This window comes from Diaporthe citri (assembly GCF_014595645.1).
Source record: "Diaporthe citri strain NFHF-8-4 chromosome Unknown scaffold_6, whole genome shotgun sequence".
NCBI classification, from domain to species: domain Eukaryota; kingdom Fungi; phylum Ascomycota; class Sordariomycetes; order Diaporthales; family Diaporthaceae; genus Diaporthe; species Diaporthe citri.
The window spans coordinates 2850655-2975744 of record NW_025064851.1 but is presented as its reverse complement, the minus strand read 5'-3'; the positions used below and the strand labels follow the sequence as shown (position 1 = coordinate 2975744).

The 125090-nt window shown below is 48.5% G+C and overlaps 30 protein-coding genes across 30 annotated transcripts; 18 read left to right on the top strand and 12 right to left on the bottom strand.

The window, feature by feature from the left end:
* Positions 1–8111: 8111 nt before the first annotated feature.
* Positions 8112–8506, top strand: INS49_012808 (uncharacterized protein; the record flags this gene model as incomplete). Its single annotated transcript, XM_043173510.1, has 2 exons — positions 8112–8444; positions 8501–8506. The coding sequence occupies 2 exons, from the start codon at positions 8112–8114 to the stop codon at positions 8504–8506; spliced, it is 339 nt and encodes a 112-aa protein (XP_043022807.1).
* Positions 8507–9091: 585 nt separating this feature from the next.
* On the top strand, positions 9092–9766 carry INS49_012807 (uncharacterized protein; the record flags this gene model as incomplete). Its single annotated transcript, XM_043173509.1, has 1 exon — positions 9092–9766. The coding sequence occupies one exon, from the start codon at positions 9092–9094 to the stop codon at positions 9764–9766; it is 675 nt and encodes a 224-aa protein (XP_043022806.1).
* Positions 9767–10056: 290 nt separating this feature from the next.
* Positions 10057–13011, bottom strand: INS49_012806 (uncharacterized protein; the record flags this gene model as incomplete). The annotated part of the gene is made up of 5 exons (XM_043173508.1): positions 10057–10465; positions 10545–11131; positions 11210–11698; positions 11872–11922; positions 12046–13011. The coding sequence occupies 5 exons, from the start codon at positions 13009–13011 to the stop codon at positions 10057–10059; spliced, it is 2502 nt and encodes an 833-aa protein (XP_043022805.1).
* A 4214-nt stretch (positions 13012–17225) lies between these two features.
* INS49_012805 (uncharacterized protein) lies at positions 17226–20414 on the top strand (the record flags this gene model as incomplete). Its single annotated transcript, XM_043173507.1, has 1 exon — positions 17226–20414. The coding sequence occupies one exon, from the start codon at positions 17226–17228 to the stop codon at positions 20412–20414; it is 3189 nt and encodes a 1062-aa protein (XP_043022804.1).
* Positions 20415–20704: 290 nt separating this feature from the next.
* On the bottom strand, positions 20705–22600 carry INS49_012804 (uncharacterized protein; the record flags this gene model as incomplete). Its single annotated transcript, XM_043173506.1, has 6 exons — positions 20705–21297; positions 21411–21546; positions 21727–21794; positions 21969–22129; positions 22381–22439; positions 22502–22600. The coding sequence occupies 6 exons, from the start codon at positions 22598–22600 to the stop codon at positions 20705–20707; spliced, it is 1116 nt and encodes a 371-aa protein (XP_043022803.1).
* Positions 22601–32298: 9698 nt separating this feature from the next.
* Positions 32299–32577, bottom strand: INS49_012803 (uncharacterized protein; the record flags this gene model as incomplete). Its single annotated transcript, XM_043173505.1, has 2 exons — positions 32299–32397; positions 32503–32577. 2 exons carry the CDS (start codon positions 32575–32577, stop codon positions 32299–32301), a joined length of 174 nt encoding a protein of 57 aa, XP_043022802.1.
* A 1013-nt stretch (positions 32578–33590) lies between these two features.
* INS49_012802 (uncharacterized protein) lies at positions 33591–34146 on the top strand (the record flags this gene model as incomplete). The annotated part of the gene is made up of 2 exons (XM_043173504.1): positions 33591–33900; positions 33992–34146. The coding sequence occupies 2 exons, from the start codon at positions 33591–33593 to the stop codon at positions 34144–34146; spliced, it is 465 nt and encodes a 154-aa protein (XP_043022801.1).
* Positions 34147–36856: 2710 nt separating this feature from the next.
* On the bottom strand, positions 36857–37678 carry INS49_012801 (uncharacterized protein; the record flags this gene model as incomplete). Its single annotated transcript, XM_043173503.1, has 1 exon — positions 36857–37678. The coding sequence occupies one exon, from the start codon at positions 37676–37678 to the stop codon at positions 36857–36859; it is 822 nt and encodes a 273-aa protein (XP_043022800.1).
* A 777-nt stretch (positions 37679–38455) lies between these two features.
* INS49_012800 (uncharacterized protein) lies at positions 38456–38860 on the top strand (the record flags this gene model as incomplete). The annotated part of the gene is made up of 1 exon (XM_043173502.1): positions 38456–38860. One exon carries the CDS (start codon positions 38456–38458, stop codon positions 38858–38860), a length of 405 nt encoding a protein of 134 aa, XP_043022799.1.
* Positions 38861–49100: 10240 nt separating this feature from the next.
* INS49_012799 (uncharacterized protein) lies at positions 49101–51007 on the top strand (the record flags this gene model as incomplete). Its single annotated transcript, XM_043173501.1, has 4 exons — positions 49101–49125; positions 49191–50037; positions 50229–50379; positions 50435–51007. The coding sequence occupies 4 exons, from the start codon at positions 49101–49103 to the stop codon at positions 51005–51007; spliced, it is 1596 nt and encodes a 531-aa protein (XP_043022798.1).
* Positions 51008–51355: 348 nt separating this feature from the next.
* Positions 51356–52180, bottom strand: INS49_012798 (uncharacterized protein; the record flags this gene model as incomplete). Its single annotated transcript, XM_043173500.1, has 1 exon — positions 51356–52180. The coding sequence occupies one exon, from the start codon at positions 52178–52180 to the stop codon at positions 51356–51358; it is 825 nt and encodes a 274-aa protein (XP_043022797.1).
* Positions 52181–52811: 631 nt separating this feature from the next.
* INS49_012797 (uncharacterized protein) lies at positions 52812–54157 on the top strand (the record flags this gene model as incomplete). The annotated part of the gene is made up of 4 exons (XM_043173499.1): positions 52812–52880; positions 52949–53408; positions 53465–53560; positions 53724–54157. The coding sequence occupies 4 exons, from the start codon at positions 52812–52814 to the stop codon at positions 54155–54157; spliced, it is 1059 nt and encodes a 352-aa protein (XP_043022796.1).
* Positions 54158–54438: 281 nt separating this feature from the next.
* Positions 54439–54875, bottom strand: INS49_012796 (uncharacterized protein; the record flags this gene model as incomplete). Its single annotated transcript, XM_043173498.1, has 2 exons — positions 54439–54701; positions 54770–54875. 2 exons carry the CDS (start codon positions 54873–54875, stop codon positions 54439–54441), a joined length of 369 nt encoding a protein of 122 aa, XP_043022795.1.
* Positions 54876–55558: 683 nt separating this feature from the next.
* Positions 55559–57449, top strand: INS49_012795 (uncharacterized protein; the record flags this gene model as incomplete). Its single annotated transcript, XM_043173497.1, has 2 exons — positions 55559–55738; positions 55854–57449. The coding sequence occupies 2 exons, from the start codon at positions 55559–55561 to the stop codon at positions 57447–57449; spliced, it is 1776 nt and encodes a 591-aa protein (XP_043022794.1).
* A 2263-nt stretch (positions 57450–59712) lies between these two features.
* Positions 59713–60789, top strand: INS49_012794 (uncharacterized protein; the record flags this gene model as incomplete). Its single annotated transcript, XM_043173496.1, has 4 exons — positions 59713–59845; positions 59919–60179; positions 60257–60574; positions 60662–60789. 4 exons carry the CDS (start codon positions 59713–59715, stop codon positions 60787–60789), a joined length of 840 nt encoding a protein of 279 aa, XP_043022793.1.
* A 9595-nt stretch (positions 60790–70384) lies between these two features.
* On the top strand, positions 70385–71505 carry INS49_012793 (uncharacterized protein; the record flags this gene model as incomplete). The annotated part of the gene is made up of 4 exons (XM_043173495.1): positions 70385–70740; positions 70801–70961; positions 71084–71137; positions 71207–71505. The coding sequence occupies 4 exons, from the start codon at positions 70385–70387 to the stop codon at positions 71503–71505; spliced, it is 870 nt and encodes a 289-aa protein (XP_043022792.1).
* A 448-nt stretch (positions 71506–71953) lies between these two features.
* On the bottom strand, positions 71954–74120 carry INS49_012792 (uncharacterized protein; the record flags this gene model as incomplete). Its single annotated transcript, XM_043173494.1, has 4 exons — positions 71954–71956; positions 72504–72746; positions 73124–73410; positions 73568–74120. The coding sequence occupies 4 exons, from the start codon at positions 74118–74120 to the stop codon at positions 71954–71956; spliced, it is 1086 nt and encodes a 361-aa protein (XP_043022791.1).
* A 271-nt stretch (positions 74121–74391) lies between these two features.
* INS49_012791 (uncharacterized protein) lies at positions 74392–75428 on the top strand (the record flags this gene model as incomplete). Its single annotated transcript, XM_043173493.1, has 3 exons — positions 74392–74956; positions 75032–75173; positions 75224–75428. The coding sequence occupies 3 exons, from the start codon at positions 74392–74394 to the stop codon at positions 75426–75428; spliced, it is 912 nt and encodes a 303-aa protein (XP_043022790.1).
* A 263-nt stretch (positions 75429–75691) lies between these two features.
* On the bottom strand, positions 75692–77595 carry INS49_012790 (uncharacterized protein; the record flags this gene model as incomplete). Its single annotated transcript, XM_043173492.1, has 3 exons — positions 75692–76198; positions 76270–77403; positions 77491–77595. 3 exons carry the CDS (start codon positions 77593–77595, stop codon positions 75692–75694), a joined length of 1746 nt encoding a protein of 581 aa, XP_043022789.1.
* Positions 77596–79575: 1980 nt separating this feature from the next.
* Positions 79576–80794, top strand: INS49_012789 (uncharacterized protein; the record flags this gene model as incomplete). Its single annotated transcript, XM_043173491.1, has 2 exons — positions 79576–79623; positions 80144–80794. The coding sequence occupies 2 exons, from the start codon at positions 79576–79578 to the stop codon at positions 80792–80794; spliced, it is 699 nt and encodes a 232-aa protein (XP_043022788.1).
* Positions 80795–81035: 241 nt separating this feature from the next.
* Positions 81036–81877, bottom strand: INS49_012788 (uncharacterized protein; the record flags this gene model as incomplete). The annotated part of the gene is made up of 2 exons (XM_043173490.1): positions 81036–81368; positions 81461–81877. The coding sequence occupies 2 exons, from the start codon at positions 81875–81877 to the stop codon at positions 81036–81038; spliced, it is 750 nt and encodes a 249-aa protein (XP_043022787.1).
* A 136-nt stretch (positions 81878–82013) lies between these two features.
* Positions 82014–82319, top strand: INS49_012787 (uncharacterized protein; the record flags this gene model as incomplete). The annotated part of the gene is made up of 1 exon (XM_043173489.1): positions 82014–82319. One exon carries the CDS (start codon positions 82014–82016, stop codon positions 82317–82319), a length of 306 nt encoding a protein of 101 aa, XP_043022786.1.
* A 3048-nt stretch (positions 82320–85367) lies between these two features.
* INS49_012786 (uncharacterized protein) lies at positions 85368–87874 on the bottom strand (the record flags this gene model as incomplete). The annotated part of the gene is made up of 4 exons (XM_043173488.1): positions 85368–86348; positions 86407–87146; positions 87318–87529; positions 87804–87874. 4 exons carry the CDS (start codon positions 87872–87874, stop codon positions 85368–85370), a joined length of 2004 nt encoding a protein of 667 aa, XP_043022785.1.
* Positions 87875–91630: 3756 nt separating this feature from the next.
* INS49_012785 (uncharacterized protein) lies at positions 91631–92025 on the top strand (the record flags this gene model as incomplete). Its single annotated transcript, XM_043173487.1, has 2 exons — positions 91631–91673; positions 91874–92025. 2 exons carry the CDS (start codon positions 91631–91633, stop codon positions 92023–92025), a joined length of 195 nt encoding a protein of 64 aa, XP_043022784.1.
* A 7344-nt stretch (positions 92026–99369) lies between these two features.
* On the top strand, positions 99370–101729 carry INS49_012784 (uncharacterized protein; the record flags this gene model as incomplete). Its single annotated transcript, XM_043173486.1, has 5 exons — positions 99370–99452; positions 99505–100668; positions 100720–100826; positions 100887–101281; positions 101334–101729. The coding sequence occupies 5 exons, from the start codon at positions 99370–99372 to the stop codon at positions 101727–101729; spliced, it is 2145 nt and encodes a 714-aa protein (XP_043022783.1).
* A 1161-nt stretch (positions 101730–102890) lies between these two features.
* INS49_012783 (uncharacterized protein) lies at positions 102891–105104 on the top strand (the record flags this gene model as incomplete). Its single annotated transcript, XM_043173485.1, has 4 exons — positions 102891–102916; positions 103883–104259; positions 104364–104795; positions 104863–105104. The coding sequence occupies 4 exons, from the start codon at positions 102891–102893 to the stop codon at positions 105102–105104; spliced, it is 1077 nt and encodes a 358-aa protein (XP_043022782.1).
* Positions 105105–105632: 528 nt separating this feature from the next.
* On the top strand, positions 105633–108743 carry INS49_012782 (uncharacterized protein; the record flags this gene model as incomplete). Its single annotated transcript, XM_043173484.1, has 1 exon — positions 105633–108743. The coding sequence occupies one exon, from the start codon at positions 105633–105635 to the stop codon at positions 108741–108743; it is 3111 nt and encodes a 1036-aa protein (XP_043022781.1).
* A 1077-nt stretch (positions 108744–109820) lies between these two features.
* Positions 109821–110076, bottom strand: INS49_012781 (uncharacterized protein; the record flags this gene model as incomplete). Its single annotated transcript, XM_043173483.1, has 2 exons — positions 109821–109967; positions 110068–110076. The coding sequence occupies 2 exons, from the start codon at positions 110074–110076 to the stop codon at positions 109821–109823; spliced, it is 156 nt and encodes a 51-aa protein (XP_043022780.1).
* A 9062-nt stretch (positions 110077–119138) lies between these two features.
* Positions 119139–120222, bottom strand: INS49_012780 (uncharacterized protein; the record flags this gene model as incomplete). Its single annotated transcript, XM_043173482.1, has 3 exons — positions 119139–119254; positions 119992–120075; positions 120114–120222. The coding sequence occupies 3 exons, from the start codon at positions 120220–120222 to the stop codon at positions 119139–119141; spliced, it is 309 nt and encodes a 102-aa protein (XP_043022779.1).
* Positions 120223–120463: 241 nt separating this feature from the next.
* INS49_012779 (uncharacterized protein) lies at positions 120464–123133 on the top strand (the record flags this gene model as incomplete). Its single annotated transcript, XM_043173481.1, has 2 exons — positions 120464–121119; positions 121435–123133. The coding sequence occupies 2 exons, from the start codon at positions 120464–120466 to the stop codon at positions 123131–123133; spliced, it is 2355 nt and encodes a 784-aa protein (XP_043022778.1).
* Positions 123134–125090: the final 1957 nt, after the last annotated feature.

The window sequence follows — 125090 nt, the reverse complement described above, 5'->3', positions numbered from 1 at the left end:
ATTTAAAATTATAATTTATTATATATTATATATATATAATCTTTATTATAAGAAAGTATTATTAAAAAGGCTTAAAATTATAACTTATAAGTTTTAAAGTAAATTTTAATAATTTTTATTATTATATTATTTTTTAAACTTATAACTTTTATTATTATATTATTTTTTAAATATTATACTTATTATTTTTAATATTTAACTTTTAAGATTATTTTTTTATAAAAATTATTAATTTTTATATAAAAACCTTAATTTTAAATTTCTTCTTTATAAGGAAAGTTAATGCTTATAAAGTTAATATTAAATCCTTTAGCTTATATTTATTTTTATTATATATCTTTATAATATAAATATTATTATTTTTATCCTTATTTTTATTATTAAAATATACTTAATATTGCTTTAAATTAATTTCCTTTAATTACTTTTTATTCTCTTAAAATTAAGCATTATAAGTAACTTAATTATTTATTAAATTCTTTTCTTACTTTTTATTATTTTTTTTAATTTCCTTAATAATTATTTTTTGCTTAAGTTACTTAAGTAATAATATATATTTTTTAATAAATCTCTTTATATATAAGCCTTATATATACTTATTAATAATTTAATATAAAAAGTTTTAAACTTAAGTTAGCATAATAATTTAATTCTTTAATAACTAAATCTTTTTAATTTAATATATATAAAAAATACTTAAGATTAAAATTCTTATTAAGTTATTTATTATAAAGATTATAATAATTTAATATTTAAGATAATGATTATCTTAATAATTTTTATTATTAAGAATATTATATAGTTTTATATTAAAAATTTTAATGCTTTTAATATAAATGTATAACTTTTTAATTATATTATTAAAAAATATTTACTTATTTTAATATTAAAAGTTATTAATAATTTAAATAATAATTATTATAATAGCATTATTTAAGAAAAATATTTTAGCTTAAGTTATAGCTATAACCTTTAGCTTATTAATTTTAATAATTTTATAAAAGTTAATCTTAATAAATAGCTTACTTTTTTTAATGCTTAACATAAAAGTAAAATTAAAGGTAGTTTTTATAATCTTTATTAAGGTTTTATTAGCTTAGTTTTAATTATCTTTATTATTAATAATAATTAAATTACTATTAATATTAAGTAAATAAGAATTATTATTATTAATATTCTTATTAATATTTATTAAATAAGTAAGTAAATAAAAGTTATTATTATTAATATCCTTATTAATATTTATTAAATAAGCGTTATTAATAATAACCTTGTTATAAAAATTAATAAAATTAATAAGCTTATCTTTATCCTTATTAATTAAGATGATTTTAGCCCTTTTTATAGCCTTAATAATAATTTTAATCTTTATTTTATTGCTTATTAAGAATATAATTATAATATTTATTTTATTAATTAAGGTTATAATTATAATATTTATTTTATTAATTAAGATTATAATTATAATGTTTATTTTATTAATTAAGGTTATAATTATAATATTTATAAAGGAATTTTAATTTTATTTAAGGGTTATAATAAAGCTACCTTTAATATTAATTATATTAATAATAGCTATAGCAATAATTATATTAAATATATCCTTAATATAAGTAATAAATATAATATTTATTAAATAATTATACTTATTATTATTATTTTTATAAAGTATATTAATAAAAATATTAAATAACTTTTATAAGTTATTATTAATATTTTTTATTATAATAAAAAGGAAAAGATTTTATAGGAATTTAATAATTAAAATAAATATTTATAATGCAAAACTTTATAATTATTATATAATAATTATTAATTTATTTTTTAATTATAAGAAAAATTAATAAATTATAAATAAATTTAATAAAAGTTAATTTTAACATTATTATTAATAAATAATAATAAAAAGTAATAATAATAATAAAGTTAACTTTAAAATAATAATTATTAATAATATTAATAATTATAAGGTTATTTTTATATATAATAAAGTATTAAAAAAGTTTTAATTAAAATATAAAAGGTTAAAGTTTATATTAAGGGTTTAAGTTTAAAAAGTATAAGGTTTTATAATTAATAGCAGTGAAATTAAAAGGAAAAGGTATTAGCGATAAGTTACTCCTTTCTTAGCAAGAAAGAGCTACTTTAAGTTTCTTAACTAACCTATTTACTTATATATAAAGCTTATTATTATTAATAAGCTTTTATAATATAATATTTAAAGTTAATTTTATTATTATATTAATAAGATTATCCTTTTTATTTATTTACCTTACTTTAGCAATCTTTCTTATTTTATATAACTTTTATAATAATATAATATTAATTATAAGGTGTTTTTTCTTTATTATTTTTAGCTTTATAAGGTATTTATATAAGCTATATAAATTTATATAAATAATTAAAGATATATTTAATAATAAGAATTATTTTATAGTTATTTTAATTATTATAATTAAGGAAATTTTAATATTTACTTTATTTATTATATTGTAAATTTTGCTTATTAATATACTTTAAGTAATATATTTATACTTTATTAATAATTAATAAAGAATATTACTTATTATTATAAATTCCTTAATTTCCTTATAAATCTTATTTATAAAAATAATAATATATTTAAGTTAAAATATTAAGTCTTAATTATTTATAAATAATTTATTTATAAATATAAAAAGTTTCGTTATTTTAAGATTTAAAGGTATATATTTAATTCCTTATATAATATTATTTATTTATTATAATAATTATATATTTAAGCTTTTATAATTTTCTACCTTTAGGTTTTATACTTATATAGCTATTAAAAAATTATATAAAGCTTTTAATTAGTAAATTAAAGCTATATATATTTTATAAGCTCTTTATTTAAGGTATTTTAAAAAAGCGTTTTTAATTATTATATTAATAAAGATAAGTTTATTAGCTTATTCCTTTTATTAAATAGTAATTAAGTTAATAATATTTATAATTATATAAGCCTTATTATAATTTATTAAGTTTTTAAGTATTAATTCTTATTTTAATTTTCCCTATAATTTTATAGCTTTTATCTTAATCTCCTTTTTATCTTAAAATTTTAATATAAATAAAATTAATATATTATTTATTTATATATTTATTATTTTAAAGGGTTATATAGGCTTTATAATTATTAAGTAAGGATTATATATAAAGTAATTTATCTTAAGCTTTTATTAATAATATCTTTAATATATATTAAATTAATAAATGCTGAATTTTGCTATGCTATATAAGGGTTAAATAATATAAATAATTATGCTTAAAGAGTATTTATTCTTTAGTTTCTTTAATAGCTTTATAAGGATTATTTTATATAATTTTAACTTTGCTTAAGGGTAAGCTTAAGTAATATTTTAAAGTATAAAAACTATACCTTTTGCTTAAATTAATAAGGGGGTAAATGCAAGGATTATTTATTAACTTATTTTTTAAATAATTAAGCTTTATATTAAAATTAATTCCTTTTTATTATTATTATAACCTTAAATAATAAATTAAGATTTTTTATATAATTTTATAATTTTACCTTTTACCTTTTATATTATATAAAACTTAAAATAATAATATTTATTATATTACTTTATTAATTATTTCTTTATTTAAAAAATACTTTTAATAATAAGGTTATTAATTTTTATTTTATTAAATTCTTTAAATAATAAGCTTAATATTATAATAACTTTATCTTATTTTAATTTAATTATTAAATTATAATTTTTATTTTCTTTCTTTAAGATATATAATATAATAATGCAATCTTTTATCTTTAATAATAATAATTATATAATAAGTTGCATTTAAGGTTTTATAATTAAGTTTTTTACTTATAAGGGTTGCATTTCCTTATTATTATTTTAATAATATAATTAAATAATTATTAACTTAAATATCGCGGCTTTATTTAATATATTTAAGGTTATATTATAGTTATTTATAATAATAACCTTATATAAACCCTTTTATTCTTTTCTTTCTCTTTATATATAAATTCTGCATTATAATAGGTATTTTATGCTAAAGATAAATTTAACTTTAATATTTAATGCATTTTATACTTATTATTTAATTATAGTTTTTTATAGCATTTTTATAATCTTTAAAATAGCCTTTGCTTACTTTTATATTTTAATAATAATAATAATAACTTATATAATACTTATAAATAAGCGCTAAAAACTAAGAATATAAAAATTAATTTATTTAATTTAATAATATTATTAATAACTTTTATAATTATTTATAAGATAGCATTATTATTTATATTATTATATAATTTAATATATAAAATTTTATATATTTATTTAAGGGCTTAATAATATTTCTTAACTTTCTTAATAAACTAATATACCTTTATGAAAACCTATTTATATTTAATTCCTATTATTTATACCTTTAAATAAAATTTTAAGAATATAAAGTTTATTTTTATATTATATTTAATAACATTTAATAGTCCTTAATATATATTAATTTAAAGCATTTATAGTATTTATCATGCAATCTTTATAAATATAAATTTTAAGAATTTTGCTCCTTGGAAAGCAATAGCCTAGTTTATAATATAAAGAACCAAGTATTTACTTAAGTATATTATATTAACTAAGATTTTATAATTAAATTTATAATTATTATATAATATAAACTTAAAACGCTTAAATATAAGTTTATTTATTTAATAATAATAATATATCTTTTTAATTTCTATTATTATTTATTTATTAATATTTAAATTACTAGCCTTTTTAAGCATTTAATATAATTAATTTATTAATAAATATTTAAAGCAATAATAAAGTCTCCTTATTTTTATCTTTAAAAGGAAATATATAGCATTAATAATTTAATTTAAAAAAAACCATAAATAACCTTATTTTTTAAGTATTAATATAATAATTATATTATTAAAGGAAACCATTTTATTTATAATATTATTATAATATATTTAAAGCCTATTTATATTTACTAAGTAAAGCAGGAATAAGGTTTATGCTTAAATAATATAAAAATTAATATAATTAACTAAGATAAAAACTTTAATTATATTAAATAAATTAATAATTATCCTATTACTAAATTTAACTTTAATCTTTCTTATAGCAATTATATTAATTTAATACTTTAAGTTTTCTTATTATAATATAAGGAATTACTTATATTTAATTATAAATATTAATAATGTTTTTATATTTAGCAAAATTCCTTAAAAATAAGTTTAATTATATTTATTTTATAAAATAAATTAGCTAATTATAATAATTATTTCCATTTAAAAAATATTATTTCCCATAATTTAATATATAAACGCTTTATTAGCTAAGAAATTAATATTTATATAATAAACCTCCTTATTAAGTCCTACCTTTATAATATAAATATTGCTATTATAATTATTATCTTAATCTTATTTATCTTTATATTTATAAAATTTATCTTTATTATTTATCTTATATTTCTTAAACTTACTTAAAAAATATTAAAGTTATTATTATAATCTTTATATTTATATTATATTAAGTAGCTTCTTTTTATTAAATATTGCTTATTAATTAAATATTTAATTAATTAACATTTTTCCTTCTTATAAATATAATATCTTTTCTTTTAAAATTATCCTCCTTTTTCTTCTTTATAAGCATTATTACTTTAAGCTTTATAATTAATATTATAAAATCTTAGCTACTTAAAGCTTAAATAGCTTAAATTTAATTAATTAAATCTTTAATTTCCTTAAAATGCTTAAAATTATAATTATTATCCTTTTTTTAACTTTTAGCTATTATACTTATAATTAATATAATATTAATTTAAAACTTTATTTATAATATAAATTATAATTATATAGCTAAGTTATATTTTTATTATAAATCTTAAGTTTAAAAATAACTTTTTATATAATTAAGTTAACTTAAAAAAAGCTATTTTTAGCTTAAAAACTCCTTTATAAGCTTTAATTATTATTATTCTTAAATTATCTTTTTTAATATAATTTTTACTTAATGCTTATTAATAAAGTTATAATTTATTAAGCATTAAATATAAAACTTTATATAGGTCTTTATTTAAATTTTATACTCTTATCTTTATAAATATATTAATTTAATTTATAAAATAAAGGTAATAAGCCTTAGCTTAATCTTTAAGCATTTAAGGAAAAACTATATAAAATTAACTTAGCTAAATTTTAATATAATAGTAAATATTAAAAAATATCTTTATTTTATTATTTAATAAATTATATAAATCCTTAACATACTTATAAAAATTATTAAAGATTTTTATAAATTATATTAACTTTATTAAATTTAAGCATTTATTAAAAATATATTATAAGGAAAGAGTTTTATATAGGTTATATTTTTTATTTAGCAAAGATATTCTTAGGGCAGCTTAAGGTTATGCTAAATATAATATATATCTTTAATATAAGCTTTATTTCTATCTTTTTGCTAATAATAATAAGCCTTATTAGCTATATTAATTTTTAATAAATTACATTATTAAGTTTAAATTTTATAATTATGCATTTAAAGTTAGCGGCAGCGATAAAAGTTATCTTAAGGATTATTCTTTTAATAATTATTATTATTTAAAGCTTACTTATAATTCTTATAAGGATTATATTTATAATTATTATTTTTAAAGTTATATGCAATATTTATTTATACTTAATTTTAAGGCTAATAAGGTATTATAAAGCTTATTATTAATTTATTTTAATCTTTTTTTAATTTAAATTATAATAATTAATTATAATATTATAAGTTAATTATTATATCCTATATAAATGCCTTGCATTTAAAGAAAAACTTTTAAGCATTATTAATAAGGATTTAATAATGCTTTAAATATTACTTATATTTATATTATATAATCCTTATAATAAGTAATAAAAAGGTTGTTATTATAAAGGTTTTATTATATATAGCTTGCTAAAGTACTTGCTAAGTAGGTAATTAAATATTTTATTAATGCTTTTTATATAAAGGTTATAAATTATAGTTTTAAGTTAATATATTTATAATAAGCTAAATTAATTAAAGTTTAAGCAAGTATTTTATTAATTATATATCCTTTAATAAGAGTTAATAGCTTCTTAACGTTATTAGCCATTTTTATAAGTTTTTATAGCAAATATTATAAGGAATGAAATTAATAAAATAAAGAAATATTAATAAAATAAGTAATATTTAAGAGTAAATTAATAATAATAGTTTAATGGGGAGCAAGTTATGGTTATTAAGAGGAAGAAGTTATTAATTCCTTTAAACCTTAAAAACTAAGGCTTTCTTTTATTATTAAGTCCTTTTATATTAGCTAAAAGCATAATGCATAACTTACGCTTACTTATAATATAGCGTTGCATTAGCTTTAGCAATTACAATAATTATAAGCTTTATTTATTAATAAAACAAAGCTTTATTAAGTTTTGCTAAGTCCTAAAGAGGAGTTAAAGATAGGTTTATAATAAGTTCGTTTTTTTTTTTAATAAAGTTTTATTATGCATAATAAACGCATATCTCTTAAATAATAATAAATATATATATAAATATTATAGGAAATGCCACTTAATTTATTTAATCTTTGCAATATTTACTTAAAAAGTTTAATAATATAGGGAAGCCTAAAGAAGCAATTATTATTATATAGCGCTTATTAATAAAAAGGATATAATTTTTAAGTTAAGGAAATCCTTATAAGGTTACCTCTTTTACCTTATTAATTTATAATACCTATAACTATTAATTAATATTAATAGGTCTCTTATATATATAATAATTATATAGAAAGCAATTATATATTAATATTATTTTATCTAAGTTCTAAGAGGCTATATGCCCCGAAGGGGATAACTAAAGTAGCCTTTTAAGTGCGAGGGTCGTACTTACCAACAGTCTCCGCCTTAGGACCTATTATTAAACTGCATTTCTCAAGATAGGTCATAGGGATATGAAGGACTATGCCTCCCCAAAGTTACATAAAGTTCTTCACTGTCTTGATAGCTAACTTTAAATGCTATGGTGGAAAAAGGACTCTTTACTGTGCCTACATCAGCCACCGCAGACTTATGGAGGGTTCCTCCTAGGATGCGATCTGCACCGCTCGAGGCAGAAGACATCCTAAATTCAAAGCGGATTGCTGAGCTGTTCGTGTCTCCCAACTGGAACGCCGAGGACGCCGACGTGGATATACAGCTGACGACAAACTGGATCGCGGGATGGGGCTGGACGCGTTCTCGCGACGTCGCAGGGCCAGATCAGAACGGCCTTACGGAGAAAGAGGTCGAGCGCATACATTTAGCCCTGCGTGACCAGCTAGCAGACAGAGCCAATAGGGAAACGGTCTCCTTGCTGCCCGGCGACATTCAGTCGAGCGTGTATGGATTTGAGTGGCTCTTTTGGAGTTTTACTCTCCTGAGAGTAATGGAGAGAATCACCGAGTGGCAAAGCGGTAGAGTGGAAACGAGGGAGATTAGGTTTAAAACTTAACTTAAATCGTCATTATCCTGACTCCTAGTTATTTATGTCATGCTGCCTAGGTGCAAATTGTTCTCACTTTTCTTTGCGCATTTTCGACGACCAGCACTTCTTTTCTACTCCTCATCAGATCGCGCTGCAATGCAATAGGTTTTTATGAGTCTTCGGTAGCTGAGCAAAATACAGAAACGTCCATGTACCCTGCGAGTAGGGATCTTGGGTGATGCGCTTGTCCATGCTGTGCTGCTCTGCACACCTACGTACAGTCTTATATCTTGTGTACTTTTAGAGCGAGCCTCTGAGCGTTGTCATGTTTAGTTTTGAGGCACATTTTAATACTAGTCTAGCAGGTTGGTATCCAATCATGCCTGAATATCTGCCGTCAAGTAAGGCGGGCAACGATCTCCACCCGCCCTTAAAATCTTCCCCGCAGGGAGTCCTCCCAGACTACCGAGTAGTTATGACGCCGGTCATGGACTTCGGTTCTCTGCTCCGGCACCACGGAAGCCTGACGATGGATAAAGCTTTGATCAGTCAATTAAACAACGTCACAAAAACTTGCCCTGCATTCCCTTACTCTACGGTCAACCATGTATAATTCACAAATATCCTTCACCCTTGACACCATCTGCCCCTGGACATACCTCGCCAAGAAGCGCCTCGACCTCGCGCTCGCCCAGCTCCCACCCGAGGTCTCCTCCAAGGCCTCGTTCAAGGTCCAGTTCCTGCCGTACCAGCTATACCCTTCCTTCGGCCCCGCGCAGGACAAGTACGCCTGGCAGCGAGACCGCAAGTACGATGGGTCAAAGGAGAAGATGGAAATGTACGTCGAGTACATGAGCACGCTAGGCGAGGCCAGCGGCATCAAGTTCAGCTTCGGCGGCGACATCGCCGACACCCTGCAGGCCCACCGGGTCATCCAGTACTTCCAGGAGGAAGCGGGCGCGGAGACGGCCAACAGGCTCGTTGATGCGCTGTACAGGATGTACTTTGAGGAAGAGAGGAGCCCCAGCTCCCGCGAGACGTTGGTCGCGGCGTGTGTGGAGGCTGGCATTGACGGCGAGAAAGCGAAGGCGGTGGTGGAGGATGAGAGCGAGGGTGCGGCGGAGGTGAAGGCAGCGTTGAGGGAGTCCGTGACCAACGCCATTGATTCAGTGCCGCACATTGTGTTTGAAGGGAAGAGGAGAGATCTCACGCTGGTGGGCGCGAAGGAGGTACACGAGTATGTAAAGGCGATGGAGGCTATTGCCAAGGAAAGTTCATAGCTCACAGCCAGGTGGACTGAGTGAGGGTGGAGGGCGCTCCTCTCCTGTCTGGCCGTCTTTGCGCCATTTTGCCACCAAGTTCTGCCTTTGCGCTTTTGCTCCCGATGAAAAAGATAGTTCGAATATTCCAGTAAATGGGAGGCTATAGTGTGCCAGCCTTCGCTGAGCTGGAAAGCTAGATGACTTTTCGTAGAAGGCTAAGCAAGCCTCTGCAATATCCCGACGCCCGAGGAAATAAGATTATTTCATTTGCCTTTTTAAACTCCAGACGGCGGTTCCACTTTTTGTTTCTAGTACCGCGCAATGAGAAACTGCCTCCTCTCCTCATCCTTCATTGACCCTAGGAAGTTCAGCTCGAACTGCTTGACAGAAGTGTACTTCTCCACCAGCTCCGAGCCTAGCAAGTCCGTCAATTCTTCGTCATCTTCCAGAGCCTGCAAAGCCTCCTCAACGCTTGACGGCAACATCTCCGAGACGTTCAATTCCTTACGGTCGTTCTCTGTCAGGCTCGCCGGGTCGACCTCGCAGTCCTGCCAGACCAGCTTCTCCTTGGCCATTACACCACTCGTCCCGGCGAAGAGGACAGAGGCCAGCGCCAAGTACGGATTGGCAAGACCATCAAGGCATTTGAATTCCCAGTGGCTGCCTTCGATCTTACGAAGTGGCGCCTCGCGGTTTTGTGTGCCCCACGTCACCCATCTGTTCCCAGGAGTCAGCATCATTGGAGTTAATTCTGTAGGTGGTTTTGCCACAATATGTAGCGTAAGGTCCAACTCACCTGCCCCCAGCCCATGCCCCATCAGCCAATCTTTCATAGCTCGCTGGGTTGCTATACGTAAACGCCGCGATCGCGCGCAGATGTTTCAGGACGCCCGCATAGAAGGGCTCATACGTCTCCTTCTTGTCGCCCTCAGCCGAGGAAACGGAGATGTGAGTATGCGCTGCCGTCCCACAAGTATCGGGGAACAGTTTCGGGTATAGCGTGAACTTGAAGCCTGCTGCCGTGGCCATGGCAGCAATCACCTCTCTGGCGTGAAGTAGGGTGTCTACGGCCTGTACTGGAGGCAGTGGTGGGAGAACGATCTCGAACTGGCCCGGCGCGCTCTCGGCGTGGACTTGCTCGACAAATATTTCCATCGACTCCAATGCCCTGGTTATGTCCGCGAGGAGCTTGGGGATCTTCTGGTCCGAGAAAAAGCGACTCACGGACCAGGAATGCCCGTCGTTGGCCAGCGGCTCAAACTTGCCTGATTCGCTGCGCCCAAGGAGTAGGAACTCGATTTCAAACCCCACCAGGAAGGCGAGGCCTTGCCGAGCCCCATGTTCTTGCGCCCTTGTCAACTGCGTTCTGGGGCAGACTGAGATCTGTGATCGTTAGTAAGACCTCCCGCCTTCTTGCAAACAACAGAATGTCAGTGTTGGCAATTTCCTCAAGCCACTTACTGTAGACCCATCTTTCTCGCGAAAGTCGCCATACATGCTAAAGTGTCCCGGTATGGGTCCACTCTTCAGTGACGAGAAGTCTGGGTGCAGCCTATACTCTCCACTGGCACTGGTTCCGGGCGCCATCCAGTCATGCTGCAACAGGCCAAGGCAGGCTTTCGTGATGCCAATGTCTACGGGCTTACCCTCTTCCAGTGATGTGATGAGCTTTCTGAATGGGATCATGCGCATTCGGGGCATGGCCGTCAAGTCTGTCCAACCGATGCGGATAAAGTCTGGGGTCGGCTTGCCTCGAAGGACGTGTGTGAAGATCTCAAGGTCTGTCGCTTCCTCTTGCATTGCGGCATCGCCTTCATAGTCCGCCTCCCACTCTGAGAACGAAAGACCGAGGTGGTACAGCTTGTTGGAGTTCTTGTATAGGATGTCTCGGACGAGTTCGATCGCGGCTTTCCAGCCCATGGCCCCTTTGCGGACATAGTCGCACAAAACCTGGCGCGCGGTCAGTGTTTTTCTTTGCTCGGTGGAGAGCATGGGGCCAGACGAACTGATTCCAACACTTCCCTAATCTGCAGTATGGCGAGTGCGTAAGTCTCGGGAAACCAGTGACCATCGGTCGACCAGATTATCTTGGACCATGGGCAGAGCTCTAAGATCTGGCGCACCGCTTTCGCCTGGCCGTCTTGGCTGACGAAGGGGAAGATTTCGCCAATGTCCTGCCCATCGATTGCAGTCAGAAGAATCCGAGTCAGACAATCTTAGAATTGCTTGGGCTTGAGGATCACTGATAAACGTAATTCCCAATATGATTTTACAAAAAAGAGAGTGGTAGAACGCACAGCGTACACATTCGCATATACCGTCGCAAGATAACCAAGTTCGCGTACGAAGGGATAGCTGGCATGTAGCAGCACGATCGGAACCTTGGGATATGTCCGGATGAACTCTTGCAGGTGCGCCGGGGACGACTTGGCGAGCGTGAGATCGTTATCTCCCAGTCCAGTATGGAATTGCAGCGGCTTCCTCTCCCGGCCGGGCATCTCGCTGATCAGCGCAGCTGCTCGGTGGACCAGGAGGTCATTGAGACCTGGGTGCTGAATCCTCGCCAGCTCAGCCGGCCCAGCATAGCCTGTCACGATCTCGTCGAAGGAGGCCTTCGCAACCGTCAGGTCGACCACGGCCGGTATGTCCAACCCCGTGCGGTAGCATATCACGCTCTTGAAGCCTGCCACCTCTGGGTCCTCGAGGGCTCTTCGGATCTCGGCATCGAACTCCTCAATCGCTCGGTCAAACACATCCTCGGAGTTATCACCCTCCTTGAACTCAGAGGCATGCTTCTGGATGATGCGCCCTGCCACGGTCTCGATCCTCACGATGCGCTTGCATCCGCTCCGCGTGAATGAGTTGTGCCATTCGTAGTCATACGCATCATCAGGTGCATCCAGACCGTCATCCACAAGGATCGTCTCGATTCCGTCCAGACACTCACTTATCCAGTCATCGTAGTCCTCCAGCCGCCTCTGCTCGATGGCAGCTACGACGGCCTCCCACGTCTGCGCGCAGTCAAGCACGTGAGCCAGCTGCTTTACCCCGCGGAGGTGTGACAAGCTCGTGAATGCTGCATGGATGGCGTCTCCTGATGCCTCGGTCGTGATGGAGATCAGAGGATACTTAGCAAGGGCCTCTGGCTTGAGCAGCGGGTGAGCGTGATTGTCAATAATAGGGGTTTTATGGATCGCCCGGATAACTTCGTTCAGCTGGGCCCTGGAGACGCCCGCGGCGGGGGCGGAGGTGGCCCAGGTCATTGTGATCACATGGGCTCGAGGGGCCTTGACGTGAAGATGATTCAGATGCTTGATCTCAAATAGCTCCCTGCCGTTGGTGGTATGCTGTTGACCTTGGTCTCCTAGAGGCGAGCAGGGTGAGCTGATGTTGTAAGTGTGAAGTGGTCGCCCCCGCTCCGCCCAGCTGGGCGATCGCCCAAGCCCCCAAGTGACTGATATGTACCGTGCACTATCCGTCGTACCAAGGAATTAAGGTATTCACAAGGTCTCCAAATTGTACAACCACGACCAACAGCCACAAAGATTGCTGGAGCCTTATGCGCTCGTCACCTAGGGTTTCGGTGGATCCGAACTCGTAACGCTTGCCACCGGGACAGACCAGGACAACTAAACCCTGAACCCATGCATGTCCGCCCTTTCTCAACCTCGGAACTACTTCGTAGTAGTAAGGAGCCTCAATTTCAATCTGCGAATTGATTCGGGCATACACTTACTCTGCCATCTGCATGCGAGCCTCAGAGAGACTTTCTTTCAGTTCGCTAACAAATAGGAGAAGCTGCTCCAAAGGCACAGTGGATAACGACTTACTGTAGGACGCTGGACTTGTCCAGGTGCTTGGATTCGAGGAGACTAGACATGTTCTTGCAAGTGGCCTCGTGGAAATCCAAGTGTCCGTAAATACTTGCGGAGTCACATGACGTTGTTTCATCAATTTGCCAACGTCAACTCTCAGTTTTGCTGGACCCTTGCAGACGTTTTCGCTCATCTTGCAAAACTGCCAGGGTAGACCATTATGGGCAGTGCCTGGGGGCGTAGCGTTGATATAGGTACAAGATGATCTTCTATGTAAGCACTAATAGGAACCGGCTTTGATGCCCCTGCTGAGAGACTTTGATTGCACTTCCAACACGTTGCTCACACAATTTCCATCATCCAAGTGCAGCTGCTCAAATAGGTGGGTTACTTGCTCTCGACTGAGTGCTCAGCACCGGGAAACCATTGGTGGGCTTTCTGCAACATTCCCATTTGAGCCAAGTCAGCGAAGGCGCAGGCAAGATTGAGTGGTCGTGGCACAACAGCACTCTACCATTTTGCCTCCAACACAGCCACAACTTGCTGCAAATGGACACATTCGTGCCGGCCAAGACACTAGTCTGCCTTGGGGTATTGTATTGGACCGCCTGACCATTGTGACCTGGGACAGATTGTCAAAGGATCCCCATCAACACCACCTCGAGACTTAGTTCTCGCAAGCTGCGGCCTGAGCATTGCCACGGAGGCGAGATCAGTGGACGCTTGTCCAACTTTCTGCATTAGATATAATAGCTAGGGGCACTCTCCATGACTGAGGTCAAAACCTGGACTTTGGCGTGCCCCCAGTTTTGTACGATACACAAAGCAGTCATTGTGAACCCTTGTATGACGCAGGCGAGTGCCAAGCAGACTGAGAAAACCGTCCAAAAGACGATGGCAGAATATCAGAAGGCAGATCCAAGCATCACAGTGTAAGCTCGATCACCCGATACTCAGTTAAAATCGAGGTCCTTGAATCTCATTACTATCAAGGGAGACGACGACATTGTCGTCTACCGGCGGCAAGCACAGCGTCGCAGGCAACGACCAGGACAACCCACTCGAGCTCCAGCACCTTGGAAAGAATGAAGCCTGGGTAGACTGTCCTTTCTGCCACAGCAGAGTCAAAACCAGGTCTGAGAAGCATGCGAGGAAGGAAGACGTGTAAGATGACCTGTCCTTTTTTCACAAGCCGTCACGTAGTGGCGGGTTGCGTTGAGCACAAGACCCATGCTGCACAGGTGCGCATTCAAACGGCCGGGCTGACAAGACGATGCAGGGCGTGGACTTCTTTCGCATTCCTATTTAGCTTCTTGTACATCTCGGGCCTCTTTACAGGGGTGCACACCTCCACGCACTACTGCTCTGCCTGCGAGGAGGCAATCGCGGTCAGGAAGCCTGGCTCTCGATTTGCGCAGACTTTGGAACAGTCTGAAATCAAGACGCACGGAAGTCAGTAGCGGGTGATTGTGACAGTGCACATAGGAATTTGTCTATAGCAGCAGAGTTTCTGGACACGGTCCTAGGCTTTCACGCCCCGCCTTGCTCGTGGCGCTTGATTTTTGAGGCATTTGGTTGTTGTGACCGACACCAGTGGATAACTATCACTGCACCCTCACGCTGTCGATCAAGTCCTAATCGTGCGTCAGTCTCGTACGCAGCCCTGACAAATCTGGACGCCGTGAATCCCGGTGTGTCTATTGTGTTATGAACTTATAGCCGTGGACCCTAGGGAGCTGAACCAAAGGTGGTATTCTGCAGACCACTCCAAGCCTCTGAAGTAGATATCTACACATTTCGAGGTGCAGCCAAGGTACCTTGCCCTTGCGTCAGACAAGGTAGGCCACTCGGGTCGAAGTATCTCAGACGCTTGTCTGATTCAAGAAATACTGAGTTTGACCAGAGTTGGCCCTGTTGGATGGCGCCGGATTACGTGCTGAAGGGTGACTCACAACAGGCTGCATATGTACTCGTCAATAGACACACGGGCCTCTTCATGACATAACAAGGACAGAATCGTCACCTATCTGCCTGTCTGCACAGGTGAAATGTCCAGGATGGTGGGCAGAACTCGGTGTGGATACATGCGCAGCGGTAAAGTACCTAATTCATTCCCTGAGCACTGCTGTTGCACCTTCCCCTAACCCTGGCTCATGCTTGCAACCACGGGTGTGAGCCTGTGTGATGTTCTAGAGTAATGAAAATAGCCGCCTGGTTTAGCTGTTGGGGATAAATTCTTGCTGGCCACCGCCCTACTTTGGCGAGTGGTGGCGAGGCGTGATATTTGGGCTTGGACCCCAAGGAAGTAAGTGTGAGGCTGTCATCGGATGTGGGCCCTGTATGCACTGAATCTCAGCAGGCCTGCGTGGGCTGTAAACTACAACCCAAGGCTGGTTCAAATAATTGGGTTGGGTGCCTGTTCATGGCTAGGTGTGAAGAAGTGATTGAAATTGCGAATGCCAAAGTGCATCTCTGGCCCGGCTATTATTAGTCGGAGTCACACACAAGCAGGCGGTAATGTGATGAGGCGGACGTGTTGATAGTCTCTGAGCGTGAAAGGGGATGCAGGATCGCAGGTACAGTTTTGCGGGGCGACACAGATGCTGATATGAGAAGAGAGTGAGGGGCCAGGAGGGTTGGCACTTAAGTGTACCTGGCGGGCTGCACATTTACACGAACCTGACACGGCAGGCGTGTCGGGCCAATAGGATCAGGCCCCGACGCGTGTCTGCTGTAGAGTGAGCGGCAGTGGGTGCGTTGGCGGTGGGGTCCTTCGGTCAGGGCAATGCAGGGAGTCGCCGTTGGGCTGCAGTATGTCTTGTCGGGGTCGAGTCTCTCTCTCTGTTGTTCGTGTGTTTGCTGTCGCTTGTTGACGCCCTAATTATGGCCCTAAGTATGGCCCTAATTATGCGAGGGGGCTTTGGACGGTCTGCGTATGTCATGCATGGATGAGGGAGGGAGTGAGTGAGTGAGTGAGTGCGTTTCGCTGATGTTGTGACCGGGACAGCTATCCACCACCACCATCCACACCTTGGAGGGAGGGAGCAGCAGCTGGGTTCGTTGCAGACTCGCACCTGCACTTCCAAGGTTGTGCTACCCCCCACCCCCCTCCACCTGTCCACCCCCGTTCCACATCCCCATCCCCCATCCCACCCATCTCACGCCTCGCCTTCTCCTCTTGAGCGAACAATCCCAACCTGCCATCGCATGCGCCATCCTCTGCCTCGTTTCCAAAATTCGTCAGCGCATTGCCGCGTATAAATATCCAGCGTCGCCACATTCCGCCGCAGCATCTCCCAGGCTTCACCCTTCCAATGTGTCAGTATCTGCCTAGGGATCTCTTTGGCCGCCGCATGGGCCGGACCACCAGGCGTTGGGTTTGCGACTGCGAGACTGACATTTGCTGCAGCATAGATATAGCGAGATGCCCTCTTAGCTCCGCCTATTCGCTCGCTGCCGCCTAGCTTCGTGTCGCTTCAATCGCCCATATCTACCTCGAACTACCCAACTCGCTCCCGCTCGCCTCGAGTCCTCGAGGCCCGACTTCGTCGCACCGGTCTCGATCCCGACGCCCGCGCATAGCTGTTCGCACGTCGTCGGCGCTTCCAATGTTACTTGATCCGCCAGATCGCTGGTTAAAGACATGAGCTCTTCCGTGCTCAATGGCCGCTACTCCGTTCCCTCCACCCCTGGATGGCAGCTTCTCCCATTTTAACATTTTCAATGACGGCGGCGCTCCGAGGAATACACCCCCTCCTGCAAGTCCTGGTCTGCCTGGAGGTCCATGCAACTTTGTCGACCTGAGCCATGGGCCCAACGGCCCAAAATGCGGCTGTCGCCGTTTCTGGGGACGCCAGGTCGCCGGCGCAGGACTCAACGCTGCGGACCAGGCCGGCTGGTGCATGTGCTCGCACCACGCCTGCTTTCACGACGATGGAAACCACACCCAGGTCACAGCAGCGCCCGCTGCGCCGGTAATGGACAACATGCCAGGACAGGAGAATGAGAAGCCAAGGTCAAACAGGGCCCCGCTGAGTCCTGTCCAGGATTTTGCTTCTTTCCAGATGCCGTCCAGCCTTGCAGGAGCCGCCATGGACTTCGCTGCACTCAATTTTGATTCCTTCGCGTCCAACATGGGATTTTGCGCACCTCCACCGCCGGTAAAACCACCTGTTCCGGCACATGATAGTGATTCCATGCCGGATACATTGAGCTGGAGGAATGTGCCTTCCACCCAAGGATGCCCAACACCGCTCCCGCCCATTCCATCGCAGTGTCTGATCCCAGACTCGCAGTCGGCTTCTACCACGGCGTCCAGCCAAATGAGATATTTACGGCCATTCCACGGGGTGGGCCTTAACACACTAAGTAGTGTGACCCCAACCAAGGAAGTCGCGCAGGCCGGCAAAGGCACCGGTGTCACGCCTGAAACCAACCTGGATGGCCAAATCTGTGACGACGCCATCACCGTTCCGTCTGGGGCAGCTACTCCGAAACCAGGACCCTCCCAGGTGCAGAGCACAAGCCCTGGTATCTCAATCTCATCTCCTGGCCACAGGAACGATGCTCTGCGAAACCTGAGTGACACTGTCGAGGACCACAACCAGCGACTTGACAAACTGGAGACTGGATCGATTTACTTGACGGCTCATGAGGAATGCTCGGACAAACATGACGTGACTGATCTTCGAGTGACAGAGCTCGAGACACGCATGGATGATGCCGAGAAGAGGCTGAATGATGATACCGCCAGCCTTGCCAGCACACGTCGCATCACCCAACGTGATGACGACGCCACTGTCAGCGATGTGTCCTTGTCATCCAATGCCACAGTGCGGGCTGCTGAGCGTGCTGCTCTGGCCAGCCAGCTCGAGGTATTACAAGCTCGGGTCAATCAACTCGAAGCATCTGCACTGCCGTCCTACACCTCTCCTTGGGAACTAGAAGTGGTGTTTCTGCCATTCCCTCTCAAGGGAATTTGGTTAGAAGCACATGATTTCAAGAACTCTCGCTCGTCTGGCGGACGAGATGAGTGGACGCCAGGGCCAAACACAAACAGCAGAGCCACCCCAGAGCCCCAAGGACTGGCGTCGTATGATGAATGGGTTGGGCAGGGCACGGGATGGCTGTTGCCTAGAGCTTGTGCTCCGGGCAGGCTAATTGATCAGCGCCTCAAGAGCCGCGGTCTGATCAAGCAAGTCCAAGTCCGGGGTGCCGACTCTCGCAGCGTGCAGATTGCCATCGGAAACGCCTTCCAGGACATTCTGCGGATGAGTCCCCATCCTGCCAGCCCTAAGTCTCCATGCGGCTCAGACACCAGAGTGCATAGGTTCTTTGGGCTGCAGCAATCCTGGGTGCCTCTGCGCAAAGTACACAAGGATTCTCGGCTTCGATTCCTGTCGCCTCCGGAGCTGCTGACCCCTACGCTATGGACCGCGATGTTCTTGATGGACAGCGTAGTCATGAAAGCTACGGGTTTGCATCGGCTTTACATTACGCAACCCGAAGCGTATCTCCAGGACAATCATTCCTTGAACTTCCTTGGTGCCAATCCTGGCTGGACTTGGCAGAAGCTTCGGGAACTCGATCGCGTCTATTCAGACTCGCAGACAACCAATGGCAGTTTCGAGGTCCCCGAGGCCGATGCACTGGAGGAGTACTGGGCATTCAACGCGCGCCTTGACGACCCTCCCAGTGCTCGACAGTCTGTCATGAGCCTTCAGCAGTCACACGAGAAGGCGATCAACATGTCGCGGACAACAGACGGGTCGACGGAGCAATTTTTCACAGTGCCTTCGCATCTAAGCACATCGATGATGAGTCCGATGATGGCCAGAGGGCAATCTCCATTCACTCAGAGAGAGCGTCAACGCTCCAGGCCACCATTTGTGCGAACTGGTTCTATGCCGCCAGTGAGCGCCCCAACCATACACTCTCCCGCACGCAGCAGCCGTCGAATGTCCTCCTTCGCCATCATGCCCACCGTCGCTGGACCTAGTTACCAACGGCACCCGTCGCCTCTTGTTACCGGCCGCCCTAGCCCTCGCGTGTCCCTGGTCTCCAACGCTCCAGCAGTGGCCATGGTCACCAAACACAGACACCGAAACACTCGTTCGCCTTCACTCCGGCTGCATAACACACCGCGTTGGAGTAATCGGTCCTACAGCCGCAGTCCAAGCGTGAATCCCATGCCCTTCCAACATGCACTCCCCGAGCAGCCAATCCGAGGAGATCGCCGCCCAACGCCCATGGCCTACATGACTCCCTACAGCAATGCACCCCCAGAATTCCCACCTCAAGGGCTCCACCCTAACCGGAGTTACCATGTGCATGGAGACGATGGGATGATGGATTTCGACGACGACCGAGGCAGCTCGACGGATCCATACGGCGAGGAGAGTGATGGCGACGTGCCAGACGAAGACGACCCTGACGTGGACGTTTATGAAGACGAAGCAGACATGCTTGATGATCTAGAAAGTGGCTCAGATGGGCACCACCACTCTGCCGGGCATTCGCAACATCATCGGGCACAGAACCAATCTTCGCAGCCTCAAGGAGCAGAAGACATCCCTTGGCCAGGCATTGAGGACAACATGTCAGATGGGGAGAACCTGGACCCGCGCGACGTTGCCAGCGACGGAGACCACGATGACGATAGAAGCGATGTCTCTTCACAGCCTTCGGAGTACCCCAGCACCCAAAGGGCATGGCGAGTACCTGCTGGGGGCGATGGGAGAGAAATGACACGAGCACTTGAGGATGATGACGTACCCGCGGGCGTAAATTTCACCATACATGAGGACCCGGACGGAGAGGAGTCCGAGCCAGAGGCGCAAAATATATGGTGAAAAGATAACAAGGGGAGTTTATGTCTTGTTTTACTTGTTTTTGGATACAGCGAGGCACTATGTGGCACATACAGCCGGAACTCTGTGTAAGCATTGGTGTTTGGCGTTTGCAATGTACCTCAGGTGTCTGGGCGGCGTCGAAAGTAAGACATCTAAGGCGCTCTTTGGGACTGTACCATTTGAAGCGAGGGATATTTCATCTCCATTATTACCCAGTATATCAGTCTACCTAACTCAACACTTATGTCTTTGTACACCAAATGAAAGAAAATACACGACAAGGACAAGCATCATGAACTCCGCGTTTGGCTCATCTGCCCGACAGGTGACGGATCACCTGTCGTGTCCCTGCAATCGACGACCGTCTTCACGAATATCGCACCTATCGGGACCTCGTCAATCACCACGCTCTGGCTTCTGCTCACCTGGGCCTGGTGCCCAATGCCAAGGTCGCCATGCCAGGACCACCCGCGGCCATCCGGGACCAGGCGCCCGGCCTCGACGTCCTCGTCCCGGAGGTACTCGAGCGACTCAAACGACGACATGGTGTACTTGGTCGTGCCGCTGCCCTGGCTCTTCTCCCTGACGTGATGGTGGCCCGCCGCGCCCTTGCTGCCGGGCACCGACGACCCGCCTATCGTGTTGAGCGCGGCGTGCTTGTTATACCCGGCGCCCTGGCTGCTACTGCTGCTGCTGCTGGTCCCCGCGCTCGCGCCCTTGCTGCGTATGCTGCTCCTGCCGACTGTAAGGTGCGACGCGATGGAGCGGTAGAGGGGCGAGGCCAGGATCATGGTGATCAGCGGCCGCATTACGGGCAGGCAGGCGCAGATGACGGCCATGTCGGGCTCGAGTGTTAGCCACAGCTGAGGTTTGAGGAGGCCCACTGTTTCGGCGGTGGCATCAAAAGTCAGTCACTCGGTCAGTCTTGAAACAGTCTGTGGTGCGGCACCACACGTCTATGCCGGGGTGGGACGTCCTGAGGGAGGAAGAGCTCACGGGTGAAGTCATAGTTCCCTTCGCCGCTTTCTACCAGCTTGAGGTGGTAGTGCATTCTGATGCCACTTGCGGAGGTGACGGCGGCGCCTAGTAGGAACACGCCCGCCAGGGCGAATCTTTGGCTACGGGGGAGGTGCTGCAGGGTTTGAGAATTGGTTATCAAGAAAGCGGAAAGCGCGCAACTTGCCCGAAGCCAACAGTCTCACAAGCAGCGGCAAACCAAGTGCTTTCGATGCTCTTGAAAATAGTACAGGGGGTTCGAATTGCAGATGAGACTCCATCCGAGGGTGAAGACCATTGTCTGGAATTTGCTTACCAGCTTGGAGACCTCGAACGTCGGCAGACACAAGATGACCATGTCCATCAAGACATTGGGGATGATCACTGCGGCATCCAAAGTCAGTTATTAAAGTACTTTGGGAGAAGTTTCGTACGAGGATGTGAGGAGTAGGCCATAGAGTGGGTACAGCCTATCTCAGGATTTGCAGTCTTGAGAGGGCCATTGAGGAACAAACCACACGTGGCTGAGATTTGAAATTTTGAACGAAAACTACTTACTGCCCATGCAATACGCATTCTGATCGATACAGCCTGATGGGTCCATGGCCGGTTTAAAGGCCTTGCTGATAGGCGAACACTGAAAAATATCCATGAGTACGCCGGCGATCCACCACATCATCGTGAGGATAGCCAGGATAATACAGCCTCGCTTCATGAACCTGGTAGGGAAGAGCCGCCAGTAGAGCGAGAGGATGCTATCTAAAATAAACCATTTATAAGCAGCCTATACGCCGTTATTTAGTTACCTTTAAGCTACAAACTAATAATTAACACGAGGACTCGATTTTGCTAGCTATTTTAGTATTAATTGGGAGACCAAGACTTAGCCGAATGTTTGTCTATATATATGGGTCAAATCTCCCTCCTTTGAATAGCTTGAATATACTCTATTATCGTCCTGAATTCTTACATGCTAAGCTTGGCTGTCATGATTGCCGTTGGGTAGACCATTTGACTGGCACAGAGGAGCTGCGGAGTGGTCAGTCACTCACACGCCTGTTTTCATAACAGGGACACGCCCACGGGCTTACCTTAAGGGTGTTCTCCAGCCAGACCATAGAAGGGTCGGTAGCCATGTTGTCCTTGGAAGGCGTGAGAACAGAGATGATGTACATGCCCCATGTTAACATTAACGAGGTGAGGATGAGCCAGTCGTCCAGCCAGAGTCCCGCATGCCGTGAGATGCGCAGCGAGATCCGCACGCCGACCACTGCTGTGACGAGAACGGAAACCGGCGTCAGGGCCTGGATCATCCATTCGTCCCCTCGGACGGGAGTCTGACAGCATCTTTGGGGGCGGGGGAGGGTCAATTCCGACCGTGGTCAAGGGACGAGTCGCGTATGTGAGAACATCGAGGGATAGGCCAGGCCATGGTGGACACGGCGTGCTCAAAAAATAACCGGCTACTGCTCCACATAAGACGCAATACTGCGTGAACAAAGAAAAAGGTCTTGGTTATACGTAGATGATCGCGCCTCTAGCGCCGAGTATAACTTGGGCCTCGTCCCTGTCAGAATACCGGTCCGCTAGCGCGCCGTGAAACGGCCCTACGAGCGTGCGCTCGGCCACACGCCCGGGTCGGCTGCAACACGCGGTGCTGCCGTGTAAATTGAGTTTAACATCTAGAGTGACAATGCCGATCTGGGTGGTCGGGTCCTTGAGATCTTTGGAGCAGGCGACCGGCGATCAGCGTCAGTGCGCCTCGCGGTAAACAGAACAAAGTCCCCGCCGCGGGGAAGCTCGACAGAGATCCCCGTCCATAGATGGTCTAGATGGAGGGTGCCTACGGCGGTCTCGAGCTGACAGTGTTCACAAACCTCAAATTGGTCACTACGCCCACCCCTAGCTTCCACATCCACCCTAAGGCCTATAAGCCCCGAGTTTAAATTATATTATAAGCAATTTTTATAGTTTTTTTTTTAAAAAATAATTTTTAAATAAATAAATAAATAAAAATAAATAAATAATAAATAAATAAATAAATAAATAAATAAATAAATAAATAAATAAATAAATAAATAAATAAATAAATAAATAAATAAATAAATAAATAAATAAATAAATAAATAAATAAATAAATAAATAAAAATAAATAAATAAATAAATAAATAATAAATAAATAAATAAATAAATAAAAATAATAAATAAATAAATAAAATAAAGTTTAATTATAATATTATTTTATTAAATATTTAATAAAATACAAAATATTAAATAAATCTTTTTATAAATATAATATTTATTTTAATAATTAATAATATATATATATAATTTTTAAATATAAATAATATAAAATATAATATTTTATAATTATTTTAAATTCTTTTTAAAAAAAAATATTTTTTTATTATTATTTATTTTTTTATTTATAATTTTTATTTTAATATTTATTAAAAAAAGAATTTTTTTAAAATAAAATTTATAATTTTTAAATATAATTATAAATATATTTATATTTTTTAAATTTTATTATTAAATTAAAATAATAATAATTATTTAATTTATTTTTATAAATTAATATTAAATTATATTTTTTATATTAATATTTTTAAGAATTATATTTAAGTATTTTTATTATATAATTTAAATATTTAAATTATTTAAAATAAATAATATAAAATTATAATTTTTTAAAATAATTTATTTTTATTTTTATAAATATATAATAATTATAATTTTTTTAAATTATAAAATTATTTAATTTATTAAATATATTTTAAATTAATATAAAAATAAATTAATAAAGTAAATTAATAAAATTAAAAGTAATTATAAAAATAATTATTAAATATAATAAATAAATTTTTTTAAAATAAAATTTATTTTAAATAATAATTTAAATTTAATATTATTTAAAATAATTAATAATTCTTAATATATTTAAATAATTATTTATATTATAAAAATATAAATAATAATATTATGTATTTAAATATTAAAATTTTAAATATATATTATAATATAAATATAATAATATAATAATATAATAATATAAATACTTTTTAAAATTTAAAATATATTTTATTAATAAATATTAATTTTTTAAAAATTATTTTATTATATAATTAATATTTTAAATTAAATTAATAATATTTATTTTAAATTATATTCATTAATTTATAATTATTTTATTAATTATTTATAAATAAAATTTAATATTTTATTAATTATATATTTTAAAAATTAATATATTATTTTAATAATTTATTTAAATTTTAAATTTTTTAAAATAAAGTTTTAAATTCTTTAATATAATTAAATAAATTTTATTTTATTTAAATAATATTAAATTTAAATTATATTTTAAAAATATATTTATTTTAAAAATTCTTTATTTATTATATATAATATTTATTTAATATTTTTTTTAATTATATTAATTATATTAATTATATTAATTTTATTAATTTTACTTATTTTACTTATTTTACTTATTTTACTTATTTTACTTATTTTACTTATTTTACTTATTTTACTTATTTTACTTATTTTACTTATTTTACTTATTTTACTTATTTTACTTATTTTACTTATTTTACTTATTTTACTTATTTTACTTATTTTACTTATTTTACTTATTTTACTTATTTTACTTATTTTACTTATTTTACTTATTTTACTTATTTTATTTTATATAAATAAAATTATTTTTTAATTTTAAATATTTAATTTAATAAATAATATATATTTTTAAAACATTAAATTAAATAATTAATAATTTAAAATATTTTTAATTATAATATTTTAATAATATTAATGTAAAATATATAAAATATTAAAAATAATATAATATTAATTTATAAAAAATTAAATAATTATTATTTAAAATTATATATAATAAATTAAATTATAATTAATTATATTTTTTATTATTTATTAATTAATTAAAATAATTATTATTTTTTTAATTTAATATTAATTAATTAAAATAATAATTATTCTTTTAATTTAATATTATAAATTAAAATTTATATTTTATATATTAATTAATATTTTTAAAATATATAAATTATTAATATTTTATTATAATAATATTATATATTATATATTTTAAATTTCATTTATTTTTAAATAACGTAGTTTATTAATAAGTGGCGGATATTAATAAATAGTAAATTTTCGTAACTTTACTTAACTTTAATTAATATTAGCATTATCTTAAGGCTAATAAATAAATAAAAAGTTAGCATTAATTAATGTTAATTACTTTTAATTTCTTATTTTTAATTAATTTAATTAATTTAAAGTAATTAAAAGTAGTTGCATTAAAGTTTAAAGTAATTAACTTTTAATAAAGGGGTTTTATTTTAATGCTAATTACATCTTAGTTTTTTGCATTAATTTCGCTTTAATCCACTTATTTAAACATTTAATACATTAAAAATTAATAATTATTAATATATTCTTTGTTTAAAAAAGATAAAATCCTTTTAGCTATTTAAGTAATTTAAAAATTAAAAAAAAATAATATAAAATCCCTGCTTATAACTTAAGCTATTAAGATCTTTTATATTCTTAAAATTATACTTTGCTATAGGATAAATTAATAATGCTTTTGCAAAAGATTATGCATTAATATGCATAAACTTAATTAAATTAAAGAGCAAATATTCATTTAATATATTATTAAGTAAGATGCTTAAGGATTCCCTTTGTAACTTTTTAATATAAAAAATATAGCTAACTTTTTATTAGCATTGCATGATATTAAACCTATTAATAAGCACTAAGCTTAATGCTTTATGGATTTATAACCTACTCTTAAGACCAAGTTTAATTATTTTTATAATTATTAAAGGGCCCTTTGCAAAGATTTAAAGATTATTAAGAATTAATTTAGGCTGCTTTGCAATATAATGGCTAAGTATGGGATTATAAATGATAATCTTTATAACTTTAATGAAACTAGCTTTATAATAGGCATAATTACTGCGTTAATAATAGTTATATGCATTAATAAGTATGGAAAGGCTAAATTAATTTAGCTTAATAACTGGAAATAAGCTATAATTATTAAATGTATTAATATAAAGGGTTGGTATATCTTATTGTTTATAATTATTTAAGGCGCTTATTACCTTGCAAGCTGGGCTATAAAGTTGGGTTTTTTAAATAATTAAGTTATTAAACTTATTTTAAATAAATGAATAAATAATGAGATTGGTTTGAAATGAATTTAGCATTTTAATAAGCATATTAAGTAATAAATAAAGGGTATATATTAAATGTTAATATTAAATGGTTATAAAAGTTATATGTTAGCTAAGTTTAATTAATATTATAAGGATAATAATATTATTTTTATTAGCATGCTGCTATATTTTTCTTATTTACTTTAGCTATTAAATATTGCATTATACTTGCCTTTAAAGCATGCATATAGCAATTAAATTAATCTTTTTATTTAAGCGTTTATTAAATATATTATTAAGTTTAAGTTTTTTTTTGCGTTTATGGTAGCTTATAATAAGACTTTTAAGAAGGATAATATTAAGGCAGCGTTTAAAGGAGTTGAAATTTCGCCTTAAGACCTGGATTTTATTATTTTTAGGCTTAATGTATGCTTATAAACTCTTATATAAACCCTTCTTATCTTTCCTTAGCATTAAGAGTCTTAAATATTATTTAATGCTTAGTAAATTATTAAGCAATTAAGCTTTATTAAAGGCAGGATTTCTATTTATTAAGGGAGCTTTTTTATATTAATTATAAAGGTTATTAATTAAATGGCGAAGGGTATATAAGTAATGGCATATAAATTTATTATTTTAAAGAATTGGGTTTATATTTTTAAGGATGTTAATATAGTATTTATAAATGTTAAAGGGCTAAAAGAACTTAAGTATAGCTTAAAGGAGCATTTATTATTAAGGAATTTTAAGCTTTTATTTAAGAGAAATAAAAGGGGAAGCGGCTGGTTGGTAAAATGAGTGGTGGTGCTAAGGAGGCGATTTGCAATGAATTAATTAAATAATGGTATGGTAATTACGGCGAGATTAGGCATAATGTAAAAACTTATGAGAAAGATAAAGAAGGGTTAAGTTAATTAAATTTTAATTATATTATAGTAAATCCAGCTTAGTTGGTATTAAATGGTGTAAATATATTTATTTTAATGGTTTGCAGTGGATTGCGTTTTTAATGGTATAGTTAGCATTATTTAGTATAAAATGCGGGTTTCTTATTAAAAGTTGCTTATCTTAAACCTATATTACACTTATATTAATTACTTTAAATTAATTAAATTAATTAAAAATAAGGAATTAAAAGTAATTAGCATTAATTAATGTTAACTTTTTATTTATTTATTAGCCTTAAGGTAGTGTTAATATTAGCTGAAGTTAAGTAAAGTTGCGAAAATTCATTACTTATTAATATTCGCTACTTATTAATAAACTACGTTATATTTATTTATATAATATAATATTATTTTATTTTATTAAATAAATATTTTTAAAATATATTTAATAATCTTTTATTAATATTATAATATTATTATTAAATATTATATTTAAATTTATTTTTAAATAATTTAATTATATATAAATAATATAAATAAATAAAATATAATTATTAATTTTAAAAAATAATATTTATTTTAAATTTAAAATATAAATTATAAATAAATATTTAATAAAAATTAAAAATAATTATTAATATTTTTTTAAATAATATATAAAGTTTTAATAAATTATTAAATTTTAATTATATATAATTATTAAATAGTATTTTTAATTAATTAATAAAATAATATATAAATAAATATTATATAATTTTATAAATATATTAAATAATTATATTATATTATATTAAATTATATAAATATTATTTATAAATAATATTTTAATAACTTTTAAATGTATTATTATAAATAAAATAAATAACATATAATTATAATTTTATTAATTTATATATAATTAATATATATTAATTTTATTTTATTTATTATATATATTAAAAATATTTATTATATAATAAATTTCTTTTAATAATATCTTTTATATTAATAATATTTTTATATAATATAATAAATTAAAAGAAATAAAATAAAAGGTACTTATAATATAATTTAAACTTATAACTTTCTGCTTATAACAAAGGGTAGATATATTAGGTATGGGGTAGGCGTAGTAGGTACGTGGGTTTGTGAACACTGTCAGCTGTAGACCACCCTAGGTGCCCATGCGATTAGGTCCTTATCCGGCCTCTGTCGAGGGCATAACAAGCTTTCGCGAGAAGGGCGGCGTTTGAGAGAAGACAAGGTGATCCTATCGAGCCTCGTGCCTCGCAGCCCAGCGCCCTAAGGCAGTATGTAATGTGTTACCGTACAGAGACCAGAGAAAGAACAGGCGCAGGAACCACTATGCGAGCACAAATTCAGCTCAAAGTCAGATTGTGAGACGCGGTCAGTCAGGTGTAGTGAATACCAATAGCAACCTTACATGTTGTGTCATCCAGTAATGGCCCTTCCTCCTGTCGGCCCTGCGAGACCTGGCCCCATGGTAGGCATCCTAAGGCACTCTTAGGGCACCAGTCATCGGTCCAGTACATAAGTCACCGTGAGCTCTGTTAATCGGGCTTACGCCTTTTGTTCGATTTCCAAGTATGCGCTAACGTGGTGGGTCATTGCTACGGCTGCAGAAAACATAGATTGTAATCTACGTGACCATCCTAGGGGAACATAGGTGCATGTTTACATTGTGTTAATGAACCTTTTGTAACTCTTGTGTACTCAAATAATTTCAATCACTAAGCTGCTATAAGCGATACAGGATTTGGACTCCATACATCTATATGATGACTTGTTGGGCTTTGAATTCCTCCATTAGATCATCACTACAATGGCTGTTTTTCTTGGCTTCACTGTTGAGTCAGAGAAGAAGAAAGTTGCCGAGGACGATCTCGCTTAGACATCGCAACAATTGTCTCTATCTTAAATTATTCATGGGCCGCATGGATTGCTCCTCGGAAGAGAAGATGGAGTTAGGTGTTATAAGTGCACCAGGGTTTCAGTCGAAGTGAGTGTAATGATTACCTTGCGAACCCATTTCCGCAGGCCAGAATAGGCTCCAAACCCTCAAGTAGAAAGTAACGCTGTGTGAATGGTACATTGGCTTCAACGCTATATCACGCATACCGACCATTTTCTGTACTTTCCATTTGCGGGCTGTTGATCTTTATAATCAGCATATCTTATCGTCACAACTCCGATCCCTAACTCATAGGGACTACTACGGCGTCCTTTTTCCACGCAATATCATTTTAAGATAATATCTTCGTAAATTTCAGACTTCAGTCTGTTAAGAACCTGGCGGCATGTGAGGTGGCCATTTGTGAGTCTAAAAGATGCATGGTCTGCGCTCTGTCTAGTTTAGCACATTTTAGCTGGAACTAAATATTGGGGGATAAACTAATTTAGAGTATTCTTGTCTGTACATCTGAATTATAGCCCAGCTTACATGGAAAGGTCTCGCGGTCCTGCACTAGTGTGTGGCCGCATATTTTCCAATTCTTAATTGCGGTTAGTTATCTCACTATATATACACTGTGCATTTTGGAGTGGAAGCAACTTCCCACTTGGCCTGTAGACTCATTCTATCCTTTGCCAGAACTTTGATTAGTTGAATCTACTATTAACCATAAGATCGCTGTTTTCATACCCAACCGTTAGAATTAGTTACCTCTTCGGCGTGAAGCGAGCTTCGACAATGGACACATCCACTCGTGGCAAATCCACCAACAATACTAACCAAGCTGTCCATAACAACTCTCCGTCTCCATCCACAGGAGGCGAAGCGCAGATGATGGAATACCCCGACGAGCCTCCAAAGAATGGAAAGGATTATAATGATTTGCCTCAAGAACTACTAGACTTGATATGGAATTTTGATCTGGAACCCTGGCTGAAGAAACGTGTAATTGTCCTTGACTGCGTCAACTGGACCAGTTACATGAACTCGCCTGAGAATTCGACCGAGGACACCATGCGGACCAAACTATATTTCTCATTCGAGTGTGCAAATTCAACAGATGGCGATGCGAGTGAGCTTGTCGGAAATATTAGACGAGTCAACAGAAAGGCAAGAAGTACTGTCAGCCGCTCCTTGAGCAGGGCAGCTAGGGACATGTTCCCAGAGAGGCCCGATATGTCTCGCAGGCACCTTGGTAGGTCCTTCAGAGCACAGCATGCGGACTTTCAGCACGTGGGCTCTCGAGGGAATTTATCGACGTGCGTTTCATGTACATCTCACGCGTCAGAAGAGGTGACGTCCATCCGGATATGCTATCTCTCAACCCGCCACAGCCTTCACACATGATGCTAAGTCTGCGGTACATGCTGGCTATCATGGAAATGGTCTTCATCAGAGATACGCCATGTCTTGGTCGCCATCAATACCATGAGCCGACAGGATCTGATGATCCACTGTGCGACTTTCATCGCGTGGTTCAAATGAATAGGGTCGAGCGATTGCGGACCCTGACTGTGTTACTTCCGCAGAGCATTGATGAATGGAGTGGGAAGGTTGATTACGAGGTTCTGGAGCATAGAGCCTTCGGCAAGTCGGTCGGGGAGAAAGAATCAGTGCTCGAACTGGCATGGAACCAGACGAGTAAAAGCCAGCTTAAGGAAATCCTTATCTATTGGTCCGATCTGACCTCTCTTGCGGAAGACCGCGGTATGGATCTCCCGGTTCTTCAATTCTCTCGTCGTCGGTCATAGGATCAGGAGGGAGGAGTGTGTGTACGGGGCATGGTAGTTATGAGGATTCTCTCAGCACCATCTGAGCAAAGAAGACTGTATTTGCTATGGATCAGCCTGGATCAATTAGGGGATTTTCAGTGGTTAGCCAGTGTCTCGCGTTTTCAGGTGCGCGAGGAGTTGGGACCGAATCGGGGACAAGTTTAACCATCCCTTTGTAACGAGCGTAATCAGTCGGTGCTTATAGTTTAGACCACAGGTCTCCGTGCCCTTCAAGTCTCTACCTATCTTTGCGTGTGATGTACTTCTTGAGTTATTTTGTAACTGTGAAGATAAGTATTGACATATAGAAATATTGAGAGAGTATCATGCTACCACAAAGTCAATCAGGCAGAATTCGAGCGCCTCTGAAAGGCCAATCTATCAGTCAACAAGGTTCTGGAAACTTGGAATCTTCGTTCTGTGCCCTCCCAGACGTGCCGTCTTCTTCATCGTCGCCCAGATGTGTATGAGACTTCTGGTGGGAATCTGTACGACACCCAGAGGCTCCGATGTGGAATTTCGTATAGGACACGGTGTAAACACCCGCTACGATGTGGTGACACTGCATTTGGCCCAGGAAGTACAATTTGATCCTGTCTCTACCCATTCCAATGATGTTCCTGACAGCAAGTGTATCAAGCAGAAGGAAGCTCGTCACGGTCCGATTGTCCTTGTTGTCCTGCTCCGTCTTCTCCTGCTCGACCACCTACAATACTCTCCGTCATTCATCCGTACGGCCAAAATCTCATCCCCCACCCGGTAGTTTTCCCTGAAGTAATCTCTTGGCATGTTCAACGCGCACCGGCGAAAACATTTGGGCTCGTTTTTCCGGCGCTGGTATGGTACTACTCATCGCAACTGAACAGCTTCTTTATCCGAAGGCCTTATTGCACAAGCGACGTACGGCCCAGCAAAGCCGAGCGCTACACGCTCGTAAGAGATCATTGTGTCGCTCAACGATCCTTGAATCATCTGGAGGTGGCGAAGGGATACTTCGGCTGGTGCATTCCATTCAATAGCGACATTGCGTGTAAGTGGAGGAGCTCATCCTGGGGCGATACAGTGTTCGGCCAGGTGTATGCGCGCTCATAATTCTGCTGGCTTGGGAGCAGCAGTCTTCTTGGGCGCCGCCGTGTTCTCGGGCACAGGTGTCGTGGGTGCTTCCGGCTTGCTTCCGGCTTGCTTCTTGCAACAATCAAACGCTCCAGAACACCTTCTCCACATACGGCGGAGGGCCTGCCGACGTCGGTCTGAATTCCAGCTGTTGTAGACTTGATGAAACTTGCTCACTGGGTTGTTAGGATTGACCCGTGTCCAGCACCAGATGTTTACGTCGGTGGTGGCAAGTGAGGCATTGCCTTTCATGTTATGCGCATGGAATATTAGAGGAGATCAAGTTGTTCGCGTTCTTTCGAATCTCCTCTTGAGCTTTCTCTTGAATAGGAGGAGAGCGTGATGACAACAAAGCTGAAGCAGTCAGGACCTCTGGGATAAGACCGGAGTGGCCTGAGTGTTGTCGGCAGGGGAAGTCGGCATCGCGGTGTCTGACCCAACTGATTGCTGCCCATCAGCTTGTGGTGACTTGGGTGGTGTCGGCTCAGCCATCGGCCCAAACGACGGGTAGCGGTGAGACCGTTGTTGCAGGGACGGGAGGTCTCTCGCGACGATTGTCACGCTCGTGTACTCGGCACAAACGGCATAATCGTGACATTCGTGAAGGAAAACTATGTCGTACGGTTGGTTGGGACCAAAGTATGCAACTGTTGCACTTGACCCAGGCCCTGTCGTGAGTTTTCCTATTTGTGGTTGATCTCTATGCCGGCAGGCCCACGGACCTTTTTCAGCCTTCTACGAAGTCTGTAAGTATTGGTTGAATTGGAATCGATCTCTGAAAGGGTTCCTCCAATTGCAGTGTGTTATAGTAGAACGGCAGACGTGCATACTGAGCAGGAGCAGGACGTATGAACTGGAACTGATGATGATCGGTCTGAACTGGAGTAGTTGGGCCGCCGGTGGCACCAAATAAAAGCGCGGGTTGGAAGTGCGAGAGTCGGTGGCAGTGAGGGTGAAGTTGTGGTTGGCGAGTGGCGATGTGGTCTCATCGGTGTTGGAAGGGTTGTTGGATCGGCTCTTGTTGGCCGCCTTCTTGTTGTCAGGGGTTTTCTTGTCCGCCAGTCAAGTAAACGACGAAGGCCGTGATTGAATGCGCAATGTCTGTCTCGCGGAATGGGAGATTTAGAGCAAGCTGTTCCAATACCAGGTTGTCACCCCAAGGATGAGGACAAGAATGGTACAGGACTGGGAGGGGCGGCCCAGGGACACGAGGAGGACGTCTTGCACCTCAGGCAGTCTCTGCATAGAATTTGGGGGGCGCCATGATGACGCCTGTCGATGTCGACGATGTCGACGATGTGCTGTGGTGGTGGCGGTGCAGAAATATGTTCCGCCCAGTTGCCGTCCCTGTCCAGTTGACGGGTTTTGACAAAGGCTCAGCGTCGCCGCCACAGAGTCTCCGTGTGCCTCGGGCGACCTCCGCGTATGACTTCGGAGGCGCCATTTTGACGCCATGCAAAAGACATGTGGTATTGGCGGTGCAGGGCTTCCGCCTGATCTCATACGGCCTTTATTCGATGGATATTGACATCAAAAGCCACACCGCTGTCACGGGGTCCTCTGATCCCTCGGACAGTCTCGGCGTATGACTTCGGAGGCGCCATCACCACGCGAGAAGGAAGATTGAAGTGTGGTGGTGTGTTGCTGGTTCTAATGTTCCGCTGAGCCGTCCGTTCGAAAGATTTTGACGAAGAGTTCCGCACCGTCGTGAACAGTGCTGTCGCCAAGGTGAATATCCTCCTGGTTCTGCCCACTACAGACCCCGATCTTGATACCGAGATCGAGGCTTTGGAGATGACAGTGTCGTTTTCTCGTGAATAAAAGGAGCCGGTCTCTTTTGAAGGAGAGATGATCGTATGGTTAGTTTCCTAAAGTGTGAGGAACGATTCCATAGAAACGAGAATAGCCCGGTAGGCGGTGCGCTCGTGGGGGTCGAGTTTCGCGCTCTGCAAGCATGCTGGTGTAATGGTCACCCGCGACCTGGCCTGAAACGCGGACCATAGTCGCAGAAAGAGCTCAAGCTGTGGGTATGAACCGTGAACGCCCCCAGCTCTTCACAAGCCAGCTTCATGCGAGGCGAACAAGCACACGGCGTCGGCTTCCTTCAGCAAGTATCACGTCTTGCTCGCACAAAGAGGATATGCCCAGCCTTTGTAACAGATGACGGCAGCATCAGACCAAGAACCTGGAGAAGAGGACATCCAGCAAAGAAAATCGCCTGGCAAGACCATCCCGCAGGTTCAGGCGGCTTAGATCGAGCAGTTGAACATCTTCACTGAGCAAACACTCATCTAGGGCGTCCATGAGCGCGTCAATTCCGACCTTGGGCTCAGCCTTCTCAAAACAGAGGCTGATCTCTTCCAGCCCCCGAACTCTATCCAGGCATGCGCCAAGCATAGACCAGCAGGTTCTCTCATAACCTCTGGTCCAGGGCCGCCGGATGCGTGTATCAGTTGGGAGACTGAGGCAAAGGTCAATCGACTTGAGGTACTTGAACGACAGCCCGTGCTGATGTTTTCAGGGAGCACCTGAGCTCTCTCATCTTGGCACCTAGGCCGCCGCCTTTGACGAGGTGCTGCGTCGCCCCGGAATGAGCAGAGGTGTACTCAGTACCACCCCAGACATTCGTGACCGGTGCGCCGTTGTGGCGCCGTTGTGTGCTGCTTATCTTCAGGCTGACTCTTGTTGTGCTCGTTCTTGTCGAGGCTTATCTTCGCCGGCCAACCCTAGTCTTTAATCAAAGATACTCTTTCGTGGAATCAGAGTGCGGGACCCCTTTGAAGGATCAGACATTCTGCGGTGGACCATCGATGCATTGTATTCGTGCAGCTATTCCGTGTCTGGGATGAGGGACGCCGAGGTTTGACAGTCCATCTGGTGGTACCCTCCGCCTTTCTTTGGCCGGCCGTGTTGGAGACAGTCAGGTTCTCAAATACAGCTCAGCGGGTTATCCCACCTGTGTTGTGAGTGGCTTCATCCTTTCGATGTTCCTTTGGAGGTGGGTCACGGCCTCCGGGTGAAGCTTCGAGTTCATCGGTCAGAACGGCTCCCTTTGTTCACCGCCAGTCTGAGGGGGCATCGAAACCCTCGGGCGAGAACTTGCTGTTGGTTCTGTTGCTGCTAGCTCCGCTGCGTGTTGTGTCTGCTGTCTGTCTTCGGGTTCCAACCGAAGTCGATCGGAGGCGACTCGGGAGCCATGATCCCATCCTAAGCCTGCGGCCGACATGGCTATAGCTCCAGATAGCTTCGTGTGACGCGCAGGGCCGGTAAATAATTGTTTAAGCCGGAAAGAAGGTCAACAAAAGAGAATAGTCTTCGCTGCAGTGAATACCAGAACCACCGTCTGATATACTCAACCGCTGTCAGCTTAGATACCGTTTAGCACGACCTGGATGAACATGCCCTCAAAGTGTCTTGCGATCGGCTTCATTTGTCCGCGAGTTTGACGGGCAATATGGTATTCTGAAGATGAAGGTCGCACGTGGAAACATTAACATGACGAAATCGCATTGCTGGGATGTGCTCAAAGTCAAGAATGGTGAAGGCATGTAAACACAAGTTTGCAGAGACTTTGTGCTCAGTACGAGGGTTGTCACACTCAACCGTGTGGTTATGTGTGCTCTCCAAAAGACTATCCGTTTGCCAGGTTGAGGGGGCTTGTTATGTTTTCGAGTGAGAGTGATGGTGAGAGAGGGAGAGAGATGAAACGGTCGAACGAGCGTGAGAGGGACCCTTATCTCTGCTGATGAAGGTGTGCCAGTCGAGGCAGGGAATGGTAAGAAAGAAGGACAGGGTTTTGAGATTTCTGAGGACGAGGAGATTTAATTTATAGTTTTAGGTCATGACCCGGTGGACTTGATGCAGTCATTGTAGAAGATTCCGCCCCGTTCCGCTCCTCCAAGCTTCTAAAGATCAACCGCGGTCCCTTCTTACAATGTTCAGAAGTGTGACTTTGCAATTGGCCGAATGGGGGAGGAAGAGGGATCGCGATCGCGATCTCATGTTGCAATTGGAAGGTAGTATGAAATCACACAAGATTCACTGAATGAGAAAGCTCATTGGGCAATGGCTGGGAGAGTGAGGAAGTATCATAACCGCGATCCCATATTACAGTGGGGACGGAGTTAAAAGCCGGCCCATGGTAGCCTTCTGTGGGAATTTGAAGATCTTCATTCATTCTGTTGGTGGTTGATTGGCCTCTTGGGGAAGCGGAATCATCCAAAGGAAGCTTCCTGTGCAGGTATTGGCTCAGCATGTCTCTCTTCTGTTTGTCTTGGGGTGTGGGTCACGGATCTCATTCCACCAGGCTTTGGAGCCGTGGGGAGCGTGCTCCATTGGCTTCCGGGAGAGACGAAAATAGAACTTTGGAACATGGGGCATGAGATGGAGGTGCTGCCAACTGTCTCGTCAAGCAAGTCAGTGACATCAGGTGCCAGTCTTCCCTGTGTTGTGCAAACAGAAATCATTTGCACTTGGGTGCTTGATACTGCACTTGTTATTGTGTGTGTCTCGCAAGCTGAGTTGGGGCATGTCAAAGCCGAGAAGCTTTGGAGCTGGACGACGGCGGCAGCTCAACCAAGATATGCCCATTGTTCTCTGGAGATTCCATGACCACCTCCTCACAGTCCTCAATCCCAACTCCATTAGCAAATTGGGTGACCACGTAGTCGACCGTTGATCCCTCGGGCCCAAGGGCCACCATGGGCGCATGCCACACACCGGCACCGTAGGTGACTGCCTGGTTTGTCGTTGCAACAAAAGCCTTGAGCCGCTGCAGATCTGGCTGGCTCTGGGCCTGGCTGTTGTAGTGGATTCCACGGCCTGTCTGCGCGGTGGCCTCTGTATGGCTGGGCGTTCGGCCGGCAGATGAGCCCGAGGGGGTCTGGAGCCCAGGGGCCACAATAACGAGATATCCGTGCTCGCCCAGCAGCGGGCTGGCAGGGCCGGACGTGCTGAGCGGAGTAAAGGTCTGTGTTGTATAGGGATGGCGTTCGAGTATCCCCACTTCGAAAATGCGGGAGGACGGTGTGGTGCTGTGAGATGTGCTCTGGCTCGTCCCCAGCTTCCGCGCCGCGCAGACGAACATGTTCATGACGGCGACGCCAGGCCTGCCGCTCGGGGCCTGGTCGTACGTGTTCACCATGCGGGTGACATGCTGGTACTTGATGGCAGAGCCCTGGTTTGCCGACACGGCGGCCAAGGGCAGCGGACCGGCAGCGGCGAAATTGGAGGGGTGAAGGCCAGGCCTGGGGTTCTGAATAACCTCGCCAAAGGGCGCAAAGGCGCTGGCTCCCAGCGGCTGGGCCGTGACCACCACGTCTACCCCGCGGATGGATATTTTGAGCGGCGCCATCATCACAATTGCCGTAATAAGAAGGGCGCCACGATGCCACGATGGCCTCCTTCCGGGTTCCAGGCCGGCGGTGAGTGGCAGAGGTCGCCAGCGGGTTTGTGGTCGGTCTGGGTGCGGCTCCACAGACACGGAGAAATTGGGGCGTCGAGGACGTGCTAGTGGCTGTTAGCCAAGACCACTCCTCTGGCAGGAACCCACAGCAAAAGCGCCGTCGGCTAATAACAGGACGCAGCGCCCCTGCCAGCAAACACGAGAAACGCTCGAATTCCCACCTCGGAGGATCCGAGTCCATGGCCCAATCTCGCTGCACCTCTCGTCAAACATCGACTGCCAAATTGATCCCGCCCCTTGCTTCGACTCCTTTTTAAATATAGCGTCCGTTGAAAACGGCCAGAAATGGACAATCTCGCATGCCTACCAGTGTGGGTCGGCACAGGTGAGATATATCAGCTCGAGGCGTCTCTTCAGGTGAAGCACGCACTCTGCGCATTCTCGTCTACGTCTCCGTTACTCGACTGCACTCTTGCACTGAAGCCACAAGGTGACAAGAATAATTCTTTCAAGTTCCCGAGAAATCCCTTTTTGTCTCTCTCTCTCTCTCTCTCTTGGACGGCGTGGTCTCACTCCAGAATCCAATATCATTCAGAGCGCTTGACTGCATCTCAAACCCTGCACCTTGCGATATCCAGAACGCCTCTCTGAGGCCTGGTTGATCTTCACCTGCCAGCTTCTCTACCGCATTGATTCGAACACGACCACTACTCCCCAGCCTTCGAAATGATGGGCAGCTCTCATAGCGACGGCGCCGCCTTGATCCAGTCCAGTACGGCCTGGATCATAGGCGCTTTCCTCGTCCTGATCCTCATCGTCGTATTATTAAGTATCGGTCTGCGAATTCTGTACGTTCGCAAATGGAAGCCACGCTACGAGAAGGTGGAAGACCCTGCCAGAGATGTAGAGGCAGCCGGAGGCGCTCAGACCCGGCAAAGAACCCTCTCTGAGATCGACACAAGCTATGCACCAACAACGCCGGCGCCTGCAACCATGGCGATGAGGGCGAGCGTGGACGAGGGGGAAATCGCCCGGAGCGAGGCTCTCCACGGCTACTACCAGGCGCCTTCCGAGGTCAGATACAACCCAGGTCCTGAAAGTGGCGAAGACAGGAAGACCATGTTTACTTGATCTCGAGGGGGGAGCTGCGGATGGGGATTTTCTATGGCTTCAAGGTGCTGGCAGGGCCGGCTCAGATGGAATTTTGCTTTGCAGCACTCGTCAACAGCACTCCGGCTTCAACGGAGGTCTCAGTGGCCGACACAGCTATGCATGACGGCGATTCGGCAGGGCACAACCAGACGCAGCAGACATGGCTGTCGAACCAATATCGGTACGTGGGTCGACAACCGAGGAGTGCCTAGCTTCGGACCCGTGATGAGGGAACTCTAGCAACTCGAGTGTTGTATCGCAACGGATGCTGAGCCTATGAAGAGGAGAGGCTGTCTTAGAAGTGGTTCAATGCCCACAGAGCGCATTGCCTGCTCCGCACGAGCTACACCGGGGGAAGGGTAATGCTTGAGGATCCCACTTTGACCGTCTTCGTCTGGCAAAGGCGAGAACAATAGCACAGCCCGATCAGAGCAAACAGAATACACCACATGCCCAGACATCTTATGAGCACTCGACGGCTAGTGTTGATCAGGTGTTTCGTCTGGCTTTCAGGTCTGCGATGGAGTCTGATTGCTCTACACTACCAGCGCATTCGATCCACGAATCAACGATGTTCATAGGTGTTGACCGGACTTCAGGCTGGGTGCGCACACAATTACTCGAAGATAGTGCCACGCACTTCCATGGCTACTGCTTAGCATACATGCTTGGCAAAGACAAGTAGTGCTTATCTTGTGCTGAATCTGTGCGGTGCAGGGTGATGCTTCAGGCAGAGTCAAGGATGATCTGTGTGTCTTCATCGACCACCTGGGCACAACGCAGCCAATTAATTCAACTTCCGATTCCGGGTCTACCACTCTGGGAACATTAGGAAATAATTATCAGTGACTCGAGTTATCTTTCATAATACGTGTTTAAAGTGAAGAGAATAATTCTACCACAGTGTATTGATTTGAACTTGTCTGTAAGCTGCATTGCTTGATATAATTATATACGTAACCGTAAATACCAAGCCTCAGGCCATAATTATTCGTCATAGGTGCGTGATAATATGCAATGGGTATAATGCCTAGGTACTTGGCTTGCGACCTGTCAATAACGTGTTCCGGCCGTGCATACTTCTTTCTCAGTGCCTGCAGATCAACAGCACAAAGCAAGTTCCAATTCGTAAGCAACTAACCTATAGAAGCTATTTATCATGATCCACGCCCGTAATATTTTAGGGCGTCTTGGGCTAGCTCAATGCCTCGGCACTCTCGCTCCCTTCTGCTGATCTTCGCGAGAACATTTATTTTGCTTCAGTCATATTCCTCGCCCACTAAATCAAGGAACCACCACGAAACAACAACTCCATGACAAGTATACGTGGTGTGCTGCACTCCGATCACTTCTGCCATAACTACGCCAGATGAACCCCTTGGTCTGGAGAAAGTCCGACCGGGGTCCTGCGACCTCTTTTTAGCACAACCTAGGGACGGCAAGTATCATGAACTAGTAAACTGATCAACGAGCCATTGGGTAGACCACATTCGATCTACACCTGATGCAGGACATTGAATCCCATTGCGACACTTGGGCTTACTGATCCCACTACCACACGGATCGTGTGATAGGTTGCGAGAGGTTGCCGGCCCCGGAAGTTGCTGCACCGAGAGGAATCATCGCCGTAAGCGAGCCTAGAAGAGCTGCCCAAATCTGCAGTGTAACACATAAGCTGCGGGAAGATGAAGCACCTAAGAGGTTTCCGCATCGTGAACGGAAATACTACTCGTGCAAGCCGGTGCTAGTCACATGCATGATGGTTTGGTTCAAGAAGATGGTGGCGTTCAGCGACAATCGAGTATTTCTACGAGAAGGCGGCGGCTGCATATACAGTTTAAGTACTATGATGTGTAGACTCAAAAGGCCAATGTTTCCTGTTCTTCGATCCATCTGCCTCCTGTAATAAGAGACTTTTGCCACTCGCACTTCTACCAAGCTGGATGTTGGCAAGTACGACCCTCGTCACTTAGAAGGCTACTTTAGTTATCCCCTCCGGGGCACGTAGCCTCTTAGAACTTAGATAAAACAATACCAATACATGATTGCTTCCCATACGATTATTATATATATAAGAAACCTATTAACATTAATTAGTAATTATAAGTACTATAAATTAATAAGGTAAAAGAGGTAACCCTATAAAGATTTCCCTAACCCAAAAATTATATTTTCCTTATTAGCAAGCGCTATATAATAATAACTATTTCTTTAAGCCTCCCTATATTATTAAACTCCCTAAGCAAACATTGCAAAGATTAAATAAACTAAGTAGCATTCCCTATGATATCCATATACATATTCATTACTATTTAGGAAATATGCATTTATTATATATAAGACTTTACTAAAAACAAACCCATTTTTAAATCCTCTTTAAAACCTAGCAAAACCTAACAAAGCTCCGTTTTGCTAAATAAATAAAGCTTGCAATTATTACAACTATTAAATAAACAAAGCTTATAACTATCGCAACTGCTAAAGCTAATGCAACGCTACATTATAAGCAAGCATAAGTTACGCATTATGCTTTTAGTTAATATAAAAAAACCTAATAATAAGAAAAAGCCCTAGCTTTTAAGACCTAAAAAAACCAATAACTTTTTCCTCTTAATAATTATAACTTGCTTATTATTAAACTACCATTATTAACTTGCTTTTAAACATTACCTATTTTATTAATAGCTTACTCTTTATAATATTTATTATAAAAACCTATAAGCATAGCTAATAATGCTAAAAAGCCACTAGCTTTCATTAAAGAGTATATAGTTAATAAATGCTTGCTTAAACTTTAATTAACTTAGCCTATTATAAATACATTAACTTAAAACTATAATTTACAGCTTTTATATAAAAAGCATTAATAAAACACTTAGTTACCTACTTAATAAATACTTTAACAAGCTATACATAATAAAACCTTTATAATAATAACCTTTTTATTATCTATTATAAAAACTATGCAATATAAATATAAATAATATTTAAAGCATTACTAAATCCTTGCTAATAATACTTAAAAATCTTCCTTTAAATGCAAAGCATTTATATAAAATATAATAATCAACTTATAACATTATAATTAATTATTATAACCTAAGCTAAGGAAAGATTAAAATAAATTAATAATAAGCTTTATAATGTTTTATTAGCCCTAAAATTAAGCATAAATAAATATTACATATAACTTTAAAAATAATAACTATAAGCATAGCCCTTATAAGCATTATAAGCAAGCTTTAAATAATAATAATCATTAAAAGGATAATCCCTAAAGCAACATTTATTACCGCCGCTAGCTTTAAATATATAATTATAAAACCTAAACCTAATAATGCAATCCATTAAAAACCAATATAGCTAATAAAGCCCACTATTATTAATAAAAAGATAAAAATAAAGCTTATACTAAAAATATATACTATACTTAGCATAACCTTAAGCTACCTTAAAAATACCTTTATTAAATAAAAAGTATAACTTATATAAAACTCTTTCCCTATAATATATTCTTAATAAATACTTAAATTTAATAAAGTTAATATAATTTATAAAAACCTTTAATAACTTTTATAAATATATTAAAAACCTATATAACTTATTAAATAATAAAATAAAGATATTTTTTAATATTTATTATTATGCTAAAATCTAGCTAAATTAATTTTATATAATTTTTCCTTAAATGCTTAAAAATTAAGCTAAGGCCTATTACCTTTATTTTATAAATTAAATTAATATATTTATAATAGCATACCTTAAAATTAAGATATATTTTAATATAAACCTTAATTATTAGCATTACTATATAAATTAAATAATAATAATATTTATAAAGATAAAAGCATAAAATTTAAATAAAAACTTATATAAGGTTTTATATTTAATACTTAATAAGCTATAACTTTATTAATAAGTATTAAGCTAAAATTATATTAAGAAGGATAACTTAAAAATAATAATAATTAAAGCTTATAAAGAAGTTCTTAAGCTAAAAATAGCTTTTTTTAAGCTAACTTAATTATATAAAGAGTTATTTTTAAACCTAAGATTTGCAATAAAAACATAACTTAGCTATGCAATTATAATTTATATTATAAATAAAGTCTTAAATTAATATTATATTAATTATAAATATAATAGCTAAAAGCTAAGAAGAAAATAATAATTATAATTTTAAGCGTTTTAAGGAAATTAAAGGTTTAGCTAACCAAACCTAAGCCATTTAAACTTTAAGCAGCTAAGATCTTATGGCATTAATTATAAAGCTTAAAGTAATAATGCTTGCAAAGGAGGAGGAAGATAACCTTAAAAGAAAAGATATTATATTTATAAAAAGGAGAAATGCTAATTAATTAAATATTTAGCTAATAAGCAACATTTAGCAAAAAGAAGCTATTTAATATAATATAAATATAAAGATTATAATAATAACTTTAATACTTTTTTAAGTAAATTTAAAAAATATAAAATAAATAATAAAAATAAATTTTATAAATATAAAGATAAATAAAATTAAGATAATAATTATAATAGTAATACTTATATTATAAAGGTAGGATTTAATAAGGAGGTTTATTATATAAATATTAATTTCTTAGCTAATAAAGCATTTATATATTAAATTATAAGAAATAATATCTTTTAAATAAAGATAATTATTATAGCTAGTTAATTTATTTTAAAGAATAAATATAATTAAACTTATTTTTAAGGAATCTTATTAAATATAAAAGCATTATTAATATTTATAATTAAATATAAGCAATTTCTTGCATTGCAATAAAAAAACCTAAAATATTAAATTAATATAACTATTATAAGAAAAGCTAAAGTTAAATTTAGTAATAAAATAATTATTAATTTACTTAGCATAATAAAAATTTCTACCTTAATTAATTATATTAACTTTTATATTATTTAAGCATAAACTCTATTCTTGCTTTGCTTAGTAAATATAAATAGGCTTTAAGTATATTATAATAATATTATAAATAAAATGGTTTCCTTTAATAATATAACTATTATATTAATACTTAAAAAATGGGGTTACCTATGGTTTTTCTTAAACCAAATTATTAATACTATATATTTCCTCTTAAAGATAAAAATAAGGAAACTCCACTATTACTTTAAATATCCATTAATAAATTAATTATATTAAATGCTTAAAAAAGCTAGCAATTTAAATATTAATAAATAAGCAATAATAAAAATTAAAAAGATATATTACCATTATTAAATAAGCAAACCCATGCTTAAGCATTTTAAGTTTATATTATGTAATAATTATAAATTTAATTATGAAATCTTAGTTAATATAATATATTTAAGTAAACATTTAATCCTTCACGTTATAAACTAAGCCATTACTTTTTAGGAAGCGAAATTCTTAAAATTTATATCTATAAAGACTACATAACAGATACTATAAATGCTCTAAATTAATATATACTAAGAACTACCAAATGTTATTAAATATAATATAAAAATAAATTTCATATCCTTAGAATTTTATTTAAAGGCATAAATAATAAGAATTAAATGCAAATAAATTCTTATAAAGATATATTAATTTATTAAAAAAGTTAAAAAATACCATTAAGCCCTTAAATAAGCATATAAAATCCTATACACTAAACTATATAACAGCATAAATAACGATGCTATTTTATAGATAGCTATAAAAGCTATTAATAATATTGCTAAACTAAATGAATTAATTCCTATACTCTTAGTCTTTAGCGCCTACCCATAAGTATTGCATAAATTACTACCATTATTATTAACATAAAAGCAAGTAAAAGCTATTTTAAAGGCTATAAAGATATTACGAAAAACTATGGCTAAACAATAAGTATAAAATACATTAAATATTAAGATTAAACCTATTTTTAATATAAAATATCCGCTATAATATAAAGTTTATATATAAAGAGAGAGAAAGGGATAAAAGGATTTATATAAAGTTATTGCTATAAATGGCTATAATATAACCTTAAATATGCTAAATAAAGTTGCAATATTTAAGTTAATAATTATTTAACTATATTATTAAGATAATAATAAGGAAATATAATCCTTGCAAGCAAAAAACCTAGCCATAGAACTTTAAATGCAACTTATTATATAACTACTATTATTAAAGATAAAAAACTATATTATTATATTATATATCTTAAAGAAAAAAAATAAAAACTATAATTTAGTGATTAAATTAAAATAAAATAAAGTTATTATAATACTAAGCTTATTATTTAAAGAATTTAATAAAATAAAAATTAATAACCTTATTGCTAAAGATATTTTTTAAATCAAGAAATGGTTAATAAAGTAATATAGCAAATATTATCTCTTTAAGTTCTGCATAATATAAAAGATAAAAGGTAAAACTATAAAACCCTATAAAAAATCCTAATTTATTATTTAAGGTTATAATAATAATAAAAAGGAATTAATCTTAATGCAAAGCCTAACTATTTAAAGAATAAGCTAATAAACAATCCTTATACTTACCCCCTTATTAATTTAAGAAAAAGGCATAATTCTTATACTTTAAAATATTATTTAAGCTTACCTCTAAGCAAAGTTTAAACTATATAAGATAATTCTTATAAAGCTATTAAAGGAACTAAAAAATAAATACCCTTTAAGCATAATTATCTATATCATTTAACCCTTATATAGCATAACAAAATCTAGCATTTATTAATTTAATATATATTAAAGATATTATTAATAAAAACTTAAGATAAACTACTTTATATATAATCCTTACTTAATAATTATAAAGCTTGCATAATTCTTTAAAATAATAAGCATATAAATAAATAATATATTAATTCTATTTATGCTAAAATTCTAAAATAAGGAAAAGATTAAGATAAAAGCTACAAAATTACAAGAAAAACTAAAATAAGAGCTAATACTTAAAAACTTAATGAATTATAACAAGGCTTACATAATTATAAATATTACCGGCTTAATTACTACTTAATAAAAGGAATAGGCCAATAAACTTACCCTTATTAATATAATAATTAAAAACGCTCTCTAAAGATACCTTAAATAAAAAGCTTATAAAGCATATATAACTTTAATTTACTAATTAAAAGCTTTATATAATTTTTTAATAACTACATAAGTATAAAACCCAAAGGCAGGAAATTATAAGAGCCTAAACATATAATTATTATAACAAATAAACAATGCCATGCAAGGAATTAAATATATGCCCCTAAATCTTAAAACAGCAAAACTTTTTATATTTATAAATAAATTATTTGCAAATAACTAAAACTTAATATCTTAACTTAAATATATTATCATTCTTATAAACAAAACTTATAAGGAAACCAAGGGATTTATAATAATAAGCAATATTTTCCATTAATCATTAATAAAGTATAAATATATTACTTAAAGCATGCTAATAAGCAAAATTTATAATATAATAAATAAAGTAAATATTAAAATCTCCCTAGCCATAATAATTAAGATAGCTATAAAATAACTCTTATTACTAAATATACCCTTAATTATTTATATAAACTTATACAACCTATATAAATACCTTATAAAGCTAAGAATAATAAAGAAAAAGCACTTTATAATTAATATTATATTATTATAAGAATTATATAAAATAAAAAAGATTATTAAAATAAGGTAAATAAATAAGAAAAATAACCCTGCTAACGTAATAATAAAATTAATTCTAAATACCATATTATAAAAGCTTATTAATAATAATAAGCTTTATATATAAGTAAATAAATTAATTAAGAAACCTAAAATAGCCCTTTCCTATTAAAAAAAGAGCAACTTACCGCTAATACCCTTTTCCTTTCAACCTTATCGCCGCTAATTACAAAACCTTATACCTCCTAAACTTAAACTCTTAATATAAACTTTAACCTTCCATACTTTAATTAAAACCTTTTTAATACCTTATTATATATAAGGATAACCTTATAATTATTAATATTATTAATAATTATTATTTTAAAGTTAATCTTATTATTATTATTACCTTTTACTATTATTTATTAATAAAATATTAAAACTAACTTTTATTAAATTTATTTATAACTTATTAACTTCTCTTATAATTAAAAAAAATAAACTAATAATTATTATACAATAATTGCAAAGTTTTATACTATAAATATTTATTTTAATTACTAAATTTTTATAAAATCTTTTTCCTTTTTATTATAATAAAAAATATTAATAATAACTTATAAAAGTTATTTAATACTTTTATTAATATATCTTATAAGAATAATAATAATAAGTAAAACTATTTAGCAAACATTATATTTACTTTTTACATTAAGAATATACTTAATATAATTATTACTATAACTATTATTAATATAGCTAGCATTAAAGGTAGCCTTATCACAATCCTTAACTAAAATTAAGATTCCCTTGCAAATATTACAATTATAACCCTAATTAATAAAACAAGCTTTATAATTATAACCTTAATTAATAAAATAAACATTATAACTATAACCTTAATTAATAAAATAAACATTATAACTATATTCTTATTAAGCAATAAGATAAAAATTAAAATTATTATTAAGGCTATAAAAAAAGCTAAAATTACCTTAACTAATAAAAATAAAAATAAGCTTATTAATCTTGCTAATTTTTATAGCAAAGTTATCGCTAATAACGCTTATTTAATAAATATTAATAAGGATATTAATAATAATAACTCTTATCTACTTACTTATTTAATAAATATTAATAAAGATATTAATAATAATAACTCTTATTTGCTTAATATTAATAGTAATTTAATTATTATTAATAATAAAAATAACTAAAACTAAGCTAATAAAATCTTAATAAAGATTATAAAAATTACCTTTAACTTTATTTTTATGCTAAACATTAAAAAAAATAAGCTACTTATTAAAGTTAACTTTTATAAAATTATTAAAATTAATAAGCTAAAGGCTATAGCTATAACTTAAATTAAGATATTTTTCCTAAATAACGCTATTATAATAGCTATTATTTAAATTATTAATAACTTTTAATATTAAAATAAGCAAATATTTTTTAATAATATAATTAAAAAGCTATATATTTATATTAAAAGCATTAAAACTCTTAATATAAAATTATATAATATTCTTAATAATAAGAATCACTAAGGTAATTATTATCTTAAATATTAAATTATTATAATTTTTATAATAAATAACCTAATAAAAGTTTTAATCTTAAATATTTTTTATATATATTAAATTAAAAAGATTTAATTATTAAAGAATTAAATTATTATATTAATTTAGCTTTAAAACTTTTTATACTAAACTATTAATAAATATATATAAGGCTTATATATAAAGAAATTTATTAAAAAATATATATTATTATTTAAGTAACTTAAGCAAAAGATAATCATTAAGGAAATTAAAAAGAATAATAAAAAGTAAGAAAAAAACTTAATAAATAATTAAGCTGCTTATAACGCTTAATTTTAAAAAGATAAGAAATAATTAAAAAAGAATAATTTAAAGCAATATTAAGTATATTTTAATAATAAAAGTAAAAATAAAAATAATAATATTTATATTATAAAGATATATAATAAAAATAAATATAAGCTAAAAAATTTAATATTAACTTTATAAATATTAACTTCCCTTATAAAAAAAAGATTTAAAATTAAAGCCTTTATATAAAAGTTAATAATTTTTATAAAAAAGCAATCTTAAAAGCTAAGTATTAAGAATAATAAGTATAATATTTAAGAAATAATATAATAATAAAGGTTATAAGTTTAAAAAGTAATATAATAATGAAAATTATTAAAACTTACTTTAAAACTTATAAGTTATAATTTTAAGCTTTTTTAGCAATACTTTCTTATAATAAAGATTATATATACTTAACATACAATAAATTATAATTTTAGGGCTAATTACAATAAGAATCATATATACTCATCAAAAGAAGAGAAAAACTGCGAGTATTGGCAAGTACAACCCTCATTACTTAAAAGGCTACTTTAGTTATCCCCTCCAGGGCACGTAGCCTCTCAAAACTTAGACAGAACAATACCAATACACGATTGCTTCCCATACGATTATCATACGTACGAGAGACCTACCAACACTAGACGTCATAGCGCTAATATACTACGCTTTCGTGGCCATTGCGCTCATCGTGATCACTATCATTCGAAGACAGAATGCTTCCTCCTTCCAGAATGCCCCGTTCCCAAAAGGGCCGAAGCCCATCCCCTACCTGGGTAATCTCCACCAGATACCTCTAAACAAAGCCTTCCTCGCCTTCACATCCTGGTCCCGCTCTCTCTCGACCTCCACCCCAGACGGCATTGTCGGCCTACAACTCGGGCCCAAGTCCCGCCTCGTCGTCCTCAATAAGTGGACGCAGGTGCGCGACCTGTTTGACTCGCGTGGCAAAGGCGTCATCTACTCCGACCGGCCTTACTTCCCCATCGCTGACTACGTGATACCCAGCCCGGGGCCGGACCTGCACCTCGCTCTCGCGCGGTACGGCGCGACATGGAGGAAGGAGCGGCGGACCATCGTGGAGTTCCTGAGCGAGAGGGAGATGGAGAGCCTGGTGAGCATCCAGGATGCCGAGAGCAGCCAGATGATGTGGGAGCTTCTGGGCCTTAGCAACGGCGGTGCCGGCGCCGCTGAGCTGACGGCGTATCATCGATACGTGCTGCGATACTTCGGCGCGGTGATCCTAGCCAGCGTCTTCGGCGTCAGAGGCAAGGATTCGGACGCGCAGAGTAGAGTGGGAAGGTTCTTCTCTGTCCAGGACGAATGGGCGGGGATCCTCGACCAGGGCCAGACGCCCCCTCTGGACATATTCCCGTGGCTGAAGCACGTGCCTGATTTCCTCACGCCGTGGAAGGGCTGGAGGGAGCGGGCAAAGTTTCTGAGGACGAGGCAGAAGAGCCTCTATCGTGAGCTCCTTGCGGAGACGCAGGCGAGGGTCAACGCCGGCAAGTCGGAGGACTGCTTCATGGGCAAACTCATTATCAACCAGAAGGCTGCTGTCGAGTCGGGCCGGGCCAAGGATATATACACACAACAGGAGCTAGACTACATCGGCGGGTTTCTTATGGAGGGAGGGGCGGACACAACAGCTATGTGAGTACTCCTTTCATACTTAAAGACATCACTCCCCTCTTTTCTGTGTCTTGAAACATCTCGGGAAATGGTGCCCCGAGATATTTGCGGAGCGAGACTCTTCCTCGAGCCCCTGGGAATCTCGGGAGGTGCCTCTAGGGACACTTCAAACTATGACGATGGAGGTTTGCTGATTAAGAATGGCTGGATAGGGCCTTTGAGACGTTCTTACTCGCAATGGCGGCGAACCCTGACCTGCAGGAACAGGCGCAGGAGGAAATCGACCAGGTATTCGGGCAGAACGAGATGCCGCACACGGCTGATGGGAATAAACTGCCCTTCCTTAAGGCCTGCTTCCTCGAGGTAACTATAAGACCATATTTAGCTGTAAATATCGGTTATTAATGCTTTCCAACAGGCCTTGCGATGGCGGCCGCCTTTTCCAATCGCCATTCCACACGCCAACACAGCCGAAGACGTCTACCAAGGAAGCTTGGTCCCGAAAGGAACAACCGTAATCGCCAACGTGTGGGCAATCTCTCACGACCCGGAAGACTTCGATGACCCTGACTCATTCATTCCGTCCCGGTACCTCGCCGATCGCTTCGGGTGCAAAACCAAGGAAACCAATGCCGGGAGCACAGAGGCAGGCGAAGGCATAGATTCCGATGCTCTTAATGCTGCTGCTGAAGTCTCCAGCTCTGGACGAAGGCAAACATATGCCTTTGGTGCGGGGAGAAGGGTTTGCGCAGGCCAGCGCATGGCAGAGAATAACGCCATGATGACCATGGCGAAGCTGATCTGGTCTTTTGAAGTGGTCTACGGTGGCGATGGGAAGCCTAATGTGGACGTCCGAAGCGCTTATAGGGATTCGATTCTCACCGGGCCAAAGTTGTTTCCGGTCAGGTTCGTCCCTCGGAGTGGGAGCAAGAGAGATATCATCAGGAAGGAGTGGGAGAAGGCAGATCAATTTCTCAGCAAGTTTGAGTGAGCATTTGAAGAAGCCATACGTGTATATTCCTTAGTTTCTGGCTGGCCCTTGCTTCTCCTCTTTCAGTAATCTAGGACGCCTTGCTTAGCTCGTATTTATCAAAAAAAAAAAAAAAAAAACCTTCCCAAATTCTTCCGATACAAATTACCAATATTACCTATCCAACGACACCTATAATCATGCACGAACCCTTTATTGGGTTCTGCGTGGCCGCAGACATACCCAACTGCTGACAGATATGGATGTTGTCAGCACAGGCTTGGGCGCATCTGAAAGCACACTCGATTATGTAGAGCAGGCCTGATCATGGTACCTCTTCATGTTTCATATCACCCATTCATATGCAGCCTAGATCATCGTCCGCAGTGGCGCTTGAACCATTCGGCTGGCATCAGCTGGTATCCTGGTTGCAATAGCACGGGCTGTGTCGACTCCACACGTCGTTATCAAGGCGGTGATGATGGCCGTGACGAATGCGGCCAGGAGCAGGTGTTCGAGCCCGTAACGGTGGGCATTCTGATAATGTGTGGGTGCCAAAGGACCGACCATCTTCTTCAGGGGCTCGATGTTGTCCTCTTTTCGTGTCTTCTGCGCGATGTGAAGTGCCGGGAGGCCATCCATGCTCCAAGAGTTCTTCAAAGCCCAGTATTTAGGCATGCTCTCCTTCTCATTACCCTGCTTGAACCTCTCATCCTTCCGTTCAAAATGTTCATTGAGAGTCTTCCTGTGCTCCTTGTACTCATAGAAGGGCACTGAAAACCCGCAGGACGTGCCAACCTGGTGAACGTCCACAAGCACGATCGCTCTGGACCCTGGGATCGTCTTCACATCATTCTTCTTGGCGAACTCATCAAAGGCACTGGTTCCGCTCTCGAGGACGCGTCCGTGGCCAAAAATCCGCAGTATGCGTGCTGGTCCCTCGAAAGCATTGAACATCACCGTGATGCGGCCGTTGCCAGGCTCGTACAAGTGAGCGATTGTTTCTGACCCTGAACCGGTCAAGTCCATGTACCAAAAGGTCCGCTCGTCGAGCACTCCAAAGTAGTCACCGCCTTTAGGTGAGATATTAACATGACCCGATGCCGACAGCGGCGCGGTGCTGACCCAGAACATGCGCTGCTCGAGGATCCATTTGAAGAGTGACTGGGGAATGGTTTCGTAGAATGCGCCCATTTTGCCAAGTCGTGTGCCATTCAATGGCTGGCGATGATGTTGAAGAGGTGGGGTTTGACGTGTCGGGCGGCAATGATCTTGGAGACAAACGGTATTAAAGGTATCTCGAGGATGACGCACCAGCGACATCGGACGCCTGAGGCGCCTTTGGCAGAGAGCTTGAGGCGTAGGCGCTCTGTACCAAACTTCTACAACATCTGTGCGATTTGAGATATCATACTGGTTGATGCTCATTGAATTGACTGCTCGGAAGACTGAATAAAAACACTGTCATTTCGATGCTCCGCTGGAATCAGCCTGGTCATTGTCAGTGACATGTTGATGGAGGAGAGCGGAGCCATGCTTTACGCGGAACCCCGCCTCCAAAGGAAGTTGCAGGATGAGGGGCCATTGACGTTAGCCTGCCATTGACATCCAGCCAGCCCCATATCCAAAAATGCTGGGGTGATTCATTTCTGGAATGCGTCGTTCCGTGTTACCTGTCTCACCTGACGAGCCCTCTGACCCCTCCCTGCCTGAGAAACCACATGCGATAGTCTGGAAATCACACAATTGAGCAGCAATCAAGCTGCTTAGACAGATAGACCCTCGAATTCCCTCCCCCCCCCCATCAAGTATCGCTTCATTCACCATGTCGACCCCAACACCTGCCCCAATCGCCATCATTGGTGGAGGTATATTTGTGAAGGAACAGCATCTGGTTTGTGCCTCTCAATGCCACTTTTGGCCCCACAAATGGCTGAGTGAGATGCTGACCCAGAGATCCAGCCCGCTGTACTAGCCACGCCTCTGCTGTCGCTGAAGGCCATCTATTCCCGCTCGGTCAAGTCTGCCAAGGAGACCTCGGAGCTGCTGCCAGCCTCGCACGGCGCTGTCGACCTCTACTCGGAGGATTCTGGCCCGGGGAAATCCTTCAAGGACGTCCTCTCGCGTTCCGATATCGTCGGCGTGATCATTGCGCTCCCGATTCGAAATCAGCCCGAGTTTATCGAGGCCGCCCTCAAGGCCGGCAAGCACGTGCTGGCCGAGAAGCCGGTCGGGCCCGACGTAGAATCGGCCAAGAAGTTGATCTCCTGGTATAGAGAAACTGCCGCGGAGAAGAAGGTTACCTGGGCAGTGGCCGAGCAATTCCGGTTTTTGCCCAAATATGTCTGGGCCGCCGAGCAGGCGCGGACGTTGGGCAAGGTGATTGGCTTTAATTTCAGAGTGTTCCAGCTGTGCAGTCAAGGTGCGCGCACACACACAAAACACCGGAGCCATGGATATGAGACTGACGAATTACAGACAACAAATATTTTAACACTGCGTGGCGAAAGAACCCAACCCATAACTATGGGTTCATTCTCGATGGCGGCGTTCACTCGACTGCAGCCGTCCGTAGTAAGTAGTCTCAAGGCGTTGTGACTGTCTTACTCCGCTACCTGTGCCCTGATGGGTCGCAGCACCTGAGATGGCCCGTGGGCTGGTAGTGGCCCCATTCCAGCACCCATCTGGATTGACCTTGGACTAAGTCCCGAAGATCGCTGACTTCTGAACGCTGTAGTGTTCCTCGGCCAAGATCAGCCCCAAACAGTCATCGGCTACTCATCCCTTGCCCAGCAACACCTTGCGCCAGTGGACACGCTCTCAGCCGTCATCAAGACCAAGTCTGGAGCAGTGGGTAGCTTCACCTGCAGCTGGGGAACAACTATGAAGGCGACTGAGTACACTGTTGCTTGCGAGAATGGCAGCGTTACCATTGAGGGCGACGCGGGCTGGATTCTCCATAAGGATGGTCGAAAGGTCGAGAAAGACTTCCCATTCACTGTTGGTTCTGGGGTGACAGAGGAGGTCCAGGCTTGGGGCGCTGCAATTGCGGAAGGCAAGGAAAATCCACTGCTAACGCCTGAGATAACCTTGGGCGATCTGGAGCTCCTGGAATCCATGCTGAGAAGTGCCGAGGATAATGGTGCTCCGAGGAAGCTGGAGCTTCAGTAGACAGACTTGAGCTTGAGCTCCCACGTGTAGCCCGAAGTGTACTGGGCCAGAATTAGGCCCAGCAACAAGATGCTAGCGATCGATACCTTCAAAGTTGCCCTTCCGTGCCCCTCCTCCCAAGCAGTCACCCCCGGCGTATTGGTAGAAAGTGGTTGCCGTCATGAGCTGATCGTGATGGGAAAGAGCCGGAACCATAAGACGCGTGGGATCCGTAGACAGGTGCAGCGCGCACGAGGCGCTATGTGCCCCTAGGCGGGAGGCGAATTTCGTCCTGGCGTCCATCAAAGCTTGGCTCGTTCTCCGACAAGGATACGTTCCAGACCTCGTCTCATCGTATTGTCCATTCCGTTGGCGTTTGGCCGCCCTGTAGCACGATCGACAAACACATGGACGAACTCGCCAACGCTCTTCACATCATCACAACCCTGCTCGAATAGCGCGACCTCATAGGTTACTGACGACTTGCCGAGCTTGTTGACGCGGAGGGCTAGCTCCGCGACCGCTGGGAAGGCGATGGAGCTGAAGTAGTCGTTATGAGAGTGAACTGGATGGAGATTAATACGCAGACGGGACTCGACAGCTGCTGGCGCTGTTGACGGTGGACTGCCTTACCAACTAGTCCATACTGGTCCCCATCTTTTGGACGCAGGCCACAATGCTGGATGAGGTAGGTATTCACCACCGAATCGTACAGAAAATTGTAGACAGAATTATTCATGTGTGAATATCTTGTAGAGAGGAGGTTAGCCTGCTTAGCCGTGCAAGCTGCTTGTGTGGCAACGCGCAAGGGCTTTCAGCCCAGGAGTCTAGTATTTACTGGTCATTGTCCGACCACCTGGTGCGGTACTCCAGAGTGAAGTAGTAGTCACAACGGCGGCGGGTCCTGAGGCTCGCGTCGAAGCTGGACATGGCCGATCGCGGGTCTGACTGTCGCTGGCGTCAAGAGGAGCTGGGGCCCCGCGACTGGCGGCTGGGTCGTCCGCGTCTTTTATATACCTGGGCACCAAGTCAGGGACAGCGAGCTCGCGCTGGGAGGCTTATTCAAGCTTGTTCGGAGGGTCGGCTGCTCGGCTGCCAGATCTGGGAGCCCTGAGTCACTGTCGACGAGCTGATGACCCGTTCTGGGAAGGGTGAAGGCGGGAAATAGGCCGGGGATTGCGCGAGGGACAAGGCTGGCGACTCATGCCGTGGGACTTAAAAGTACGTACGTACGGATCCTCGCGCCCTCGTGGGTCTCTGGGTAAGGGGACGAGCAGATGTGCCGAGGCGTCGTGCATGAACGATCGAGTTTGACACTTGACTTTAAATCAGCCTTGAGAGGAGATCTCCCCCATACCCTGCAGGCCCAGATCTGACGCCAATATAGCGTATGTTGGGGTCCAACTTCATCATCAGGGCGCGATGGGGAAGTTGTTGATCTCCCGGCAGTATCGTCCCGTCTCTGCCAGTTCGCCCCCCTCAACAGCCGAGGCTGAGGCTTTGTCAGCCGCCGCGCTAAGCCCAGGGATTCTGCCGCCACTCGCCCCTGACCGCCCAAAAGTTGACGAGACATCGACGTCGATACTCCAGCCCAGACTGAGTGTCAGTCCGCCACCTTCATTTCTCCCGTCACTGACGCAGTACGTTAAATTGGTCCTGCCGTCTTGCGGCGTTGTTGACTATCCCGTCCTTCCTCGGCTCTCTGCGGCGCTTCCAGGCTGCCCTACGGACGGCAAACCTGGCGACTCCGAACCGGCTCCTCGCGCAGTACCTTGTGCGCGTCCAACGGGCCGTGACGACCCCGATACCTGTGAACGTCATGCAGGCAGACGAGGCTGCCGGCAGAGGATCGATCAACTCCCCAGACGCCCCCCCGAAAACCGACAATGGAGCACCCGTCGATGGGAATGAGCCAGGTGCCCAGCCCTCAGCTCCAGCGGCGACCCCGAAGAAAGGTCGGGTGAGGCAGAAGCAGAAGCACAAATCGCCTGCTGCCAGCGCCACGCACGCCGACCCGTGGCCTCGCCCATACTACTTCGAAGACGGCCTCCGTCGAGTGAAGCCCTACCACTTCACATACTCCACCTGGTGCAAGGAGCGCTGGCGCCAGAGGGAACTCATCGAAATTTTCGAGTCTGAGTTCAGGGACCGCCCACTCGCCTACTACAGGCGGGCCATGGAGGGTGGGGAAGTGGCAGTGAACAACAAAGCGGTGGGCCCTCATTACGTCCTCAAGAATGGAGACTGCATCACGCACACTCTTCACCGACACGAACCTCCAGTCACCGCCGACCCCATCGCAATCCTACACGAGGACGATGACATGATCGTGCTCAACAAACCTTCTGGCGTTCCTGTCCACCCCTCCGGCCGCTACAACTTCAACTCCATCACCGAGATTATGAAGTCCGAGAGGGGCCGCGACTGGCTGGCATATCCGTGCAACCGGCTGGACAGGCTGACAAGCGGCATCATGTTCGTCGCGAAGAAACCCCAGGCCGCCGTCAAGCTGGGCAACCAGATCGCGGCACGGACAGTGCGCAAGGAGTACATAGCTCGTGTGATTGGCGAATTCCCTGACGGAGAGGTCGTCTGCAACCAACCCATTCTCGCAATCTCGCCTAAGCTGGGCCTGAATCGTGTCAGGGCCAACGGGAAACACGCCCGTACCGTTTTCAAACGCTTGGCATACTATCCGCCCTGTGAGGAGGTCCCCGCCCCCATCGGCAAGGCAGACCAGTCTGCGGGACATGGGCAGCCACCGGCAAGGAAGAAGGGATATTCCATCGTTCGATGTATGCCCGTGACGGGCCGCACCCACCAGCTGCGGGTTCACCTGCAGTTCCTGGGCTATCCCATTGAGAACGACCCAATTTATGCGAACCAGAAGGTCTGGGGGTTCGATCTTGGCTGCAACGATTTCGATGCCAGCCTCAACAGCGACGAAGATATCGTCAGCCGGCTATCTCGGATGGGTAAGGAGGATGTGGCAGAAGCTGTCGCATACTACGACGAGATGATCGACGACTATGAAAAGCGCAGGGCGGAGAAGATGTCTGGAGAGATCTGCGACGTCTGCCAGACACCCCTCTACACGGACCCGGGCCACCACGAGCTTACGCTGTGGCTGCACAGCCTGCGGTACGAAGACAAGGACGGCGCTTGGAAGTACGTGAGTCCCCTGCCTTCGTGGGCACTTCCACCAGAGGGTTACAGTGGGCCGACAGAAGTTGGTGGTATGGAGGCCCTTGTCTCAGCAGTGAAGGACTCGAATCCGGAGATAGTTGGACAGGCGGACACCGAGATCCCGTGAACGTCGACACCTTGATCTCATTGCGTTCATGCAATGCCACGATCAATTCGACCGGTGTGTGGGCGGGTTATCCGGGGAGCGCGGTACATCAAAACCAATCTTGCGGGCCGCTACTGAAAAAGGGGCTTGGTGTTGACCAAGAGAGACGCGGCGCTAAGCAGACGCCATTGAGCCCTACGCAAAGGCCAACTTGAGGCCCAGGGCCGCGCGCGCCTCCTGCGGAGCTGAAGGGTGCCATGGCCACCAACTTCCGACGGGTCTCCGCCTTGTCGTATCCATGACAATAATACCTCTTGCACAGTACGAACTGCTGCTCGCCCAGGTCTATCTATGCAGGAAAATCAGAATAAACTTTCGTCAAGCTGCAATTCCAAGCGCATCTTGTTTCATAACGCGCGCATTACCTCACACTGCGTGTCAATGGGACCAGCCCTGTAATAAGCTCATATCAGCCCTCCTCAGCTCGACTCCTGCGATCTCGGTATGCAGCATTCAAGGTCCACGTGCCAGCTCCCACACCTCTGGGCGGCTGAAACCTGCCCATGGGTCCCGACAAGCGACAGGAAATGAATGATCATCTGGAGACGATAATAGCACAACACCGTTCCACAAATTCGGGACAAGCAGTAATATCACCCCGAGCCGCCGAATATTGGAACGAAACTTGCCAGCTGCAGTTCGAATTTTGGTCTGCTCTGCATCGATCCCAGGTGACCAGGCCACCTGAGGCGCATGCCTGCCGGGCTTAGATCGTTACATCGTTCTAACGAAGTAGACGGATTGGGTTATCTCAAACTGCTTTATTGAAGAGATCATGAAGGACGGCGGAGGGGGGCGGTTTGCCTGCCCGGTCGATGGGAACGGTGATCCTTTGGCACCGGCGGCTTGTCTGCCGGAGACATTCTTTGTTGGAGTCGAGCCGATCTCGCGTCTGCGCTATTGTGACTAGAAGAACTCGCCGCCTTTTCGGCCTACCTGCCGGACGCCACTTCCACCAGACTTTTCCCAAGCGATTATGCCATCAAGACGACGGAACAGTGACGGGACAGTCACACGTGTCGACGCCGAAGACTGATGAATCTTCCTTCCAACCCCTTCCACTGCATTGTGACATCGTCTCGGGGCGGCGGCAAAGTAATCATAGTCGGAATGGTTGGCATCGTCTAAAGACAGAAGCGGGCAGTGTCTAGCAGCCCCTCACTGTGGGTTTACAGTCCCATTTTGAGACGCGCAAGAAGCAGGGCCCAGGGGACATCAGGGGGCAACGGCCAGCCCGTTGCGTTAGGACTGGACGAAGACACCCGTACAGTCTGTTTCCGACGACATGAGCTCGAAAAGGCTTGTACAGCGGATCCGCTTCGTCACAGCTGGGACGTGTCTCCTCCCTCCTGCCCCTGCCTTCCTCCCCACTCCTCCCACCTGCGGGAATCTTTGACGAAAGCGACTGTCACAGGGCACTGACCAGCCATACTGTGGTGCTCCCTGGCACTGGAGCCCGCAGGGTAATCAAGAAGTCGGGTCGGGTCTAACATAAATTTGGAATAGCCCGAAAGTTTAATTTGCCCAGGGCCCGGAGACTGCCAAGCTGATCCCTTCACCATTGGGTGTCTTTACGCACTCACTGGGTCTCCCCAGCCCTCATGGGGCCACCTTCCCTTCCGTCACCAGCCGGGATCCGCTGCACTGGCAGCTTGCGACTGAGGTCTCGAGAGGCTTGCGCAGATGCCCGAGAGAAATACGACGAGGCGTGGGGAATGCCAAAAAGTCTCAGCGTGCCAGAGGCGCAGAGCCACAGAGAGCTCCTGCTGCTCCCCCGGACCTCTGCCCCTCCTAGCCTCTGCCCACCTCCCTCTAGCGGTCACGGCCCTGGACCATGGCCTCTGGACACACCCCTCCCTGGTTCTCCACGCCCCGTCTCTCTGGGACAGAGGGATCTGTATGTTGTTCTCGATCCGTCCTAGCTCGACCGCTCCCTCTTTGCCTGTGCTCCCAACTTGCTGGGCCTGTCTAGCGATCCCTGGACATCTCAGGGAACAGGCCATTGCTCCCTTGTACCCTGCAAATACTGCGGTACATTGATGCCATGTTCCTTTGCCGGCCGGGGGGGCGGTCTACCACTTCGAAGGGCACTCGTGCAAATCATAGTAAGGTAATATAAGGCCCAAGGGGTCCCGTAACGGGGCCTTGTGGACCTCGACGAGATATAGCTTAGGTCGAATCATCCTCTTTGTGCATTCTTCTGTCCCTCTACTCTACAGCTCCAATGGCTTACGCAACGACATCTCACGTTCGAAGCTCAGCACCAGTCCCAGCACCCATCAATACCAATATGACCATGAAGGAAGACGCGGCGCGCCAGACATCCGCGGAGCCGCCCAAGACCACCAAGCGGAAGGGTAAGAGAGGACCCATCCGTACCTGACGAGTGAAGCGGAGAGAGTGGACTGACTGACTCAACGGCACCACCAGGAACACGAAGCGTGTCTACCTTGACACCCTCACAGCTTGCTCGTAAGAGGGCGAATGACCGTGAGGCGCAGCGTGCCATCAGGGCGAGGACAAAGGAGCACATCGAGCGCCTCGAGCGGGAGCTAGAGGACCTCAAGGGCAAGCACAACCGAGACGACACGGTGCAGGACCTGATCAAGAGGAACAAGGCCCTCGAGACCGAGCTCAAGCGACTGAGGGAGAGTATGGGAATCCCACACACTGACCCGTACCCAAATTCTGGTGAGAGACGCGAAATAGCCCTACCATTGCCTTGCGAGACCAAATCCAGTAAAGTGCGCTGCTAACCACAACTTTAGTCTATGAGCAAGGACTTCCGTCAATGCCTAGCTCTGGCATCCCAAGCCGGTCTTCGTCTTATGGCCACTCGATCAGGGCGTCGCCAGATGGATATGGTTATTCTCACATTCCAACGCCTGAGCCAACCGAGCCGTGGGCAGCTTCCATTCCAGTCACTGTGCCTTCGACCGTTTCGAGCCCCTCGTCATCGGGACCCATTGAGGATTATGGGTACATGCCCACGAGCGTGCCGGCTCCCCTGATGGATGGAGTTCCCGTGGCTCCCACCAGCGCACCGTACCACAATGATGTGGAGTATGAGGATGGCGTCGACTCAGGTAAGAACGACTCAATCACACAGCCCTACAATTGCCCGCCCCCCCTGTCACAGCGAACTGCGGGTCCCGTACTGACACGTTATACAGATCACGGTTTCCACAGACCAGCTTCAAACCACGTTTCCCTGCCCCAGTCTTACCCGATGCACCATCACCAACACCAGCAATGGAACAACATGTACGGTGTTTACTACCCGCAATCACCTTCGTTGTGAGGGCTTAGAGGAGTGACATCTGAACGCATACGACAGCCACGAAAATACGACCACCAACGGGGACGCGTTCCAGAAGCCTGCCATGTCGATCACACCGCTGGCATGCAGGACACTGACAAGTAGCGAAGGTGCGTTTTGATGGCGATTTGGAGACTAGGCGCTGTCGGAGAGAAGGCCGCATGTGAGGAGATGCACCTTTCGGGAAACCAACACACCCCTTGTCAAACCTTATTTGGCCTCTCTCTCGACTGTGGCGACCAGCCCAGATGGCAAACCTCGAGGGGGGGACGCAACAGCAACGACACTGCAGCAGCAGAAAGTTCTCTTGGGCCCCGCCTGCGCGAGCCTGCTCTTGCCTGCGGGCATCTTTCGACGTCAAACCTGACAGATAACAACAAACTCTATTCCATCTGACTTCTACGTCACCTTGTCAATTGGGAACCTGGCCACCAGCCTCCTCGACGACCTCTCTTCCCTGTCTCTGCCGCTCGGATACCTCCTCCCCCTCCTTTCCTTCACCTCTCCAAGCTACCCCTCGTCAACACATGCAACCTCGACCTCTCCATCTCGCCTCCCCGAGCGATCACCGACTCGGGCTCCCTCAGCACCTCGAGTCAGGAGCACGCTATTAGCCAGGTGGCCATGCTACCCTGGGCCGCATAGAAGCCTGCGCAGAATATTCGAAGAAACTTCTTCGAACATTCCGTGGCACGAGGCGACTTCTTCCTAATCCCGAAGAGGAAGGCTCAACGAACAGTGATCGATTCAGTCAGGGCAGAGCCGGTCTCGAACATGAGTCCCGGGTCGAGACCTCTCAGCAGCATTCAACTCCTCTCATGAGCGGTGTCCGAGTCGATCACGTGTGTCCGAGCTTCTATCCAGCCGCCTCCCATCGTCGCCCGACCCACGGGGCATCCCACCACGGCCCCGTTTCAAACTAAGCAGCAGTGTTGTTGTTCTGGGGCTAGTGTGGTCTGCCTCCGCGGCAGCGACAGCGGGCAGGGGTCACACACTTCGCACACAGACGCTACCACTTCGAAATCATCTCTATCTCACGCACTCCCGCAAGCATACGCACGCACACACCTCCACACCGCATTCAGACACACAACAAGCATGAGGCACTGGGAAATCTAACACCTTGGCGTGCCGGAGCAAGCATAAAATGGGCCGGCAATTTGGATGGGAAGCAAGCAAGATACCAAGGCAGGTGGATTTTATGCTAGGATTGGACACTTTTACCTTTTGATTCTTGTTTTTCGTTCTATTCCTTTTTTTTTTTTTTTCATGCGGAGGAGTTTTGGAACAGGGGGTTGATGTGGGCGCCTTGAACAACAACAGACAACATTCATCTTATCTTCCAAACTCGCTTTTATGCGGCACAGCATTGGAAAAGGGCAGGAGGGGAGGTGCACTAGGGCATTCTGGTTTTACGATTCTTGCTTGTTGTACGAGTTGATGGTCTAGGGCGAAGGCTGGTCTAAATTGGGAACGTTTCGCGCATTGCCTTTTTTGTTTTCTTGTTTTCAACCTTTTTATAAACCACACCAAAGTTGGCACAGCATCTTAGATACCTTGCGCACGGCATTGGGGAGCGGGATGATCCTATAGCTCCACCTTAGCCGCGTTTTCAGTACTGTCTATATTTGAATCTCTAGCGGAAATTACAAATTATTGCAATACACACACACACATGTACATACGCTCTGGTTCATCCCACTAAGACAATTCTCAAACGTCGGCCATTGGTAACTCCGCAACTCCGCTGGCGTGCTTCATGGAAGATTGCAGAGCCGGAAATGGGGGCCAACAATGGAAAAACCACGGCACATGAGGGAATAGAGCATTGCCATTGTTACAAGAGAGGAAAGAAAACTGAGGAGGAGGGGTGGCCGGGTGTCCAATCCAAGGAGACGGATTTCACAACAGGAATCGCTTGGCGGCAGGCACTCAAACAAGGAGTGCTGGTTGTAACCCGCCGCCTTGCTAACATCCGTAGCCGTTAGAAAACACAACCTCGTCTGCACCACACTCAAAACCCCCAACCCCGAGAGGCCGAAATCGTGGCATTGGCAGTGGAACGCTGGCCCTTCTGACGCGCTGAGATCGCAGCTCTGCCAGCCCGCGCATCGTCGTCACATGGGATGCGCCCTGGTGGGGGCGGAGAAATGGGCAGACAGACACAGCAGGGGCCAGTCCAGACAATCCCACACACACACACACACTAGGTACTTAGCACACTTGTTGAATGCAGAGAAGAACAAAGATAGTAGAGGGGCAGACAGGCCAGGGCCAGGCCAGGCCAGCCCCGAGCAGGAGGCTGGGGGGGGGGGGGGCGAGCAAGGGCATGAGGGCGGCGCAGTTCAGACGATTTGAGTTTGTCAAATTACATGGGGGTTAGGCGGGTGGTGAGATGGGGCCTCGAGCATTACAAGCAAGCAGAGCACAGGACAACACCAGCGCAGCCAAACAACGAAAGCTGGGCACCTGTGGTTCGCGGCTTGCCTGCCACGGGACGAGGGGCAGACAGACAGACACGCAGGTTGCTGCGACCCTACTGTGCCCTTTTCCGGGCCCAGCTAGCTCACCATGTCCCTTCACCTTAGCTGCCCGACCTAATACCATCATTCGAGATCTGGGGAGGGGTGTTCCGATGCGTGGTGCTGCCACATTCCTCGCCTCACCGTGGGGTGGGGGCAGCGACGCTGCGAGGAGGCCAAGCGCGTTGTGTTGCTGGTACCACACAGCACACTACCCGGGGAGCATGGCGACCTTGGATCACCCTTGGGCCGGCGCCGCACTGGTGTGGGCTGGGTTTGCCTGCCGCGCGCGCGGCGACAAGGAAAAAGCCAAAAGATGAAACCCGTACTGCCATCGTCACATCGTCAACGTTTTTGGCCTCCCATCCCTCAGCTCCGGGTGGTTCGTTTGCCTTTGGGATGATGACATGCCATGCAAGCTGCACGCTGCTCGGCCGTGGGAGTGCGCGTGTGACAGGCCAAGCTTCGGTTCCGGTGGCGAGTGGCAGCACCCCCTTTTTTTTCCTCATTGTTTCGCCCATGAGAATTCACAGAGTTCTTCATGTTTGGCCACATCGTAAAGTTTTCTGCTCTCACAGCCGTGTGTGCGTGTGTGTATGTGTGCGCCAGGCAATCGCCGCTGACGTGCCCCGAAGCTTCTTTCCCGAATCTCCATGGCACCGTCATAGCAAAGTTTAAACAATGGCCCAGGGGACCACTCCACCACACCATACCCGCAGACAAGGCAGAACCGGATGGGGCGAGTGCAGAGGGCAAAGAAATCAAAGTTTTGCTTATATTGCGGCTCGCATCAGAACGCCGTCCGAGAGCGGAAAGAATTGCAGGTAATCAAGGCAATCAGGACAAGCCAAAGAGGGTCGCCCAAGGAGGGGGTTTGATGAACACTCCTTCGAGGTACCCGTTCGCGGGCCTACCAGCCAACTGGAAGCATCGAGGATTTAGAGTTTAAGAACCTTGTGGATAGAAGCGGGAAGTGTCGTCACAGACAGGTCATGCGTGATATCCGCAGCGAGAACATCATACTGCAGATGCTGAACGACTGTATCAGGTGCTGGAATCGTATGAGCCCGACAGCGCAATACTCGGAAGAGGATTGAATTCTGTCTGTTCCCATGGTCGGGCGCAAAACAGAGGGAAAAACGCCATCTGAACAACGGTCTCGAGATAACTAACTGCATGGGTGCTAGGCCGCGGACGGTAAAGCCTCGGTTAGGCTCTGGGGCAGAGGATCAAGAGGCGCACAGTCGAGAAAATGCAGCTGGGGGCGGTGACCCCTCCTCGTTGCCGCTTCGTCATCGTGCTTGGGAGCTTGGGAACAAGGTTCGAGCAGCTGCACACCACTCCCACTGGGTCCCGGTCCCTGAGCTGGGTCCTGGAGCTCTCTCAGTGGCTCTCAGCCGCTGCCTCGAGCATCCCGTCTGCATGGTGACAGGCATTCCAGAGGCCCCACCGGAAGCAGGCCGGCTTCCGTATCAGGACCTGCATTTAATTATGAAAGTGGCGTGAGAGTATTATCGAGCCCGCGCAAGCAAAACCCTGCCAGCCTGTGATTTCTAGAAACCTGCATAGAAGGTACCCCGAGCAGCAGTCCAAAGTTTCCCGTGCCGCTGGGCTCCTGGTCGCAACGATCATGCCTCGACGGGCTGAGCAGGCCCCATGGCGTGCGTGCGCCCTGCGTGTGGTGCGGTGGTGGTCTGCTTTGACGTTCCCCTCGAAAAAGGCAGATCGAGGTTTCGGCATGTGGGACTCGAAACCCAGTCTTTTGCTTTGCGGGCCAGCGTAGTGTCGGGATTTCCTAATTCAAAAGTGGTGCCGCGCCGCAGTAGTGACAAGTGATACATAATATCAACTCCGTGAGCAGGGGGGCTGGTCGCCTGTCTGGCTTTAACCGCCTTAGGCGCGGTGGGCTTTTCTATTTTCACCACGCGCGTCCGGTCCTCGGGCGGCCGTTGCAGGGCATGGACTGCGAAGGCGCAGCGTATTTTGCGGGGTGCAAAGTGTTTTGCCGAAACTTGCGCAAGCGAGACTGGGCCGCTGTGACAGTGGAAGGATCGGGTCGCTCAGACAGTGTGGGCTTTCAGCTGTTTGTGATGGGGACCCATAAGTCACTGTGATACCGTGCGGACACGGTACACGTGCGGTAAGGCTCCTTTCACCACACCCCGTGAAGCAGGCAGCGGACGTGGGGACACACGCCGTGTGGGGCAGAACCGTGACGTGCACCGTTGAGCTGGGCTCCTGTGCTGCAGTAGTCCCAGTTGTACTGTTAGTGTGCGCTCCATGAGGCTTCGAGAATGTCCCGGATCCGCAATCTCGCAGCAAGCCTGATGTTAGCATCGCAACACCGGACGTGCAGGCTCGCGTTCGCACAACGCAGACAATGTTCCTGAGCGTGGGATCCCGGCCACACCGCAGCTGTCCGGGCTCTTCAATGGGCGCAGGGACGGGTTCCGGGAGGTGGTTGGCGTGAGGTCGTAGCTCGTCCAGGGCGATCAACCACGAGATTGAGGCGGGGTGGATGGGAGCCCGGCCCCTGTCCAGTGTTCCCACCGGACCAGTTCTCCAGAAGCCATGTACGTACCTGTGTTGCCATGGTACTGCGCGTACTTCGCACGCCTCCAGGCCACAAGCCCGGCGGGGTGGGGCTCAAGTGCCGCGTTGTGGCCTGCTCCACCCCAGTGCCTGCACGCAGCATGCATGGACAGCCCCTGACAGGCCGTCTCCCTGTCTCCCAGATCCTAGGTTTCCAGGTGTCAGGACGGGCCCGGCGCAAACTAACCAAAAGGCGGAAGTTTCCGAAGTTGGGCCCAGACGAGGGCGCACGACGGATGGAGCGAGCAGTGCCCCAAGCCCAGTGCCCATCACGCTTCCTGCGCGGTACTGTGCTGTGCTCCATCGACAGTACCCGTGTGGTGTGCGTGTGTGCCCCTGGGGCCCCGTGACATAGCTCCGAGATTTCGGCGAACGCGGCTCCGAGCGGCGAGATTATCCCAATGGGCCACGTTGATCAGGCGGATGGACGGCAGAGTGGGCTGGCTGGTCGCCTGGGGGCCTGGCGGGCCCTGGGTGACCCGGGTGGGAGGTAGATTAGGTTGGACGGCCGACAAACGCCGTCCAGGGCTGCCAGGTCTCCTTGTCTGTGCATTGCCTGCCCAATGCCGTTAGCCTCGCACTCGTCGAGCCAAATTCTGCCTGCCGCCCGCCCAGGAGAACAAGAATAATAAGGTTTACTCGCATTACTTGGCGGTCGTCGATCGTCGAACGTAAATAGCTCTCGACGATCTCAACGTTCATGGGCACGCCTCTGCCCAGCGATAGGGCACTTGCGGAGTAACTCTAGGAAGAGGGAACTCCGTCTCATCTGCGTTGCAATGCTCCTCTCGTCGCGGCCTGCCACCCGATGTCGACGCTTCTGCATCCGAGTTGATCAAGACGGACGGAAATGCTCGTCCGTTCCGAGGTGTGTTCCGAATTTGCTCGTTTCCGACGAAATCAGCTTTGACTGCACGTCACACCGTGCTGCCGGCAGCACCTGCACCTTGTGCGTCCGCCTGGGAGCCGGTGTCCTTCACCAGCCAGAATAGAGTTCGTCTAGCCTGCTTCACTGTCTTCCATGGCACTGTCTACACGCACGCAATCTCCACACGCCTGTCGATCCGGTGACAGCATCGTCGGTCGCTGAACTGTAAAGTCTGGATCAACCTTGCGCCAGGCTTTCTAGAAGGCTTCCATAGCCCGTGACAGCTCGATCGCCAACACCGTTGCAATGCAGGTTGACGTTGACTAAGGAACCATCACCTCCAGAAGTGGTCGAGGAGGGGGTTGCGGCATGCATTCAGTGGTTGCGGAATCTCGCAGAACTTTTAAGGCTACTGCCGTTGAACTTCTTGTGGCCCAGCGGCCAGCGTCATCGCGCAAGGTGGTGCGGGTCGTGACCAAGACCCAGCCTCATTGGACCATGTTCGCAAGATAGACCTTGATGGGGCTGTCTTCGACCCTCAGGGCTCGTCGAGAAGACCGGCGGTGAATATCATTACATGTTTCATGTCGCAAGGACGTGGTGGAGTGCAGCCACGAGCGATCCAAGCTTCATGCAAGGCGAGCGAAGAGGGCCATGTCGTCGGTACTCCGGGCTTTGACAGAGCTGGGATATCGCAACCAGACGATTGCCAACATCTACACAGCACTGCCTGCTCTGTAGCTACTACCATGTGCCACTCTGAGCTCGCCCAACCTCGATGGACCATGCAAGCCTGGATGCAAAGGGAATGGTGCCCAGCGCCTGAGCACTACTGTGTGTGGTGTGCCCAGATGCCAGTACCCGGGCAGACCTGCTATCATCCAAGATGTTTCGGTCGCAGGAGGGAGGCACTCCCGCAGACAACTCCTCTTGGCACCAAGTTGGCCAGATTGAACCCCGGTCGAGAGCCGATTCGATGCTCCAGAGAAGGCCTTGGGAACGAATCGCATGGCGCGCCGAAGCTCATGGACAGCTGGGCCACCAAAAATAACGAGTCGTGGTGCGGCCAAGGCATGAATGTGATAGCAGACGAACAGACAGTCGTCTGAAGAGCACAGAGGACGTGCGCTGGTGATTCAGGGTCCTCAAGGCCCAAACACAAGACGCTCCCACGGGAATAGTTGCACGAAATAAACAAAACAAGGCAGCCTTGCACTGGAGTGTGCTCTGGCCATTGGGCACGCATCGTGAGGCTAGAGCGCACCCCGCTAGTCATTCATCTGTCACGTCGTCTTGGTCTAGACCTCCATTCGTCGACGAGGCGGCGAGGCAAGCAGAAGCATCCCATCGCATTGGACGCAACAGGGCACGGACAGTATCGTTGTCGCTGTGATGATGTTGGTGGTGAGGGACCAGGACGATGAACATGGGCACCCTTATGCCATCGGAAGCAGTGCCGGGAAGATTATAGGGCTGGCGAGCTGTTCCTGGCCTTGGAAGGTTAAATGTCGGAAATGGGGCATCTGGAACGACGCCGCCGCCGGCCAGGCATTGAGCACGTCAGCTACTGAGACTAGTGTCTGCTCTAGCCTAGCCTCCTGGAAACATGGCCCAACTTGGGATGATGCCCTGGCAATGGCGGACAGGGCGAGGCAGTTCCTCAGACAGGGGGTTTGGACGACGGGAGCGTAGTACTGACTTCCCCGTGCAAATAGAAGCTGAAGGGCCGGGTTGCCATAGCCGGGCCATCGTGGAACGAGCTGCTTTTGCCGAGGGGGAGTGCCGTTCCTTGCGCTTGACTGCTTCTCGCCTGGTCTGCCTCCCGGGCTGCGTACAAATAGGCATGGTGGCTTTTTTGACTTTGGCCGAACCAGGGACCTGAATCCCAGACGGGAGGCATGTGTCTGGGCATGGCTGGCCGTCAAACGTCGAGGAGCAAGAGAAGGAGGCTGGCGAGGCTTGGGCTTGGAGGGGGGGGAGGGTGCGGTGACAGGCCGCAGGTGCACATTGGCAGTGCGGTATTCCTCCGTCCCTCGTTTGCCAAAAGAGAAGGTGCAAGCGCAGCGTCGAGTAGCCAGTAGCGTAGCGTCAGGGTGGAGTCGTCGACACCGCCATATTGTGCGTCTCGATAGGTTGCGAGCGGTTGGCAGGCTCGCAGCACACTCTGTTTCGATTATTGGGAAAAATGCAGAGCAGTACGATAATGGCAGTAGAGGAGGGCGATCAGCCAACCAACCGCGCGTCGCGCATCAGCCAGCTCATACTACAAACCTTGGCCGTACCAAGGTGCAGGTATGCTGCGTTGGGTATGTGTGTGTGCGGGCTCCGGGTAAAGATTCTAACTCGAGCTTAGCCTCCCGCATGCCGTGTTCGGCCGTGGACAGACAGTCGGGCGAACAGACCAGCCTAGCACGCAGAACAGACAGACACACGGACAGCCAGACGGGAAGAGAACGTACTTGGTAGGTTTGGCGTTTGGCTTGACGACCCCTCCGCGCCGGCCCTTGCAAGATGGATGCTGTGTATGATACGAGAAAGGCGGGTGGTGATTGGAAGGTTGGGCACTTGGCTTCCAGGAATCCAGAGCGGTGGATCTGGCAGTTCCGATTGCAACATGTCCGTGCATGAACGAACCCTGGGCCTGCCCTGTTTACCCCAAGGGGGGAGGGGGGCTGTCAAGGATGGGTTTCCAAGGCAGGTGTCCCTTCCGAAACCCTCAACCCTGCAGCCTGGGTGTACTTGTACTGTGTGCGCAAGTACCTCTTGATGAGACGGGGCAAGACCAGGTGCGGTCTTTTTGTTGTTCGGATCCGACCCTGTCTGTCGCCTGCCTGCAATCTGGGGTCGACCAACTCAGATGTTCAATCTCTGATCGGTCACTCAGTCGCCTCCGGTCAGTCGCGTCGGCCGCCTGATGGGAAGGAGCGAGAGGGCTTCAAGCCTTTCCTCGTCAGTGACCCTTATCACGCCCCCGTCGCGCTCAGCATGCGGGACGGCCCAACGTCGCAGGCCTGATCAAAAGAGTAAGGTGGCATTGTCGACAGCTTGAGTGCCGGGCCAATGAGCTGCCAGAGCTGCGCCATCACAGGCCCGAGGGGGCAAGAGGGGGGGGGGGGCCGTAGCACAGTCGCAAAACCTCGGGAGGCCGTGGACAGGTTGATCCAATCCAAGCGCCCAGCAGCCCTCCAGCGGCCGACTTCCTCGACGCCCGCCAGGCAATCATGCTGCCACGCCCAATCTGCTGAGGCCTCTACAGGCCTATAGTCGCGCCATGGTCCCTACGGTCCCCCTTTTCGCGGCCTGCGCACGCGCGGGGGAAATGTGACGGCCTCCTGCGCGTGGCTCCTGCCTTGTGGGAGCGTGGAGTAGATGCACCACAACTTGACCCTAGCTAGACGTGTAGGTCGGGATGGTATATGAAAAGGAGACGAGGCACATATCGTGAATGCCTCCCCTTCGCCCGACCCTGTTGAGGATCTTGGGCATCATCCAGACGCGCAAGTGAGGTGTCACTCAACGCCAGCGCCAGCGCCAGTCCAAGCACCGTCGTTTCACCGCCCTCCGTAAGGTTCCAGACGAAGCAGCTCGCCGAAAAATGCCCTCGCTCCTTTCCCTTGGTGCGGCGTGGCTCGGCCTAGCGACAGTCGTCCTAGCCGCCTGCAACGGGCAGGACGCGCTCTGCAGCCGGCCCTACAGCAACGTGACGTTTGTGGGCTCTCACAATAGCGCCTTCGTTGGGTTGCTGCCCAGCCAGAACCAGCTGGTCTCGGTCGCGGACCAGCTCGGCTTGGGCGTGCGCTTCCTGCAGGCGCAGACTCATGATCTGGATGGCACGATCGAGATGTGCCATACCAGCTGCGTCGAGCTGGATGCCGGCTCGCTGACCGACTACCTCAAGCCCATCAAGACCTTCATGGATGCGAATCCAAATGAGGTTGTCACCCTGCTCCTGTGAGTAGCGCATTGGAACCTGAATATATTAGAGTTACGCGCGACTGACAGCTGGGCCAGCACCAACGGCGACGATATCCCTGTGTCCAAGTTTGCCGATGTCTTCTCTGCCGTAGGGTTGGAGCAGTATGCCTTCACCCCGAGCGGTGCGCTGTCGCTCGACCAGTGGCCAACACTGCAGACGTTGATCAACGATGGAACGCGACTAGTTGTCTGGATGGGTAAGTTCTTGGGCATACATGCTTTGGGCCATGCCCGGCCGGCTCATCTAGTTTGATGAAATGACGCGGGACACATGCGGGCTATGATGAAGTTGGAAATGGGTCATTAACGACGTCTTCAGATTACAACTCCGACACCGCCACTACTCCCTACATCCTTGACGAGTTTGCATATTGTATGTGTACTTTCCGCTTCTTTTATAGCCCTCCACTAGGTCCTATTACGGCCCACTAACCCATGGTAGATTACGAGACATCGTACGAGGTCACAGACGATGCCTTTCCTTCGTGCAGCATCGACCGCCCCTCCGGAGCAAGTGCAGATGGCCGCATGGGGCTTGTTAACCACATGCTTCATATCGACATCTTCGGCATTCAGATCCCGGACCTTATCAACGCCAACAAGACCAACTCGCTGAACTCGATCGATGCGCAGGCAGGGATTTGCGAGGGTCTTCATGGTCGGACGCCTAATGTTGTGCTGCTTGACTATGTGAACTTGGGGGACGCTATGGGCGCTCAGGCCGCGCTCAATGGTCTGTAGATACACGGCCGGCTCTTTTTCCGTTCGAACGATAGTTGCAGTCAGAGTTTTAATTCCAAGCAAAGTGTGGATTTATGACATACCACAACTACGAGGTCCGGGACGTAAGGACGTCCGCTTGAGGGTGACTGCTCGTGCTCGGTTTGTGGACGCGGAGGGTGGTAGTAATCACGAGAACTTGACCTGGCCATATGATCGGCTCGGTATGGGAGCGTCAAATGGGAAGATAGAGAGTACATGTGCAGAGGTCAGGTGTTGCTGTGAGAACACAAGAGCACAGTGCATGTCCGGCATCAGACGCAGCGCGCTTCAAGCGACTCCGTTGTTGATTCGCATAGGGCAGCAGCCAACTCATATAGTCCCACAGTTTCTGATAGGTCAGCGTTTGTAACCACATGCATTGGCCGGTGACTCGATTTGTGATCTCACAAGGCTCCTCGTGAAGGGACTACTCTTGGTCGTCAGCGTGGTCAGGTCTTGGTAGAATGCTGGCACGCTCACCCCTGCATGCTCCTCATCTGTGGACTGGCCCCAGTGTGTGTGGCCCTGTAGACCTTCATGTCGCGCCACTTACTTGCTGAAGACAGTGAGCCTGGATGGTGGCTTTTCACAAGTGATGCTAGTTGCTGCTCCTGTTTCGGCTGTCGCCTTTCCCCTTCTTAATGGAGGCCGTCACAATACGCAACCACTGATAGCCCTGAGTCTCAGCTTATTGCTGATTCAACAGCTGAATGGGGTGATAATTTGATTTGGTGTGCCTCTATTGTCTTCGTATGTATAGCGTTATACAAGGTCAAGACTCGATGGCTTGACCTCCATCCGGCGCACTGCCTATCATGTTTTGGCATCCACGGTTCGAGTCATGTTCGTCCTCGCCGCCGACTTCGCTCAAAGAAATCAACGTGAACCACGATCAAGCTGAACCGGAGGTTTTCGGTCTGGAAGAAGCCCTATAGACGAAGGCGTCTGCCGGCTTGGGCTTTCCGCGGTACTCCCACCAATTCAGGCACCTCTTCCCTCGCTTTCCTCGTAGCCATGGCTTGCTGGATCGTTTGAATACCATCCACCAATGTTCCCTCTTCCTGCTTTATCTTGTCCGCGAGTGCCGCCTGCCGACGTTGTTTCGTCAATTCCGTAACCCTCTCCTCTGACAGTCGCCACTCTTTTGGAAACTTTGGCTTGACCTTGAAAGTGTGATGTCTCAGATCGAGCGGTATGTCCTCAAATGTGTCTTTCGGGTCCTATTTGTTCGTCATAGATTAGCTATCTAATGTTTCTGCACACCAATGGCGGGTTCAAGGATAAGTGCTCATGGAGGCATTGCCTCGGCCACTCTCATCGGAGATCCCATCGCTTGAACGGACTTATCCAGACTTCTGCTCTAGAAGCGAGGCCGGGGTTCCTCGACCACTATTGAGCGATTCGACCAGCTCATCCACTGGGTGGAGCTGGAATCACAAACCAAGGTTGCCCTCACCCCACAAGGGCAGCTGTCGAAGGGGACGTCCACGGCGAGCCACTAAGCGGGTTCCCAATAAATGGAGTCGAAGTGTACTGAATGTGTAGCAATGGGCGTATTTCCCAAATCTCTCAAGTCATTGAAGGAGTAAACACATACCTTTGCCTCCGTGACCAGCTTCTCGACCAGCTCCGCCAAGTAACGCTTGTTTTGAGCCTGGTGTTCAAACGACTCGCAGCTCATCTTGATGGTCTCCTTCTCCGGGTTGTACCGCGGACCGGCCAACTTCCTCAACTTCATCTGTTGGACCTCAGTGAGCCCAAAGTCCTCCGGGCTGAACTCGACAACCACCTTCTTCTCCGCAGGGTGGAATTCGCCCATATATGAGGTGTATCGGAATCGCAGCGGCTGGTCCTTGGTTGGGAGCTCGAACGGTTTAGCGAATTCTGTAGCACATAGTCAGATATCAAATGCTCGCCGCGTAATAGATCGACCATTGTTGCTCGGTCCGCTGCGGTCTCTCCCAGCCCGCCCGCCAACTCTCCCCAGAGGCAGGGGGGTCGGCCCCGAGCTTCTCTTCCTCGCAATCTGGTGATCACTTACGGGACAACAAGGGCATCTCCCATATAGCCAGGCGGGCATACGCTCTCTGCTCCCTGTGTTCCTCCAGTTTTGCGTGTGCGATATCGGTCATGTCGTTCTCGTCGAACTCGTCGCTGTCGTCGTTGCTGATGAGGTCCTTGTCGTCCTCGTCCTCGTCCCAGAACGCGTCCCGCCTGGGCTTGACCACCGTCCTCAGCGGCCTCGCCAGTTCTCGCGCGGCGTCTTGCTCCTTGCGGATATCGGTGTCGCCGATGCTAGCCAGCTCGGAGGCGAGGTCGCCAAACATTTCGCGCTCCTCCTCGCTGAAGATTTCCTTCGCGATGTCGCTAGCCTTCATGTTTCGGTATTTCTGGTCCTCTTCTATGTCTTCTTGGCCCCAGTGGTCGAAAGGGGTGGGCTTCTGGCCATCGGTGCTGGATTCCTTGACCTCCTTGATGGCGCCGCCACCTACTGACTTCCACGCGACAAAGATTCTTGGACTAACATTTTGGATAGGCCTTTGGCTCCTGCAGCTGCGGCATGCGAGCCGCAGTGATCGGGCTGCTGAAGCCATGGCAGTGGGTTTGGTGGTGATCAGGCGTGCCTCCGTGGATTGATCGAGGTCGAGCTCCAATTCGCTCCAGAACTTTTGAGAAAGCACAGGCCACCTGCAGCACTAGTGCCAAAATCATTCAGATGCTTCACCCAAAAGACAGCACAGGCTTGCCGCTGTTAGCCGCCTCAACCGCTTCAGCCGCCTCTAAGCGCTCTACCCGTCAACCTAAGCTCTACTCACACACATTCATGCACCACCCCTCGTGTTCCTAAGAGAAAGGAGATTCAAGATGCCTAAGAAAGTCAAGGGCAAGAAGCTCAAGGGTGTCAAGAGACCAGCCCGACTCAGAAAGCTCAAGAAGGCAGCACGTGAAGCAGCCAAGGTAGCTGCCGCAGCCAACAACCCTACCCTCCACCCAGTTGATCCTCAGGACAACGCTCCCCAGGACGACTTCGTCTCCGACGGCGAGGACTCGTACGCCGAGAGCATCAACCCCAATGAGCGCGAGCGCTTCAAGCGCGTGATCCGCCTCCCCCTCCACATCGACGACGAGACCATGGGCCGCCGCCTTCTGGTCACCGGAGGTGCCACCGTGCCCTTCGTGGCCCTGCTCGAGGAGGCAACCGGCGAGGACTTCCTGCAGGTGCTCCGTGACCACGGCTTCACCCACGTCTACCTGCAGTGCGGCGCCGCTCACGACCAGATCAAGGCGCGCCTCAAGGGTGACGGTCGCGGCGATGGCGGCTTGGAGGTCGAGACCTTTGACTTCTGCCGCGAACTCAAGTCGCTCATAAGGGAGCATTGCCGCGGCGAGAAGGGCGTCCAACCTGCTGGTGTAGTCATCGGTCATGCGGGTCAGTTTACGACAGGGGCCCTATTTATTCACTCTACCTTGATCAGAGGGGCTGAAGAACTAACCGTCTATTCAGGTACTGGCACTATCTCTGACACGATGGAGGTCGACTGCGCGCTGGTGATTGTCGCGAACACGACTCTGATGGACGACCACCAGTCCGCCTTCGCGGCCGAGATGGCCAGCGAGTACCCGACTATCATTCAGGCGCACCTTGGGTGAGTTGTAGCCTTACTCCACTGGCTGTTCTCATTTCATTTGCTAAAAGCCCGTTTTCAAGCAATATCGCCAAGTCCATCCCCGACATCATAGACGTCATCAAGCAGAATGGCTTGGACGACCTGGAGCCCTACGAGGAGCCAAGCCTTCCCGAGGAGCAGCAGCTCACATTTATCGACGAGGTTGTCGCCGGTGCTACGCGCCCTCAGTCGTACTACGGCAATCGCCCATTCCACCGTTGCATTGTCCAGTAACTCAAGGCAGACGTGATGGAAATGATTCCATGTTGGATTCTCTGATGGCGTTTTGGTTTGTTCTTGCTCAGTGGTTCAGTGATACCCCGAATGGCGTTCTCGTAGTAGTGTGGTGAGCAGTCAGTCTTCAAAGAAAGATAGACTCAACATAGAAGATATCGCACACAATTGATTGTTCTTCTAATACAAGGCTCAAGGCTCTACCCGGATCTTTTCAATGGCTCTTGTCCATGAGAACCGCTCCAAAGCAATGCTGTCGGAGTTCATTGCAGGCCAGACACGTTCCAGATCTTGACCGCCGCATCACCTCCTGTGCTAGCGATCTTGGACGAGCCCTCGACCCAGCTGACGCCATTTACTCCATCCTTGTGCGCGTTCAACGCCTTCACCCGACTCGCAGGCTTCGCCAGGCTCCACACGTAGACATGTGTATCCAAAGCACCGCTGGCAGCGTGGGTACCAGCATCGTTCCAAGCTATGCTCATGACACGCGCGGTGTGTGCAGACCATCGGTCCGTTGCCACGCTCCAGTCATCCGTCTTGAATGCGAAGATCTTGCCTTGGGAGTTGCCCGCCGCCAGGTGGCTGCCGTCCTTGGAGAACGCCAGGCTCGAGATCTGGGCCGCAGACTTCTTCAGGACCTGGAGCTCAGAGAGCTTGTTACTCGAGTCGAGCTCGTAGATCCGGACGTCGTTGCCGTCTCCAACTGCTACTGTTGAACCCGAAGCAGCGAGAGATGTGGGCGTATAGTTGGTGCTGAGCTCTCCGACCTGCTGGTCTTTGGAGTATATTGCGATTCCTGAGGCAGTGGCGACGACGACACGACCTCCGTCACACTCACACCCTTGGGCTGTGCCTCCAGCTTTGTTGATGATCCAGTAAAAGTATTGGCACCCTCGTCGAGAGTCCTCAATGAGTCATCCCAGCCGACACTGAAGGCTTGTCCAGAGGTAGCTGCAATTTGTGTGACCTGGTTTGTGTGTGTTTGCCCGTCAATGACAGCGCCAACCCCACTCTCGACATTCCAATGGCATACACGGCCGTCGAAACTGCCCGTGTAGACATCCTTGCCACTGCCATCAGAGCCTGTCGCAATTGCTGTAATGCCCTTGTTGTGGCCCTGGACAGTCTTGGTCGGCGCTGCACTTCCCTCTGACAGGTAGTTCAGATCACCGTCCAAGCTCAGAGCGATGATCAAGTCATCCCGAGGCCAAGCCACACCGACCTGCTGATCTCCGACGTTCACAGCACCCTCCTGGCCCAGCTTCCACGTCTGCACGTTCTCGCCAGACTCGACATCCCACACTCTCACAGACTGGTCCGCACTGGCGGTCACGAACCGCTTCGAGTCCTTCGCCCAGCTCACAGCAAAGATGCTGCCCGTGTGCACGCCCTCGCCGATCTGCTTCGTCGGCTCGCCCGTCTTGCCGTCGTACAGCTGGATCCTGCGGTCCGCGCCCACTGTGACCAGCACATTCCCGTCTGGGCTGAAAGCAGTGCCGTACACGAAGCCCTTGTGAAGGTCGTTCGACTTGCCCGCGAACTTGAACGGCGCGCCGTGGAGGAAGCACATGCTGGCGTCGTCCGAGACCGTCGCGGCACGTAGCGGCCGCTGCTGTCTCATAGCCACGGCGTTGACGACTTTGCTGTGGCCGGTGACCTCGCCGACCGAGTTCCCACTGTCGGCCGTGATGCAGGCGCCGAAGCGCTCGCGGCCGTCGCCCACGGCGATGATGCGCTGCGAGTCGCCGTCCCAGCCGATGTCGTTGATGCGCCCGCTGATGATGTGGTACTCCCCCTTCGTGTTGACAGCCTCGACGGCATCCCAGACGCGGACCGAGCCGGACACGTCACCGGATGCGACGTAGAAGCCAGAGGGCGCGAAGCGAGCCACGGTGGTCTGGGCGGTGTGGCCGTTGTACTGCTTGCATTGGGAGGGGTCGTCGATGGAGCGGAGGAAGATGGATTTGCCAGACTGTTGAAGCGGTAGTGATCAGCTAGCTGTCTCAACCGTCCAGACACTTATATACTTCTAACGATAGAGGGACACAATTGGACCTACGGCATAAGCTATGCGCTCTCCTTTGGCATCGCAGGAGAGCTGGGTGGGCTGGCCCCGCGTGGTAACGGGGGCGGCAGCCAGGATCTTGTCGATGGTGATGGACATTGCTCGAGCTTCTGTTCGGCAGTCTGATTGTGCGAATGGATATCAAGAGCAGAGCAGTAACAAGGAGAGAAGGCAATGAACAGCAAATGGCCGTGGCGTCCGCAGCTTGTTTGATGGAGCTGATCACCCCCTTTTCTATATGTGTAGAGCTGCCCTGCCACCTGCCAGCTGGGCAGTGTTGGAGGGGTCGAATGCCCCAATGCCCCATGCGTGACGCGCTGCGGGGCAACCGACCACTGACGTAGCAGTCTGGGTGAGACGCAGCACCGAATGAAGCAATTTCATCCCATCTCTTTCTCACTCTCGCTCAAATCAAATATGCTGTCCCGTTCTAGTCGTGTCTCAAGAATTAACTAACCCTCCCTCGAGACAACTTCTGTGTTGCGAATATGTAGCGGTTTGTAGCTGGCGCGCCACAGAATAGACGCCCACGTTCTGCTAGATACAATATCTCCAGGTACGCATAAGCTTTCAGGAGGCCGTGAGAATAGCAATCTCAGGGGTACCACCACCTCGCCTGCATTCAATTCTCGTCGTCAGGCAGAAGGCTTTGGAGCCCCGCGTCGACGAGCCAGAACAGGGGATTCAGGCAGCAAGGTATCGCCTTCACAAGACGACAGCTTTCAGCTGGGTACTTTAGTCAAGGCCCAATAGCGTGACAGCAGACTTTGCTGCCTTGGGATGTAGGAATATAGATAACAAGTACGCAGCCCCGATGGCTCCGTCTTATATCGACCGGGCAGTACAGCATCCAGTAATGCCCCCAACTGAATGGATTTGATTGTGCATGGAGACCCAATTGTTGGTAGGCTGTCTCGGGTCCGACTAGCCAAAGCAGTCTTGATGACTTGCCTGAGAATGTCAAGCTCTTGCGGGTGACTTTGGATAGCCTCGCTGATATACAGTGGAGCATGCTATCCCACACCCGGGGACTTGGGCCAGTCAATGGCATCGAATTGAACAAGCAAGATGACGGTATGCCTCTTCGACATCGGCCAGGGGAGGGAAGAACGTAAATGGATATGATCATTGTGCCATGAGTCGGCCTCAACGTCCGTAGGCTTCTCAAGGTACCTTGACCCGTGGCCAAATGTGCCAGAAAGTGCTATGGTGACCAAGGGAAGAAGACAACTCGATTAGGCAACTGGTCTTTAATTGGTTAATTCCAAGTCAGATATTCCCAAAACAACACACGTTGCCACAACGGCGTTCTCTTTCCTGCATACCTCACTGGGTCACAAGCAAGATCTGGTGACCGTATCTGTCCATTTTAACTTCCATCGAAGTCGAGTAGTAAATTGCACTCATCATCGTGAGTTGCCCGACAGCCTAGGGCGAGGGTGAGGAAAGGGGGAAATTGTACACTCAGACTGAAATTTGTGCGTAGATGTGTCGATGAGACCTGCAGGCTCTACCAAGACTTCGTGTAATGGACATTGTAGTGGAGGAATGGCTTCTTCCAGAAGACATGGTACTAATAGGCCATTACTTTGGGTCAAAATTTGAATCCAGTTGATCTGACGCAGGTTTAGGAGCTACTTGGCCTCTGTTGCAGCTATTGTTCATGAGTTTCCAACTTGTAATCGAAGTGCAGGATTGAAGTATTCAATTCTGAGTAACTGAATGTCGTGACTGGACTCAAAATCTATTCACTGCGTTTCCTGTCTCAGGCTTGTCACATCGACAGTTTCTTATCCCGCATTCGATTGTTCAAATGAAACGTATGTACGAATTGAACCCAGAACCGCCCCCACAATAAGAATGTTCCTATAATCATACAGCTGGAATGGCGGGGCTCGTTGGAGAGTCAAATCCACACTGAATTGACTCACCCATTCGCCGAGTCCCAAACCAATCCATGACTGTCAGTGAGTCCATTCACAATCACAATTGGCTTATAGTCATGACGTTTGCCTCGAGTCCGTGTTATAAAAGGCCGAGGACGAATTTCATCGACACTTCCTCTGGCTTGCAAGCAAAATGGTCAATTCTGTCCTAATATTCGAGCAAAAAGAAGAACCTAACTATGTCTTGTATATTTGAAATACCTTGTGGGGTATTTTTAGCTTCAATCCCTGTCTTGGTTCAAATAGATACCTGTATGGCCACACGCCTTGGCCCAACTCGGGGAGTCGAAGGGAACGTTCCCATCTTTACGCGACAACTTAGAAGCCATGATAATCATCCCCATGGAAGACGATATCGTAGCCTTCGTCCACAACTCAACCAGTGGAGTGGCACCCCGACCCTCAGTAGCCTGGCTGCGCCAGCATCATTAGCCGGGAATGTAGACTTTCTTCCTTACCCCTTCCTGCATGACACAACTATCCTCAATTTGAGCAGGTCTCTCGGACTGTTAGGCTTGGAACCTTGTGATAATGATGAGTCCGTCGACCGGCAACCAAGCAGAGAGCGTAGTTCTTATCCTACGGATGCCGTGAATAACAACGCAGATCGTCCTACCAGCGGTGACTTACCTCTCAGCGCAAACACCAGATCTCACCATCGACGACAAGATTCTGATGGAGAGGGATCTCCACCACGACAGGGGCGGGCTGACAGCAGGTCATTCAACCCGTACGGGTCGCCCAAATCGACCCTCGAGACCAACAACGCCATCAAAGACCTCCTCCTCCGCCACCACATCGACGCCGACGAAGGCTACGTCTACGGCTTCCAGCACCCAGAAGACGTGGCTGTCGACCCGCTATCACCAGGGGGAGGCCACAACGGGAGGCCACATCTCATCAAGATCGGCCGCTCAAAGAACCACCAAGCGCGGATGCGGCAGATCAGCAAGAGGTGTAAGTATGTGCCGCACACCGTCTTTGCCCACCCCACCCCCCAGCACGCCATGGTCGAGCGCGTGGTCCACACGCAGCTGCACAACTCGCGGCTGAGAGACGTCGGCTGCGCCGGTTGCGGGACCAGACACGAGGAGTGGTTCGAGGTGGACGTCGGCCGTGCCGAGCACCTGGTGGCGCTGTGGAAGGCGTTCGCGGAGTGTCACCCTTACGACGAGCAGGGGGGGATGCTGGCAACGTGGCGCGAGAGGCTTGAGCAACTCGACCTGGGCGATGCTGACTGCTGGGAGCACTTTGTCCATGGGACCGCTTCGGACCGGTCGATGACGGGCTCGCCTCAGGAGCTGGAGGCTGAGACTGCACCTGTCGGAATGGTTGCTGGTCAAATCGGCTGACCAAGCGATGGGGATTCTGGGAGGGTGAATCGGGAAGAGGACCGGGAAGTAATTTGATCCTTTCACTGCTGATTATGCAGAAGTATCTGCCACAGAGCCTCAAAATCTCTCAAAGTAAGTAGGTAGAAACCATTTATAAATTCCTTGCATGAACGTGTACATGTCGCTTAAAAGCTGTCTTCATTCGTTTGTGAAATGTGTGGACCGTTTCCTGTCGCCTATCAAACTTCCCGACATCACATCAAGCAGCCACGATCTTCTCAACAGCCGCCAGCAACTCCGCCGGCACGCTCAAATAGGGGCAGTGGTTAGCTTTGACGAGGATCTTGGGCGCCTCAGGCTTGAGCTGTGCCGCCATCTGCTGCTGAAGCGCGTACGGCAGGGTGCCGTCGTCCTCGGTGAAGATGTAGGCACACGGGATCCCATCATTCCAGGGCTCGTACTCGTTGACGCCGGCGAAGAGGGCGGCGGACGTGTGCGTCATCTCCTTGAGCCACTTCTGCCGCTCCTCCGGCGGGAGGTCGCTGAAGCAGAGCTCCGACACCACGTTCGGGTCGCCCGTGACGCGGTCGCCCTGTCCCCTTGGTTAGCACACCAGTCTTGTGTGTGAGATAGCATCGAGTCTTGGAGGAGTATCTCCCTCGCCTATCCCCCTTCGACACTCACCTCAAGGACCATCCAAGGCGCCGGCTTCCCACCCAGCATCTGCAGCAGGCTGCTTCCCTTGGGGACCACGAAAGCTGCCATGTAGATGATCCTGGCTACCCCGCCAGGCAAGCCAGCCTCCTTGCGGGTCTTCAGACCCAGGCCCTTGGCCGCGCCCCCGCCGCTGACGCCTCCGGCCGAGTGCGTAAGCAGCACGAGCTCCCTCCCGGCCTCGACCAGCGGCTGGATCACCGCGCGCACGGCCGCGATGTCCTCGGGGAGGCCCGTGAGCGGCAGCTCCGTCCCGCCCACGCTGGGCATGTCGACGATCTCCGTGTCATACCCATTGCTCCGCAGCAGGTCCGCGAAGGGGGCGAAGGTGCTGGTGAGCTGCCACGCGCCGGGGACGATGACGATGGTCGGTTTGGTGGGTGACATTGTGGGCTATAGTGCGAATTGACGCTGTGATGTTTCGATATTGCAGTCTCTCTCTTCGAATGTCAATTGTCAACCGTGTTGCCCGCTCTGGTGGAGCCGAGCAGCAAGAGTCGTCGTGTCCTGTTCCCGCCTGCGGATGTGGGCCCCCTTTCCCGATGGTCCCGATGGTCCCGATGGTCCCGATGGTCCCGATGGCTCTCCTGAGCTCCTCACTGGCTTCCCCGAGGTGATGTCGCGGCTAGGATCATCTCCCGCGATCGTCTTCCGTCCCCGGAAGCGTGTTCTAGTGCGGTACCCGATGGTGATTCGCGCTTCCCGGAAGCTTAAATCAGCCACTCAGCAGTCCGGCGCGATCGACCACAACTCGAGCGGCGTTCTTGAGCAGGTCACAAGAGCAGCAGCGTATGCCATCTTCATCGCCGGCGACCATCTCACAGCGTGATGGTAATCCGTGACTCCACAGGACCGAGCATTCCCAGCGCGAGGCTCCGTCTTTCGAAGGCAGGGATCAGCTGGTCCTCGCGTGGAATTCCACTGACACGGACGGGTGCGGGGATGGACGAGAATCGGGAACTCCCAATGCCGTGACCTGAACCGTCTCGTCTCGGTTCGACTCAAGCAACGGGCCTTTGCTCGCATTTGAGGGGTTTTTTGTTCTTGAGGGCGGAAGCGAGGGTCAGGAAATGAGGCTGTCACGCTGTCACTTGACATCCCGGTAGCTATAGCAAACCACCCAAGAGCACCCCGACGACACACCTAATTAGCCTCGAACAACTTGGCGGGCCCCAATGTCTAACATCGACGACGATGGACGGATAGGAGATTTCCCAACCGATGTTGATGTAGATGGGGCCGTCAGCAAGGGTCGACGCCACTTCAATATCAACGGGCGCTGATCCCAGATCGACGCCTGGCCCGCCTCAACTTTTCGGCCGAGTTTCGTCCGCTGCACACTTTCATCGCTGCTTGCTTTCACGCTGCAAGGGGGCACCGCACGCGTCTCTCGGCGGCTCTTCCTCTATTAAGCTGGAACCCGCCCGGCCCCCATGTGGAGAAAAATCTCCGACGCGGTGTTTGGATCAATCGCCCTGTATTCTCCGACTGTCACCGCCCGCCCCGTGGCCGGGACACTTGTCGACGTTTCCCCGCAAGAGGGCATGGCGGGTTTCGAGACGAAAGAAGGCCCCCTTGTAAAACGTGGGCGCTGGTGAGCGCCGTTGTATTGCATCATATGTCTTACCTCACCCTGCTCGCACCGTGTCTCGGCGCGGCTTGCCCCCGGACAGCAATTTGGGAAGGGTTTATTCCCGGCGTGGGGACCGCCCAGCGTATCGTCTTGAATCGCAAGGTCAACGGTGTTGTTGTTGTGGCGACAAAAATACTGCGCGCGCGCGCGTCAGAGAGAGACAGAGACAGCGCAGTATCCGGCCTCGCCATAAACTCAATTTTGGCTGCAAGTGCATTTTGGGCGGCAAACTCCCCATTTAGCAACGGCCCTTCCGAATGCTTGGTCGAGCGCCGGCATTGCACGCGCGGCCGCCACATGCACGCCCTGCATTGCATGTCCCAGCCATCCGGGTCAGTACCACGGTGCCTATTCGCCCTCCTCGCTCTTGTGTAACGCCTCCAGGCACAGGTAGGTAAAGCCTCGCCGCTCGGGCAGTCGGGGAGGGGCAAGCCGGGACGGGAATGGCTTGCTGCGCGCGTCACACAGCAGCCAACGGAGTCACACCAGCCGGGGAGGGCACGTCAATGGGAACGTCATCACCGTTGAGGACAGACTCAGGACGAGGGTCTTCCCGATCCAACTTGTAACGGCTGCAAGGGTTCGGGGAGGAGACGGGAGAGATATTTTCGTCATCAAGAGGGCATCAGTCAAACCCAGACAACCGCACACGCACGTCGACATGTCAGTTTCGGCCCGGTATCGAGGCTCGTCATCGTGGTGCGATAAGGAACTTCTGGAAACGGCACTCCAACGGGGCGAGCAACACACACTGCCGGCAGTCAACATGGGGCAAGCGGCACAGCAGGGGGTTTGGCAGGCGAGGCTGTGCAAAGGGTCCAGGATGTTTGGTTTGGTTTGGACGTCGTGCAGGAAAAAAATCCACTGCGCTTGCCCGGCCGGGCAGAGCACAGGGGTCGTGTGTGTGTGTGTGTGTGTGTGTGTGTGTGTGTGTGTGTGTGTGTGTGTGTGTGTGTGTGTGTGTGTGTGTGTGTGTGTGTGTGTGTGTGTGTGTGTGTGTGTGTGTGCTGGGGTGCATTCCAAAGCTGAGACGAAAGCCCCCTCTCATGCAGGTAGGGCAAGGTATGTACATGTAAGATAAGACAGACCCTCTCACTTCATCTTGAAAGAACGGTACATGGGGCGGCTGTGTAATTCCTCTTTGAGGACCAAGGGTCCGGCAGGGCAAATTTCATCTGCTATAGTACAGTACAGTGCAGTATTGAATTCTCATCACCCAGGCCCATCGGTGAATCTCCGTCTGAGCTTTTGTAAATTCACAATCGATTTTCTGAGTGGATAGGTACAAAGGCCGTTTTCGCGCCTGCGTGCCAGCGGGTCTTGACGGGGTAGGTTGCCATGGGCAAAACAGCGGAGACAAGAGAATGTGAATGGCATGGGTTGAGCTTCAATATAAGTGGGGTGACAAGGTGAAGTACCTAGGTAGGAAGGTCTATCACTGAGAAGCTATTGCGACAAAATTGTGGGTGCGAGCGGAAATCACAATCGTTGAGGAACAGGTAAGTACATGACAATAAGTGGATATCATTCAGGTCATTCCTAGCCGTAGCTTGGATGGGTATTTGTCTAACTCGCGACCACACGCGTCTTGTACATGCATACAGTTGTTTTCGGCAAATTGCGGATCATTTTGTGAATCGCACAATTTGTGCCCCGTTCCTGTGGATGTCCCCCAACCCCCTGCCACTTCCCGGACAGTTTCTTCCACCCTTTGAAACGTCTTGTTCGCCTGCCGTTGAAGAAAAGAAGAAGAAAAAAGAATCCACCGTCTTTCGTTTTTGGAGCTTTTCCGGTTTCATTCTTAGTGAAGAAAAAAGAGCAGCAACTCCTTGAATGCACCCAATTGCAATTACATGAAAACCGAAGGGGACTATATTACACTGAAAAAAGAGGAGTCGTCCTTGGGCCGAGACAACGGGTGGAGATAGATGGAGAGATTGAAAGAAATAAGGGTAAGGAGACAAGGCTATTGCTTGTGCATATGCGAACTTTCTATAATGAGTGTCGAGAAGGGTATCAAGTTGAAAAAGAAAAAAGCAGATGATGCGGTGGATATATTGAAAGACAGATGCAGTGTGGCCGTGGTGGTCATGAGTGAAACGGCCGTGAAAATCATAAAAGATGGGATAGTATGATGAACATAAGAAAAGACATCCCCGTGAGGAGCGAATTAGAAAATCGGAGCAGGCTAGAAAATCGGAGCAGGCTAGTGCTTCACTCCTTGTTTTTGGTGTTGAATGTTTTTTAAGGCTTGAAGACAGCATTGGTGAGAAGGAATTCGCCCGCTGCCGGCTCCTTGGTTTCGGTAGCAGTCGGCGTCGCAGTGCGGGGCGTGGAGTTCGGCGAAGACGACTTGGTCGTCGTGGTGCCGGTGACGGTCTCGGCACTGGAGCTTGAGGAGGATGTCGTGGGGGCGCCTTGCAGCTTCTCGTGACTGTGCTGGCGGTGAACCTGCTTGCGCTCCTCCTCGGACATGTTGGCGTTGAGCTCGGGCAAGTCAGGCACGCAGGTGTCCTTCCCTCTGAGGGCGGCAGCGTCATCGGCAGCTCTGCTCATCCGGTCCATTTGAGATTCGACGTCAGCAAGCAGGGCGGCAACCTCATCTCCAGCGTAGATACGAATGGACTCGACGTCAGCACGCCTCATGCCAGAAAGAGGGTGCTGAATGGTCTCCTTCTCCTTGGCCGGGGGTTGCTTCTCGCCGGTCTGGTTGATACCGAGACCGACAGTGGCGGCATTCTCAACAACAGGCTGCTCGATGATGGTCGAAGGTACCTGAGCAACCACACGCTGGGGCGAGGGCGATGAAGACTCGATACGAGGAGTGAATGAGCTCTTGACAGGGGACCGTGGGGGCGTGGACAGGTTAGTAGGCGCGGTTGGAGGAGCGGCGCCGACACCCAAGGCAAGCTGGAGGCTCTCACTGACACCGACAGCCCCCGAGACGGGTAAGGTCACGGCAGCAGCAACATGTTCCAGAAGCTTCTGCCGGATTCGAGTACGGCGGTTCTCAGCCTGCTCGAGCTTGTTGACCCAGTCGTCGATGGAGGAGTCGAGTTCGGCAAGTGCCTCCTCTTGCTTAAGCATGGAGTCGTGGCTGAACTTGGCCATGCGAGGAGATCGTAGGTATTGGCAGATACGGGAGTGCAGGTTTCGACGTCCAGCCCTCAGTGAGTGATACGTGCGGCGCAGGTACTCCGTGCGCTCATCCAGGTTCCTCAGTTCCTGTGCATGCATGATTAGTGGGGTGTTTCAACCAGTAGTGATTGGTTGCAGGACTTACCCTGGACAGACTGTCCACATCCTCCTTCCTCATCACCTCGAACCTGGCGGCCTGCTGCATAGCCTGCTTATGAAGGGCAGCCCTCTCAGCCTGCTCGAGCATCTGTGCGGCGTCGGTCACCTTCCAGCCCTTGGGCAGGGTCTCGAAGGCACGACGCTCAGCACTCTTGCTGGTCTTGGAAGCTGACCTCTTGAGTCCGTCGTTCCTCTTCCTCGGGCGTCCACGGTCCATGATGCTGGCGGTGACACTACCGCTCTCTGACACATTCCTCCGATGAGTGGAGAAGCTGGAGGCAGAACGGGGCTCCACTGCCGACCTTGGTGTAGCCATGTTCTGTACAAACTCGGTGCCCTGCTCCTTGGGTGTTTCAAGCCCGGCCGGGTTGCCTTCTCCTTTCCACGGTTTAGGGGAAGCTCGAGGCTCGGTATTACCTGATACAGGTGTTGGTAGGCTAGAGTTGGAGAAGGTCGAAGACGGCGCCGAGGACATGGGTGTGCTAGCCGTAATAGAGGCGGAGTGCGGTGTGTAGGGAGATCTCGTTCGGGGAGATTCCTCTGTTCGTGAAGGCCGGATGCTGGACTCGGCGCTGCCTGTGCTACCGGATCGAAGACGGCTCAGGGAGAGTTGCCTCGTGAGTTTAGGGAGCGAGGAGGTCTGGACGGGAATCACGAGGGGCGGGAGGTTCTTGGGCGACTGAGGCTGTGGGATGGTTGTGGTTGATATATCGGAACCAGAATCTCCTAGAGGGGACAAGTGGGTTTCGTTCCTGTATGCGAGATGATGCATCTTCCACCCGTTGCCAGGGGCACTGATAGACCGCTCGTGACAGGCTGGGCGGCCGGGTATTGTTGCTGGAAGGAGGTCAGCCCCGTCTCCTCCATCCGACGACAGCAATAGTTTGGTTGACTTACGAGAGTCCATGGCGACCTCGTGAACGGTGGTCATAGGGCCCAACTCTGGTACGCTGACTTTCCGCCGGCGGATAAGGTTGTGCTCCTTGATCCTCAGGCGCAGGCCGCCTGCACAAGGTTTGTCTGCCTTGTCGCCGTTCTGTGCCATGGCCAAAGCGAACGCCTGCTCTGGGTCCAGCCCCTTGCCCTGAGGTCCAGCGGCCTGCTTTTCCCTGGGAAAGAGCTGGTACTTCCTCGTCTCAGACTGGGACATCATCCTCCAAACCCAAGGCTTTGAGGCTTGCTGCTCTACCTGTGGGACACGACGATAGTGAGCTTCGGGGTTGGTCCAGCCACACAATTATTATGAAGCGGAGGTAGGAGGAGGAGGCTGAGGGTGCACACAGGAGGAGGACACAAGTATGCACTTGGTCATAAAGAAGACAAGATGTTTCAATATATGGAAACACACTTACCTCGTCCACGACGGGTAGAGGTGAGACGGACCTTGCTATATAGCTCCCGATGCTCAGGCGATCGACATCCGCATCTGACATGCAGCTGGCTATGTGAGCCATGCTTGAGCATGGACCTCTTCGAGTCGAGAACGGGGGACCCGTAAATTGGGACTAGTGGCGATCCAGATTCTGATGCAGTGGCTGCCCAGGAGTTCCGCGACACGGACAGTCCCCTGCTCGACTACTGTAGTAGACCCCGGCGGAGTGAGCCGGCCGGTAGCAGGAGGAGTAGGGAAAGGGCGAGACAAGTGCCCGCTGGAGCCAGAGAGGGAGAGAGGGAGAAGGGATAGGGAGAGGAAAAAGACTGTCCAATACAAAGACTCAGAGATGCATGGATCCCCCCCGCGGTGCACTCCAAACAGTAGGAGCAGGGTGAGCTTCGTTAATTGTCGGGTTCTGCTGTGTATAACTGGGGACAGGACGGGCGCACGAAGGGAAGCAGAAACATCCAAAGGAAATGAAATAGTCCCTAGACAGACATGCGCGGCCCACAGCAGGTCTACCGGGCTGTCATGTCCTTATCTTCTTTTCTTGAGGAGTACCAAAGAAGCGACACTGCGCCCCCCTCGCGGGCCCCTCTCGTCGACGAGGCAAGTACTTATTACCGACCGACAAATTGCAACGGTTGGCAAGGGACCAAAGCAGCCACACTAGGCTCTTCCTGATCCTGATGAAGAAAATCTGCACTCGCCAGGAAGATGAGCAGCGATCCTTCGCCGTGCGTAGGTAGTAGTAGTGAGAAATGAGTACGCGATGTACTGTGCTGTACTGTGGGCTGTGGTAGGTCTGGGCTGGGCCCGCATGCGTCTCCGTCGTATCCATCGCCCCCATCGTCCCCATCGTCCCCGGTCGGAGAGAAACTCTGCAGTGCCTAAATTAACAGCGCAGGGGCAGAGTCTGAGACGTGCAATAGATGCAGTTCCCATGAGGATGGCATTGGCTTGCCATGATGCGCGGTACGAGGTGCTCACGCGGATGTGCGGCCGGCTGGTCATGTACTGCTCTGTTTCCCAGCACCCCGTCTCGGGCATCCAGGGGACGGAGGTGATAGCAGAATGGGGGTTAGCGACGCAGGCGAGCTACACGATGGCAACCCACCGCCATGAAGTCGGTTACTTTGACTGTGTATGCCCCAGCCCCAGCCCCAGCCAGCCCATCGAAGAGGAGGGAATCGAGCAGCAGCAGCGCAGCAGAGCAGGGCACAGCAGCTGTGTGTGCCCTGGCGTCCTGACGTCCTGGACAAGGAGTGGGACCGGATGGGGAGGGGGGGTTTGGTTTGGTCGAGAATGCTTGGGGATGTCCAGGACGCATGGGCAGACGGGAGTCGTTGTCGCTCGAGGCAAAGTGACAGGGTGAAACCGCTTCCCTGCACGTTGACGGAGGTGTTCCACGCCACGGCCGCTTGGAGACAAAACCCCACCAAAACGGCAGGGATCGCCTTCCAAACTGGGATGCCTGTCGATAACGTGCGTCCCCCTGTCATCTCCATAACGATAATTCCAAGTGGCTTAGGCCCTGTCCACCATGTACCTTCGTACCGACAAGCTTCCTTTCCTTCCCAACCCCTCCTCCCGCCTTCCTGGCCTTCGAGTTATCGACCCAGCGAGCCAATGCATTTTGCTATCGCCAGCATATCCTTCCGGTTGAGACGTTCGTCGTGTGCTGTCCAGCCCAGTGCGGTCCAGACCCAGCCCAGGTCCAAGGCCAATCTCCCACGGGCAATGCACAATGGGCCATATGGACACTACATGTGTGGATGTGTGGGTGTGAGAAATGCTATCCGAAATCATGAGACGACGACCGAGACGATCAGCTCTTTGCCGGCTTAGATCGCATTGCTGCGACGTCCGTTGACGTCCATTGACGTCCGGCCTCTGGGCCTCGGGCCCTGCTTCCAGAGCGATGACAGTGACGACTGGTGCAGTAGCTTGGGGTGACGAGCTAGGACGAACTTGCATGGCCGTCTCCGCAGCCAGATGGATACCATGCACAAGTCAGTTGCGGTAGCAGGCAGCACGAGCAGGGAGCACACACGCACGCACAGTATGGGCTGCCGCTGCGGCATGCGTACCGCGCGTGTGCATGTAGTAGTCTATGTCTGCGACATGTCAACCTTGAAAGGAGCCCACACAAACATGCACCTGCACCGCAACTGCACCTCTGCACGTTCTGCACCTGCATAGCTCGCAGAGTAAATACCCGCACCAGCTCCCCACTCCTCAGCCCGCAGCGACTCAGTGTCTCCAGCAGCATGACACCGGGTAGGAGGGCCCGTGCCAGGAGGCAGCACCTCGACAGGAGGCTCAAAGTGCCGGACGGAGAACGGAGAAGTGGGCCGGCTCCAGTAATCTCTTGTCAACGCCCATCTGCAGCACCACCCAAGGGGGCCCACATCCGCTGTCTACCCGGCCGGCCGCCCTCGTCTGGCCGTGCTCTGCTCTGCCCTCTCTCTGCACTGCTCTGCGCCTTGAATCAGGGCCCCCTTACTCGCTACCTGTTAAGCTTTGAGATGACACCTTTGGCCCTGGGCCCGTCTCTCACCCCTCCGATGGTATCAGGGGAAATAAAATAAAAAATTATGCTTCTTCTTCCCGCTGCGGAGACCTAGGGGACCAGCTGCCACTTGCCTCGGAGGCTCCACATGAGCACCACACCACACCACCACTACCATCACAACCACCACCACCCACAACCAGAAAGGGTCCAAACCCAAAAGTCTGCTCTGCCAGAGTACCTAGTAGTCAGAGAACCTACCCAAAATCCTATCGGGGCTTTTTTGAGCAGTGATCCAGTGCAATCTTTCCGATCTGTCACCCGCATACACACACATTCACTCTCTCACGCACACAAACCTTTACTTTTCTCTTGGGGTTTATTTTTCCTTTCCTTTTCCCACTTTCCACATCCTGGATGTGATCGCATAGTCCCCGCTGAAACACAGTCATTATGCCTTGCGATGTTTCGGCAGGCCCGGTGGTGATGCCGGCGTGACGGTGGCTACCGTCGCACAGACGAACGACTTCAGTCGATACGGGGTGACCGACCAATCGCGGTGCCGCAGGCAGGCAGCTGCCTCCTCAACGAGAGGGCATTGATATATGCTCCCCGTATGGAGTGGGGGTGGATGGGAACAAGGCGCCAGAGCTAACGAGTTTTAGCAGAGGACATTACATTCCAGCAACTGGCCAGACGATCCCTCGTTGGTCACTTGGTCACTTGTCAAGCGACAAAGCGCAGTCTAGTGAATCCTAGCCTCGCCTGAGTATCTCGTCATGGACATGTCACTGCTTCCTTCCTGTCTTCGAGTCCCTGCCCTCCCTGACACTTGGGGCCATGAGAGTTCTTCCAAGAGTCTTACCACCCGTGGCTGCTTCACATCGAGGCTGATGAGCAAGTGTTCCGAGGAAGTCCTAAACGGCCTCGCTTTGCTGGGTCCTGCCTGCGAGGAGCTCACGAGTTTGCTTCTTGTCACCTAGGCGGCGGCCGCCGCCCTTGGGTAGAGAGGCGAGGGGCAGAGGTTGACAAGGTGTTGATCACTTCGGCATAAACGTCGCGAGGGATTTCCACAGGGATATCAACAGGGCAGCAGCATAATGATCGGTCCCATGGTTCAAGTATGTGGCAAGGCGTCCTCCCCGCTCGTGAACATGGAACCTTGGTACATATTTGTCGTCTCGTCGGCGGTGCCCTACGTGTCGAGGTTGGCACCTGAAAACTCTTGGTCGCCACCGGGTGTTCGCGAGACATATTGTAGCAGGTTGAGTAGAACATTTGTGAAGCTGTCCGGTCTTACATCGGTGAGTCAGGGAGTTGTTCATGGCTCTTCCCGCGGTTGCCAGACCAACCGTCGAGGAATGTGGTACGCTACGTATTAAGGAGGCAAACGGCAGCCTCAGCAGAGTCATTCAAGCACAGGAAATCTCGGTGCAGCTGCGAGATGTCAGGCGCCGGCCAGGCAAGCTAAAACGGCTGGACAAGCGGGTAGATGAACTGAGCAGGGATGCAGCCTCTAGGGATGACAGGTTTCGTCCAGCGGCGACTGACGGTCCAGCCAAACAGGCTCGCGGGTGTCAATCTTCGGCACGACCGCCGCCGACCGGGAAGAGCCCATACCACTGGCCATGCTTCAGGGTTCAAATAGGGGACCACCGAGCCACGATCCGGATCGCATGCCAATAGCCATGCAGATCCCCCTCAGAGTCTTGGTATAGCTTACCATCTCTTATTCCCGTGTTCGTGCGGCTGGGGGCGAGCGTTCGTACGGTGATGGCGAAACTACGAGTCAAGCGGCGTCTTCGATGGCAGTCTCTGCCTTTTCGCCTTTGCCCTTTTCCCTCCCTGTCACCGAGTGAGCCGCCCTTGCATGATGACTGCGTGGCGACTGCTGCCAGGGCTGCCAAACCTGCCAGGGAGGATCTGTGCGTTCATGGGTTGAGGCAGTCTACTCCTGCATTGATAACTGCATCGCCGCTCAGCAGCAAAGCATCAGCTTCACCTGCACGCTCCAAAATGTACGGCAGCAGCCCTCTCGGTTGAGCGGGAAGCTCAGGTGCCCGTGGGCTAGCCAAGCCTGGCCGCTGCAGCCGCCCTCGGCTAGCCATGAGGTGGGCCGTCCGAGGGACGATGCAATGCGAGGCGAGGGGAGTGAGAGCCATCAACCCAGCGACATGGTGCCTCCTGCAGACGCCAAGATGCAGATTCCAAGTTGCCAGATGCCCTTCGGCGCAGGTTGGGCCAGGGGTTTTTTGACAAGCGGTGGGTCCGATCTTAGACATTGATGTAGCCGGATAAAATCGAGCATGGGACGGGGGGTTTCAGCAGCGCTTCTGCCAGATTGATGACGGCGATGAGGTTGGGGTGGGTGGTGGAAATTCTTGGGTCCAAGTTGTTTCGAGGTTGTTGATCTGCTCGATTGAGGCTGAAAAATGGACTACCCCAGGACCAGAAAAAAAGAATGACGAGCAAACTTTGGAACTGTACGACGTTGGGAAAAAAACAACCCGAGATCGGCAGGATTAAGTTAGCACTGCAACGCGATGGCGCTACGAGCGACTAACAGAAGAGCCGAGGGGCCTAGACTAGGTAGAAGTAGCAAGTAGCAGCAACAGCTTGGTCTATTCTCCGTGTTCGTCGTCCCATAGAATGCACCTACCTCTTCGGCACCGCTGCCGACACGCCACAGCAGCAGCAGCAGCAGCAGCAGCAGGCCACGGAGACATGACTGCCACTAGCCACTGTTAGATAGCTATTAGATTAGCTCTTATGCTGTTCTCAACACCAATTCAATTCAATTCACTACTGGACGAAATGCATGCATCAAACAGTGTGGGAGAAGTGATCACCAGGCACAGATGGCGCAGACCACAGCTCCACTCATGACGCCCGCTCCCACACACACACATGAGGAGACACTCGCCTGCCTCATCACCAGCATTTCGATCGCATCGGGAGTGATAATGCAGGTCTGGGCAGCATCCATGCCCGATCCCAACGCAGGTTAAAGGGATTTGGTTCTCACCGCCGCCAGCAGGTGCCAGCCACACCCAGGAGAAATAAATAAAGAGGTAGGTCGCACGACCCCATCACCCATTCCCAATACGCGGTATCGAGCCGCAGCTAGCTGGCCATCGCTGCCATCGCTACCGCACTTTGCGCAACGCCCGGCCTGGCTGGCAAAGGGGGGGGGGGAAGGGGGCGACGGTCACATCGGGGGCAACCCTCCATGCACCCGATTCGTGTTGCCCTGCCGTCACAGTGCAGTGCGGTGCAGCGCAGTGCTGATCCTCGAGGCCGTCTGCTCTGTTTTGCTGTCGCCGTTGCATTTCGTCCCATCGTCCGTCCCCCCACACCCAGCCCTCCCAACCCTCCCTCCTCCTTCCCGCCATCGCCGTCCCATCGGCTGATCATGAGTTCTTGGTCCCCTCCTCCCGGCAATTAACTCGGTGCCCGGGTGCCCTGTGCGTGCTGGCTCAACCCAACCCACGAACCTATCCACCGCATGTGCTGCGGGTTGGCAGAGAAACTCGCACGGCAAGCATGGCTATGTTGCAGCTCACTATGCCTGGACCCCAACCACGGGCCACTGCACCTCAACATCTTATTCTTATCTCACTATAGCCCCTCCGTTGCGGCATATACTCTTGTTAAGCTTCTGCCACCGGTTCAATTGTCGTCTGGCAACGACCTCTCAGAGAGGCCGTTTGCCTGAATTTTGATTGTTCACTGTTTCAGGCCCTCAGATGTTCCAGGCCACGGCTCGGCACTGGCGTAGCGCGGAGGAGTCCACTTTAGAAAGTACACGCTAGTCATCAAGATACCGATCTCCAGGGATTAGACTGTGGGATCCGGCTCAGAAAAGCGCCGCACAAATCTTGATTCCCCCCTGGCTGAGTTGTTAGCGAGTAGAGCACTGGCGGCAGACGAGTTTGTGTGCCTGAGCGGCGGGCCAACCTCTCAGCAGGGTTGGTGGTATCAATCAGATGAGGGTGCAGCGTTCGTCAGAGGCATATCGATAAACCCCTCAATGTGTTGTAACCGTGCAGCAATAATATGCTCTCTTACACCCTTACGAGAGCTGTTATGCTATAGCAAGGCCTATAACATAGCCATATCACAACTAGAGCTTAATCCGACGACGGCAAGGGACGGGAGATACGCGTATCCTAATGTCCTTGGCCCCTCGTCCAAATGGCGAAACAAATGAGCCTGCAAGTTGATAGATATCCATCAAGGAAACAGACCCTCGATGGCAGTGATCGGATGAAGCGCCCGAGTGCGTATGCTGTTTGCCGTTGTCTCTCTCAACTTGGCGGAGCGTGGGGGCTTTTTGGCTGGGACATCTGACAGCTGGTTCAGGCGAGGTGATCCACACGGGAGCACCTTGCTCGTCACCAGCACAACCAGTAAATGAATTTCAGAACCACAAATGGGGCTGGCTGGTGAGCGAATAGCCGCCCAATGCGGGCGGCACGCACAGTCGGAAACCGGTACGGCAGTAGTTCTGGTTGTTGCAACACCCAGGATACGACTCTATTGCCTCGTCCATTCAGTCGGCATCGCTTCGCAGATCAGATTGCCTAGAGCGGGACGGGGCTGCAGCTTCTCGGTATCATCACTGCCGTTTTCGAATAGAAAGAAAAATGAAGTACAAGAAAAAGGCAAAAAAAGAAAAGGCCGGCCAGGCTGCTATCCGGTTCGACGAGCACTTGTGCCTCACCGTCGCCTCGCCGCAGAATAACTCGAAGCGAGGCGTGATAGAAATCTTACTTTCTGGCCTCTGTGTCCACGTAGATAGCACGGGAAGGGGGTGGGGGCCAAATCGGCGCCATCCCCGGCCGTGCCAGACCTGTGCCGCCAATGAGCCCTTCCAGGCCGGAGCCGATTGTCTCGGATTGGCCAGGATGCATCTCGTCTATCTCATGCCCACCGATCACCCACGCCGCGACACAGCACTTGTAGCAGCACTAGAAGATCCTGAGATCCCAACGACGTTTTTGCCCAGGGGTAACGCGGCCTGCCTGATCCCGCCCGTCTGGCATAGGTTGATGTGCTGGGTGGCAGGTGAGACACACAGCTGTCGCCGCCGCTCACCCACCACGATCCCCTGCCCCAAAAAGGAGCCGCGGGAGGAGTCCTTCCTCTTCTATTCCATGCCATGTCGGACAAAAAGACTGGTCCAGACTTTGTCATCGTATTTGCATCGCGATGCACTGGATCGGTAGCAGGCCGGTTCCTTGACGTCAAAGGCCGAGCTCCCACCAGCAGGAGCGCGGTTTCTGATTGAGAGGGCCGCCTAGTCCCAGGCACACTAAGAATAAGGTTTCGGTTCTGTAGGCGAGACCCGCAACTCATCGATTCTTGGGACCTTCCGCACAATCCACGCGTTGTTCGACTTCATGGCTGCCAGAAGTGAGCGAACGGCTCATATGCCTGGGTTGGGGCAAAAGCCGTCCGCCCGAAATTTTCGTTTTGGGCTGTTTGCCTTTAGTGCGACTGAATAAACGTCTCGTCCCCATCGTCTGAACAACCCCAGAGGAATCGGGCCCAGGCTAGAACAAGAATCCTCCTCGCTGGGCCCAGCTCCGACAGCTCGGCGCCAATCTCCGGCGCGGCGCAGCTAGTAGAGCCAGCAGCTTGGGATTTTTCTTTGGACGGGCCACGCTTGCTTCCCTGGGCAAAGTGCGGGGCGAGGGAGAACAATTGTTTCAGCGCCTTGCCAGGCCATTTCATCTTCTCGTTTCTCTTCAACCCCCCCACCCTTCGACGCCTCTCGTGTGTGTCTGTAATCGTGTTCGGCCATTGAAGATGCCTGGGGTGCCCTGAGCAGATGCTCCTTGCTGATCAACAACTGGCATCAGTGCACTCGGGCCCGGGAGACCGTGTGTTACGACATCAGCTTGAATTTGCTGGGTCGACGACCAGCCAACGGCATGTGCTTCGTTTTGGCTTACGAGGTGAGCGCACCTCGTTGCTACTCCGCGCACGTCAAGAGGTCCAGGAATATCTGACCGGGAAGCCTGATGACGGTGAGCCCACAGCAGCTCAACAATTCTCGTACCCAACGCCCGCACCTGCATTCACCTACGTAATAAGCAGTCAGCAGAGAAAACCTGTCACCGAAATGCATGCCAGGGGTTTCATTCCTCTTCAGCCCCTTCCCTCGCCCCCAAGCTCCTACTGTACGGGGGCAAGGGACCCTGCTGTCTGATGCTGTCTCCAGTGACCTCTCATAGGTCGATCAACTCGGACGTTTTCCTGTCCTGTCCACCGCGATAAGAGGTTGCCTGCAAGATCAAGGAGCACACGTCTTGGGGAGGATGCGGGCGAGTCGAGCACCTCTAGACGAGGACAAGGCAACCCCAGCCACATGGAGGGATCTGCGCAGCTCCAACCCCAGCCGAAGATCTCAGGCCCCTGCCAACCGGCCTTGTCGGAATAGAGTTTGCCTGGGGACCCTGGGCCTCCCCCAGTGCCGTGTGGTTTTGGCTTTGACACAGGATCGTGGAGACTGTCCGTCAGCGTCAAACCGACCCTTGCCCTGGGGGCCTTTCTACCTCTGACGTTCTGCACCCTCCAAACAGCCTGCTCTGCATGCAGGACTCCCTCGTGTGCCCTGCAGGTCCCCCAGTCTCCAACATCTGGAACAGAGCTAATAAGCGTGGAAATATCCCGAGGAACCATGAGGGGTAGCTTGAAAAGCTCTCCCTAAAGTGCTGGCCCCCTCCCAGAGCTCACCTTGGGAGCTCCCCCATGCGCAGTAGACTATACACTATAGCGTGCCATTTTAGCGTCCTGCAGACACGGAGACAACCACGTTTCAACGGAGAAGTCAAGCCCTCGATGGTTGAAGAATTATCCTGGATGGGTGCCGGGGCACTAACTCGGTCAGTCGGAGGCAGGGCGGCCTGGCTTCCACCGTGCGTGTCGGTCTGCCCCAAGGTGGTCTTGGTGCTGCAGTGATTCAGCTTCTCATCGCACCGGGGCCTGCACGCAGATCACAGCAAAAAGGCTTCCCTCCACCTCCGTACCAGGTGATCACTCGACTACACTACGAGTCGTGATAGTGGCTTGAGTGTCCACGGTCGGTAATTTCCATCAAAGCGCCCCAAGCGAGCACTGAGGGCCGGTGTGGAGGCTGTGCCGGGAAATTGCTACTGCCTTCCTATGTCCATGTCAGGCCTCATCGTCACCGTCGCCGTTGCAGTGGGGTCGAAAGGTCGCTCCCGGTGCCTGGGCCGGCGAGAAAAGCTTGACGCCCAAGCCAAGCCCCGGGACTCCTGAGTGCCAAGGGTCCTGTGACAAGCTGTTATAGGGGTTGAGGCGCACTCTGCCAACTTCTGCAGTGTTAAGAATCTCGGAACATGTCTTCTAGAAGCTGTCATCGCATGGACGGCTATGACCTGCCAACAGACAGCCCAACCGTCAGAGATATTTTCGTTTATCCGGGAGGAACACACGGCCTATACTTTTGAGTCAGTGATTCGCAAACCCGTTGCAGTGCGTGACAGTGTTAGCCCACAAGCACCCTAGGCTCGACGAGGATGAGTTCGATATCCAGAGCACGGACCGCTTGGAGGAGTGCTTCCAGTTGATGTGGAAATTTGCTGGACGATCGGGAAGATGATCCTCTCTGGTTTCTGCAGTAGGTCGAGACCTCCGGCTATAGGCCGGGTCCGGTGATATTTCCTACGGTGTGCGAGTCAAACCCGGGGAGCTGTTCACAAAAGCTCGCTCAATCTGCTCAGTGCATCTTGGGCCACAGTGTAGCGGTTGGTAATGTCTCTCATGAAACCAACCGCACGACAAGGGAAGGGATCGACTCTGTTCATTCATCTCATACTAGGCGGGGTAAGCTCGTGCCTCTGGTTGTCTGATGTCTTCGTCAGCCAAGTCCAGCATATCAGGGCTTGCACACAGTTATCGAATTCTCGGTGGTTACCGAAAAGCCCACGAAGTTCGAGTTGACGATATCATCTCTGGTTTATGCCGCAGCATAACAAGCTCCATGCCGGTGTCTGAGACAGTAGCCTGCATCTTGTTGCTATTGCTCGTCGCTGTGCCGTTCCAACGAGGCGAAGTGCACGTTCGATGGCCGTGCCTCATGCAGACGTGGAGCCCTCTCACGGGGGTTGAGCATCCAGTCCGCAGGTGATCCATCGCCGTGGGTGCCCAGGTGCTGTGCCCAGGGGGGGATGCAGCATGGTATCCGGCCGGGCACGACGCCTGTGGTTGCCGCAATCATGTCAAACAATGCCGTGATGGTAACCGCACAGTCCTTCAGACAAACGCCACATGCAAGGCACCCGGCCCCAAGGTCGATGGGTTCTGGGACGAAGCGGGGCAAAAATAGCACACGATGGATGACATCCGAGCGCTCATCTCCTCTCGGTCACTTGACGCAGCCCCAAAATGGAGAGATAAGCAATGCGACTTATCGTAGATCGTCGAGAACATCACCACTTGAGATGAGGGACTGGATGCAATGCCGTATGCGAGCTTCGAGGACGTCTGACACAGCCACTAGGCGTGCTGGATGCCATTGGTTGCCGGGTAGGCCCTGCGGGCATGTCATCTCAAACCGCCAGTCGGCATGAAGTTTCGTGTTGCAGGCATGGGGGCAGTCTTCTCTCTCTCATGCTGTCAGTCAGCAGCTGGTTCGGGGGGTTTTCATCCCAAGTGCAACATCCCCCAGTCTGCCCCTCCCATTGGAATAGCTTGGGAGCTCACATCACCTCGAAACGAAATCTTCGGGCTGGCCGTTTCCCATCCCGCAATGCGTCCAGAAAGGATGGCTGTTTCAATGCTCAGTCAAAAAAAAAAAAAAAGGCGTGACGAAGACGGGATGTTGCAGGCACCGGCCCTCTCGTGTTGGTGAAGAACGGGAGTTAGTCGAAACATGTTCGGCACACGCCGGCTCGGACTTATTGTTTGCTGGATTCTCTCAGTAGCATTGCAATCACACCCACGACTCAGACACATAGCACTCTGGGTGCGACGAGGCCCATGGATCACGGACAATGGGCGAGAGGGGGATCAATGCAAGTGGGCTGTTGACGATGAGAGTCTGGTGGGAGTTCGTGGAAAAGCAGGCGATGGCAGAATGGACCCCAGGGTCCCTGGAGGTGAAGGGTGGTGTTACGTAAGCAGAAAAGCGGTTAGGCTCGCTGCTGTCGGCCTGAAGCCGGTGATAGCCTTGCTGCTGGGCCAACAGAGGCGACAAGCGTCGTCGTGCCACATCGCCGCCTGCAGGAAATATTCTCTATGCTGCTGCGGGGAACCTCTCTGTTCCAGGGAGTCAAGACCAGCCCTCGCATCTTCTCAGCCGCCTCCCCTCGTGCTTGCCGTCCAGCCCAGGCTCCATATCGTCTCCCAGTGATCGCCAAAGCCTCAGTCCAGGTTCGCTTCTTCTACAAGCCCAACATGGCTGCCAGGGACCCCAGCACCGTGTCCAACTACGACGCGTGGCGGACAAAGCATACCACGGCCAACCTCAGGCTGGACTTTAAGGAGAAAGTCCTGCGCGGGGTGGTCACGCTCGAGCTTGAGTCGCAGACGGACAAGGGATCCAAGGAGATCATCCTTGACTCTAGCTATCTCTCGGTTTCCTCCGTCAAGGTCAACTCAAACGAGTCTGAGTGGCAGGTCAAGGACCGAGCGGAACCACTGGGCTCGCCCGTCCACATCTCCGTGCCTGCTGGCGCGGCAAAGTCGGAGGTGGTCAAGGTGGACATCGAGCTGGCCACGACGGACAAGTGCACCGCGCTGCAGTGGCTGACGGCCGCGCAAACCTCAAACAAGAAGGCCCCCTTCATGTTCTCGCAATGCCAGGCGATTCATGCGCGGTCACTCTTCCCCTGTCAGGACACTCCCGACATCAAGTCCACGTACTCGTTCAGGATCACCTCGCCCCACGTGGTCGTGGCCAGCGGTGTCGCCTCTGGTGAGCCTGAGGCGCAGAGAGGTGGTGACAAGCTCTACAGCTTCGAGCAGAAGGTCCCCATCCCTTCGTACCTCTTTGCTCTTGCCTCGGGAGACATTGCCACTGCGTCTATTGGCCCCAGGTCTCTGGTGGCCACCAGCCCGGATAAGCTGGATGGTGCCAAATGGGAGTTTGAGCATGACATGGAGACCTTCATGGAGGCAGCCGAGAAGCTGGTGTTCCCATACCAATGGGGCCAGTATAACGTTCTCGTCTTGCCACCGTCATTCCCGTACGGAGGCATGGAGAATCCCATCTATACCTTTGCTACACCGACTGTCGTTTCTGGGGACCGCCAGAATGTGGACGTCATTGCTCATGAGCTGAGTCACAGCTGGAGTGGAAACTTGGTGACAAGTTGCAGCTGGGAGCACTTGTGAGTTTCCTTTGGGCGATACACCAAAGTCTAATTACTAACAGTGACAAGCTGGCTGAACGAAGGCTGGACAATGTACTTGGAGCGTCGTATAAACGCCTCGATTCATGGTCCCGCCCACTTCGACTTTTCTGCTGTGATCGGATGGAAGCATCTTGGTTAGTTGACAGTGAATCCAACAATTAAAGGAAGTAACAGACGGCTGACTCTACATCTAGAGGACGCCATTCAGGAGTATGGCAAGGACCATGAGTACACACAGCTTTCCATACCTCACAAGGGTATCGACCCCGACGATGCGTTCAGCACCGTGCCTTATGAGAAAGGCTTCCACATGATATACTACCTGGAGAGACTAGTTGGCCGAGCGAGCTTTGACAAGTTCATCCCCTACTACTTTAAGAAGTGGTCCAGGAAGTCTTTGGACTCATACGACTTCAAAGCTACCTTCCTCGAGTTCTTCGACGCACCAGAATACTCTGAACTCAAAGACAAGATCGCCGGCATCGACTGGGAGACACGTTTCTACAGCCGTGGGCTGCCACCAAAGCCCGAGTTTGACACTTCCCTTATCGATGTCTGCTACAAGCTGGCAGACCAATGGAAGGACAAGGTAATTGACACATTCCACCTTGTCCACTCGTGCTACTAACATGAGAGTCCAGGATTTCACACCCTCTGCCAAAGACGTAGAAGGCCTTGCTGCCAACCAGAAGCTCGTCTTCCTCGGAAAGGTCCAGGACTTTAGCAAGCCCCTGAGCGCCGCGCAGGCGGAGAAGATGGGAGACGTATACGGCTTCCTCGGCAGCAAGAATGTCGAGCTCAAGGCCGCCTATTTCCACATTGCCCTTGGATCCAAGGTCACAAGCACGTACCCTCTCGTCGCTGAGCTTCTGGGCGAGGTTGGACGGATGAAGTTTGTGCGCCCGCTCTTCAGGTCCCTTAACAAGGTCGACAGGGCGCTTGCCGTCAAGACCTTTGAGAAGAACAAGGATTTCTATCACCCTATCTGCAGGGCTATGGTGGAGAAGGACTTGGGTGTTGCTGCTGAGGCCACATAGGTGATGATCAAGCATATCTACGGAGGAAATTCAACCAGGTAGATAGAAATGCAAAACAATTAAGCACACTGCTCAATGCGATATGTAAATGATCCATTGTCTTCGTCTCTATCCCTTGTGTTGGCCTCCGTTCAGACGGTGCGTGTCCCTTCTTCATTTTTCCGGTTGAGGTGGAGTGGGAACAGCACCGGATGCGCATGAAAGTCGAAATTTGATCTGATTTGCAAATTCTGGCTAACTAGGTCGAATGGCTTCAGACACATATCCACTCAATGATTCGTCGGAGAGATATGTTCTTGAGTGTGCTCGACGGGACCATTTCAGTGACAGGCAATTTAGGTCGGGATACCAAGTTTTGTACCACAAAATCAACAAGGCAGCTGTTGGAGGCGTCTAAGGAGCCATCGTAATCAGCTTTCCTACAAGCTGTTTCATGAAAGCGTGCAAGACCAACTTGTCTTTCGGAGATATAGGAAGAGTGAGTAGATGTTGTCTTGCGAAAGGCGAAAAGGAGTATAATCACTGCCCAGGTGAGCCTCAAAACATATGCTTACCTTCTTTGATTCCATGTTCACTTCCTCGATAGAATTCGCTGGAGCACAGTTCGAACGCTTATTCAACCATAGAGAAAAGCTTCAGCAATGACTTCTTCTGGATAGGCTCTGAAAGTCCGAGTGATTCCACGACAAATTGTCTTGCAACTGGCGGCATGCTCTTGAAGCCAAGACGATCGCCACACATTGCGAGCCCTTAACTTGAAGTGGCCTTGGTTCCTGCGATAGCCTTAACTGAGCCTTGAAGTAACCTTGACAGCCAGATCCCGCTCGTTACGCGCGTACTTGTATTTGATTGTGATGCCTTCATCATTGGGTGGCTCTACATAGGAGTATGGCATCTATAAACCCCTTTACTCAGTCCGTATGTGACCGACACATAGTACCAAGTGAGGAGACATTCGCTAAGTTTTGCGAGCAATAGAACAAACATAAAAGACTCGTTTTGTCCGCGGTTCATCCCAAGGCCGGTCGCACATATTTTCAAGAATCAAAAAGGGACTTTCGGTGCAAAGCAGGGCGCTGTATGACCTGTTGAGTTGACAGGGGCTGTTAGGAAAACTTCTTGATAGGTTGCGAGCTGTCACAGCTTGGGGGCTCTCACGACATGCTGCGCCAGACGCAACCCGACTTGTCAGGCGCCACCTATTTCGAGGTCCAGGGGCCACTAACTATCAACAGCTAAGCGGCGAGTATTCGACTTGGACGAAGTACAGAGCAATTCAGACTTGACGATGTATTGAGAAATGTACAATGCAATTTAAGGGACACACTGGTGAAGAAACCAGCCTCTTAGCAACGACTGCTGTTGGCTTGAGACAAATGGGAGCATGATCTTCTGCCTGATGGATGTATGGAGAAGCAGTCTACCCAGGTAGCTTCTCTGACCAATTTGCCAATGTCTTGTGAATACACGCCTGAGGACTGCTTGGAAACTGAGAGATACAATACGAGATGATGGAAGCCCCTAAGGCCTAACTGCCAAGCCTGGTGTCCACCGCAGCCTGTCACTATGGAGTGAGTCGCAGGTTTGGAAGAGGGGAGGATTCGAAGGTCATTAGAGGCAGGAGGAATTTAGTAATCACGTTTGAGGTCCCTGACGATCCAATGGCCCACTGCACCGGGCGGAAGTGCCCTTTCTTACCCCGTGGGGTAGGCGGCTTCGGGTGGTGGTCATCCTCGGCGAGTGGCGAGACCTTCCCCCGGCAGAAATCTCCCTTCCAGGTGATGTCCAGTCGCGACCATATCGTCATACCGGCGACCGGCCAGGGCGCATTTCGACTCTCGCGCCTCGGGGGAAGATGCCATGAATATGCGATTCTGGGGTAGGTGGACCGCTTGCGTGCAGGCGGTCAGGAGCTACAAAACCGCTCCGAGCCCTTCTTCTCGAAGTTGCTGCAGGTCGTAGAATGCATAAATCCCTGAATTGATTAAGGCAGCTGTCGTGAGTGATCGAGCAAGCAAGCAGAGACACATTCAGATTTTCCTACTCGCTTGACTCTCTTACAGACGCGGAGTGCGCTCTGCGGGAACGTCGAAGATTGGACAACCAACAGATCACCAGCGGTCCTTTCGCAGGAAGTTGTCGTGCTTTTGCAGTCGCTCAGGCGACGAGTCTCTTCGGGAGCCTCCTCCGAGAAAGCGCTTCGCGGAAACCTCGTCCACCTCACCAGCGCCTCGAAGTGCGCCATTGAAGACGCAGCGCAAAGAGCCCACGCCACCTAGTACCACACCCCTTAATCCTACCGAGCCCCCACAGGTCCCATCACCACAGGACTCGAGCAGTCCAGAACTCACTGTGGCAGCGCCGGGCTCCACCCAAGCAATCACGCACATTGTGCTCTTCAAGTACAAGCCCAGCATATCATGGGAGGCCTTTGAGGAGCACTTCGAGACCTTCAAGGCAGTCCAACATCAATGCCTCCACCCGGTCACGCAGAGGCCCTACATGGTGTCGATGCGCATGGGCAAGAACCGTAAGCCCCATTCTTGTCCTTTCACGGATCCCCGTCTATCATGTTTTGGAATGTTCCGGAATGTATCAGTTCAGGATCCGTAGCAGGTGATTAACAGGTACTAGGGAGCTGGGAGCCCTTCTCCAAGGGCATGACACACGCGTTCGTGCCCGAGTTCGCCTCGCAGGACGACCTGGACTACCACTTGACAAGAGACCCCGTGCACCTCGAGTTCAGCCGCAACGCGCACCCCCTGATCGAGGACAGCCTGGTGGTCGACATTCGGGACGGGGTGCTGTTCGGCCCGGCCGCCAAGAGGCTGCCCGGCGTGACGTTCCCCGGCGAGGGCGGGAGGACATGGAAGGGCGCGTGCCACTGCGGAGGGTGCGAGTGGGAGGTCAGGACGGACGGCGAGGACCTTAAGCATGTGCTTTGTCACTGCGACACGTGCAACAAGCTCGGTGGGGGCCCGTACTCGTGCAACTACATCGTGCCCAGGGAAGACCTGAAGGTGACCAAGGGGAAGCCGAGTGTCTATACGTATCAAGGCGCAAGTGGTAAGTTCTTGGATGACTGTGAACTGTGAGGTGAAGAGTGAAGGCTAATGACTTGAGGATAACACAGGCAAGGACGTGAGGTGCTTCTTCTCCCCCACGTGCACCTCGCATATCTACCACCACCAAGACGCCATGGCCGACAAGGTTATTGTCCGAACGCTGCTGCTTGAAGGTGGAAACGATTTCGAGGCCGGCGGCGAGATCTTCCCCGAAGGCAAGCTGAGTTGGGTGCAGGACCTTAAGGATAGCTTGGAGCCTGTCCCGGTGAAGAAGGCTGTCAACGGAGTCAATGGAACAAACGGGGTGTAAAATGACCGGCAGTGGGAAGTCCTCCAGTGATATGGCTTTTAGGATAATCCCGTGCAGGGAAGCCGATTAATAGAGAAATCATTGTAGAATCATTTGTTCCCACCTGCCTGTGCCTGAGCATACAAGTAGGTCAGGATCTTGCAAAATTAATGAGCTCTGCAGATGTGTTGCATGAGCAGGTGTGCTGAACCCTGGGGACCCTGGAATGCGGGACAGAGGGACCCCACAGTGGGGTTAAGCTTCACTATACACGCTTGCAGTGAAAGCTTCCAGGCACTTAAAGCGCGTCGCATGTGAACGCCCTTTTCTTTCAACGTCATGTCGGGTTAGTCTTTAACAGACCACAAAGCCTGCGGCGCGTCTGCTCTCCGTGTCCTCCCTTGGCAAGGTATCCTGAATGAAGGCCTTGAACATGTCGACAAATGTTGTCGCAGAACTTTGGGATCGAGGCGTCTGGTAACCCAAAGTCAGTCCAACACAACAGACGCGTTCGCGTTCCCCGAGCTCTCGTGAGCACTGCCAGCCACCATGGCGTCTCGACGACAGTCAACAGAACCCATGGAGCTCTCCGACGATGCGACTGCCTCTACTGCAGACAACAGTCGGTCGGTCTCGCCCAGCCTTGGCAAGCGAAAGTTCGAAGACCCGGGCGACGTCTTTGCCGACGACCCCGACGATTTCTACGAAAAGTTTATGCAGAGCAAGAAACGCAAACGAGCCAAAGGCAGGGTCTCCAAGGCCAAGAAGGGTGCCGGCGCGATATCTTCAAAAGGCAAAGGCAAGAAGGAGAGTCCTGACACACTCCAAGGCGACGACGACGACGGCGTCGAATTTCTGGACGGAGACGGGCTTGTCCGCGAACTCGTGCCCGAGCACGTTCGTGAACGACGAAGGCTATTCGACGAGAACAGAAAAGAACTGTCCGAGGCCGGGCTGAAGTTGCCACCTACCTATATGGACATAGACTTCTCCGATGACGATAGGGACCCGGAGGAATTGGAGCGGCGACCCAAGTTCGACGATATCGAGCCATGTAGGCCGTACGAAACAATCAACTTGGACATTTCCGGCGGCGAGATCCCGGCGTCTATTGCACAGTACCTTCGAGATTACCAGGTCGAAGGTGTCCAGTTCCTACACTACCACTTCGTGTACCAGACTGGATGCGTCCTAGGAGACGATATGGGCCTGGGGAAGACTGTGCAGGTTGCTGCGTTCCTCATTGCTGCGTTTGGCAAGACCGGAGACGAGAGGGATGCAAAGAGGCTTCGAAAGATGACTCGCAATGGCTGTGGGAAGTGGTATCCTCGCATCCTCGTCATCTGTCCCGGGTCGCTCATCGAAAACTGGAAGAATGAGCTTAACCGCTGGGGCTGGTGGAAGATCGCGTTGTATCACGGCCCTGGAAAGGAGGATGCATTGAAGTCGGCCGAAAACAGTTCCCTCGAGGTCATGATCACGACCTACGAGACGTACAGGCACGACGAGCAGAAGGTCAACCTGATCGAGTGGGACGCCGTTATTGCTGACGAGTGCCACAAGATCAAGGACCCCCGCACGCAGATCACAATAGCAATGAACAACGTCAACGCTCTCTGTCGCATTGGTTTGACCGGGACAGCAATACAGAACAAGTACGATGAACTCTGGACCCTTCTCAACTGGACCAACCCTGCTCAATTTGGCTCCAAATTCGAATGGGATCAGACAATCACAAGGCCGCTCACAGTGGGCCAGTCTCATGATGCCACCTTCCAACAACTGAGCCGAGCGAGAAGAGTTGCCAACCAGCTGGTACAGAGGCTCCTGCCGGAGTTCTTCCTCCGTAGGATGAAGTCATTGATTGCTCATCAGCTGCCAAAGAAATCTGACAGAGTTGTCTTTTGCCCATTGACAGACTACCAGAGCCTGGGATATAAGAATTATCTGGAAAGTGAGGAGGTTCAGATTGTTCGAGGAAGTGCTGACCTCTGCGACTGCGGCGCAGTCGGTGCCAACGGCAAGCCGAAGAAGCGAGGGTGGTGCTGCGGCAAGACATTACCAGATGGAAAGCGCTGGGAGGAGCTCGTCTTTCCCGCAATCATGACTATGCAGAAAATCTCCAACCACTTAACCCTTCTCTTACCGAAAGATGAGGAGCCCAAGGATAAGAAGGAAGCTGCTTTGAAGAGGCTCTCAGAGTGCGTCCCGGACTGGAAGACCCTCTACAAGAACCGAAACTCGCTCCAGCTACTTGCCGATTCCAAGTACTGCGGCAAATGGAGGATTCTGAAGAAGCTCCTCAGCTTCTGGTATGAGAACTCTGACAAGGTTCTCATATTCTCCCACAGTGTCCGTCTCCTCAGGATTCTTCATCATTTGTTCACGAGCACAACGACATACACCATGAGTTTTCTCGATGGAAGTCTCTCCTATATCGACCGGCAGAAGGAAGTAGACAACTTCAACTCGGATCCGGACCGCTTCATTTTTCTCATCTCGACCAAAGCGGGCGGCGTGGGTCTAAACATCACGTCGGCGAACAAGGTGGTCGTCTTTGATCCTCACTGGAATCCATCATATGATCTCCAGGCTCAGGACCGAGCCTACCGCATCGGTCAGATTCGCGACGTCGAGGTTTTCCGCCTCGTCTCTGCTGGAACGATAGAGGAGATCGTATATGCCAGGCAGATCTACAAGCAGCAACAGGCCAACATAGGCTATAACGCCTCAAGCGAGCGCCGCTACTTCAAGGGCGTTCAGGAGGACTCATCTAGAAAGGGCGAGCTCTTTGGGCTGCAGAACCTGTTCACGTTTCAAGCTGACAGGGTCGTACTGAAGGACATCGTCAACGCAACCAACATCGCTGAGGCGAGAGCCGGTGTGCACCTGTTCGATGTCGATATGGCCAAGGTTGAGGAAGACAACGAGTTCAGTCAAATCAAGAAAGAGACCACAGGCGATGACGACGAGGACAACGGTACCAGCCAGCTAGCCGCCCTGGTCAAGTCAGAAAACTCAGACGATTCCGCCAAGCGGGCTAACGAGCCCAAAAAGGATATCATCCAGGCAATCCTCGCCTCGGCAGGCGTCGAGTACACTCACGAGAACTCTGAGGTCATCGGGTCCAGCAAAGTCGAGGCGCAACTATCAAAACGCGCTGAACTCGCGGAGGAAATGGACCTTGATGACCCCGAAAATCGGAGCCTCTTGTTTGCAGACAAGCTAGTGAATGAGGCTTTTGAAGATGGTCCCGGCTTCACGTATGCGTTTAATCCTCCCGAGGATGTCATGCGCAGACAGTTCTGCACGATGGCACAGGATTTTGGCTACCGCAGCGCCACGGAATTCGCCGTTGTTGTGCAGGGCTGGACCCAGTCGCAGAGGCGAGACTGCCTGGACACTTTCTACCGGAAGCGACTGGAGAAAGTGCTTGGAGAATTCAAACAGGAGCCCGTTGACGAGACAAAAGTCAAGGCAGAGTCGGGAACTCCAGAGGACAGCGAGATGGATTCGAGGACTACAGTTCGCGGTGTTGGCATGAAACGAGAGCGAGCGGACAAGTTGAAGATCGAGGAGGGTGACTCGACTGTCCTTGGTGGCTCGAGGACAAAGGTCAAGACGGAGGCAAAGCAGGAAGTGCATCAAGAAAGAAGATGAGGCCACAGCAAAGAGGATGTCCTCGTCCATCTTCATCTATGATGACGACTCCGATGTGCTTTGAAGCAAGGGTGTTTATTTACGGGAGTCGGAACGGTTGATACCCAAATCTTTTGGAATGATTCTGCATATTGCCTGAGACGCTTTTTCTTCTCTACAATCTCGCCTGAGCTCCCAGGCCTTCTGCTTTCCCCTTGCGTGACAATCGGCAGGAGTGTTGTCTCCAGACCAACAACATTTTTTTCACAGCACACTGTGGGCTGTTGCCTTTTTGTCCAGCCCCGTGTCTTGACACGCCCAGATTGGCAGAGAATCCCAAAAGCTCGCCTCAGTTTGACTTTGTGGCTGTTTCTCAATATTCCCTACATCCAACACCACTCTCGGGCAGCGTACTTTCCACGGAGTTGTAATTTGCCTCGTCTCACCACTTTTGCAATGCTCATACACGATAGATGCATGAAAAAGAACAAGGTCAAGCGCACACACACGCAGGCAGCCGCTAGTTCCCCCCATCCTCTCGAGAGCACCTGCAGATTCCCTTCCACAACCCGCAACACGAGGCGCGTGTATAAACATGCAACCGCGCCAGGCCGCCGGTTTGTCTGCCCTCCCACACCTTCACCGACATATATATACACGCACACACACACACCAGAGGGCCTGCCCTTGTTCTAGTTGCTTCTGGACTGACCAATCTTGTATGACCAAGGCTCGTCACACACGCGCGGATGCCCACATGTGTGCTCGGCAAAGTCACGAGCCCACGGTGTACCGCCGTCGCTTCTGCCCTCCGGGCGACGCACTCGTGGGCCTGACATTGCTTGCTTGGCCAAGAAGGAACCCGTCCCGCCCTTCGACCTCGCTGACGCTTGCCGGCGGTCAGATTCTCGCGTCCTTGTGCGGCTAGGAGCATCGTGTTTGCGGAGCGTCAGGGTACGGCACTTGGCCATTTCTCACCTGAGTTGAGCAGGAGATGGACAGAAGAGATGGATGCAAAGGGCGCGACTCCTTCAGAATGATTCCCTGCAGCCACTTTTGGCTCGGTGTACCGCCTAACTATCTGCGCCCTCGTGTGGTCTACTTGTACGATCGAACTGTCATGGCATGCTGCCACGCGGCGGCCCGGGTGATCCCCCCGCCGTCATTGTCCACCTTTAGAGCCTCCGCCATTTGATGCAGGTTGCCGTCCGATGCTTCGCTTGACCAGCCAGCAATATCGCGGTCCTGGTGACTGGAGCCGGTCAGGACAATCATCCAGCAGCCTTCCCGGGAACCATGCCCCCTCCCTCCGCCCCCACGACGGCCACCGACAGCCAGCTCTCACCGTGGTCATCGCAGCCCGCGGGAGCAGCCAGCCAATGCCTCGTCGCCGATCAACACCGGGCCCTCGTGCACGCCCACAGGTCTCCTCCACGTGCGACCCAAGAAAAGCCCTCGCCTGTGCAACGGCTACACAGCAGCAGCGTCGCCACCAGTACCACCGCCATCATCACCACCACCGATATCTGAATCCTTGACAAACCACGCCTTTTCAGCGGTACCGAGATGTCGATCACGCCCCATCCCACCATTACCAAGCAATACGCCGCTGTCCTACATCCAAAGATGCCTGGGCGGCTGTCACCGGGTTCACGAGGTACAAACTCCCCGATAGGCCGGCCCACCCACTCAACCACTCTTCCCTCCCCCATCCTCCAATGACCTTTTTTCTTCAATCCCACAGGAGAACCCGCGATCAGCCATTCCGCCCTGAGCGGTGCCGCTGTGCCTCCCCATCTCTCGACCACGGTGAGATGACGCGGCCGCCCGGCGGGTCGGGCCACCTCATCATCGATACCCGTCTCTCACCTCCCACCCCTGTGTGGAGGTTGTGTGGCGCATCGATGAGTTTCACGTCTGTACCCCCGAGAAGGCAATACGCCCTCCCTGGGAAGAGGGGAGCACTATTAAGTCAGCATACGCTTTTCCTCTACTTCGGTAAGTGACCGGGACATTTGGAGGGGGGCGGCGTGGTGCCCGGGCTGGTGAGCAAGCAAAACCCCCTAGGGGCCAGGTAGGCGAATGAACATAGGAAGGTGGCCTGAGGCCTATCAAACACACTGGTGGGCAATCGGTACGTGCAGAAATTAAGTCATCGAGGGAATATGTGTGTTGTGTGTGTGTGTGTGTGTGTGTGTGTGTGTGTGTGTGTGTGTGTGTGTGTGTGTGTGTGTGTGTGTGTGTGTGTTCTCCCACGCGTGTGTGGCTTGAGGGCTCCTGTCACACAAATCCATCCACGCATGCATGCACATGCACATGTAGCCGTCGTATAGATCCCGGCATGGGAGGCTGAATGGTAACACAGAATGGGGGACAGGCTTACGGCTTGGCTGTCTAGAACCTGTAAAAAGCGTGTCTGACGACTGCAGGGCCTCTAACTCCAGTTGATTGCACATGTCACTCCCGCAATAACAACCGGCTCGGTCGGGCCCATTCAACTTGAATGTGGTGGTGGTGGGCCAGCGGGAGAGATCGTGATGGTTTGGCCGTTCTCAACCTAATACCCATTTCCCACAGTTCATACTAAAGCTTAGGCGCTCTCGGCTGAGCAGGTTCATACGCAGAACTGGCCCACGCAACGACGTGCGCTCCTAGTATCTTCATATCTGTCCTACCTCTATCCTTGACCGCAGCAGTGTTCAGTCCCTTACCCATCTATTCTATTACGGTCGCAGGTAAGATCCAGCATCTCTCGTGAGGGCTAAAGAGTTGAATGGCACACACAAAAAGGCTATGCAGTCATCATCAGCCCTGTTCCAACGTTCATCCCACCCGTCGACGTCGAGGCGTTCGCCCACCCGCGCCCGCGGTGGCCCGCCCGACCTCAGAACCCGCCCTAGCGTCGCCCTGCTACGCACCCACCGCTCCTTGTGACACTTCTGAGGACTGCGTCTTGCAGGTAGGATTAGAGAGTCATTGCAATGTAGTAGTGGTGCGAAATCATACCCCACTCGAGGTCTGGTCGTCGCCCGTGTAACAGATACTTGTGCTTATGGTGAAGATTTGGCAGTGGCGATTGGTTGTGGGTCAGGGGCAAACCTCACACTCTATGAGACGAGGATCAGTCCACGAGACGGCATTAGTGTGATAGCTTCTTCTGGTGGACGTCATCTGAAGATGGGCACAGGCACCGCGGCAGACCACAAAGCAATCGACCACCGAACCCGGTCACTGGAGCGGGCAAGGCTACATTCTGACCGTATCATTTGCCAGCATGGAAACGGCATATCGGGCCAAATTCTGCTCAAGGCCAGACCGAGATAACTTCCCGCTGTATCCCTCAACGCTTGTCATCCAAAGACGGGACCAGGTGAGGGAGGCGCCAAGTTGTTGGGAGACGATCGGGGTACCCTTCCTCTCGACTCTCCTGACTCACCGGCTGATGGCAACAGAGGTTGACAAAGTTGCCGAAGGTCGGCCGCTATGTCAAAGTCCTGTGTACCAAGTTTTGTTTGCCTGGCCTCACTGTGATCCGTGCTAGTCACTCTTCGCCCCCCCCAGTGACCCTGCTGTCCTCGTCCGAGGACGCATCTCGATCCCAGCTTCCGCCCACCACCTGCACCCAATTTGACAGAACGATGCGAGGCGGAGCAGTGGTTTGTTTCAAGGGAGCTGTTTGTTTCAAGTCCCTTTGCCCGCGAATGTCACCTTATGCGCGGTGAGCATGACATGCCGTCTGGGTAAGAAGCTCTCACCTCACGGCAGTTTGTTTAGTTTGAGCCCAAGACAGAAAACGGGACTAAGTTTGCTGATCGTTTCGATCTGCGTTGCAATCCGTTAGCGATCCCATTGCCGTGGTCGCATATCACGACATCTTCACCAGCCAGTGACGGATTGGTGTTGAAGAGGCAAAGGGGGAGGCAAATAGTACAAGGCGGTACCACCACCGAATCGTCCCCCGGACGCCTTTCACACCAGTAGAAAGCATGCCTAAACTTCGCAACCATCGCAAGGAGCGATCGAGTCCCTGCGCGTCAGCGCTTGACACCCCGGGATGGCCGGAAGGTTGCTGCAAGGCAACGTGCTAGGGCTTCGAGTAGTCTCACTCGCTTTCGTGGACCGACTCAGGGGCCGTGAGGAGGAGTGTGAGACGATGCGTGTGCTGTGACGCTTGAACTGTGCTGGGTAGGTAGCCCACTCAGCATCCGGTCCTCGGACGACCATTGCCAGGAGGCCAAGATGCTCTCTTGCCGTCCCCGCGCCCCCCCCCCCTCCTGATGGGAAGCTGCTGCAGCCCAACGGATAGTGCTTCCGACCTAGGACGAACGCCGTTCAGATCGAGGTGGGTGGTCCCCCCAGGCCAGTGCCTGTCTTCTCGGGTGTGGCGAAGTGACCGAACCTTGCTCTCTCTTCGCAAGTCCACATAGAGAACCGAGTTGGGTCTTGGGCGCCAGTGGCCAGTCGCAGCACCCTCCGTGGCAAGGTAGTACAAGCAGACCCACCCTCGCGCACTCGCAAGAACATAGACAAAGAGCTCGTAGTGCCTCGATTCTCTCCAGCAGAACGCTGTCTCGGCAACTGGGAGCTCGGACACAGGAGGCATGGGACCAAACATTGGATGTCGTGAGAATGGGGGCACGTGCTCCTGGTCCAAACAATCGGCAAATTAGCTCTTCGAGAGAAGCCGAAAGTGTTTTTCACGTCTTCATGAGACTATGGATCAATGTTTAGTTTCAGTCACTGACTTGCAGGAGAAACAGAAGGGCTCGCGAAGAGTTCGGATGCCGGATAGGTTCGACATCTCTGACAATCTTGGAGGTGATTTGGGATGCGCACCAGGGAGAGCATGGACGGGAGGGCGCCCACTCGGACTCCCGGCGAAACAACAGCCGGGAGGCTCTTGTCAGGCTTGGCATCCAGTCGTAGAGGTTGTCATCGTATCCTCAAGAACGGTGTGAGTCCCAAGTGAGAGTGTCACCGAGGTGAAGAGACCCGATGATGAGAAGCGGAACTGTAGCATATCTCGTTAGCCAATCGTAACCAGTGTATGATTGCGACCAAAGTGGAACTGGCCTAGAGTTTGGACGGCTGGAAGCGTCCGAAGCTAGCACGAAGCTGATTCGTGAGTGATGAAACCTATAGGGCGGGACCGTTTAGCTGACTTGACGGATGAGATGTTGGTCGAGTGTTGATCCCATGTGCAACCCCGAGTTTTGAGTCGAGGGTCACTCATCTGGTAGGAACCACCCTGGCTGTAACATCAATCATCGTGGCGCAGCCTTCATCCTTAAATCGATGTTTGCACCCAAGAGCGGGCTGGCAAGGCTCGAATACGGGGGAGAGCGCGGAGTTCAATTGGGGCGCGCATGACAGCAACGACGGCATAGGGGACGTCAATCAAACATAAGGGCGATCTGCTGGCGCCCCGAAGTTTTCGAGATGGGCACCAACGCGACTGGTTCGCCAAGGAGGGGCCAGGGTGAGCGAGGAAGGGCTAGCAGGCGAGGTGAGGTGAGGTGAGGAAGGATGCGGCGGGAGGACGGACATCGCCTGGGACTCGGCCGACGGTGCGGCCAGGGAGCGTGCGGGTGCGACTGTAGGGGCAGGCATGCATGTAGGATTCGGCAGACTGCCGAGCCTGTCGGTCCAGGGCGTCAGCTGCCAGTCGCGGCTCGTCTTTCTCTCCTTGGGTTTCACGAAGCCCAGGACGAGGGAGCTGCCGCTGCATGACAGAACGCCAACGGGGGTTGTTGAGGAGGAAACTCGGGGATCGTGGACGATCATTGTTTGGGGACCCGCGAACACGGGTGAGAATGCCACGCTGTGGTTTAGCGGTGATGGGGGACGAGCTTGGGGAAGCTGGCGGGTTGGGCAAGAGAGCACGGGGACGCGATTGGTTGCTCATTGCAGCTTCACCTGGGAGCTGCCGGTCGATCATCCGTTTCCATCGCGCGGGCTTCGGTGAGCTGTGGAGAGACGGAGGGCCCAGGTGGGCAGGTGTAGGGCTGCTGCGCCCCGGTACCCGTTGTTGCTGGGGGCTGCCGGGCTGGGATCTGGGTCTGGGAGCCTGGGTCTGGGTCTGCGCCTGGGTCCGAGTTCATCGCATGGGTTGGTACTTTGGGTAGCGTTTGGGCTTGGATGAGATGGGCCAGGGTTGGGGCGGCCCTGGGGATGGGGAAATGGAGTATGGGGTGGAGGGGGCAGAGCTACAGATTAGCCTGTAAGAGAGCCTCGTGTTAGGTAAGCATGAGACGGCCACGCGAGGATGGGCGGCACAGACTCAAGACTGGACTCTGGAGACACACGAGACTGGAGACTTCCAAACCCAGGACTGAAGAGGTAAGGTGACGGTGGCACAGACTTGGCTTACCCAAAAGAGAGGATTTGGCCTGACCCCGGCCTGACCCTCGAGCCTCAGGAGACATCAGATGAAACCAGGCTGGCGGCGGCTTCTGCAGGTCAACCCTTCTTGTTCTTCCTTCCTCGGTCTTGGTCTTGGTCTGAAGATTTGTGAAGGGAAGGGCAGGCACGAGGCACGAGGGCACGAGGCACGGCTGACGGCAGGACATGCTCTCAAGGTCGGCCTTGCTGCATCTCATCTGCCGAACTTCAGCACCCAAAGACCAGACCGGACCTCCGGGCCAGTCATGGCCGCTGAACCGTATCCGCACCCAAAGCATGTACCCGGGCCTGTACAGCATGTCAGTATCTGACCCCACGATGTCTGCGTTTGGTGAGGGGAGACCGAGGGGCGACGTCAAGGGTCGACGTCGGACGAGGGTCAACTACGCCAAACAGCAGCCGGACGAGTCGCATCCCAAATCGGATGCGACCAGAGCGAACCTTGGCCGAAAGGAACGTTGAACAGGTACTGCACAGTCAGTCCTGCGGATGTGGATGTGGGAGTGGATATGGATGCGGATCTAGCTCAATCTGATTCTGAAGCAGCGCCCGAACCTGGACGAAGCTCGCCAACCGGATCAAGCTGGTCGAAAGTGATGTGTGGAGGTTTGTCCGTGGTACGGAGTATTGCAGGTCTCTGGAGTCGCATGCCGTCTTCGGCACCTGCCCATTCTGGCCTGCGCGAGGCTGAGGGAGGAGCCATCGCATCGACATGCTCGACAGGAAGGAGCCGGACACGACTCTGCCCTGCACTGCGCCCGTTGCACCTGGGACTTGGACTTGATCGGCCAACTCTATCATTGTTGTCTACTACATACCTGTCGAACTTACCTGTCGAACTTACCTGTCGGACATGGTACCCGGGTATCTGTTTTTAGTCGTTATTACTGGACACCCATTGTTAAGAAAAGCTGGCCCACTATACAGTACCGTGGTACTGCGAAAGGGGACGTCAACGTCTTTCTTGCTGTCTTGTCTGTCTCTAATTTTAGGAACCGCCCGCGCGTCATGCCCACCCTCGGCCGGGTTGACAAGCCCTACGAGTAATCTATCACCAACAGACGCCTGCAATCGGGAGGTTTTTTTTTTTGTGGGTGACGCTGTGCACAGCACCACGTACCACAGCCCAGCACGCGGGGGTCTATACAGCATCTTACATACAACTCCTGCCCGCCGTGCTATAGCGGGCGACGGCAAGGACCAGCCCCCCCCCCGTCCCTGTTCAAGGGCTCCATTTTCCGCGGTCATGCTGCCCATCGTCGATATTGACAGCCGGTGGCTTTCTTATTATTAGTATTATCAAACTTTCGACGCTCGTCCATCTTACGCTTGCCCGGTTCACATGACACGACTTGGACTGATGATTGACAGGCCACCAACCGTGGAATCATCGCATGCCTATCTGGGCATGTGCAAGGGCTATCCGTGGCACTCCAACGTCAATTGACATCTTGGGACACCTCCCAGCCCGAGCATTGGACGATCCACATGCCCAACATGCCAGCGTACCAGAGTACCAGAGGCGGCGGGCGACGACGCATGAATGTGATGACACCTGATCCCTGGCGCCGACGAGTTTCTTCAGACTTCGGCTGAAACACAGGCTGAGCACTCCACCTCTGCCGTGTCCACCACACCCGAGCCCTCCTCGCACACCACCACCTGCCCTACTGCTACGCTGCGACCTGAGGATACCGCGGGCATGACGGCCAGAGAGGGACGACGAGCAGTCGGACAGACAACCGCGACCTGCGGGCTGCACACTGCAGGCCTGCGACACAACGTCAACCCATCAACTCGATCCCATGCCTGCATTGCAACCCATGTCATCAAGGGCCCGGGAATCTGACAGTCGCCGTTGGCCCCGCATTTGCTCAGCGCTGCTCTGCATACTTGCGACCCTAGGCCCAACCTTGCCCGGCCGCTAGTCACCCACTCACAGTCCCTTGCGCGTCCGACCTTTCTCAGGTCCCACACACGCTCTCACCTTGGTACTGTAATGGGCACTGACTGTGCAGCAGCGCCGCACCACACCCTTGCCCAGTGCCTGACCCGTCATCTCTGCCTCCCACCCCCGGCTCCAGTCATCTGCACCGTCGTCCGCCTTCCAGCTGCCTCAGGTTCTTCTGAAACATCCAGCAAATCCCACGGACCAATCGCGTTCGGCCTCAGTTCACCACCCATCAACGACATCCCATGTGTGCTGCGCTGCCGCTGGCCCATCCGACGCCGAGCCTGGTTGACGAATCTCATGTCAAGTGTCTGACAGCTATCACGGCACTTCTCGAGATCTATGCTGCCATCTCGGAATACAGATGATGGGAAACGCCAGGCCAGCGGAAACGTGCACAAGCATTTTGGCAGGCCCCGTAGTCACCAAGACACAGCTCACACGGAGGCACCTGTCAGCTTGTGGTACTTGGCGGCTGTTGTTCTAGGCCGGCCCGGCATGTCAACTAGAGTTTTTCCCGCTCAAAGCGCATCAAGGGACGCGTGCTGTTAACCTCAGCCGCCCGTTTCCTCCGTTGATCGACGCAACGGTATTCGATGCAGATCTCTAACTATGCCTCAAGCTTCTCGGTGCCGTTATTAACAAAGAGGGTTCCGCGGCTTGAGCAGCGTCGTGGGAGGTCATCTCACATGTGAACCCCCACCTTCCATTCCTCGCCTGCTGGGGCAGGGCCTTACTCGCTGCAATATAGGTGCTAGACTAGCGATTCACACAGATGTAGGTCCCATACTGCACAGTAGTAAACTAATAGGTTCCGAGCGCAGCGAACCGCTTTTCGGAGCTCGCTTCCACGAGACCACGGCCGCGAAATGACACGTTGGGACTGGCAGCCATGGTCCCGCTGTATTCTTCGCCCCCGTTCGGAGGTTTTACTGCACCTCGTGCGGCTTCTCCCGTGCTCACCTGCAGCGACTCTGATGCTGTCGGTAAACCCGTACAACTCTTCAAATCTTCTTCGCCCGGCGACAGCACACCAAGTCGTGTCTGGAACTTGGTGCTTCCGGCTGTCGCAGTGCTGCCAAAAGCCGGGAAACGAATCGGGATACGATCTCGGGCTCTCCCAGATCTGCCTCATCTTTCTTGCCGGTGACAAGAGCTGTCGTCCTCATGTTTATCCGGCCATGACGCGAGAGACAATGCGACCAGAGACTAGATGGTGAATGGCAAGTCGCTGAGCTCCTCCCCCAAAGTGCTTCGTGCTATCAGACGAGTCTGCCCACATGAATGGTTTCAAGCCCCATCCCGGGTCTCAGTTTGCAGATCTCCCCTGCTGCTGCGCCTCGAGACCGAGTACGTACCTGACCACGCTGCCCTCGCATGGCTTCCACAAAGGGAGCAAGGGCTGGTCCGCAGTCTGCGCAGCTAGTGGTCGACCGTGGATTTCCCTTGTGGTGATCGCTCTTCGGATCAGACGAGCATCTGACGCCATGATCAACCGGAGCCAATCTGATACAAGGACATTATTTTCAAACGGCGCCGGCAAGTGGATGCACTACCCTCAGGGCGGGCCTCGGCGAGCACGTATCACCTACACCCACACCAGAGATCCATACCCATGGACGAGACAGGGACCACCACGCTGGGCGGGTGCACCACTCGGGAGGCTCAAGAGCCCCGGTCAAAACCTACCTGTGGGGACTGCTCAGGATTCTCTGAAGGCTTTACCTCAATGCGTGAGGCGCCCTGCTCTACCTTGCCGCAACTGGAAACTCTTTGCTGCACTTGACCTCCCTTTCCCTTTCGTACCTATTGCTTGCTACCACCGGAGAGCTGGCCTCCCTTCCAAATTCACCCTCGACGCATTGATTCCGGACAGGGGTAAGTTACCCTCAGCGCTGTGTGGCCCGTTGCTTGCTCTTGGAACATGGACTGAACCCTCCCCTCCTCCCCCAGGATGTCAGACTTGCTCTTCTCGGATCGCCAAACAGATCTCCTTTTCAGCTACCTCTCCACGCTTTATGCGTTGTCGGCACTGCCTTGTTTCTGTTCCCCTGGCGCCGTTGCTAGTTCGTGCCTGGTGGTCGTGGCTCCCTCCTGTTGAGTGACTTCTCGTGGTCGTCGTCTCCTCCCTGAGAATCGTCACCGCCGACGAGACCCTCTAGCCACTCGTGCTTCTTCTCTGTTCACCCAGTATTAAACCCACTGTCAGTGTCATCAGGCGATCCTAGGACCGTACTGCAGTTGGGACCGGACTCTTGACCACATCTGTTCAACGCATCTCTTCACCCGATCCTGATCTTGATCTCATCGACCGTGGCTTGCTCTGGCAACTTCATCGGGCGTCGCTGGCTGGCCCACATTCGATTCCAAAGTCATCGTCCCAGCGTGTCTCATCCGTCTCAAGGGCATCCGTTCAGCTAGCCTGGACAACTGCTTGTTGCTTGTTTCGTTCGGCTTCTTCGGTTTCCGATTCGATTGGGGGGTTCAAGCCGTATCTTCTTCTGCCACCTTTCGGATGGCCATTGCTCGACCTCTCCGGCTCCTGGGATTTGGTGTTTCAAGTGTTTGAATCTACTTCGGAACTGTCAGTGCCACTCAAACGCTGATCCCGTCCTGGATTTCGACAACCTTATTCCTCTTTGCTATCCCTGCCACGGATCGCACTACAAAGAACTAAGATATCCCATCCCGTCCACGTCCAACCTATATGGTGACACTTGACAACATCCCCACCTGCTTCATCAGACAAACTTACAACACTTAATACCGAGACCACCCCCACTGAGGCTCTTCGCTTCCTACACTCCTCGCCTCCAGTACCACCCACCGGGAAACGACGACCTTGGATTACCACTGCCAGATCAAGCACCACCGGCTGGCCTCTCAACGTGATCACTTCCACCTCGTGTCACTGACCCAAGTCGGCAAACATCTTCTCATCTTTGTGGCCCTCGATGGGTGAATAGTGCTTGCCTAACACATCGACAACGAAGCCCTCCTCTGGACATCTGTGTGAGACTCACATAACGATCGCCTACCGAGGGACTTGTACGACATCTCTTGACAATCAGTGTTTGTCAAGTGGACCAGCGGAGTACTGCGAGGATCACCCAACTCAGTCTGGCGTGACGAGGAGTTGTTTGCCATTTTCCTTCATAAGACAGCTGGCTGCCCAAGAAGGCCGGAAGTGCTCATACCAGGGTATTTCCAAAACGAAGAGGTGGTAAATATAAGTACGGAAGGACCGGACTGTTTGCTGTCCTCGCCGATCAGGCTCTCACACCGTGGCACATTTTCACAGCAGAGGTCAGTCGTCCATTTGTATCCTTGCCTTTCGTGACTCGAGGCTTACGATCCGACAGGTATTACCTCTACCACAAGTGACTCAATGAACGTCACGTCACTACTAAACACGTCGGGAGCGGCGCAGGCCGCCGGCGCGAGGCGCGCTTCGGGCCCGGTTACCTTGGGTGGCTATGAAGGAGGAGACAGGATGATGCCGGTGCGGACTTCCAGTGAATCAAGGTTGCCCGGCCGAAGCAGGACACCGTGGGATGCCGGAGGATACTCTCTACCATTGACTCTGAATGTCAAGAATGTGCAGAACTCACCAGCAGCCAAGCCCTCCTTCTACACGGAGGCGACACCGGTTGACAGCGTCGGCTCGACCAGCCCAAAGTCACCAAAGCACAAGTTCTCGGACAGCCGCAGCAGCCTCTCCTCGTACACGACGATGTCGTCAAATACCTCGAGTCACTCTCGATCGCACTCGAGAATCTCGTCACTGTCCACAGTGAGCGAGTATCAGCCGATGAACTCGTTCATGTCTGACTCGACCCCGACCGAAAGGAGGATGTCCGATCCCGACTCTGGGATGACGTGCCCTACTGTGGTTGAGATTCAGCCTCCTTCGCCATCTAGGAGAGGGTTCGAGGACGTGTCGCCCGATGCCTCGGACAATGATAGCCCAATGCATTCAGACCGACCTCGATCACCCTCAGATGCAATCCTGGTTCGAAATCGAGGGCTTGCTGGAAGCGCAAGGTACGTTGAACTGAAATTACCGTTGCTGTCATCCAGTTTCGTCCCATGTGCCCCTTCTATTTTTCGCTTGTGAATAGCTTCGAGATTGTGGGGACCCACCCAAGCCCAGTCACACTCTGATCCCTTGTAATGTTCATCCCATTGTGCGCCATTCACTCTGCTATTGTTGGTCATGGATTGTTCAATGGTATTCTTGTCGTCGTTTGGTTCACGCAACAGCGCTGCCAGAATTATTTAAGATCGCGGAAGTGGTTCCTCGCGATCCCTTCTCTTTCATCAACAACTGGCAACGTGTGCTGACTTTCACAAACACAGTCCAAGCGATTCCAAGATCATCAACTCTTTCCTGAGGCCTGATTCACCCTCGGCCTCGATTTCCAGAGCACACAAGAGAACCGTCTCAGCTCCTGATTTCCCATCCCTTCAGCAACGGTCACACCACTACCCGTCGTTTGGGCCGATGGCTGAGCCGACACCCCCCAAGTCACCGCAGGCCGACGAGCAGCAATCAGTTGGGTCTGACACCGCGATGCCGACTTCCCCGGCCGACAACACTCAGGCCACTCCGGCCACTCCGGTCTTGCCTCGCTCTACCCCTCCTGAGCCCAAGTGCATGTTTGTTGACCCCTGCACTACCGGATCTTCGCTCCGCAAGGCCATTTCTCACATCTTTGGCCGAAACAAGCTTTGCACCAAGGCCATTCCTCATGGCATCTGGGTCCACTACTGCCGCAAGCACTACCAACGGTCTCGGTACCGCAACGCTACCGACTACGCCATTCGACAAGTCGAGCTTGTCTTGATCCAGATCGAGAAGGTTCACGGCTGGAGTGAGGAGAACATCAAGACCGGCCGTCGAGGAGAAGGCGTGCTCAAGCACTGGACTCTTCAGGCTCGTAAGCGCGAGGCTAAGCGTCTTCAAGAGTCCGACTCCCGAAAGCGTCGTTTCAACGACGAAGACGACGACGACCAGGAGTTCAGCAGTGGAACCGCGATTCCCGGCTGGCTGCAGGACAAGCTGAACAAGGATTACGGAACGGAGGAGATGCTTGCAATCATCAAGGACGTCAAGGCCCGAATGGACTCCGGAGAGATCCAGCAGATTCCCGACATCGAGATCCTGCCTGAGATCATCACTGATGGCAACGAGGCCCGGCCCAGGGCAACTGTCCGTCGCACCGGCAGCAACAGCAGCGGCCACCGTCATACCAAGTCTGAGGTCTACCGTGCCCCTCCTTCCATGAGCAGCTACAATGGCCGCCCTGGTATGTCCTTCGGTCAGGATAACAAGCGCTTCCGTACAGGCGCCAGCACTTACCAGATGCCCATCCACAACCTGGCCCACCGCTCCCTCGGTGGAATGAACCAGGGTTATCCATACCAAATGGGCAACGGTTTTGCGGCCATCGCGGAGAACCAAGCCGACCCCAACTTCTGGAACCCCCAGCCTTACAGCAGCAACACCGTCCTGCCTGCTCCTGTACCTCAGCGCCACGTCAGTGTGCCCATGACCCCGGACAACAACGCCGTTCAATCCTATGCGCCTCAGAGCCGTCCCATGCACGTTAGAAGCGTGTCAGAGAACCCTGTGCTGCACAACTCGGGACATGGCCCCACCGGATTCCGCCCTTACGCCTCGCAGCCCAATCAGGGCTTCCAGCAGCAGGAGATGTTCGCGAACTACCAGCCGCCTCAGGGTTATGGCGGCCCTCCGACTTACCAGGGACAGGGATATGACCCTAACATGGGATCCAACGATCCTAATGCCCGGTTCTTCGGCCCAATCGATGGAACCTTCGATGGCTCAGCCGACTGGGACAGCCCGCGCAACGGCCACGCTCGCGTCCAGAGCACCTCTTCTATGCACCCTGCGCACATGCAGCGACACCTGTCCATGTCCGGTGGCCCTCCCTCGATGAGCTCCCTCCCGTCGATGAACGGCATGGGAAACAACGGCATGCCTGCGTACGGCTATGGAGAGTACCAGCAGCACCAGCAGCAGCACCGCTACTAGGATGTGCCGTCCTGGTATTGGCACCTCGTGTGCTCCAATTCTTGGAAGTCAAATTCTCCAGAGGTTTAATTAAGATTCAATTCTCGAAAGTCGAAGTCTGGATGTTCAAATCCTGGGTGCTCAACTCTTGGACTCGTCGATAAGCTTTGGTATTACATTCGGCGTCAGGACATCCTGTGTTTTTGGAACAGTCGGTGACGGGACGGCGAAACTGGAAAAAAAGGGCGGGAGTCGGTCTGGTCAGGCGATTATTCGAGATACCACGTGTTGCGTTTCCTTTCTTTTATCATTATGGTCCTACCTAATATCCAATGTCAATGCTCCTCTTGCACCATCACAGGGGTATGGGGGTTGCATTCCTCCCTCAACACCCAGTTCTTCCCATTCAACAAAAAACGGCGAAACGGTTGTCGGCGTCGGGGGGCCTCACGAGGAAATGATTCAAAGACACAACTCGGATTTTGAGGTCTTAAATTACATTCCTTACATTAATGAACTATTTTCCCCACCTATCTGGCCGAGCAGTGGAAGCTTTGGTGGTAGAGAAGGTGCGAGGCTCCACTTGAGAAGGATGATAGTCAGGGTCCGGCTTGGTGGTATCAAACCTGCCGGCGGACAAGAAGAGCCTGTCATTTGCAGTGGTTATTGCTATGCAATTGCGTTGCCCTGATGAACATTATTCTTAGACTAAGGACTCAAATCATGATTATGTGAAAACACTTAGCTGCCGTGTTTGTGAAGCTGGTGATCCGTCTTATCTTGACCTCGTCTGACCTGACAGCACTGCGAGAAGGTAGAGGTCGAACACAAGATTATGGAGGCATTTACTTCCCCTCTGGTTATCTCGAACATGACAGCCTACTACTACCTGCCACCCTCTCCCAAAGGAGCCTTGATTTCTTCAAGATGACTGCCCCAAGAAAACCTCGTTGGTCCCAGTTGAACAGTCACTTGACACCATCAACCCGTCACTATTGTGCGATATCGTCCACAACTGTTTCGAGGTGCTTTCAAGGGGTTCCCTCCCCCTTGGGCGAAAAGACGATGCCAAAGTACAGTCGTCAACCTTTCCTTCCCACTGAGACTCCAACCCCGGTGCCTGATCTCTTGCTGGAGCTCCTTTGTAAGACGGGCTTGCAATCTGGAGGGGTTGACAACAAGGTCCAGCTCACAGGGAAATACATCTAACTTTGGAGACAGCACGACACCATATGGAAGGCCATGACCCCGAAGCTCCTATTAAAAGGCAAGCAGCACATCCTTTCTACCGTATCACTGTTCTCACCGACCGAGAAAGGCCTGCATGTCACAAGCAGTCGCTGGCTGTCCGGAGAAGCACAGAGATTGGGGAGTCTCTGTCTGTAGGTACCCTAATCTGGTGTAGTGTTACTAAGGACAGGTACGTCGAGTTGTAAAGATGCCACCCACGACGAAGGGGGCACCAAAATCACAGACACCCCGCAAGGCGCAGCCAACACTATCCTGCCTCTGGCCCTTCCTGGGACTTCGGCTGGCGCTATTGAGATCAACTAGTACGACCCGCGACAGAGACAAGGAGGCATGAGGACAGCGCAGAGGGGGAGATACTCGGGGCGTTTCCCACCGCCAAGAGGAGGATCGAGAGGATACACTGCTGGCACAAGAGGAAGAGCAATACCCCAGGGGAAGAGAGCACCTGGTCTCGAACAGCAGAGGGAATGCAGGGTGGTGCGAAGGTCTTCGCACCACACATGAGCCGAAGCCCCGCCACGGTGCTAAGCAAATGGGCCGTGCCGAGGAGGCTGCGTGTTGACGACACACAAACCCAATCTGGGACGAACGAGCGAGCGAGCGAACGAGTAGAGGGCGAGAAGCAGAGAGCGCGCGCGCGCGCGGGCAAAGGACAATGCGACGTGCTGAAACCTGGACGGAGAATAATAAGTGGCCGCCGGGTCATTAAGAGAGCAGTCTGTGGGTT